General features: G+C 50.2%; 4 protein-coding genes and 1 long non-coding RNA gene across 15 annotated transcripts in view; 2 read left to right on the top strand and 3 right to left on the bottom strand.

Annotated features, from left to right (window-relative positions):
- PIGU (phosphatidylinositol glycan anchor biosynthesis class U) overlaps positions 1-2615 on the bottom strand; it is an 18646-nt gene extending 16031 nt beyond the window's left edge. The window contains exons 1-2 of one of the 4 annotated variants that reach the window (XR_010348342.1): positions 2403-2615; positions 749-813 (exon numbers count right to left, since the gene is read on the bottom strand). Coding sequence is in view for 2 of the 4 variants with exons in the window: in XM_064391284.1 (XP_064247354.1) it covers positions 749-813; positions 2403-2532 (195 nt within the window). In the remaining 2 variants the exon portion in view is untranslated. Of the gene's footprint in view, positions 1-748; positions 814-1818; positions 2037-2402 lie in introns of those variants that run through there. The other 3 variants (XM_064391284.1, XM_064391286.1, XM_064391285.1) reach the window with 3 other exon arrangements.
- Positions 2616-28151: 25536 nt separating this feature from the next.
- TP53INP2 (tumor protein p53 inducible nuclear protein 2) lies at positions 28152-49543 on the top strand. 2 transcript variants are annotated; one of them, XM_064391640.1, is made up of 4 exons: positions 28152-28370; positions 37064-37394; positions 40479-40788; positions 42216-49543. In XM_064391640.1, exons 2-4 carry the CDS (start codon positions 37271-37273, stop codon positions 42466-42468), a joined length of 687 nt encoding a protein of 228 aa, XP_064247710.1. In that variant the 5' UTR covers positions 28152-28370; positions 37064-37270; the 3' UTR covers positions 42469-49543. The 2 variants fall into 2 exon arrangements, with proteins under 2 accessions (XP_064247710.1, XP_064247711.1); XM_064391641.1 differs by having other exon boundaries at positions 40659-40788.
- A 2960-nt stretch (positions 49544-52503) lies between these two features.
- NCOA6 (nuclear receptor coactivator 6) lies at positions 52504-96743 on the bottom strand. 6 transcript variants are annotated; one of them, XM_064391634.1, is made up of 16 exons: positions 96629-96743; positions 89926-90028; positions 84569-84721; positions 84190-84464; positions 81156-81311; positions 80476-80598; positions 78937-79065; positions 77303-78118; positions 74474-74620; positions 72410-73529; positions 66625-66746; positions 62313-65279; positions 60732-60800; positions 58813-58849; positions 55877-56025; positions 52504-53101 (listed from the first exon to the last, which is right to left on the bottom strand). In XM_064391634.1, exons 4-16 carry the CDS (start codon positions 84422-84424, stop codon positions 53055-53057), a joined length of 6117 nt encoding a protein of 2038 aa, XP_064247704.1. In that variant the 5' UTR covers positions 84425-84464; positions 84569-84721; positions 89926-90028; positions 96629-96743; the 3' UTR covers positions 52504-53054. The 6 variants fall into 6 exon arrangements, with proteins under 6 accessions (XP_064247704.1, XP_064247708.1, XP_064247705.1 ...); XM_064391638.1 differs by having other exon boundaries at positions 52504-55585; XM_064391635.1 differs by lacking the exon at positions 96629-96743 and adding an exon at positions 95932-96199.
- A 114-nt stretch (positions 96744-96857) lies between these two features.
- Positions 96858-103270, top strand: LOC135281879 (uncharacterized). Its single transcript, XR_010348321.1, has 2 exons — positions 96858-99542; positions 101629-103270. It is a non-coding gene; the product is annotated as an uncharacterized LOC135281879 (long non-coding RNA).
- GGT7 (gamma-glutamyltransferase 7) lies at positions 101784-121696 on the bottom strand. Of its 2 annotated transcripts, none has more exons than XM_064391168.1 (15): positions 121408-121696; positions 118422-118648; positions 117154-117305; positions 115828-115942; positions 115241-115308; positions 114526-114599; positions 113894-114087; positions 111787-111874; positions 110666-110793; positions 108114-108202; positions 107210-107353; positions 106593-106710; positions 105953-106090; positions 104888-104987; positions 101784-103953 (listed from the first exon to the last, which is right to left on the bottom strand). In XM_064391168.1, exons 1-15 carry the CDS (start codon positions 121583-121585, stop codon positions 103790-103792), a joined length of 1977 nt encoding a protein of 658 aa, XP_064247238.1. In that variant the 5' UTR covers positions 121586-121696; the 3' UTR covers positions 101784-103789. The 2 variants fall into 2 exon arrangements, with proteins under 2 accessions (XP_064247238.1, XP_064247239.1); XM_064391169.1 differs by having other exon boundaries at positions 121043-121550.
- Between the last annotated feature and the right edge of the window lie 200 nt (positions 121697-121896).

Here is a 121896-nt window from a genome sequence, read left to right on the forward strand (position 1 = left end):
TCACACAAAAGCTTAGTCTGGAAGAACTATATTTACATGCTGCAAATTCAGCCTTCACTGTGAGAAAATAAATTTGTTTTTAAAAAGTTTAAAAATAATGTGATGGTCTAAATAAGCATGGGGAAATATTTCACAGTCTGGGAGAAATTATGTCTAAAGAAATAGAATTTATTGAAAAGAATCCAATTTTCAGAGGATACCAAGTCCCTGCTTCACCCCAGGTGACATAATGTGTGAGTGTATCCTCACGTCAGTAAGGGCATCCAAGGGCACAAAACCCCACAGGTGCTTAAGTGCTTTTGCAGGAATAAGGTGTTTTCAAGATGAGGAATAAATAAACTGCATGCTTGTGCTAGTATGAGAATTTCTGCAAGTGCAGAGACTCCAGGTGTCGATACCCTGTAAATCCTACCAGACTCACAGTGACACTGCTCCAGCTTGTGCTGACAGGAGCAGCTGGATGTGAACAGAGTATCTGACTTATTACAGAGTCCCCCTGACTCAGAGTTTCTTTATGCAGCAACAAATATGACACTGCACAGGGAATTCACTGGGATTACCTGGATGTCCTTGTGCTGGTCACTGCGTAACCACTGCTCAGACAAACCACACAACTTCAGGTTCTCTGCAGTCTTTTTTGTCTTTGGGACAAAACAGGCCCCCAGCCTTCTACAGGCCCTGAGCAGCCAAACTAAGACCCCTGCCACTGGAATATCACATTTAAAAACCAGCATGCAAACCAACCAACCTCATGAAAAATAGCTCCAGAGTATGGCGAGACCCCTAAATCCAGCAGAGCTAATCCTTCGACCACTGAAACAGACAAAACACCTGCATTAGAACCCTGTAATGTGGGAAGTGAGAGACCCCGTGAGGGTAAAATTGCAGTTTTCAAAATACTGACACTCTAAGAACATCACCCATAGAATGGGTGAAACCATACCTGCCAGAGCCAACAGCCAGCCAGCAGATTCACCCCAGCTCTGTGCATGTTCCTGCATGGGCACTCATCACCTATTTATTTGTTTCAGCTAAAAATGTTCTAGATGAAGTCTTGGCCTTAACTCTATATAAATCATATGCACAATTATCTCCTCCCATTAAGTGACACATGGCATCTATGCTGGAGAAATACTTAATTTCAAGAGGACAGCCACAACATAATATGGAACTTGAACTGTTTTGCCCCATTAGATGTAGAGAGGCCTCAAACGTCCAAAATCACAAGGGAAGAACAGAAATGAACACATATTGCCAGGCAAAGCTAAAAGCTTTATCTCTTGTTGAAACTTCCCGGCATTTTATAGCCTTAATTCAACTCCTTTGTGCTCATGGAGTTACAGCTTGCCCTGCAATGCATGTGTGTGCTTTTCCATGGAATCTCCATCCTCCTGAGCACACAGGTTCCCTGGGACTGAGCTGTAGGCAGTGACAGAAGCTAAGGGAAACAGGCCATTTGTTCCAAGGGAAACAAGCAGGACACTGCAGGAAAACACAAGAGGTGCTCTGAACAAGAGTTCAGTGATACAGAAATATTTCTGTTAGAAACAGAAATCTATTAGAAATAGATTCTGGCTGCCACCACCTTCCTGTATGGTGACAGCCCAGACTTTTCAGGATGATCCCACTTTCCCTCTTCACTATCTAGATACCTACCTTGGTGCTCTAAGGTGGTACTTACAAAGATTCAATAGCACAGGAAGCATGAAGTGCTCTATACAGTGGGGCAGAGGCCTCAGGTCATCAAATACACTTGTACTTTTGATCTTTACTACTTCCGGCTGCACTTTTCCACCCCAAAATTGCAAATAATTTTACCTGCATAATAACTGGATACCAGAGGGACATCTTCAAAATAAATTAATGTTCCTAAGGCTCAGATGAAACACAGCTGACCATCACTGAAAAGCCCCGGTTAGCCAGGACCTCACTCAGCGTTCAGAAGAGAATTTGAATCGCCGATAACGTGTGGGGACACCAGCAGCCAAGGCAAGAGAAGCGGGGCCCGTGCAGGGACAGCGGAGCGGGCCGGGCCGCGGCGGTGCAGCCACGGGCTCTGCGCACGTGTGTGACACGGCCGGTGCCCCCGGGCAGCTGTGCCCGCCCGGCTCCAGCGCCAGCCCCGGCCTCTGCCTGCAGGCCGCCCCGCGAGCCGCCAGCACCGCTCCCACCGGCTGCTCCCGGGCACAGCTGCTCGGGGCCTCTCCTGCAGCTCTGGTCCGGAGCCGGGCGAGCACGGCCCGGCCCTGCCCGGGGCGCAGCCGGGCGCGCTCCCCGCGGAGCCGCTTCTAGCCCGCCGCCCGGCCGGGGTCCGGCCGCGCCCGCCCGGCTCGGGGCTCCCGCCGCCCCCGCGGGGCTCGGCCCGGCCAGCAGCGCCCCGGCCCGGGCTCGCCGGGCCTCACCTCGCTTCCAGGCGTTCAGCGGCGACGCCACCTCGACCCGCTCGGCGATGAAGGCGGCGAGGCTGGAGCGGTAGAGCGCGGCGCGCACCGTCACGGCCGCCAGCACCACCAGCACCAAGGGGGCCGCCATCCCGGCCCGCTCCGCCGCTGCCGCCGGCTGTAGTTCCCGGGCGGCGTCGGGGAACACGCCGACAATGAACCGACCCGCCCGGGCAGACTACATATCCCAGCAGCCCTCGCACCGTAGCTTCCCGGCACATCTCGGAACTACGGCGGCCGCGGGGGGACGAAATTAGCAGGAGCGCGCTTGGAGGGGACAGACCGGGTCCCGCTCCCGTGCCCCCATCTGTCCCGTTCGGCCACGAGGGACAGCCCCTCCTCCGCCGGAGGACACGGATGGGTTTGTCCTCGGGGGCATCGCGCTCCCCGCGGGCCGTCCCTCCCCTCTGTGGATCCCAGGTGCCTCTGGGTGGGAGCTCTGCCCAGCCGGGCAAGGCCTGGCGGGCTGGGCCAGCTCGGACGAGGAGCGTCAGTGGCTTCTGAGCTGTTTGGGAATCCCCTCAGACAGTTCTTTATTCCTCAGGCATTTCACAGACCCCGTGGTACCTGCCCGCGTGGTGGCTCGGCTGTGGTGAGAGTCAGGGCTGTGAGGGCCGTGCTTGGTCTCACAAGGCTCCTGGCAGACTCAGGTTCTCGGTCTGTGTGGCTTCAACAGCTCCAGAGCTTAGGAGTTCTGGGAGACTTCAACCACCTGCCTTCCCAGCATGGACTGCCTTGCTGCTCTCCAACAACTGCTCCTCCATCCCTGTCCCCGGCTACGTGTGCAGCCCGTTCACACAATCTCACACAAAAATAGCCTTTACAACACTTCATCTGAATGGAGGCAAGTGGAAGGAAGACATGATAATCTCCTAAAAATGAACAACAGTGAAAAACACATTTCATGTGGTATGTATGAAGACAGTAATTTTTCATGTAATTAAACTAGGATTTTCTGAGTGTACTGGGGTTGCCATTGAAAAGAGCTGGATAATATCCAAGTCAACATTTATATTGGATTTATGCAGCCTCTGAGCTGTAGAGTTGCACTCACCTGCAGAAATGGAGAAAGGCTGAATTCTTCTGGGACGTGGTCCCTAAAGGCCCAGGTGACCCAGCATGTACTGTCCCCAGGACTGGAGAGACTGCTGCGGTTAGGTGGTCAGTCACATAAACTTTCTGGACCATGGTTGCTTGGAACATGAATCTCTTCATGCTACAAAACCATCTTCAGATGGTCCCTGGACTGTTTCCTGCTGTGCTCACTGCCTCAGCGGGGTTCAGCTGCTGCCTTTACAGTGCTTCTCTCATCCACTGCCACAGGACAACAGAGCTGGTGCTGACGCTGTAAGGAGAGCTTTGGTGCTCAGCCTGTTGTGTGGCAGTTCCTCTGCTCTCGGGCTCTCTGGCACAAAGGTGTGGGCTGTGCTGGTAAAGCTGCTCTGAGAGTGTGGCTCTGGCTGGCCCTGGGATTTGATGGCCCCAGGACTGACCAAGCCTGGCACATCCTCTGGTAAATCAGGATGAATTCATTCAAGTTAATTTATTTGTGAAAGCATCTGTAAATAGGAAGTGAGAAATGCTGATTCTTCTTTGCAGCAGTTCAAAACGGACTCTTGAGTTTTCTGATCAGAAACGCTCTTTTTGTGTGCTGGTTCTCTCCAAATGACAGTTCTGATCCAAAGTACTTGACAGCCATTGCCTGTGAGTGCTGCTTTGCTGAGTGACTGACACATAGTAGTGTGGTTAAAGCTGCACTGCTCCAGGGTGCTGATTTTGCCAGTCTGAGCTGTGCCATGTGCTGCCCAGCAGTGTCTGATGCAGCCCTGGGAGATTCAGATAAGCCCCAAGGGCAGCAGGAGTCAGATGTGGAATCATGTCACTACAGTTGTTCTGTGTTTAATTGGTGTGCAAAGCCAACAATAAAGAAAGGTCAAAGAATAATTAATGGTAAATGCAGCAGTTCTTGCTGGAGCATGAGTTTGCTCCAGCATTTCTCCAGGAGGAGATCCCAGGGCTAGCAATGGAGGGAAATTAGTAAACTAATTGACTTATTCAGCCCTCTCAAAGCATCAAATACATCAGGAAAATAAGAGAGGGCTGAGTACCAGTTGCTATCTGATGGCCACTGATTTGGGGGTTAGAGCTGCCTTAAGGAGTTGCAGTGAACACACACACACACACACACACACACACACACACACACACACACACTGTGGTGCTGCCTTTTGTCTGGCAGTAACTTCTGAAGCCACCCTCAGCCAAATGACATGGAGGAGCAGACCTTTAAAACCTTGGGGTTCCTACAGGCTTTGTGGAAATCAAGGGAAGTTTCAGGAGAGCCAGGCTGGGGTGGGTTTTGCACAGGCAATAGTTTGGGATCTGGCAGTGTCGTTGTGCTGCTCCAAGTCAGCCGGCACAGCCGTGAAAGGGCAGAGAGGGATGACACAGAACAGAGGACAGGTCTAGGGGCTGTCAGACTCATACTGAGCTGAATGGAGACTTCTAGCAAGGAGCTGAAAGGACACAAACCAGAAAACTCTGAGAAAACCAGATTTCTTGGTTAGTGCAGCAATTTAAATTTTTTTTTTCCAGAGGCATAAACCTGATCTGAGTCCTGGTGTTTACCCCATAGTGGTGGTAGTTTTTGTAGCATTGGGGCATCTACTGGCTATCCTTTCTTCCTGAAATTCCTTGACTCTGCAAGTGATTTGGTGGGACCATGCACAGAGGTGTGCTAAGGCCTGGGAGCAGTCTGAGGAGCTGCAGTTTGGGATCTCCTGCCGTGGTGCCACCAGCAGTGTGACAGTGGGGCTGTGGAACGGTTATTGATCCACACAGGGAGCAGCAAATTCCTTCCCACTGCCTGTCCTACAGCCTGCAGGTGTTGTTACCTTACAAAAGGGGCAGATCTGATGGAGCCAAACACGTGATAGAGCTGCTGCTGCTGCTGCTGCTGCTGGGAGATGTGTGCTCCCTCGATCGCGCTGCCCACGCGAGGCACCCACGCAGAGAGCACAGGGGAGGGATGGATTCAACCTGGGGATGTTGCATCACAGAACTTTCATAAAACACTGTTTAACACAGAGCCAGTTCAGGGATGATTCATCTTTGTTCCTGCAAACAGATGCTGGTATGGGCACTTCTTGTGTGCCCTGCTGGAATTATGCAATGGTGACATTTTTTGGGGTAAACAAGCCACTCCTTTTCCTGACTCACTGTACAAATTAGGTGTTCTGATTCCTGAGGCACCCTCCAGTCTTCTCTGGCAACTCTTCCAGCCTAGTGAAGTTTTTTTTTTTTTATTTGTTTGTTTGGTTTTTTTTTGGGTTTTTTTTTTTTTTGGTTTTTTTTTTTTTTGTTTTTTTTTTATTTGGAGACCACAGTTTTGTTGTTATTCTGAGATTTCATCAGGGCCCTGTGCAATGACTTATATATCTCAGGGATGCTTCCTGTTCCTGTGGGATGTATCCCACCCTATCCCATGTCCCAGAGGGGTAATTTTCACCCACTATTTATTTGGCCAAGCTGTCATGTTTTATGTTCATAGTCAACCACTTCAGTGTTATACTTTGTTTCCTTCTGCCTTTCCCACCACAGACCTTGCAGAGCAGTAGTTGCTTTGTAGTCATTAGGGGTCCTCAGTGGGTTTGGTGTTCCTGAGGAAGTCACGTTTACATACTAGTATCTCACTGTACTGGGGTCCTTTACTCATAAACATTTGAGTTGCTTTTGCCTCTTTTCAAGTTGTCTTCTGTTGGTGTTTATTGACTAGAACACCTGACAGTTTTAGGGTTTGTCAGTGACAAAATACCCATAAATTCATATGCCTTTAATTTTTGTGGATTACATGACTTCTCATTACTTCTTTTTTTCGAGGTTCATAGGTAAAAACTGCTGTTAAATGGAAGGGTGTTGCTGTTTTTAGAAATTGCTGAGAGAAAGGTGTTTGCCTTTTATTTATTAACTTGGAAAACAACAGATTGTCCTAGCAGTCTGAAATAGCACTGCTGTAGGTATCTTCCAGTCTTTCTGCTGCTGGCTGACAGAAGACAGCATGAGGTTTGTGGTCTTTTATGGAGGTTAGCAGTGGTCTGGATCAAAAACAGAACTGAGCAGTTGGTCTTACTTCTTTGGGGTCAGAGACAGGAGAAAATACACTGCACTTCAGATTTCTTTGACTGGCTTCATGGGCCAGAACGTCCTTTACATGAAAGACAGATACTTTTGTAAGAAAGCAAATTAACTTTTTCTCAGTGCCCAGAAAGATTGTATTTCTGCTTTGAATATTTTTCAGAGTGAGTTTTAAATTGCAATGTTAAAAAAAACAATCCCCAAAGATTAAATTCCTGCCAGCTAAGTCAAAGCAATTAATCATCTAGTGGAAGCTTGTCATCTACACAAGGGAGAGAGGGGCTTGTCCAGAGAGCTACAAACTCACCTCAGACATCTCTGCTGGTGGTGAAGGGATGAGCTGATGACATGAGCTGAACACCAAAACTCTGGGCACCAGAAGATAGGCAAGAGGAATCAAAGGGGTCTGCTAAACAGCACTGGTCAGCTTGTGGGCACTGGCTAAACGACTCACCTTGACAGCAGCATGTCTAAAAAATGGGCTGTCCAGACCCAGTATGCTGAGGACACGGCTGAGCATTCACAGCCAGCAGCACCATTTCCTTCCTCCACTTCAAGTGAAAGAAGACCAGGCAGGTCTGTAACAGCTGGAGCAAAGAGAGACTGGAGAGGCAAAGTGGGTTATGAACAGCAGCTCTGTGTATCACACTCTGTTTCTTTGCCATGTTTTCCTTTGTGGGAAGCCAGCAGGAAACAGATGTGTGAACCTCACTTGGATCTGCCCCACATTCCCGAGCTCTGCCCTGTCCTGGCCGAGAGGGACCTGCTGGTGACAGCTGGACAGGGAAAGTGGGGAAGGACAAGTGCTTCCTCAGGCAGGTTTCTTCCATTCAGTGCCTCTGGGAGCAGGAGCTGCTGCTGGGTTCACCCTCCTGGGAACCTCCCACGCCCCAGTCCTGGCACCGCTCTCTCTCTCTCTGTTGTTCTGACACCTGGCTTGTTGCTTCTGCCTCAGCCTTTGCTGACAGTGGTTTAAGGCCACAGGATCATATGATGGATGCTCCCTCTCCCTGTGTGGTTACACAGGAGTGTCTCTGTGTTTTAAGAACAAAAAGCTGGGTTTTGGCTGGAAGCTGCTGAACTGCACTGTGCCTTTGTGTGCTGCAGGGACTGCAAGTGCAGAGTGTTTTCTCAAACATTTCATTACATTTCTTTGTCTTCAAGGCAAGCATGTGTTTTCAGGCAAGAGCCAGGTGCAGAGAAGCCCTATGGGCATTTCTGGGCAATGAATCCCCTCCCTGTGCCCCTTGCCTGTTTCCCTTCCCTGCTCGTTGTTTTGGCAGTTGATGGGGCAATAGAATGGACACAGACACCAATAGGAAGAATGGTCTTGTTTTATTATTAATATTGAGGCAAAACAGAAATAAAAGAATAAATTTGGTAGAACAATAAGCTTATTACTCTTTTGGCTTTAGCAACAAGTAAGAACAAGCAAGTAATGCATCTAATCATTACTATGTGAACCAGAGAGGGAGAATAGTGGCTGAGGAAGATACATCACCAGTTGCCTGAACACTCCACCATCAGCCAGAGCTGCAGTTCCTGGGCAGCCCTGTTCTGCAGCAAGGGCCTGGAGAACCCTTCCTGGCAACTGGGAAATCCCACATGGTGCATCCACCCGTGGCTGAGCTCTCCAGCTCACCCGAAACCGGGCCCAGCTTTATAGGCCCAAATTGACAAGTTCAAGTGACTTGTTCACCTTTTTGTGCAGAAAACATCTGATGGCCAGCTGGGGACAGGGCTTGGCTAGAGCCCAGGCCACAGCCAGGAGGGTTTTGCCTAAAATATTCTACTGACAAATCTCTAGGAATAGCTGTTGGGAAGATTTCTTGATATACCGTACACAAGGTTATACAAACATCTCTACAACAGCCAGTTTGGCATTAAGAATAACTAATATGTTTTAATCATCTATTTTTAACTAAAGAACCTTGATGGTATTAATAGCATCATGCTCAAGATTCATCTTATAAGTCACCTTAGGCTTAGGGCTGTTGTTCAGGCCTTAGCATATCACTCATGCAGTGTTCCTGGGCTGAACTTCCTCCTGCTCAGGAGCCAGTTTGCACACCCAAGTGTCCAGGAGAGGTGTGAAAAAACAACCTGTGCCCCCCAGGAGGGGTTTGTGCAGGGGGTGTGTATGGGTCCTGTAGGACCCTGGAGCAGCCCTTCCCTGCTGCTGAGCCTCCTGGAGCACCAGGTCCTCCCCCAGACCTACGCTCTCAAGCCTGATTGAGCCCCAGAGCACTGCAGTGGAGGTGCCTGAGGGTTTGTCCTGTCCTTTTGCCTTATTTTCCATTAGAAATGTGGAAAAAAGGCACGTGGTGTTCTAGGGTGCTGTACTCTGCAGATGGCACAGAGGTTTCCTGTTGTGTGGGCTCTGGCAGTTGCTGGAAGTGGCTGCAGAGCCATGGGAAATGAGTGTCAGAGCGTGTGGGCAATTATGGCTCAAATATTTTTGCCCTGTAAAACTTGGTGTTGTTTTAAACCACTGAAGTACAAATCTTGATTCTCTGCTTGGAAATAAAGGCAACAGGAATACAGAACCCACCTCCTTGTGTGCAGCTTTAGTAACAATGAACATATTTCTTGGTTTAAAGTAATGGAGTTGCAAATTCAGCCTGTGACAAGTTTTCTGTCCATCCTTGCTTTGTTCCATAAGGCAGCCATGCTGTCCTTAGAGTGGGAAGCAGCCCTGCCTTGGAAAGCCACTGCTAAGCTGAAACCAGTATCTTGATCAATATTTTTCCAGTTAATCCTCAGAAGGGATGTGAGAGAATGGGCTAAATGATAAAATAAAAGTCAGGTGAGCAGCAAGCTTCTCCCCAAAACATCAGTCAAACTTGTGGGAAACTTGATCCTGGTCCAAACCAATGCAGCAAAGCCAACATCAGCCCCCACAAGTGCAGACTTGTGACTTCCATCATTTGGTGACCCTGGGTGACACTGAGAAGTACTCCTCTTCCTAATCCTTCAATTCTGTGGGTATTGATTTGTGTACTGTTAGGTCCTGGGAGTTCCCCACAGGAATTCCATTTAAGGACCAGTTGCTGGAAGGGTTGGCATTGCCACTGGGGGTTTCAGCTGCAATAGTGGGGATCAAGTCCAGTCTGAGGGGCAAAGAGGAGATGTGTAGAACCAGATTCAGGGAAAATGGAAGCATGGCTTGTCCTGATGAAGTTGTCTTTCCATGTTCTCACTGGGTTAAACTGTTGAGGGCTGCCAGACTGACAGAGGGGACTGGGGCAGGGACTGCTCATCTGTGAGATGGAGTTGGGCCAGACACAGGAGCCCACCTGTGGGTGGGAAGGGCTGTACTGTCCCTCTGCCCTGGCCCCTCTGGCATCTCCGTGGGGGAGAGGACACTTCCTGCAAGCAGAGAGATGCCTGCAGGGAAGGGTCTTCTCCTGTTGCACAGAAGATTTTTTACCTTGAGCATGTTGAGGCTCTGGCAAAGGCTGCCCAGGGGAGCTGTGGCTGCCCCTGATCCCTGGAAGTGTCCAAGGTCAGGTTGGATGGGGCTTGGAGCAGCCTGGAATCTGCTGTAGAAGGTGTCCCTGCCCATGGCAGGGGGTAGAGTGGGATGGGATTTGAAATCCAACCCAAACCATGCTGTGAGTTCATGATTTTCTCTGGAAGGAGCCACTGGGGATTGCCCTTATTAGTCAAATCTTCAACTGAAGTTAACCAAATGTCCTATTAATGGCATTTAGTGGATGCTATGGGGTCTGAGTGAGCATTTTGTACAGTACTTGTGACAAGTATAGTAATTTTTAGCACTACTGGAGATTGCACTGAACAGGCAAGAGGAAGGCTCTGTTGAAAAAGGCAAGGGGAAAACAAAAGTAGGGAGAGTTGAAGATGCTTGCCCCAAGTCAGATGTGAATGAAACTTCAGATCCTGAGCCCAGCCCCAGTCCTAATCCCCTGGTTCTCTCTGCTTGGGACCTGTTAATTAAAATCAAGGATAATTTTCTGGGAGAGATGAATGGAGGATGGTCATAGAAAAGGAAAGGCCACCAAGTCAAGCAGAATGACTGAGTCATGCCTGTTACTGGAAAATGAGAGTACTGAGGCCTGGCAACAGCTCTCAGTGCACCCACTATGGAGGAACCCACAACTTGCAGTGGTCTGGCCTGGAGAAAAAGGGAAAATGTGTGGGCTGCAGGGACAGCAAGTGTCCTCCCTGCACAGTGCTGTCCTCTCCTCAACCCCAGGATTTTGGCCATGGCAACTCTTTACAGCACAGCTTTCCCTGCCAGTGTGAAGGGGAGAACATGTCCAGAGCACAGTATGTCTTGAACCCTGCATAAAAAATACACCAGAGTGATCGGGGTGCCCAACACAGAGTCATGGAATCACTGAGGCTGGAAAAGACATCTTCAGATTATTCAGTTAAACTGTTAACCCAGATGCACCACTAAACTGTGTCCCAAGTGCCACATCTACACTTTTTTTAATGCTTCTAGGGATGGTGAGTCCACCACCACCCTGGGAAGCCTGTTCCAATTCCTGACCATCCTTTCCATGGAGAAATTTTTCCTAACCTAAACCTCTTCCTCTGCTGTTGGCTGGAGCACCACATGGACACATGAACCCCTGAGCTGCTCCTCAAAAATCCCCAGGTATATGGCCCCCAGGGCAGAAGCCCAGCGGGGAGGCCGGTTGTCCAGGATAGCTCACGGAGGGTCCAGGATCGCCCAGCGGGGGTTCAGGCAGCCCAGGCAGCTATAGTGATTTGCAGCTCAGCTCTTTAGTGATTTCAGCTCTTTCAGCATGCCTGGGGCCGTCACCCTGGGTATAGCCGCAGCAGACGCAGAGAGAGAGGAGCAGCGCTGTATGGGTTCCGCAGGGTTCTTTATTGGGGTCCCCGCGAAGGTTCCAGGGACAGCTCTCCTCTGCCGAACCGGGCAGAGTTAGGGGTTTTTATACCTTATAGGGGGATTGAAAACTGTCCAATAGTAAGGGTCAGGGGAAAAAGTGGCCTATGGATCTACAGAGAGATAACAGGGTCCGAAAGGCGGAAGAGGGGGGCTTCTAAACCCTTAGTCATGCTGACTTGGTATTTCCTAGCTCAGGCTTCTGTTCTCCAAGGCCTTGCAGGCCTTGTGCCTGCTACACCCAGGCATGGCCATCCTGCTGTGAACCCGCACAAAAGCACTGCTGGCCACCCTACAGCAGCCCCACTGTCTGCCCTGTTCCTGTCCCCGTGGGGATGAGAAGCAAGGGAGGCTCCCCAAAACCATATTCCCACCTAAATGGTCTTCACTGGAGACATCTCCCTTGCCCACTCTGCCTCTTCCCACCTGGAGGATGGGCTGCTTCGAGGTTGAAAATATGTTGAATTTCTTAATTAGAAAAGTTTGCAGCTCAGGGTCTGGCTGGGATGGTCCCTCCCTCTACCCACAGCACCCTGATGTGTCAGAGCCCTGGCAGGTGGGTGATCCTGAGGGCACTGGCACCATGGTGTGTGTGGTGCTCCTGGGCTGCAAGGAGCTCCCTTCCCTCTGCTATGGGTGCACAAGCCAGGCTTCCCCAGCAGTGCTTCCCCAGCACAACCTCCAAGGTACCAAACATCTGTCTCATGTAACAAACCCCACTGGACCCTGTGGGCAGGGACAGAGCCACAAGTTTTCTTCCCTGGCATCAGATGTAGCTCAAGACATTCCTGCCTTACCCCAAGGCCTCATCCAGATGCTCCCAGGCTTTTAAGGTTATAAAAAATCTCTGCCCTCCTCAAGCCCTGATGCAAGGTAGTGGCCGTGAGCAAACCAGCTGGGAGTGTCCAGCTCAGCCCAGCCTGGACTGCTGGCTGAGCTGGGCAGCAGGAGCTGGCACCACCGAGTCTGTGCCAGCTTGCCTGGGACAGAGGTGTGGCATCGGAGCAGGGGACTCCCAGCTCCATCTCCTGGTGCTGAGCGAGCTCCGAGGGCTGACTCCTGCCAGAGCTGAGGGTGAGGTGACCCTGCCTGGGCACAGCTCCCCCCACCTGTGAGTGCTCTTGGCACCAGTTTGGTGGGGATGAGCCTCCTGGCACAGGTGGGGTCTCAGGAGAAAAAGAAGGGGGAGAGGCATTCTCAGGGAGAGGGCAGAAATTTGGCCAAAGTGTGAGAGTGTGGCAGGAGGTGCTGGGCAGTGCTCTGGGGAGCAGGGCTGGAGGGGAGCCCATGGCTGGAGCTGGGGACTGTGCTGCTCAGACCTGCCAGTGACTCAGCCCGTGACCTCCGGTCCTTCTTCCCCGTGCCTGAACCTGGGGCCATTTGTGGTCATGCCTGAAGCCTCCATGAGGCATGACCTGCCTGGCTGTGACTGTCCCTGCTCCGGATGCTCAGCATGGCTGCTGGGTGCTCAGCTTCAGACGGGCTCTGCCAGAGGAGTCACTCCCCACCTGTTTTGTCCCGTGGGACTGGGCTCTTTGAAGTCCCCACCTGCCTGTCCTGTGGTGCATGACTCGGCTGTCAGCTGCCCCAGGGACCCTTCCCTTGTGCTCGTCACGTGTTACCTGAGCTGCCAACCACATCCCCATGCTCTCCCCATCCCATGGCCAGAGTGTAAGGGGTCTGAGCTCTGGGAAAGCAATGAGATGTTTATAGCCAACATCTGGAAAACCATGTCCTCCCAGCTGCTGCCACAACAGAGCATCCCTGCAGCTCCTGTGCTGCAGCCCTGTCCTGGCCAAACCCTCTGCCCTGTGTCCTGCCTTAGGAAGGATGAGAGCACTGGGGTTCACCCTGTGCTGTTGAGGTGCACCCTGGCTCTCTGGGATGGACCCTGTCCCATTGGGGTGCACCCATTGCCTGCCTGGCCCCTGATGGCCATTCCTTTTCTCTCTGGGGCACAGGGAGGGGAATGGAGCCTCGCAGCTTTCCTCAGGTGGAAGGGAATTCCAGACTGTGTATGTGCCACCCCAGTGCAGTGCCGTGTTCTGGAGACCATCCACATGTGCCAGGGTGGCCCCGATGGCCTGCAGGGCCCACGGGAGGGGAGTGCCAGCTGGGCACTGCCCCTTCCATCCAGCGCCTGCCTCCCACCCGCACATGGGCTCGCCTGCCTTCTCCGACAGGGGTCAGGCTGTGCTGGCAGGACAGACAGACCCTGGGGGTGCCCTGCTCTGCCTCCCACCCACTGCACCTCTGGCTTTGCTGCTTTCCCCAGGCAGCCACGGCGGGTTCGATGGCAGGGACTCACATCCAGGCAACCTGGCCACGGAAGGACTGGTCCAGGCTGTGCTCAGGCTGTTTGGAGGGAACTCTGAGGAAGTGCTGTCCTTCTCCCAAACCTGTCTGTCCTGCTTCTTGCCACCCCTGGCTCTACTTGCCTGGCCAGATTGCTCAGACCAGTCTTCCCCAGTTTGTGTCCCCAGGATGATCCCCTGTGTTTTTGCGTGTCCACCCAGGCTCAGCTGCCTACACGGCAGTGGGAAGGTCTGCTGGACCAGTCCTGGCTGCCAACGTGAGCCCAGCACAACCCCAGCTGTGCCAGTACCACCCACTGGGCCTGCTGGGGGTGGGCATGGAGGGGACCCTGGCCCCGGCACTGACCTGGTCACTCTCCTCCATTTCTGCCTGATCCCAGGGCAGCACAGCAGGGGACGCACTACTGTCCATGAGATGGTCAAATTGATTCACCTTTGTGTTTCTTCAGATTTCTGTCAGAAAGAGGTGGTGATGAAAACACCACCTTTAGGTGCCTGATTATAGGGTGACACTGGAGCAGTTGGAGTCCAGTTGCCTGTGGAAGGATCTTCCTAAAGAGAAGCACTTCTGTGAGTGTTCCTCAATAGTGAGCACTCCTTGAACCAGCCCCACTGATGCCAGCCCCAGGGGGGGAGTGACAATATTCTGGCTTCTGTGCCATTTGCAGTGTTTGGGATGCTGAATTAGGCACATCTGAAATACTTCATGGTAACCAAAAGAATGGTTTCTAGTCTCTCTGTTGCTTTTCCTCATCTCCCCCAGCTCCCAACCTCTGTCTCCACCTTTACCTTCACCCAGCTCACTGAATCCCCCCGTGGACAACACCCTGTGTCCTGGGGCAGGACAGCAGGGATGGTGCTGGTGCTACCCAGCTGCAATCACAGCCACCTCTTGCATCACCTTGACAGCAGCTTCCAGGTGCAGAAGAGCAGGAAGTAAAAAGGGGTATTTTAATGACCCAAGCTGTACACAACACACCAATTATCTGACTGGGGCAAAATGGGGTTCACAGGAGAAGCAGTTCTGCAGGAGCCTTTCCTCCAGGTGTGTGAGGGTTCCCAGGTGAGAGCTTTGTAGCCAGAAAAGCAGCAGTGCTCCTGGACATACTCTTTCTGCTGCTGCTCTGCTCTCATTGCTCTAATTCGGACAAGACCAGAAAAAAGATTTATTGGAATATAATTCACAGGAATTTTATTTCCTGGGAATAATGCCTGTCTGGGAAGGCAGGCAGCAGAGCTGCCTAGGAGGGTGTTGCAGGGACATGGTGTTGTTAATGCAGAGACAGGAGCTGGGTGAAGTATATGGGAGTGATTTTTCCCATTGGATCCATGCTTTGATCCCCCTCATTTTGGGTCAGGCCATAACAACCTCCCAGGTTCCTTGCTTGGGGAAGTTTCCCTAGGGTTAAACCCCACCCTGGGCACACAGGCACAATACCCACTAGTGCTACAGCTGCTGCCCAGGTAGTGGTGCAGGAGATGAGGGATGTGAAGGGAATTATTCTTCCTTCATCCCAGCTGGCTCTGATCACCAGCCATGCACATGTTTTGCTGGATGTGGGTCATGATGCCCTCATCCAGGCAGAATTCAGGCCTGTAACTTTGAGAAGTGATGGCGCACAGAGGAGGCTCTGCGCCCGTCCCTCTGCCTGCCTGGGTCATGGGCAGGTGGGCATGGTGACCCATGCCTGCTGGAGCACTCTCAGCTCTGAGTCCCACAAAGTGCTGCTTCTCCTCCATCTCGGGTGCCCCTCCTGCAGTGGTGGCCCTGCTCCCAGGAGGGGAAGGGAGAAGCCTCGCAGGGGTCACGAGCCCCCGGGGTTACCAACAGCAGCATTCCCCATCCTGTTCCTCCTCCATGTTACAGATTCTCCTCACCCACCAGCCAGCACCCTGCCCTGCCCATGGGACAACTCCCTGTGCTGGCCTCACCTTCCAGGCCCTTCCTGGTCTCAACTCTAATGATGGGATGTCATGGTCCCATGAAAGACAGGTGAGGACAGGAACGCCTGGTGCTGTTTGTCAGAGCTTATCTGCACCCTACCACGACACTGTTTTTATGAAAGAAGTTATTCAGAAAGTCTGGGGCATCAGGGGAGATCTGGGCACAAGTCCTGGAGGCTGTTTGTGTTTCTAGTGCTGCAAAACCGGCTCCCTTGGCAGCTGAAACTGGGTGGCTGCAGCTGGAGGTCAGGAAGGGCTGGTGTGTGTGAGTTCAGAGCACAAATGCTGGGGAAGCACCTTGGCTCTGAGGGCAGCACCGTGGGGAGCAGTGGCAATTCTTTCGCTCCTTGCTCTGAGCTGGCTGCATCAGACCTGCCTGGCAAAGTGTGCATTTACCTAAAAGTCCACAAATAAAGTGCATCTCCAAGCCTCGGGGGAGGAAGGCAGCCTCATGCTTTGTTCCCAAAAAAACCCCCACTGCTGCAGGTGAGGCTGTTCCTTGGATCTGCTGCCAGCACTGGCAGAGGAGGATGCCAGGCTGCCAGGGCTCACTCGGCCTGTAGGCAATGAGCCATGAGAACTTCAAAGGATCTTGGACGTTTTTCATGGAAATTTTCCTATCTCATTTTAAAAAGATATCAAGACGTGGCCCTATAAGACACATTTTATGAGTTTCTTTCCACCTTTGTCGGTCCTTATGCTCAGGGGAGGCATTTTTAAATCCCAGGAGCTGGTGACCAAAAATCACCAAATCCCAGAAACATGCAGAGCTGATAGATCCATTTTTGTGCCCACCTAGAGCTCTGGAGATCTCCTGGGAGAGCAGTCCTCCAGTACCTCGGGATCGCATGGGTGAAACTCCCTTCCTTCCGTCCTGCTGCCCACTGGTGCTGCCCTCTCCTCCCATGGACCATGCCTGTTGTCCTTGGAACGTCTGTGTCAGGATGGTACAGTCAGTCACTCCCACACCTCGGTGGGCAGGAGATGGGGAAGAGGTGGATCTATCAGGTGAAGGGGTCTGGCAGGCTGCAGGTGGAAAAATTCCCCCCTGGACCTGGCTTTAGTGCCCGAAGCTGGGCAAGGAGAGACCCACTGGGGACATTCCCTCTGCATGGTGCCAGAGGCAGCAATGTTGCACGGGCTGATGGATGCTGGTGGGCTCAGGACTGTCTGGACCCCCCTTCCTGAAAGCTGCAGGTCACCATTCCACATTGGGCAGGGCAGGAGGAAGGGTTAGGCTTTTACAGGGCTGTAAAGTGCCAGAAAACTGGAAGTTCTCCCACTGTGCTGTAAATGGAGCTGAACGACCTGACTCAGATGAAAGGAGCCCTTGCCTGCACCTTCCTCTCTGGCTTAAACCAACAGCAAAGTCAGCTGTGAGGTTAGAGTGATTTGAGAGGTCTGGTGGCTGTGGCATTCTGGTTGGTCTCACTCCCAGCAGGATCACCTGTGCCTGTGCTCTCCAAGAGCCAGTGCAGACTTTCTATGGAAGTTCCATGTGCCGGGACTTGTAAAGAGCTGGGCTTGCTGCCTCCTCCTCACCCTGGGAGGACCCCCGGGGCTGGCAATCTTGGGCACTCACCTTGGGTGCCCTGAGAGCCAAGGCAGAGAAAGGTGAGGCTGTAACCAACCAAGATATGACACGAACCTGCTCTGAGCATGTCAGCTGGGACCGTGGACCTTTAAAATCCTGCCTGCAAGTGACACTGAGCCCTGTGCTGGGCTGGCCCGGCTGCAGCTGGGGCTGAAACACTTTTGTCTATATTTAGTGCATTTTTCAGATAACCTTCATTCTATTTTTGGACTATGTGCTGACTTAGGGCCCCTTTTTCCTCTTGTGCTCAACTGTATCACAGGTCAAAGCCTCTCCGTTTTTGGGATCCTCAGGTACTCAAGTATTTGAAAGAGGATTAAGGAGAAGTCAGGCAAATAAGCTTTTTGGCTTCTTCCTTAATATTCAAAAAAGGTGAGAAAATTGTTTTTAAGGCATTTTGGTGGAGCAGCTAAACCTGGAAACCCTGAAAAGTCTTTGCTAACTCTCCTTCAGAGAGAAGGAGACTTTAAGAGAAGCAGAAGCCTGGGCTTCATGTGGGAGAGAACGGGAGAAGGTGCAGGGGCATCTGCTGCCTGGAGTGGTTTGGTGGTTCTTGAGGGTTTTATCTCCATGTGCAACCTGGAGAGGGCAGAGGGATCTGAGGGCAATTTCAGTGAAGGGTCCTTATAAGGGAGTGGTGGCTGGGCTTGGTGACAGTCACCCTCCTGGTGGGAGAGCTTGGCTGGCAGGAGCAGGGTGCCTGCCAAGACCCAATGGGAATGCCTGAGAGCAGGAACCTTCAAGGCAGCCTGTGCTTTGCTCTTTTTAAGGTCAGCTCCTTGGAAAGCACCATGCTTGGGGAGGCCACCATCCAAGGAGCAAAGTGACAGGCACACGTGTACACACCATCCCCATGCCAGGGTGACAGGTCTCACTGCTATGATGGGGCAGAGCAGAGTGGTGGCACAAGGGCCAGGGCTGCTTCACCTGCCTAGGGAGGTGCTGAGCAGCAGAGCCACCAAAGCCTGGAGTGGAGCTGGGCACAGCCAGCACAGTGCTCCTGCAAGTCCCACCAGAGCAGGGGCACCACCAAGCCTGCTGCAGGCAGGGCAGGCATTGCAGAGCTGCCTCTGGCTGTGTCTGCCACCACACTCACACTGGGCCTGCACCCAGCACCCAGATGATGTAACCCTGAGGCACGGGGCTAGCAGGGATTGTGGGTATTGTAAAACTCTGTGTATCAAAGGTCTTGGGATGGTGCCTGAAGAGCAAAGGAAAAAAATTCCCCTTGTCCTCTCCTCAAATTTGGAGTCCCATCTCCAATGTCACTGCGATCCTAATTCCTCTGCTGGCTCCAGGAGAGGGTGACATGGTCCTTCATCAAGGTGCCAAGGTATACACAGCGGGACTCTGCCTCTCATGGTGTCTGGGGGAGGATGTTTAAAATGCCACAGAGTCCTTGAGAGCTCTCAGCCCTGTCACCCAGCTCTGCAGTGTTTACCTCCACCCCAGCCTGGCACGGTGAGACAGATTACACCCAGACGAGGTCAGCCCAGGGCTCGTGGAAGGGCAGAGCTGCTGTCTCCCATCTGCCCTGGGGTTACCTCAGCCTCAGCCTGCAGGACCTGCCCAGCATGGCAGAGCTCGGCCCACCCAGCACCCCACCACGGCAGGACACCTCTCCCTGCCTCTGTGCTGAGCTGCTGGAGGGTGCCCTGCCAGCACGAGCAGGTGCTTGGCAGCACCCAGAGCAAACATGACCATGAATGCTGCCCACCCATGCCTGCCAGCACGTGGAGGTGGCTCGTGCCTGGGTTTGCAGGAGCCGGCTGCCCAGGAGGCACAGGTCTGTGGGGGGTTCACTCCTGGTCATGCACAGGGCAGCACGGCTGCAAGGTGGTCTGGTTTTGTGCCTGTGGGAGAGGGGCAGCAGGAGGACAACCAGAGCCAGGATGAGACCAGGACTCTGCTGGCCTGATTCATCTGAGACCTGCAGGCACTGCAGCCGCTCGTCCGCCAGCCCATCTCCCGTCAGGCAAGAGATGTGCAGTGGAGGGCTGAAAATTTTCTCCACGATGGCCCTAATGGGGCTGTGCACTGCAGTGCTGCCTCCCCAGGCCTGTGCCTGTGGCTGTGGCTCAGTCTGAGGTAATAACTATAAACCCCAGACATCCCCAGGTGTGTAGAAAAGGGAGCCTGGCCATTTGCAGCTGAATTCCAGCTTCCCTCTCCAGATGCCCACCCCATGCCTGGCTGGCTGTAGCAGTGGTCCCACACCTTACACTGCTGTGGTGTGGGAGCTGTGCGCCTTCTCCACCAGGGCCATGGCTGTGACATATCCAGCCATGCCATTGGCATTGCCCCCGAGCAGAGTTGCTGGCCTGACTGGAAATATCCCCGAGCTAATTTTAATCTGGGTGGTGGTGTATTTTTCAGGTTGGTAGTGGGCAGGGCTTGGAGGGGTGTTCTGGGGACGTGCCGCGTGCAGGGATGTGCACACACCGGTGTCTGCAGACACTGGGACTGGGGGGAGGCACCCTGGGCACGGTCACAGGGGATCTGTTCCCTTCATCTCAGCACAAAACCAGACTGTGGATTAAGAGGAGACTTTAGTGTTCCCTTCCTGCCCTCAATATAGCGAAACCTACACAGGACAGGACATTTATAGCTGCCTTCCCGTATGGGGAACTCTCTTGGGTTTCACTCTGGGGTGACACCTGGGAGCAAACTCCAGTGCTGCTGGAGGCAGCTGAGAAGAGGTTGCAGAGTCCTCCTGTCCTGCACAGCCCCAGGCTCCCTGTAGGCTGGGGCCAGCCCTGGGCAGGGTGGGAGCACACTGGTGGTGCCAGGCACCTGGAGCACCCACCTCATGACCCTCAGAGCCATCCCATTTCTCTGTGAGGCATGGGAAGTTTCTTGGTCTGGCATCACACCACTGCTGTGCTCTCTGTGCCATGAGACTCCAAAGACTCTGCCTGGTCCTTACCATACCCACGGGAGCTCGGCAAGGAAGAAGATCCCTCCTTTGGAGAGATGTCATATGGAAACTGGTGAACTTGCTCCAGGCTCTCCATCAACTCCTGAGTTCTTTCGTCTCCTTTTTTCACACCTGGCTTTACAATCTTGTTCCATGAAGCATATGAAGTGATTCTCAATGGGTACTGAAAGCAAGGGTCTCTCCAGGGAGAGACTGAGCCAAAGAACCAAATGAGCAGGGACATCCCAGTGGGGCAGGAATCCTCCCAGCATCAGGGGCCAGAGAAGCACACAGAGAAAGCTGCAGACAAGTAGTCCCTGTCCCCAGGGAGACCCAGGCAAGGCCAAGGCTCAGGGCTGCAGGATCAGTGAGGTCCCTGCTCAGCCAGGGCAGCTGCAGAGTGCAGGTTCCCTCCTGGCTGCCTCTAACCTCGGGACAGGAAGCTCAGACACCGTGGTGGGAGCTGCCTCTCTCCTGGGTGGCATGTCACAGTCTGGAGAGAAGAGTCAAGGTGTCTCAGCACAAGGACAACCATCAGTCTAGCTGGAACAGATCCTCCAGGGCTGAGGATACAACTGAGTGATGAGCCTGTCCTTGCCCCAGGGATCCTACTCCAGTGTGGACAACTTCGATTGTTGAAAATTTACCCATTAGGAAAGGGGAAGCAGAGCAGAGCTAGTGCTGGTGACCCAGCCAGGGCAGCTGAGCACAGCACCGCCATCCCAAGGCTGCTCCTGCCAGCTCTGGGGAGCCCTGCCCCTCCACACTGGGACAAAACCAAACTGCAGGACAGAGAATTCCTCAGCAGGGAGTAATGGGCTCATTTTTCCCCACTCTACTCAGACCTTCTCAGATGAAGATGCTGATGGTGAGGCTGTGTGGTGTAGGTGGGAGCACAGGCATCCACAGGAAAGCCTGTTGGAGCAGCTTTGTCTCCACACCAGAAGTGGGCTGTGTCACCATGTCACCATGGCTGTGTCACCATGTCACCATGGCTGCGTCCAGCAGCAGTGTCCCCTGCGGACACCGGCTGCTGGGAAGGTGTGGTGTGACCCTGGATCACGAGGTACAAGGACCAGAGAGAAGGAGCATGTCTAGATGGCACCAGGAAAGTGCAGGAAAACTGGTCCACCTGGCACACAACACCTTGACCAATCTCCAGCAAGCCTTAGCTGACTAATCAAGGCTGGGCAGCTACAGAAGAGTGATTTCTACCCTGTAATTTTCCCATCCCCTGAAATGGAAGACCCAGGTTTCATTTTATTTGATTATGATTGTCCTGTCTTGAATTTGAGTGTAGGAAGTTCCTGCCTCTGCCCTAGGGAGGGATTTAAAATAAAATTGGTACATATATATGGGACTATGAAGGTGAGGATTAAGTCCTCCATGGTCAGCACTGACTTGTGCCTGAGCCCAGACAGGCTCACAGTTCAGGGTGTGCACTCCTGGGGCTCAAACAAATCCACACTGCACTGTGGGAGGCCTGACCAGGTGATTGAGTGGTTGCTTTTTTATTCAGCTTCAGCCCAACCTTTTATTCTACTCTTGCCATGGAGGGCTGAGCCTCTCCAGCCTGGGTGGATCCCAGGGCTCAGCAGTGCTCTGCAGCAGGACTGACTGCCAAAACCTCATCTTGCATGAGGCAAATATGTGGCAGGAGTCAAAATAGCCAGAAATGCTGTTGTGTGGAAGGTGGCAGCTTCCAGTGTTCATCCAGCCCAGACACACACAGGGCCCCAGCAGCACCACGGCATGACCTGCCCTGACCCACTGGGCTGCAGCACCTTTGGTGATGAAGGCATGGCCAAGCTTGCACTTCTACTGGCCTGGGGTTGGTTTAGGCAGGATTAAATCTCGACCTCAAAGATCCCCTGAATGCTGATTCAAATGCTTATCTTATTTTTGGGACACACAGACTTGAGGGCAACTTGGGAACGCACTTGAACAAAGCACCACGGTCTGGGCAGAACACTGGGCACCTCTTGGCACCTGTCAGGAGGGGGTCACTTCTACCCAGAAGTAGGCAGAAGAGCCTACTCCTGGAGAAGGCAGAGAGAGATGTGTGATCCAAAATCTGGAAAATACAACTGTCCTGATTTATAGAAGCTACAAAGCCATGCTGTCACTGAAGCCCCTCAGGAGCATCAGAATCTTGGGAGACTCTTGGGTGCCAGGGCTCCTGAGGGCTCCTGGGTCCTTGTCCAGCCTGCTTAGAGTCAAAAGGGCTACAGGAAGAGCAAGCCTTGAGCTGGGATCTGTTCCTTGCCTCCAGACCATTGCGTGTCCTCTGGGCTAATGCACACTCGATGGAACTCACACTTCCCTGTGTGGAGAACAACTCTCCCATGGAGAACACCCTCCCCATGGAGAGCACACTACCCTGTGGATCCCATCCCTCCTGTATGAAGCACATTCCACCTGTGTGGAGTACACACCACCCCTGTGGAGAGCACCCACCACGATGGAGCACATCCCCACTATGGCTTATGGCACGAGCTCCTTAGGGGTGAGCCTGGGGGACCCTGGAGGCAGCAGCCGCTGCTGGGATCCAGGGGAATGACGAGCCTGGGGGGACTGGGAGGGCAAGGACCAGGAAGGGCCGGGAGCAGGAAGGACCAGCAGTGGAGGGGCAGCAGGGCGGGCAGGCTCCTTGTCTTGGCACGGTGAGGAAGGTTGCAGCCGAGTATCAGTCACTTTTGAGGAGACCCGTCGGAAGCCACCGTGGCCGGTGTGGCAGCCGCGTTCCCCGCTCCCCGCTCTGCAGCGCCGGCAGAGTGCGGGGCTCTGCCGGCTCTCCGTGTCTTTGGCAGCGCCTGTCCCCACGGCCGGGCTCTGCCGGTGGCAGGGGCTGAAGGGCGCTGCTGTGTCCAGTCCCTCGCCATCCTCTCGCCTCACAGGCACGGACCCCTGCTGCTCACCCCGACCGGCAAGGCTACTCCGTGCTGAGACACACACCCCAAAATCGCCTTGAGTCAAATTACTGGGCTCATCTCACCAGCTGCTATTTCCTTCTGTCCCCAAGCCAAGCGAGGAGCTTGTGAAAAACAAGGAGCTGTCAGTCCAGGGTGCCCTGAGTCAGAGCGCCGCGGGGCTGGGATCACGGGGCTGCTCCTGCCGGGGCTCAGCAGTGTCCCCACCAGCAGGGACACCCCGCCCCGGCCGGCCGCTGCTGCCAAAGGCGGCCAAGCTCTCCTCTGATCACTCCCCCTGGGCAGCCTTCCCACCGGACACTGCTGCCTGGCCCAAAGCCGGTTTGCAGCCCTGTTTTTCAAAGTTGTTTTGGTGTCTCCTGGCAGAAAGCTGCTGGTGACCCAAATTCTAAATATAGAAGTAAGTCCCTTTTTTTATGCGACAAATGCAAAACCTCTGTCCTACGTTCATCCTTGAGAAATAGATCTTTTTGTCAGAGAAGTGCAAATGCAACACCCAGATTTCTTTCCAGTGAGGTCACCTCCTTGCTGTGGTCATTCCCAGAGGTCACTCACAATATTTGTTCTAGGTAAACTCCTCCACGCTCCTTCACTGCTGGAAAGCCACACTCAGAGCCTCAGGCAAATCCCAGGCTCTTCATGGACCCTCCTCATCTCAGGTGCTGGGCAGTTTCTCTGGGATGGAAGTCCACATGAGGCCAGCCTGCTGCCCTCTCCCGTGGCAGAGCAGCTGGGGAACCAAGCCCTGTCTCTTCCCCCCACCCACGGGTGCTGCATGGGCTGTGGGTATCTCCTGTGGCACACGAGGTTTCATGGGGCTGGAGGAAGGTGGTTGCCCCATAGATATGCTCATCAACCTCGCCCAAGTTGCTGTCTCTCACCCAGGCCATGCAGCACAGAGCAGCTCCTCCCCTCTGCAGAGCACATCCCTGTCCCACAGGCGTCCCAGGAAGGAACTGTCCCCAGCCCTGCAGGAACCACAGGTTCCCTGAGTGCCTCACAGCTCTTCTCCAGTGCGGGCCAGGGGCTGGGCAGAGGTCTCAGTGCCCACTGGGGCCTGGGAGCCAATGCAAAGCCCTGTGCTGGGAGCACTGGGGTGCTGGGAGCACTGGGGTGCTGGTCACCAGACAGCAAGTGACCAAAGCTGGTAACAGCCCCCATTTACCACTCACCTGAGCCACACCACATCCACACTGCCCTGCCCCTGGCAGGGGCTGAACTGAGCCCTTCAGCTGGGTGTGTGTCTGGCCAGCCAGCATCCCTTTGGGAAGAGGGAGGAGACACTTCTGTGGAGTCCTGTGGAGCTGGGATGGAGACCACCTGAACCAGACAGGTCTCAGGATCTCTGGGAGGGACAAGGCAGTGGGGGAGAAGCCACGCTGAGCCTGTGCCTCATGGACCTTACTCTGGCCACCAAAGCCCAGCAAGACACTGGGGTTCCTCAGGGACTGGTGGTCTTTCCCAGTTTAAGTAAGGAGCATGCCTCTTGTCCCCAGTGCCACCACTCAAGGGACCAGAGGTGCTCCCAAGGAGATTGATGAGGATTTTTCATGATGTGAAAGAGTGCATGTTGCATTTTCTGATCTACAATACAAACAACTTCAGGCAGGAGCTTCCAGGAAAATCTACCCAAGGGACAAGCAGCATGGGAACAGCCACCTGAGGAACTGAGGTGTGGCACATACAGACACCAGGGGTGTGCGTGGGTGATTGGTGGCACCTCCCAGTCTGTTTCAATGGGTCTGGGTGGGTGTCTGGGCATATCCCTGGGGCCCTGGAGAGGGTGGCCCAAGGGCTCTCAGCAGGATGGGATGGGACAGGGTGGCTTGGGGAAGGAGAATGAGCAGCTTCTGCTCATTCATAAGACCCTGAGATTAGCTCAGTTGGTCAGAGCATAGCACCAATGACACCAAGGTGAGGTCTTGACCCTGTATGGGCCATTCACTTCAGAGTTGGACTCGATGATCCTCTTGGGTCCCTTCCAGCTCAATATATTCTGTGATTAATTTCCCTCTTTTCTGCTGTTTGGCACAGAGTCTCTGTTGAAGGATTGTCTCTGTACACTGCCTGTGTATTCTTCATTAAGTGCTCTTCCCAGCCCCAGCTAACGAGCACCCAGCTCACGGTGGGGCAGCAAGCCCTGTGGCACACTCACATTGTGGCCTTGGGGCACCTGGGAGCTGCCAGGACTGAGCCAGCTGCTGACCCACAGCCCCAGGACATGGCTGGGAAATGCTTCTTCAGGTGCTCAGCAGTTACCCAGTGACTTCAGCATCACCAGGAGGAATGCTGGGCCAGAGCTCTCTGGGCTCTGGGAACACTCATGTCAGGGATGCCAGGAGCAGCACTTGCTTGGGATGCAGCAAGGGCACCCCAGGCACCTCAGGGAAACCAGAGGGGGCAGCTGGGGCTGGAGGGGTGCCCTGGGACCCCTTTCTCAGTCAATGCCAAATGCTGCAGACATGTTCTTGAGGGATTTCCAAAGATCCAAACATAACTATTATTTCCCTTATCTCTTATTGTTTTAGAAGTTTTGGGTAGCTGGACAAAGCTTTTTAAATTTTTTTAAAAATTTATTTATTTAATAAAGGACAGGTAAATGGGGCTTGGAGCTAGGTGATCCTTAAGGGCACTTGGAACTCAAACCATTCTGTAATGAGCACCCTGCCTGCTTTGCATGCCATTTGCTGGGTGAAATGAAGCACGTGCATTACACACTGGCCCTGCACCTTGCCAGAGGCTCTCAGTGCTGCTCTCAAAACCTCCTGGATGAAGCAGAAACCAGTGTGATCACCTTCCTATTTTCAGCAGTCACCCAAGTTCCCAGGGTGCCTCCAGTTACGCTCCTGAGCAGCAGAGCCCGAGGCAGCTGCTGGGGTGGGCTGTGCTGTGACACGCAGGGCCCCACTTAACTCCCCATTCCCTGCGGGCAGGTGAGGTGCAGTCAGCTGCTTGCTCATCCTCTGCAGCCACAGCCACCTCAGGCCTTGCAGCTCAACTCAGCGTGACTTTGTGACTTTCACAGCGACCTGAGGCCAGAGCCAGGCAGGAGTCAAAGCCGGGTCATGCCCTGTGTCCCCCCATCCTACCTCAGGATGCCACAGGGAAGGCACTCTCGTTTCTTTTCCCTTACTCAGTGTCCCTGGGGACACAGCAGGGGTCCCTCCAGTCTCTCCTTGCTGTGCACAGACAGAAGACACAGTGACATGGACCCCAGCTCAGCACTGCAGGATTGTAGGCACACAAGGGCTGGGCCACCACGGCTTCTTGCCCACTGTTCCCTGTGCCAGCAAGATTAAAGTCACTTCCTACTGTCACACAGCACAGCTGTCACCCACCCCAGAGCCCCTGGCCACAACCCTGGCCAGGCACAGCAGGGCCTGGCAGCCACTGCTGCTGGCCTCAGGCTGGTGAGAAGCTCCTTCCTCTGCTCACCATCTGTGCTTTTCCAGCAGTGAATCGCCGGGGCTCCATGCTGGGAGGGGACTGCCACCCGCTCTTGGCAGCAGGAGACCAGGGCACGGTGCAGCAGAGACTGAAGCATTTCCCATCCCTGTAGGAATGGAGAGAGGGGCATCCCATTTACACCTGTGCTTTAGGGCATATGCCAGCACAAAGGGGCAGTTTACCTGGGAACGTTTCACCCTCACGAGATTCATTCTGCTGCATTTATTTATGCCCTCCTCTGCGGCAGCAGGATTAAAGGCTAATTTCTGCACTCCTGCTGCAGCCAGCAGGAGCCATCCTGTAATCACTCCATGTGAAACCAGGACAAGCAGAAGCAGCAAAATGAACCTCCATGGGCAGCAGGAGCCCTCGGCTTCAGGCAGGGGCCGGGCTGGGGGTCAAGTGTGGTGATGCTGTAACTTCTGTGTGTCTTCTGCAGATCATCCCCCTCTATGCCCAGCAACTTTGGCTCCTTGGGCATTCACTGAAACTGCCATGGCCAGCTCAAAATTCCCCCCATGGACATCCCAGATGAGTGGATTTTCTGCTTAGGACTGTTTCAAGCTTCACAGGCTTCTGCTCCCCTCCTGGCAAAGTGGGGTGGGAGCTCTGCAGGGTGGCAGCTCTGCTCCCAAAATGGTTTACACTCTTCTTCAAGATCCTTCAATTACAGAAGACTAAATGTTATTTAATTTGTGACCTCGTGTTGAATAAGACACAATTAAATTCTACTCCTTGTGAATTTACAATGGGGAATTCTCACCTGTGATGCCAGATGAGTCCTAACTGTTCCATGCATGACTCAGACACCCAAACGGCTCCATTAATGACTGTTTTAATAAATGTTCTATCTTTACACAGACAATATCCTGCCCTGTGACAAGCCTGGCACGAGGTCACACCAAACCGTGGTCCCACGGCCAGCCCATGCTGAGGACGAAGGCAAACCCGGTAATGCCAAGCATCCTGGGGGGCTGCGACCCTGCAGGGACGATCCTGGTGTCGTTCTTCAGGAAGGCCCGAGTCCCCGCGCAGGTGGGTGGTGGTTGGGTGGCACACCCAGGGGTTCGGGCGCAGGGCCCCGTTCCCAGCAGTGAGAAGGCAGCGGGTGTCTGGGAAGCCTCGAGGCTCCGTCCCTTCCCTCGGCAGCGCCAGCGCATCCCCCGCGCCCTTCCTGTCCCCCCCGCGCCCTCGGGCGCTGCGGGCGGGACCGCACTCTTATCGTTTTTTTTTTGTCCAGTGGCTTCAGCTCTTAATTTCCGTCCATCTCCCTCCTCCCGTTCCCGTTGTATTTCGGTGCCGGAGCTCCCTTCTCCCCCCGCACCTCCGGGGTCTCAGCTGTTCCCCTCTACCCCAACTCTCCGGCGCTCTCCATCCTTTTCCTTTCCCCCGGCAGTCCCCAGCCCCTCGCCGCCGCCTCGCCGCGCGGCCCGGAGGAGCCGGACCGGACCGAACCGGGCCCGGCCCGCCCGCGGCCCCGGCCCCGCCCCGGGGCGGGCCCCGCCCTCCCTGCGCGCGCTCCCATTGGCTGCGGCGGCGGGGGGCGGGCCCGCTTTGTGACGTCACGATCAGCTGTCGGAAGGTGCCGATTTGTGCGGGGGAGCGGCGCGCGCTCGGCAGAACCGCGGGGTCCGCACCGGCACCGGCACCGATACCGATACACATACCGATACAGCTACAGCATCTGCACCGGCACCGGCACAGCACCGGCACCGCCCCGGCACCGGCACTACCTCAGCGCCTTCCGCCGCCCGGGACACGCAGGGCCGGTGAGTGCCCGCGGGACGCGGTCGGGGCGCACCGGGCCGGGCTGGGGGCTCCGCGGGCCCGGGCGGGAGCGGCGGCGGGGGCGGCCCGGGACCCCTCGGCTCGGCCCCCCCGCGCCTGTTGTTTGTTTCTTCTGCACCGGATTAAGATTGGCGGCCGTTCCCCGCTGCCATTGGCCGCGCGGCGGTGACGCTGCCTCATTTGCATTTGACATTGAGACGTCACAGCGCTCCTGTCCCGCCGTGACCCCGGGCGGTGGCGGGGCCGCTCGCGGGACGGGCCCGCGGGTCACGCGTGGGTGCCCCCCGTGCCCCCCCGCTGCTGGGGCTTTTCTCAGCAGGAAACGTGGATGCCTCTCCCCCCGTGATGCTTAGACGCACTTCGGGTGCGAAACGTGGCGATTTGGGAAAGGAATGTAAATGTATAAATACAAGTATGTGTCAATATATTAAATATGTCATAGAATCACAGAATGAGTCGGTTTGGGTGTGACCTTAAAAATCATCTCGTTCCAACCCCCTGCGGGGGGATGTCCTGGTAGGGACACCTTCCTATTCTGTGCGTTACACACTGTATAAAATACAGCATATATAGTATATTATATGAAATAATTTTGTGTAGAGAATGTAAATAGATGTGAATTGCTAACACAAAGCATTATCTGTTTAACTTATTTCCAGAAAATCCTTGGTGCTTTGGATTTAGATCCCTCTGTCTTTAGATCTCGATTGTGTTTGTAAATCCCACCAGGTTTTATGAGATTGAGATGTATGCTTTGATGTTTTTGTTGAGTTTAGTTGTGCTGCCCAGGCGGGGCTGTGCGTGGAGGGGGAGGGTGCTGGCAGTGCTCGGCTGAGGTTTGTGCCATGGGGCAACTCCACCACATCCCAGGAGGGAGTCCCTCAGCTACCAAACTCAGCATCTCCCTCTGCTATCATTGCTGCTCTAAGGGCACCTCCTTTGAGACAGCTCAGAAAAGTCATTAGTCCTAACAAGGCAACTTTCCTCTGGATTTCATGTCTCTCACCTCAGCTTGGCTGAGACTGGCAGGCCCTGGAAACTCATCCTGCTCCCATCTGGGGGGACTTGTTGTGGAAAAACTTGGACTTTGTGGAGTGTAAAAATGGGTTAAAAAGGGAATTTTTGCTCTTGTAATTCTTTTATGCACATACATATACATATTTGTGTAGGGGAGCTACAGCCCTGCTCAGAGCATGTGAGCAAAGAGGCTGGCATCCCAAAATAGTGGATTAAACTTCCCTCGAGCCCTGCAATAGCCAGTGCTGAAGCAGCACCAACGAGGGCTGAGCTGGGCAGGTGCCAAGTGCTGTTGCTTGTTCGGCCAAGGTTTTGCTGGGGTAGGAAACAATCCCAGAAACCCTCCCAGAAACAGGTGTTGGGCTCTGGCACAGGACTGTGCCGGACCTCCTTTCCCACCAGGCTTAATCTACAGAGTGCCAAGAACTGTGTTGTTTTGCTCTAAAATAAACCTTTCCTCTCCTTTTATGTTTCCTCCCCCCAAAATACTCCCCTTCCCCCCCCTCAAACAACAAACCTACCACAAAAAAAGACAAGAGCTGTGTGCTGTAGCTCACTGTCAGAAACCCACTGCATCAAACTGCTGCTTATCTGTGTGAACAAAAAAGGAAAAAATAGAAAAGTTTTTCCCCAGGTAATAAAATGGTAACACCTGCTTGTAATTAGACTGGAAAACCCTCTGACACAAACTTGTATCTGAGGGGTTTTTAATGCACCGAGTCCTGCCCTGCTGAGGGGGGCCCTGAGTGGCCTTGGGGGGAGCTGCTGGGGAGCTCGGGGTTCTTGTGGTGTCACAGGCCAGGGTCCCAGGTACTGTTCAGCCTCTGTGATTTGTGGAGGCTGCTCCCCTCCCTCCCAGTGTGCAGCTCCTCAGGATGCTTCACTCCTTGGGATGCTTCACCCAGTGCATCCCAGAGAGGAAAGTTCTAAAATTTCATAGCACAGCTCATGGCAAATCTAAAATTTCCAAGATGCTGCCAGCCCCTGGCAGCTTTGCCAGGACTGTGTGTGATGATATCAAGCAGCACGAGGTCACATTTGCCCTTGGGGTAAGGACCTTCCTGCAGCGGTAACAGAAAAGCTGCTGTGGGTGCAGAGACCAGCTCTGGGAAAACATCTCCTCATTCTGCAGGGTCCCCCTCCTTCAGACAGGATCTGGAGGAGCATGTGGGAGCTCTAGTCCCTGCTGAGACCCTGGACTGGCTGAGGAAAGCCCTTCCAGGTCCTGTCCTGGTCTGCCATTAATAAGAAGAGTCTCATGTTGAAGAGTTTTTTGGTATTTTTCAAACTACTCTCTGCCTTCCCCCCACTACTCCCCTGATCTGCCGTGGAAGAGGCTCTGGCTCAGCCTCAGCCTCTGTTTTTCTGGAATCAGTCTGTCCGTGCTGGCAGCACCTCGGGGGGCAGCTCTGCCCCTGTGCCCAGGGCTCCCCCAAGGGAATCCATCAATGGCCCTGCTGGCAAAGCAGCGGGATCAGCCAGACCTGGAGTTGGTGTGGGACCAAATTCAGCGTTAATTCAGCTCCACCAAACTGTCCCAGGCAGGTCCCTGCCAGCTCTGGTCCCTTCCTTGACGGGGAGGGGTAGGGGACAGGCCAGGGATGATTCACTGGTCATTTCTGGGTGATGAGCAGAACTCCCCTGAGCTGCCCAGCTGCTGGATCCCCCTCTGTGGTTTGTGTTTCTGTGCCAAGTTTAGGATTTTCCTACATCCAGCGCAGCGAGCCTTTGAAATGCTTGTCTAATTTAGGTAAAATGAGTTGAGAATCCCATTTCCCAAGTGGGTTGGAGGAAGGCACCTGATGTGTACCTCTGCCTCCTGCTGGGCTGACTGCGCGGGTATTCTGAGCTGTGCCGAGGAAGGGCTGCTCCCGCTGCCTGCCAGCAGCGTCCCTCCCCCGAGTATTTATGGAAAGTTTCAGGGAGCCTGCTGCCCTTTCCAAGGGGAGCTGCTGTTTTCTTGCACGCTGTGACTTGTGAGAGCTCCAGTCCTGCGGCGCTGCAGCTCCTGGCGCACCCCGGGGCCTTGCTGCCCAGCCTGCTCCCTATTCTTAGCTCCTGGGGTTATTTGCAGCCACGGTGACTCAGAAAACTAATTATTGTGTCGAGGTTTCTGAAGGGGAAAAAATAACTTGATGCATTGTGGTTTCCTTACTTCCACTTTAAATTTAATATTTTTAATACCTTTTGGCTTGTTGTAAAAGGCTGTTGGGCTGTCTGGAAGGATTCTGATGGACATAATTCATTTAGAAACTTGTCTGTCCCCAGGTGAGTGTCCCTGGTGGACTGTCCTGGTTGACATGCCGAGTCAGGGGGTTTGTGGAAGCCTGGGAAGGATGGCAGCTCTCCTGTGCTGGTGGCCCCAGCTCTGGCAGGGACAGGGGCTCAGTGTGTGCTTTCTGGGGCAGCTCAGCCCCAAGGGAGTGGCACATAGGCAGTCCCCTTGTGTCCTGAGCAGAGACACCTGGGACACACTTCCCCCACAGATGTGGGGCACCTGCAGTTGCAGGAAAGCTGGAAGAAGGGACCTGAGAGGAAGAGAAGGCATCTCCTGGTCCAAACTGGTTCTGTGGGCACCACCTCTGCCTGTTGACAAGGCACAGATTGACCTCAGTCCCCTGTCAGGGACACTATCGGACACTATCCCCTCCTATGCTGCAGCTCCCATTGGGGCTGCCAGCCCTCCATGTCCTGGTGTAAATGGGGAAAATGTTTGCTGCAGGGAAAGCAGAGGCTTTCCAAATACCTGGATAAACCTCAGGGCTTGGTCTGCTGCTGGCTGCTCCAGCCAGAGAAGTGCTTGGTGGAACCTGCAGGGCTGGAGGTGGCACGTGGCCATCTCACTGTGCAGGATCTGGCCAAGGAGTCTCATCTTGTGAAGGGCTGAGCAGGTAACCTGAGCCCTCTCTGATGAGCTCATGGAGGAGCTTGGTGGCTGCCAGGGAGGGCCTGGAGCTCCTAGGCAAGGAGCTGCTCCCTTCTAGGGGGGTGGGAGATTGCAGAATCACAGGCTGATTGGGGTACAAAGGGACCTTACAGAGCATCTCATCCCACACCCCTGCCCTAGGGAGGGACACCTTCCACTATCCCAGGGTGCTCCAAGCCCCAGCCTGGCCTTGGACACTGCCAGGGATCCAGGGGCAGCCACAACTTCCCTGGGCAACCTTTGCCAGGGCCTGCTCACCCTCACAGCCAAGAATTCCTTCCCAATGTCCCATCTAATCCTGCCCTCTGGCAGTGGGAAGCCATTCCCCCTTATCCTGGCACTCCATCCCATGTCCCAAGTCCCTCTCCAGCTCTTTTGGAACCCCTTTAGGCACTGGAAGGAGTTCTGAGCTCTCCCTGGAGCCTCCTCTTCTCCGGGTGAGCACCCCCAGCTCTCTCAGCCTGTCCCAGAGGTGAGGGGCTCCAGCCCTTGGAGCATCCAGCCCTTGGAGCATCTTTGTGGCCTCTCTGGACTCCCTCCAGCAGCTCCAAATCCTTCTGATGTTGGGTGCCCAGGGCTGGAGGCAGCTCTGCAGGTGGGGTCTCACCTGAGTGGGCAGAGGGGCAGAATCCCCCCCTCACCTCTGCCCACGCAGTGGGACCAGCCCAGGGCAGGATTGGTTTCTGGCCGCCAGTGCCCGTGGCCAGGTCACATCCAGTCTGTCACCACCAGCACCCCCAAGTCCTTCTCCCAGGGCTGCTCCCCACCCACCCAGCTCAGCCCGTGCTGGTGCTGCCCTGACCCAGGTGCAGGACCTTGCACTTGGCCTGGCTGCACTCCAGGAGGTTCACGTGAGCTCCTCCAGCCTGCCCAGGACCCTCTGGGTGCCCCATCCCTTCCATCTGCTGAACTGACTCTCCACACAGCTCAGTGCCTTCCACAAACCTGCTGAGAGTTCTGGAGATCAGAGCTTCATCCTCCTGCTTTAACCTGAGTTTTTCAGAGACAGGGTAAAGTGAGGGGGAGCACTAATGCTCATTTTGGCCCTTGCCTGCATTTTGGCCTCGCTCCTGCCTTCCCACTGCAGATTTGATCCTGAAGGCTTTGCCAGGAGCCTCCTGCAGCTCCCTGGGCACCACCATGGTGCTGGTCCTGCCACTGTAGCTTACCCGTGGCACAGACTCTCTTGCACCAGGAAAAAGGTCAGGGCCACCCCATATTCCCTGGCTTGGGGAGGGTGGCAGCTGGAGACCTACGTGAATTCTTTGAGGAATGATCCTTTAAAATGATCCATTTCAAGTTTTGCTCTTCAGGGAGCTTTTAATTCTGTCCCACTTCCGCCAGAGCTATAACAGCTGCCTGTGAGCCCCTGTGCCTTAACTTAAGAAGTTACACTTGTGAGAGGGGACAATCAAAAATAATAGTGTCTATTGTGTCCTCAGAAAAGACAAATTACCTCTGGGTTGGGGTGGACACCTGAGGAATCCAGGTACCTCACTTCCCTTCCTGTGATTTTCTGGGGACTGGTCCCTAAGCAGGCAGGTGCTCTGTTCCTGGCGAACAGGAGAGCAAACAGCTTTCCTGCTGCCCCGTGAAAGCTTTTATCATTATTTAACAAAGGAAAAAAAAAAGCTTTTGACCATGTCAGTGGTCATTTGACTTTGAGCTTGCTGGAGGATGAGCCCCTGGCAGGGGGCTCCCAAAGCCAAGGCTGCAGAGCACTCGCTGCAGTCAGACATTCCAGGCTGACTTGTCTTAGGCAACAGGGAAAATCCCTGCCTGCCTCAGCCCCTGCCCTGTGGTGGCTGCTTGGGTGCTTTTCTGGGTGACCTTGCCCTGGCAGCCAAACTGGGACCACTGTGTTCCCCTGTCCCTGTGTGCCAGATCTTGTCCCCAGCTCTGCTATTGGGTGACATCCATATCTGGGCAGGGACAAAGACTGGCACTAGCATGAGGTAAGTCAAGAGCATTGCCAGTGTCCTCCTAGTGTGGTGGGCTTGGGGCACAGCACAGGGGACCCTGCTGTCCCCAGCCCCACGGTGTCATCCTGAGGACCTCCCTGCTGACACTGGGGTCAGCTTTGGCTCAGCACTTCTGCCAGCCTGGCAATGCCCCAGCTCAATAAGCACTGGAACCCACTCCTGGCCTCACAGTGAGCCAGGGCCATGGTGGCCTTGGGGGACTGGCCCCTGTGACCCCTGTGCCTGCCACGAGCTGCCCCAGGCCCTCCTGCCCAGGCACCTGGGAGCAGCAAACAGCAGGAGACTCTGGGACAGCACTCACCAGCAGGAACCTGGGAGCTGTGGAGTTTCTGACACAATTAGATATTTAATAAACATCTTAAATAATTAACATTGATGTCATATTAAAAGGTATTTGCTGCCTAGGCAAGTGCTCAGGCAGGTGCCAGGTTTCCAGGCTGAGCTGGCATGCTGAGGCCACCCCCACCCTCAGGGCTGGCCAGGGTGGCTTTGGCAGCCCGGTGGGATGGAGGCACGTGGGCATCCTGTGGGAGGGAGCTCCCACTGCACTTGGAGTGGAGCACAGCAGAGTGCATCCAGAGCCCAGCCGGGCACCAGCCCCTCTGTGTGCTGTTTCCCTGACTTACATGAATGTGCTTTAATGGTCCAGGTGAGGGGGGTCTGCCTGATTTCACTGATAGCACTGGAGGGTAGCAGCATGGCCGTGGTGGTTGTGGGCTCAAAGAAACAACTCTGTCACGTCTCAGTGCCCAAACCTTCCCTGCTCAGTGCCTCCAGGGGAGGCCAGGGACCCTCTCAGGACACAGAACAGAGAGTCCTCCCTGACCTCCTGTTCTGCCTGGTGAGAGTCTCCAGAAGCCTCAGCTGTGCCATCCCTGAGTGAGTGGGAAGCTGGGCTGGAGCCCTGAGCACTGCAGTCTGCAGCGGGGCATGCTGTGCCTAATGGTCTGCCTTGTGCCTCTGGGGCACTGCAGTCCCCAGAGACCTGCTCTAGGGCACAGGTGGTGTCACACTGCTGCCCTGACCATGCCAGGGAGGGAGAGCTGGCAGTTGCAGGGCTGCTTCATGCTCCATCACTCCCTTCTGCAGCTGGAAGTGTCCGAGATCAGAGCCCCCTGAGCTGCAGGGGATCCCATCCTGGGGGAAGGCTCCTTTGGTTTCTCATTTTCTGTGTTGTAGAGCAGATGTTGTTCCTCCCAAGGCACCTGAGAGACTGCAAAAGGCATTTCCATCCCACAGGGATGAATAAAAGAGTGCCTGAGCCCCAGAACTGCAGTGCCCAGGCCAGCCACCTTTGCAGGGTGCTGGGACTGGGGAAGCCATGGGGCAGCAGGGCTGAGCTAGAACTTGTCCTGTCTGGAGCAGATGGAGTTCCCCTGGGTGGAGCATCACTCCAGCTCCATGGCCCCTTGGTTGACAGGGTCCTGACCTGGGGCTTTGCCATGAAATGGGGATTCACCCTTTCCATGCACCCACATCAGTGTGCCAAGCACGGCAGCACCCAGCTGTCCCTCTCACTGCATTGAGCTCCTGCTGGCATTTTATGGCCTCTTTATGCCCTTTTAATGTCTCTGGACCAAGAGGCACAAAAATAACACACAAATAGTACTCTGCACCTTTTGGCTGCCCCTCCTGTGCCTTGCCATGAGCTTGGCAGACATTAACGAAATTAATGAGTGCTGACCTCCCCCCACACTGGAGGGAATCTGCTTTCCCAGGGATAAAACAGTGGTGAGCTGAGCAGAGGTGAAGCAGAGACCCACAAAGGACTGGGATGAGAGGCTGGATGTGAACAACAGTGTGAGCTGGCAGCCCAGAGAGCCAACAGCATCCTGGAATTGTCCTCACAGGGTGGGCAGCAGGTGGGGGGGATTCTCACCCCTCAGGTGAGACCCCCACCTGCAGAGCTGCCTCCAGCCCTGGGGACCCAACATCAGAAGGATGTGGAGCTGCTGGAGGGAGTCCAGAAGAGGCCACAAAGATGCTCCAAGGGCTGGATGCTCCAAGGGCTGGAGCCTGACTAGGAGCTGGGGGTGCTCACCCAGAGAAGAGGACTCGGGGAGACCTTAGAGCCCCTTCCAGTGCCTAAAGAGGCTCCAAGAGATCTGGAAAGGGACTTTGGAAAAGGGACTGGAGTGCCAGGACAAGGGGGAATGGCTTCCCACTGCCAGAGGGCAGGGTTAGATGGGATATTGGGAAGGAATTCTTGGCTGTGAGGGTGGTCAGGCCCTGGCACAGGGTGCCCAGAGAAGCTGTGGCTGCCCCTGGATCCCTGGCAATGTCCAAGGCCAGGCTGGGGCTTGGAGCACTCTGGGATAGTGGAAGGTGTCCCTGCCCAGGGCAGGGTGTGGAATGAGATGAGACTTCAAGGTCCCTCCCAGTCCAAACCAGTCTGGGATTCTGTGGCAATGCTGTCCTCATCCTGCCTGCTGTCAGGAGCTTGGTGTGTTTGCCTGACTTGGGGACAGTGTCTGCTCTGTCCCTGCCAGCTCCTGGGGATGGGTCTCCTGGACACCCCACCCATGAGGATGGGCCACAATGAGGGGCTTGATGCAGGTGGGGGCTGCAGGGCACAGGCACCCAGTGCTGCTTCAGGTACAGCACCAGCTGGGACAGCCCATGGCACAGGTCAGTGTCAGAGGCACCTCTTTCTGCTGTCCCCTTGAGCCCATCTGAGCTCCTGGGATGCAGGAGGGCCACACTGCCAGCCTGTTTTAACGTGCTGTTCCTTTTTCTCTCCCTTTTCCAGGCCTTTGCACTGAAGCCGAGGGAAGCACCTCACAACTGCACTGCACACTGCTCAACTCTGACTCCCCTGGCAGCCAAACCTCTCTGTCACTGACACCTCGAGGGCTCTTTCTCCTCTCCCTGCCCATCTCTCCTGTGTCTGTGCCTGGAAGCTGGTGCCCAGCAGTAGCTCTATCTCCCTGTCCATCCTGCTGGACCTCTCCCCACCATGTTTCAGCGTCTCACCAGCCTCTTCTTCAGTGACAGCAGCACACCAGAGGGCCTGGAGGAGCCCAAACCCTTTGTCGAGGAAGAGGAGGAGGAGGATGGCTGGCTCATAATTGATCTTGCAGGTGAGCAAAGCAACAGAACTGTCTTCCCACAGCCTCTGCTGCACCTTGTCTCTCCAGAGCTGGACAAACTCTTCTATCAGCAGATGAGCTTACACCACATAGGAGCAGCTCTGCCCTTCATTTTTTCTCCCCTGGTCCCCATGCTCTGCCTGTGGTGCCCAGCCCTGTGGTCACTGCTGCAGCCTCTGACCTGCTCCTCCTTTTTCCCTTTCCTCTCCCAGTGATGGTTCTCAACTTTCTGCCAGTGTGGGAGCAGCATCAGCATCTCCAGCTGGGGTTGCTGCTGCCCAGAGGCCTCCAGGAGCCTCCATGCCAGGAGGAGAGCCTGGCAGAATTTTGGGGTGATGCTGCCCACAGGGGCAGAGGGTTGGGCACTGCCATGGCCTGGGCTGAGCTGTGCCATGGACAGCAGCACTTTTCCAGGAGCAGCCTGGCTCAGGTGCTCCCTGCTGAAAGCACACCAGGACCCTGTTCCCCTGGGTGACCCCGGTCCTGCTGGGGGCAGGGGGCTGTTCCACGGGAGGGCAGGTGGCAGTGGTGCCTGCCTGTTCCAGCGGGGGATGTGCCACCAGGGATTTGGCCATGTTTGGGTCATTTGAGAGGAGTAAATCTCAGCTGTGTGGGGGTTATCTTCCCAAATTATTCCCAGTGTTCATGCCAAGCACAAGGGACGTTTGGCACCAGGTGCCTGTACCTAGAGAGCCCACAGGGCTCCCCATTCCCAGAGCCATCCTGAGCCCTGTGTAACACCAACCAGGCAGATTGAATTCCTCCTGTGCAGATCTTCTCCAGCTCTGTTCAGACCTTGGGAGTTTCTGTTGTAGATTGATGACTCAGCCAGTTGCAATGATGTTTTTATGACCTTTTCCTTGCAAGTCCAGCAGCAATCAGAGACAAACCCTCCTGCCTGTGCAGGAGCTCCTGATGGCCATGCTCTGCTTTGGTAGCCCCTGGTTGGTTGTGAGGCCCCAGCTCAGGAGACCACAGATGTATCGTACAGGTTTAGGAGGAGGGGTTTGTCCTCCCTCTTGCAGGGAGCAGGACTCTGTGCAGATGTTCCCCATGCTTGTTTTTGTTATTCAAGTTGTTCATCAGGGTTTTTTTCCCATATGCAGTACCTGGAGAAGGAACCAGGGCAGGGACAAGACTGGGATGGGGACAGGGCCAGCCCCATGCGTGGTGGGAGCACTGGAGAGCTGCTGGAGGTGATGGGTGGTGTGGGCATGGGCAGCTGTGGAGGCTTCCCTGTGCTCTGGGCATTCAGGGGACTGTCTAGGGAGGGTCATGGCAGTGCCATGGCAGGGGGCTGTTGCACGGAGGTCCCTGGAGCGGTGGGCACGCAGCTGCCATGTGCCAGGGCCAGCTGGCTGCAGCTGCAGTGAGCCCAGGGCATGCCAGGAGAAGCCAGGACCTTCCCCAGGCAGGGAAACGCTACGCTGTGCCCTGATCCCTGGGCGAGGCTGCAGATGGCTCACAGGGGACCAGCGCTTGACTCTGGCACAAAACATTCCCATGTTTTTCCCAGTGAAGTGCCTCGGCTCTCCAGCAGTGTCTGCCTGTGAATGGCACCCTGTGCTAATTCAGCTGCACTCTGTTCCCACAGCAGTGCCTGTAAAGTGGGGGACCAGAGACTTTCAGCTCTATTTCTGGGGCTTGAGTTATACCAAACACTGCGAGAACCCAGCCCGGAGCCCCATCCTTTCCCTTGGAGCTGTGGTGGCCAGCAGCTGCTCCCAGCCTGGCTCCCTCCCAGCAGCAGAGAGGCAGCCTAGGGAGCCTCTGGATTCAGCCTCTGCCAGCCTGGTCATTGCCCCCTGTGTTGCAAAAGGCACCAGAATTACTCAGACCTTCCTGGAATGTTTCTGGTGCTGCTCCTGCCCCCTTGCTTAGCCTGGCCCTGCTCAGCACCCAGGGAGAGAGCAAAGAGCATTTCCCACGATGTGGCTTCATCACTGAGGTACTTGAGGATCCCAAAATACTGCTTTGTGACATTAAAGCCCGCCTTGGCAAAGGATGGGCACAGTGCCCAGGATGTTCTCCGTGCCCTGTTGTGGGAGTGCTGCTCCAGCCAAGCTCAGAGGCTGTCCCCAGGCTGACAAACTCCAGCCGGGCATGTCAACAGCTATTAACAGGCTGATATCCTCTGACCTGGAGAAAGAAATTTTTGTGTTTGGAAGGCCAGCTGTGGCCTATCCTGGACTCTGGGCTGGGGCATCAGCTGCAGGAGGAGCTGGGGATGCACCGAGCCGGGAATACCTAACCCCGTGCTCTGTTTCTCCACACAAGAACAGTTTCATCTGTGTTTCCTCCTGCTCCCTCATCCAGCTGCAGGGTCCCTGTAGATACTGCACTGCCTCTCCCCTCACCAGTTCCCTCAAATCCCCCTGATGAGTCTGGGAATGGGTGTGGGCATCCCCACATTGGGTGCATGCCCCCTGCCCTTTACAGCACTAGTAATTCCAAGCACAGGCAGCCGAGAAAAGCCTGGCCCAGGTGCTGCTGCCGGGTGGAGGTGAGGAAGGGAAGGCGTGGGAGGCTTGGGGGGTGTCAGCTTCTGGATCAGCCACTCAACATTTGGCCTCTAACAGGCTGGAGTTGAAGGCACAGTGAAACCTTTGCTGAAGAATTTATTCCCATGATTTCTTCCAGAGAAAAGGTGTGGACTGTTTTTCTGCTGTGTGTGCTTGGTTTCCGTGTTTGCGGAGTGCTGGGTGGTGTTTGTGAGCCCCGGCCCGGCCCGGCCCGGCCCGGCCGGCCTCAGGCGCCATCAGAACGGGGAAAGCAGCGTTTTTCACTGCCTGGACTTCTTCTCTCCTTTTGAGAAGGAAAAGCCCCTTGCTGCAGTAAACCCTGCTGTGTCCCACCTCTGTGGCCCGGCCTGTCCGAGCAGAGCCGTGTGCCCGAGCGGGGCTCAGGCCGGGGCGCGGCGCGGGCCCGCTGTCGCGGCCTGCCGGCGGTGGGTGTCTCTCGCACTAACGATGCCCCTTTCTCTCCCCCTCCCTCCCTCCCTCCCTCCCTCCCCACTGTACATGGTATGTGTGTGTGTCCCCGCTGCGCCCCGCATGGCTCTGCACCCCCGCCCAGGCAGCCGTGCCCGCCCCGGCCCGGCCCGCCGCCCGGCTGCTGGCGGTACCGGGCGCTCGGCGCGGCCCCGCCCGGCGCCCCCCGGTCCGCCACCGCCACCGGCTGCTTCCCCGGTTCCGGCCGGTCCCTGCTTGATGGACGAGAGTTGGTTTGTCACCCCTCCCCCCTGTTTTACTGCAGAGGAGCCCGGCCCCGACGGCGTGGGGAGCAGCCCCATGGAGGACCTACTCATCGAGCACCCCAGCATGTCCGTCTACGTCACCAGCACCCTCGAGGTGGACGGGGAGAGCCCCGAGGACGATGCTGCAGAGTGAGTGCACTGCCAGCGTGCTGGGGGCCAGCAGCCCCAGCACCCACTGAGGGCCCCGGCGTGGACAGTGGGTCCTGCCACCCCAAACCCCCGCCTGCACCTAGGAATGTTTCACCCATGGACGTAGTGTGGCAGTGGGGGATATGGGTGTCCCCACACCCACCCCAAGGAACACTGCATATGTGGCAGGGTGGCACCATGCATGGCTGGCAGCCCCCGTGTCCCAAAATGCTCTGCCATGGGGTCTCAGTAGCATATTCCTGTGGCCATGGCTGCAGGACACGAGCTTGGCACTGGGCTGTGCTGGGAAATGTGCCCATTTCCCCTGCCCTTTGCAGTGTCTCCTGGGCAGGCCACCTCTGCCAAGGCCACCTCTGCCAGTGCCAGTGCCACCTGTCACTCCATCATCTCAGGGGTTTGCATAGGCATGGCCCAAGCAAAGCAAGCCCAGTGGGACAGGGTGGCCTTTGGGCACAGTGGCCCCCTGAAGACCCGTAGGTCCCTCAGGGAGGAGGGTGCTGCAGCCCCCCTCAATCCCCCACCTGTCCCCAGACTGGCCCAGCATGGGGGTGGGTATCTCACAGCTGTGGGGAGTGGAACACTTCTTGCCCCAAATCTCAGTTCAGCAGTGAAATGAAACAGAAATGCCCCAAATAGTCCCTTTGTCCCTCCAGGCCTGTGGGCTGGAGCCCTCCACACCCATTTCTCCAAGGGCCACATGCTGGAGCTCTGCCCTCCCCCCAGGGCTCTTCTCCCCTGCCCTGCCGCCCCCAGGGAAAACCTGGAGTGTGCCCACACTCAGCCCGACTGCTGCCAGGCAAACCCTGGCTGCCACTGTGCCATGGGGTCCCTGCTCTCCCCCCTGCTCCCAGCCCTCCAACACCTCCCCTGCAGCCCCTCAGTGGGGCAGGGAAGGAGTAAGAATTTGGGTGAGCTTTGCTCCAGGCCAGGAGACACTGTTCCTGGTTAGGGGACAGCATTCCTAGTTGGGGGTGGGCTATTCTTTGCTGGAGAACACCATTCCTGGTTAGGTTACACTGGTCCGACCTAGTGGACACCATTCCTGTCTAGGTGACACCATTCCTTCAGGACTTGTCTCTTTCCAAAGTCTTCCTGAGGGCCAGAGCTTGATGTCCAGAGTGGACAGAGTGTTCTGGAGCGCCTCAGTGCTGGAGGGGGGCAGAGAAGGGCTGAAGGGAACCTGAGACTAGCCGAGGCTCCAAATGGGTCACAGTGGGATGGAGACAGACCAGGCTCAAGGGACTCAGACACTCAGACAGTGGAGTTCTTGGTGTCTCGATTCGTTCGGGTGTCCCAGAGTGTGCCTTGCTGGAGCATGGCCCTGCTCGGCGGGCTCTTGGGGCAGGAGGGCCGGGGCCGGTGTCCCGCGGGCCGGGGCCGTGGCGCTGACGCCGCTGTCTCCGCAGGGACGTTCCCGAGGCGCGGCCGGAGCCGCCCGCGGCGCAGCGGGGCCGGGCGCTGGCGGTGAAGGCGGCGGCGCTGGACAAGGCGGGGCAGGCGCAGCGGGCGCAGCGGGCCAAGCAGCTGGCCGAGCGGCACCGCCTGGCCCAGAAGGCGCTGCAGCGGCAGAACCGGGCCCGGCAGCGCCCGCCCCGCCGCGCCAAGCAGCTCCCGGGGGCCTTCGTCCACCAGCCCTGCCAGCGCCACTGCAACTACTGACCTCGCTCCGCCGCCCAGGGGCTCCCCCCGGCCGGCCCCGGCCCCGGGAGCGGCCCCACGGACACCGGGGACACGGCGGCGGCTTCACTCCGCACCCCGCGCCCGCACGCCTGACCCGCACTCCTCATCTTCCTCCCGTGCCCTCGCCGCGCCCCTCGCCCTCGATGCCGCCGGCATGGAGGGCCACGCTACCCCTGCCCGCTGCCTCGGCAGCCTTCACCCAGGAAACCGGAATTCCCAGTGAAATCACCTGTTCCCGAAATCACCTGTTCCCGGTGAAACCTGTTTGTCCTGATAAGCCTGTGACATCAGTGCCTTTCCTCACATCATGACTCCATGTACAGCCTGGCTGGGATGTCACAGAGACATCGAGCGGGAGTGACAAGAGCAATGAAGCCACAAGATTAGGGATTTTTAGGAAAATCTCATCAATGACACTAAATAATGCTTCCGCCCTGCAAAACCAGCAAATACTCCTCTCCCTCCTTGATTTTTTAGCTATGTTTTACCATGACAGATTATGCCCCACTGCCAGTCCTGAAGGGGCTTGTGGTTGAAAGCGCTGGTGGAATCGCCACAGGTGGCTCAGCCAGGCAGCTCCTGGTGCCTCACGGTGCTGTTTTTTTTAACAACGTTAAAGGAAATCTCAGGAATCAAAGCACCGTCCCAGCGCCGCGCCGGAGCCCTTGGCTGCCGTGCCAGGAGGGGTGGCCAGCCTGGGGTGGCATCACCGTGGCTGGTGGTCCCATCTGAGCGAGCCCTTTGGTCCTGGAGCCAGTCACCTGCCCCAGCTGCATCCCCGGGGTACGCCTGTGTCTGTGTGTGTATGGATTTCTGTGTGCCTGGACACTCACAAGAGGCACTGCTAAGCCGAGGGTTGCTGCCTGCCTGGTGTTAGTCCCCGGGAGGGGAGAGGAGGCAGGATCTGCACAGCTTCCCTCAGGTGGCCAAAGCACGTCCGTGGTGGTGGTGAAGAGATGCTGAAGAGGCCGGAGGGAAGAGGCTGAAGTAAGGACAAAGATGGGTCTGGGAGCCATGCACTGGGTCAGGATGGGGCAGGCCTGAGTGAGAGGATCGCTGTAACAGGAGCTGTGACAGAGGCATCTTCTTTCCCCACTGAAAATAGCATCCTTTCCCATGAAGGGCCAAATTCACTGCTAGGCGATGCTAATTTTTAATGCAAATCCCTTCTCTCTTCCTGATGGACTCCTTCTGCCTTCGGAAGAACATGGTCCAGGCTTTTCATTGGCTCAAGCACCAGCTGAGACAGCTTCAAATCCAGCAGAAATTTGCTGATCTGCCCCCAGTTCTCTCCTTTTAGGAGCTGATTTTTGTACCCTGTGCCCTGGGAAAGCACCCTGCTCATGACCACAGCCTGGATTCCCCCCCTCTGAGACAAGAAATATCCCCACAACACTCCAGAAAATTCTGATTTCACCAGAGGTTCTTCCACTCACCATGTTGCATCCCTTAATATCAGCTGAGCTGAAGGAATTGTGGTGAGCCCAAACTGAGACAGCTGATAGATATTCTTTTAATGAGATTAAAGCCAAAATGAACCTTCTTAGTAGCAACAGCCCCTAGCTCTGGGCCAGGGAGCCTGGACCGTGGTAGCCAGCTGCTGCTGCTGCTCCCCTGCAGCATTTCCCCTTCCCTCCACTGCCTCGGCTTTCCCAAAGGCACAGGGCTGGGCAGCTCCGGAGTGGTGCATCCCAAGAGGGGGAAGCCCGTGCCCTGGGCATTGCCCTGCCCTCCTCGGGCCTCACACAGCCTCTGTCCCTCGCCACGCCTGAGACCACACCGAGATCACCCTGTTGGTGAAGAGGCCGACATCTCCTGACTCCAGGGGAGTGTTTACATCCTTTGACTTCCTGGGCTTCACACTCAATGCCTTTTTTTGCCCCTGCAGTGGTGCCTGGGATGGGCTGGGAGCAGGGCAGGGACAGTGGCCCTGGTGCTGTGGCAGCAGGCAGGAGCTGAGCCCGGCTGTGATGGGTGCTGCCCTCCCATCCCCGCTGGATGCGCCGCTCCGCGGCCGCTGGGCAGCAGCCTTGGAGGAACCATTGTCTGTCGAGCCCCAGCACACAACAAGAAGGGCAGAAGCCAAGCACTGTCCAGCCTTCCAGCTTGGTCTTCGCTGCACATTCTCCTGCTGCCAGTCCCTCTGGAGCACTCCAGAAATCAGAGGCTGGCTGTGAGGCCACTGCGCCCTCGGCAGCTCCCAGAGGAACAGGCTGGGGGAGCAGTGGCCCCGAGGCAGATCCTGCCATGTCTCACCTGCCAGGCTCTCCTGTGCCTGCCCAGCTGCTGGAGATGGTACCCCAGGAGAAATCCCATATGGGAATCCTCCCGTGCACCCTTCTCATCTGCTGTGAGCCCAATGGCCGTGTTGCTGGGGGACTTGTCTCAGCCTGGCACTGCCACCAGCACCCAGTGCCCATTTCAAACAGGTGATCTTCTTTGTCTGTCCTGGTTTTCAGAAGCAAATTCAAACTCTTTCTGTGCCAGTCTGAGATGTCTTTCATCACTCTGTGCCCAGCCAGCACAGGAGATGAAGCAGAACTATTACCACACTTTATACCCAGAGTATGTTTATAAAGGATTAATAAATTCTTAATAATGTTTTCATGAAGAGGTTAGTCCAGACCCTGAGCCTCTCGTGGGTCATCAGAGTGCACAAACCACAGCAAATGAGCTCCTGCAAGTCCCCTCTGTTGTTTGCACTCTTGCTGTGTATTAACACCTAACACTCACCTGCCAACCCTTGCCAGGCACCTGTCACTCCCAGTGTGACCCCCCCTCCCCGTGCTCTGGTCAACCTGTGCTTTGCAGAAGACCTGCAGTGTTCTGCTCCTGCCCAGCAGCAAGACCTGGCCTGGTCCCAGGCCTCCTGCCCAGTGCTGCCAGAGCAAGAAAACCCCTTTTCACTGAGGTTTTTTGTGTCCTCAAATCTTAAGACAAATGAAAGGTGCTTAAAAACGGAAAACTCCCTGTGTGTGCACCCATTTGCATGTGTAGATATTTCACAGCCCAGTGTAGGTGTTCAGTAGCTTGTTTTGGGGTTGATTTTTTAGGGGTTTGTTGGGGGTTATTTTTGCACCCAGTATTTGTGATGCACTGTGTGGTACTTCCAATGGGAAGGTTCTGGTTTGCAGGGGGCTCTTGAGCTGGTCCTGCTGGGACAGGTGGGGTGAATTTTGATTTGTTTTCTGTACTTGTGTAGGGGGAAACTACAGCATGGACTCAGGGACAAACCTATCTGCTGGGGTCTTTAAAAATGTCTTTTTCCCAGGCTTCTTTATTAGAATGTGGGATTTGGTTCTGGGATGATGCAGGGATGTGGCCTGTGGCAGCACGTGGTGGTGACAGGAGCTGCAGGGTGCTCTGACACTCCTGTGTGAAAAAGAAATTGTGGCCATTTGTGGTGGGATCATTCCTGGGCTGCAGCCCCTCTTCATTTGTTCATGACCTGAAAATTCTCCTTTACAGTCAAATGGCTTGTGAACAACCAGGTATGGATTTTCAGTGCTGAGCCTCCTGGGGTTTGGGCGGTGCAGCAGGACTGTGTGTTACAGCCTGACCCACATCACTGGGATCAGGGCACAACCAGGATGGGGAAGCCATTGAAATGATCACCTGGGGAAATGGTGATGCAGGCAACTGAAAGAAATTGTTGTATTTCTTGCAATGTAAGCATAAAAAAGGTGAGAATTCTCAGTGGAGAGGCCTGGGCAAATCCCTGTTCAGTAAATGCCAGCTTTGCTGGGCCGTGTGTCAGTGCTGGGCCCAGACACTGAGCTGGCTCCAGCCCCAGCTCAGGTGGGCAGCAGGGCACCTGGGGCAGGCTGGGACAGTGCTCCCAGCAATGCTGGAGCTTGTGAGAGCCCCTGTGGAGGGAAGAATCTTCCCACCATGAAGCCCCCGTGGTGCAGGGATCTTCTCCAAGTAAGATTTGCCTCTGCTTGCCTGGTTCTGCCCTGGCTGCCACGTCCCAGTGCGAGGGATGAACCCTCAAAGCCTGATGGACCAGGAGGGACCAGGAGGGACAGCCCTGCTGGAGAAGTGCCACCTCTTGGGCTGCACCAGGGCCCCAGTGCCCCCAAGGCTGTGCTTGCTGCACGGGGCAAGCTGTGGCCATGGCACACTCAGGACCCCTCACCAGCAGCCACAACAAAGTTCTCACAGCAAATTCTGGCTCTTGCTTGGCATCGCAAGGCTGGAGGGATGCCAAGGGAGTAGGGGCAAGAGTCCTCCTCAGCTGTTGCTCTGAAACTTGCACTCACAAATGCTCCTTCTAAGAAACTCTGCTGCAAAAGCTTGGTCTGGAAGGAAAACAATTCTTTCCATGGGAGTCCATGTTTTCTTCTCATTGTGCAGAACATAAATGCATGGTTCATCCCAAAGATCACTGCTGTGGCAATCTTCTCTCTTTAGGTGTGTTTCTAATCAATAATTTTTCATTTACATCATACTAATACTTTTTCTTCTCTTCAGCCCTAATGGGGAGCAAAATACCCACTTAAATGTCTTACCAGACCAGTAAAGAAGAAAAAAGATAAAAAAATACTCCAGTGAGGTTTTAGGCTTGAGCTCCACAGCTTTGCAGTTGCCCCTCTGGATCAGTATCAATTCCATTGCCCTGCATAAAGTGGAAATTAAACTTCATGTGAACTTATTGAAAAACAAGTGAGTCCCCAAAAATCAAACATCTAATAATTAGGACATAGTAAGAAGACATAAGTCACCTCAAGTCAAGAGAAATGGTTCTCAGCATATCTCAGAAGGCAGCACTGGGCCCCACTGCCCTGGGAATGGCTGCTGGCAGTCCTCGAGTCTTCCCTGAGTCTCTGGGTTAGAACAGGAGGCCATCCATGTCCAGCTGGTGCCACAGGGACTCTCGAGCCACCAGGCATCGTCAGCTGCCACCACTCCCAGCCTCCCCTTTGCTGCTCCTCCTTTGCTGCAATAGCTGCTGGTGGCAGGAGGGAAGCGTCAGCACCCCAGCGTCCCCCCAGCTTCTCAGACTTCCCCCCAGCCCTTCTCCATCACTGGACTGTGGTGACCTCCTCTGGCAGGGACCAGAGCCTGAGGAGGGACATGGATGGCACTGGCAGCACCCCTCTCCCAGGGGACTGCCACAGGCAGACCTGCCAGGGACAGGAATGGGCCTTAAAAGGGGCTGATCCCCTCAGGGCTTGTCTTCTTCAAGGTGGAGCTTCCCACCTCTCAGATCTGCTCCATACAAAGTCAGTAACCTCTTCTTGTCCTCATGGGCTCCATCCCCATCCCATTCCCATCACTGGAGTGGCTGCCACAAGTTGCCTGAACGTGGCTGTAGGAGCTGGATGCAGCAGTGGGAAGGGCTCTGCAGGATCCCTTCTTTGCTGAGTGTCCTCAGCCCCACTGGAGATGGCACCTTCTCCTTGCTCACCTCCAGGATCCCAGAGCACTCCCCGGCTGTGGGCTCTGGACAGCTGGACATGGTTGGGCAGGAGATCTCCCTACTCCATCAGCCTTTCTTTTTGCTTCTTGAAAGCATTTGTCAGTAACACATAACCCTCCCCTTAGAGGAATGAGGATGATGAGGATGAGCAGCTCCATTTAATAGCAAAAGAGACTTTTATGTGTGATCATTTTTTCGATTCTTTGCAGAGTGGTGACACCCAAGTGTGTCCCCTGTCACTCATTCTGAGCTGACACCTCCCAGGCTGGCGAGGGGGTTGCTTTTCCAACCCCATATTTTGTACAGGGATGCTGCCCCACACTCCAGAGCACAAAAAGAGCTGCAAAGCTTTGACTGTTGCAGCTAAACCTGAAAATCCTTCTGCCTTCCACTCCGACCCTATTTCATTGCATGGCAGGGAGGAAAATTTTATTCTCTGCAAATGAAGGAGAAAACAGCACAGTAAATTCTAAGTGTATATTAAAAATGGGTTGCACAGGGGAGCCCAAAGCTCCTCTGCTGTTTCACATTCACCTCAAGTACCCTTGCTGGGGAGCCATGAGCAGCTGTGCCCAAGTCTCACTGAATTCTTATCTTCAGCTCTGTGCTTTGGGAAGTCTGGGGATGAGGGAGCAGCACAAGGTGTAGCAGTAAACCAGTGAAATTTCCTCTCGTGTCAGAACTGCACTTGCACAGAGCCACCGAGCACTGCAATATTCTCTCTGTGTGTATCCACCCCTGGTACCTGCTTGTAAAACTCTTGCCCACACATTACCCTCCCCCATGTGGGACTGACTGACCGTACATGTGCCTTCACCCTTTTTCATGGTTTGGCATATTTTTTTAACACAATTACAGAACTTGAAAAAAAAAATCACTGAACTGCAGTTACAAGTCCTATGCAAGAGGTGACCAGGGAGTCAGTTTTCAGTATTTCTGTGTTTCTGTGTCATTTTCAAAGTCAATGTGGGGTTTTTCAGAGAACCCCAACAGAATGAATGCCCCAAATTTATTTTTTTTTTTTTGCTAAAAAGCGTTTAGCATTTTGGATATACTAAATCTCTTAGGCAGCTTTGAAAAGCTCTAAATCCCAGTTGTTCACTGGGCCGTGTTTGGAGAGCGAGCAGGAGCAGCAGGACGGATGCAGGAGCAGGATGCCAGGACAGATGGCTGTTCCGTGGTTGGAAAAGGTTGCCTTAAGCCTTCCCTGCAATGTTCCTGTGCCCTCCCGCCTGTGCTCGGGGCAGCCCGGGCAGAGCAGCTCCCGCCCCGGGCTCTGCCTTACACTGGGGATCTGGGAGAAGAGGGAGGAACCAGCCCCACGCTGTCCACATCACCTGTGCTGTAGGACTGAGACCTCGTCTGGAACTCGAAGTAACGAAATCCGTCCTTCTTGTGTGTTCTGTGTTCAGTTGGTGTAAGCAGGGTTCGTAGGGAAGGGGTGTCTCCTCCTGTTAGGACATTGTGTAAACATTTGCTGTGTGTCGACTGCCTGGGACACATTGTGTAGTGTGCCTGTGTGTGTGTAACCTGGTTTTGGTTGTTAGGTTGTAATGCTGTCTCTTGAATGAAAAAAAAAATCTAATATAAAGAAAAATCACAAGAAATAAAAAAATATATATTTAAAATCTATTTTGTGTGTATTCTTCTAAAGCCTGCAAAATGCTTTGGTTTTTTAAAAATGCTTTTAAAAGTCAATGGTTTGAGAGACAAATAACAGAAAAACATCCCCGTTGAAGAAAAGGACACACAGGAGAGAGGATGGCACAGGCTGAGGAGTTGGAAGGGATTTTTTTCCCCCTCCTCATTACCAAACCTTACAACTTAGCAGATAATGACAGAGCTAAAGCAGATGTCGATTGCCCTGAGAAAATCCCAGATCAGCCAATCTCTGCAGCATCAGCTGTTTCTCCAAGCAGAGCGAGATGTTCTCAGCAGCCACGAGAGGCAGAGATGCCTCCAAGGTAATTAAGGGCTTGGAGATAGGAGAGGCTGAGAGCTGGGGCTGCCCAGCCTGGAGGAGGTTCAGGGAGATCCCGCCCTGTGTGCAGATTACTGATGGGGGAACTGCAGAAAACAGAACTGGAACATCCTCAGTGCAGGGACAGGGTGAGAGGCACAAATTGAAGTAAAAAGAAATATCACTTAAACATAAGAAAATGCTTTTTCACTGCTGGGGTGGTTGGCCACAGGAGCAGGTTGAGAGGCTGACGAGTCTTCATCCTTGGGGATACTCAAGATGAGAGGAGACATGACCATGAGCAGCTTTGGGCAGGGGTGGGATGGGGCTTGCCCAGCCCAGTGGCTGTGCCAGCTCCTCCTGCAGAGCCAAGCCAAGCAGACACCTGTGACCCCTCAGCTGCTGGGAAAAGCACTTCAGAGAAATGTTAGATTAGAAACTGGGAAGGAAAAAAATAGCTGGGAGTGAGCTTTTGTAGCTTTGATAAACCTTCTTGTGGGAAAACTAAACTGGGCAGCTGGAGACAAAGCCTAGGGTTATTGGGATGGATGGAGCTCAGGAGGTGCAGTCCAACATCCTTCTCACAGTGGAGTAAATACTGAATTCAGACCACAGGGCTTTGTTCAGCCAATGCTTGAAATTCTCCAGAGAGAGAGATCCTGCCACTGCATCCCAGGGGGAATAGTTTCTGCTGCTCAGTCAGAAGCTGCTCTCTTTCCATTTGTTCTGGTGGTGTCCATTCCTGTCTCCCAGCCTACATCTCTGTACAATCCTGGCTTCTGCAGAGCCAGTGGAGCCCATCTCCCTCAATGTCTCCTTTTGGTCAGGTGTTCCAGCACCAGGCCATTCTGGTGGCCCTGTCTTGTCTCCTCTACATTATCAACATCTTGTGGTTGGGTGGGAGGTGGGAACCAGGTGATATCATTCCAGATCCCCAAATGCCAGGGGATCACTTCCCTGCCCACAGTCTGGCTCAGCTCTCCTTCAGGACTGTGAGCAGCTCCAAAGTCCAGCACTGCTCAGGGGACCAGTACAGGGGCCCTTTGCTCCTTCCAAGGCTCCTTGCCAGTGCTCAGATCTTGCAGTTCTTCTTTCCCAAGGTCCATGTCCCTGTAAATGGTGATCCTGACCTCAAGCCTCTCTGCTTCCCACAGGGTGGTATTTCCCACAAACAGGAGCACATCCCCTCTCTTCCCCTGGTTTATTGGGATGTGGACCCTTTTCTCTGAAGACTTTCCAGTTTTGTGGCCTTTGTCCTCATTTTCTAAAGCTTCCCACCCAACCTGAGCAGCAAGAGGAGCAGCGAGGCCAAGCATGGAGCAGGGTGAGCCCCAGTGCAGAGTGGGGCCCCAGCAAAGACAGGGGGGCTCCTGTACCCACATCAGCTGTGCCTGTGCAGGGACAGGAGCAGCCACACGCTGGCAGGGAGGATGGAGACACTGAAGAGTGCCTGGAGGCTGCCTGGTGGGAAAGGCCTTGGGAGCATTGGTGACAGCAGCTGAACATGAGCCTGGTGTGGGCAAGAGGCCAATGACACCTGGCCTGTACCAGCCATGGTGTGGCAGCAGGACCAGGGCAGCGACTGTCCCCTGTGCTGGGCACTGCTGAGGCACCTCCAACCCTGGGGACAGTTTCGGGCCCCTCATGGCAAGAAAAGCATTGAGGGGCTGGAGCGTATCCAGAGAAGGGAACAGGGCTGGGAAAGGGGCTGGAGCACCAGGAGCAGCTGAGAGAGCTGCGAGGGCTCAGCCTGGAGAAAAGGAGACTGGGGGAAACATTCACTCTCCACAACTTCCTGACAGGAGGGTGGAGCTGGATGGGGTTGGGCTGTGCTCCAGGGAACAAGGATGACAGGAAATGGCCTCAAGTTGCACCAGGGGAGGTTCAGGTTGGATATTGGGGAAAATTTCTTCATGGAAAAGTGCTGTCAAGTCCTGGCATGGCTGCCCAGAACAATAGTGGAGTCCCCATCCCTAGAGGGATTTTAAAAACATGTGGATGCTGCACTTGGGGACATGGGTTAGTGGTGGCCTTGGCTGTGCTAGGGAAATGGACTTGATGGTTTTAAAGGGCTTTTCCAACCCCAATGATCCTATAACATTGGCCTCAATCAGTGCCTGCCACCTTGTGCACAAATAACTCATTTCTGTGATTATAGAAGCTGGCAACTTCTATTTAATAACAATTTATATTTAATCAGCATTTTGAGACACATATTTTTTAATTTCAGCAAGAAAGAGAAGAGGTGCAGTGTGTGTGCACAGAGCTCGGGCTGCGGGCTCTCAGCAGCTCCAGCCAGCCTGACCTGCTTTCCAGGCAGCACGTGCCAGGTGCCAGGGCTGCTGGCAGCAGGGATGCCAGGCTGCTGCCCTTGCCCCCTGCAGCTGCGCCTTGGCCCTGCCTGCCCTCCTGGGCAGCCTCTGAGGGCAGCCAGGCTGGGAGGCTGCTCTGCTCACAGGGTGCCCTTCCTCGCTTTGCAGGAGCAGCTGCATCAGTTAATTTGTTTGTGGTTAAACAAATTCCTTGCTGAAGCTACATATAAGGAGCTTGCAGGCCCAGAGCTCTAAATAATCCCTCCAATCCTCCTGTTTGGAATGATGCTGCTGTTGTTGCTAATAATAATCCAATGCAATTTACAGGACAATAACATTTATTTGGAGCATGAATGGAACATTATACAAACCCTTAAATTTATTTTTTGTTTCACTGGTCCATTTCTACAACAAATACATCAGGTCTACTATATAATAAAATTATTTACATTTCCAAACAACATGGGATTTGTTTATAAACCCCTTGACTGCTATTCACATACAGTACTTAAACAACAGCACATTACATTATTTTAATACCTAAAAATGACAACCCTGTATTCTAAATTGTTTATGAAAAGTGGAAACAAATAAATTTACAATTGTCTTCCCCTCCCCTTCCATTTCATACAAACACATTACCCTAATGTGCTAACCCTGACTTCACTTTGCAAATCCAGGCGGTTTTAGAAGAACCCAGTTTTTATATCTATTTATCTGTTTTTTAGAAAAAAAAATCATTTATTGGGAACAGTATAATATTAAAATTACTTACTGTACAGAATTTTATTAAAAAAAGAAAAATCACAGCTCAAAATTGCTATTGGTAAATTCACACTCATTTACAAGTCTCATGTTTCCATGCAGTAATTTACTTGGATTTTCTTCTTTTTGACTGCATTGCACTGGCACTCGTTTCTGAAATCAAGAGAAGAAAACAAGCATGGATACGCAGTCGGTAAGCCATTCCCCAGAGGGGCAGATTGCCCTGCCATTTCTCCAACCTCACAGCAGAGTGTGTGCTCTGGAGAGCAGGATTTCCCCACACAGGACAGACTCCTGAGCACTGAGGCACCCCGGGCCCGACACACACGAGGTGCAAAGGGCACAGGGCAGCCTTGGGAAGAAGAGCCACATTTTGTAACCGTCCCCTAGTGCCACAGGGGAGCTGTGTCCCAGGAGGAGATGGTGCTACACAACCACTCTGCCCATGCCAGTCACACCCCAGCTTGTCTGAGCTCTCAGAAAGTCATTCAAAACAAGTCTCTGCAGGGTACACTGAGTCACAGGAACACAGCTGATGCAAAAAGACACAAATGTTAACACCTGCAGGGCCATGGTGACAGCAGATGACATGTCCAGTGCACTTACCAAGGCACTAAGTTTCCATTTCAAAACAAAAAAGAGTAAGGACCAAAGGCATTTGCATCTTTAGATCTTTTTAAAAATGTGATTTTAAATGTTGGCAATGTCTCTTTGGCTCTTCATAATGTTTTCCAAAAACTATTGTAGCTGTGTGTATTTTAAGAGTCAAAAGGGAAAAAAATTTCCAAGCCCATCTAAAATTAGAATAGCAGCAGTACAACTCCACAGCTGTTACAATGTGGAATTAGAAAAAACAATCAACATTTCAAAATGTAACAAACTCAAAGGTACAGTAAATGCTAAAAGCAGCCCTTGCTGGAAAAGCACTCCAAAAAGGGAAAACACCAGTACAGTACCAGTTTTCAAGCACCAGGACTGACTCTGAAGTAGCTTCAGCAGCAGCTGCTGCCACCCCTGTTGCTGCCCAAGGCTCCGTGTTTGAGAGGGGGAGTGGGCCAGCAGCACCCAGCCCTTGTCTCAGTCCCCTGGGAGCATGACCAGCACCTCCCAAACCCTGCACCTGGAGTGTGCTGGACACAGCTGGACAGGGCTGACCCTCCCTGTGTGCTCTCCTCTTCTCTCACAGTGACTCCTCTGCCCCCTCCTTCCCCAGGCTTAGCAACCAAGTTCCTACTCCAGCTGGTCTCTCCCTGCTGATTTATTTTTCCTAATGATGACTTTAAACAGCCTCTATTTCAAGAGATAACTCCTCTCAGCCCCATATTCCTTTTACCATGGATTAGGGGGTTTCTCAGGACACAGATAACATGAGGACAGGAGCAACCAAACCAGAATAATTAAGCTCTGATTCCCTAGCAAAAATACACAACAGAGCAGACACAGGTGACAAACCAGCTGACACACCTGTGGCCACCCCACTAAGGTGCAGCGTGTGCAGAGCAGCTGGTTTGGCTCATTCTCCACAGCTCAGGAGCAGCTGTGTGCTCACAGTAAGGCAGCACAGCCAGATGTCCCCTGCAGACTGCACCCAAGTGTCCAGCAAAGCCCCTGGACACTGTGGCAGCTTCACACGCGTGACTTAAAACCACAGGTTCTATTTACAGAGGTAAATGAATTACACAGTCAGCAAACCCCTGTGAGAGTTTTGGTATCATTTAAACTTCAAGCACTTTCCCGTTCCCACATTTTCAGAACTCAAAGTGGCACTGGTTGTCATCTTTAGGTTTACCCAGTACAGCATGTGGGGCAGGTCACACACTCCAGATCCCCTCAAACGCAGGCAGGGATTTTACACTGGCTTCACATTTTTCAAACTTTTTTTCACAATCATGAAAGAGAATTTATTTTTACAATACAGACTCAGATTCTTCTGCACAGTCCTGCCACAAGAAGTAACTATAATTAAATTCAGCAGTCACAAAAGTGCAGAACATATAGGTCCCCTGTGTAATCTTTGGGAGTCATTGCACAATGCCGTAAAGCTGGAATGCTTCTCTGAAACTCTGACAACACACAATTCTTAGCACCACGCCTCAGTACCTCCAGTATAGAAATGGTGGCTGAATTCAACTTGACTTCCTTTTATAATCACTTTATATTAGTACCTCTTTGTTCTGTATATTATCTTTAAAATAGTGGTTGGATGTTGCCTCTTGACGGTCTCTCTCTACTCTCTTGTACAACTTTGGTCCATCAGCATTTTTCTGACCCTTAAACACAAGAAGCTGACAGAATTAGCTTCAGCCTGGCACTAGGCCGTGCATATCACACAAATGCTGCATAACTGTTAAAGACTGTAACCTGGGTAGGAGTAAGGTACGTCAGCACCTGCTAATGCCATGGGTTAATAACTCCAGGAGTTCAGATGTTGTTGTGGAGCAGAGCTGAGGCTCTGTGCTAGCACACAGCACTCCCTGGGGCTCCTGGCTGCCACCTCAGCAACCTCTGGAGTATGCCTGAACCATGGCATCTGACTTGGCAAGAACTGACCGTGCACTTGGGAAGACTTTCAGGCTTCAGGAAAAGGAAAATGTCACTTTTTGATCTCAGCATGGTCCTTCCAACAGCAACACATTTCTGCAAAGAGAATTCAACTAGGCAAGGTGCTGAACACTATGGTGGTGAGTGCTGCAGAAAACAAGTTCCACAGATGTACCAAAGAGGAATTCATACAGCATTTGCTGCCAGTGCAGACGTTGGGAAATGCTTCAACACCAACCTGTGGCCAAATGCTTGAAACTAGAGATAAAGTACCCAAGGTGTGTGAACTGCAAACCAGCGTTACAAGGCAGCTACTGCCAGGGCAAACACGTGGGGAAGCAGGTTAGGAGCTGCCCTCTCCCCAGGAAGGGTGGCTGTGCATGTTACCTTTAGCCGTGCCGGACGCGGACGCGGGTCGCGAGGATCTCTTGCGCTGCCCGTTCTCTACAGTTTCCTGTGAAGCGGCAGAATCCTCTGTTCTTGAATTTCTTCTACTTGGAGTTTTAGACTTTTCACAATTCTCTTTTGTCTCATTACTAATAAAGTGGGACAAAATATTTCTGATGAAGTGTGAGAAGAATTATGTTTTTCTACGCAAGTCAGACAAGCTGGAGGATGGCCCGACACAGGTGCCAGTTCCGGACTATTAGCACTGAAGATATGAAACGCTAGAGATACCAGAAGGTCTATCAGATGAAGAATGACCTGAGTAAGCCAGAGTATAGTCCATTTCTATCAAAAATTATCAGAGGATACAGAATTGAGAAGTCCTCAAAGAGAATATTTTCAACATAAGAAGACCAAGAAATTAGATGCATTATAAATTGTCTGCTCTGTTTTCCACAGGTGCCACCATTACTGAAGTCTAGGAAAAGCAAACAGGTTACATTAGAGACTGCTGCAGTATGGGGGTGCAGAGTTGAAATTGCAGATGAACATCAGGAGGAATTAAGAACTCTCCAGGGAGTATGCCAACTTTTGGGTTTTGCTAAAAAGACTTACTCCATTGATCCAAGTGATTTGTTCACATATTTTAAAAAAAAAGTTTTTTTAAAAAAATTTATTTAGGTTTTAAAGCTTGAAGTCAAAATCTGTTTAGGTTTTTTGAGTGGGTTTTTTTTTTTTTTTTTTTTTTTTTTGGTAACAAAAAGGTTTTTCTGCTATAAAATAATGATTTTAGGTACTATGGGAATCTGTTTTGTGCTACTGACACACTAAAGGGAGCGCTACATTTTATAATTAAATTCTTCTTTTATTTTGTCTCTCTTAGCCCTGTAAACTCTTCTTGAGTTTTGGGTGTTTTCTCCTTAATGCGTTCATGCCAGACAATTTCTGGTGACTAAGCAGTTTCAGAAGTTTAAACTAAACTTCTCTCATGTGAATTCAAAGGTAAGTAATTAACTAAATAAATTATTCTGATGATAATGAAAAAGAAGAAAGCTCATTTCAGGCCCTTTGGGTGACAACTTGCAGGATATCAGGAAAGGGTTCCTGAATCAGAAACTGAAGACACAGCACAGGGACCTGTGTGTGACAGAAGTCCCACTGCAGTGTCACCCTTCAGACACATCCTGCTTTGAGGGGAAGGACTAAAACCACACAAACTTTACAGTTAAATAACAGAAATCTGAAATGAAAGTTTCTCAATGGAAGGAGAGACAAACATTCTCAAGAGAAGACACACAGCAGAGGAGACTATATATTGTAGATAATCTCAGATACAAAATACTGAAACCTATTTCCCTATAAGGGATTTTATGGGCCATCTACAAACTGGATCCCCCAAACAGGTGGATGCTTCCCAGAGAGAAGCAAACAGGCATCAGCACCCAAAGTTCAGTTAGTACAGGTCATTTTTACAGATTCTAGTGACTAAATCCAGAGCTGGGATTGTCTCATAGGAACCAGCACATCACTTCCCTCCTTTTATAGGAGGCAATCAAATTACTCCAAGTGAAAATATTTCTAGTGGTTCATAGGTTGCAAGGTTCCCCATAGGTTTTAAAGGTTTTTAATGGCTTTAAATGAGAATAGGTTTAGATTAGCTGTTAGGGAGAAATTGGCACAGGCTGCCCAGAGAAGCTGTGTCTGCCCCATCCCTGCATGTGTCCAAGACCAGACTGGACTGGGCTTGGAGCAACCTGGGATACTGGAAGGTGACCCTGCCCATGTCATGAAGGTAAGTTTTAAGGTCCCTTGCCACCCAGACCATCTGTGATTCTATCAAGGTTTGTCCTGTATGGTTCCACTGTATCAGCCATCACCAGACCCAGTTTGCCTGCAAACTTTCCTTCTTTTCCAGTCTTGCTCAGAAGAGCATCAATCAGAAAAACCCTGAAAATGCCCTTGTGGTAATCTGATATGCTGGGTGAATTTGGACATGGTCACACAAGGACACTTCATGTGGAGAATCTGCTCAGCTGCCAATGTCCCACCTTCAGCTTTTCAGAAAAATTCTATCCTGAAGAAAACTCACTGTGAAATTTCAGCTTTTCTTTGCCAGTCCAAATGAAGATAAATAGGGTTAAATATTCCATTCAGAGCCATTCCTGAGCTGAGGAAATGTACTGCATTCCCTCCCTTACAAAGGAAGGCACTGCCTCATCTCCTGAGGAACCCCACAAGGGGTTGCCCCACTTGGCCCAGCCTAGGGGGTCACTCCACCCATGAGGGCAGTGTCCAAAACCCGGCCAGCTGTGCCAGCACCATTAGCCAAAAACCTCCCCAGGGGCTCTCCTGTCAACTGAGTGAGAGCCTGGGGTGTTTAGAATCTTACAAGTAGGTCTTGGAAACTGTATTTTCTTCTGACAGAACACAACCATTTGACATAATATCTTTTAATTACTGAACGTCTTAACCAGGACAACATGAAGCTTCTACCTGACTTTCTTATCAAGTTTTGGCAGAGCGTTAACAAGCAAATAGAGGAAAACTGTTGAAAACAATCCTCAAGGCAGAAGAACAAACTTTTGAAAGACTTCCTTTCAGAAAACAAAAATTCACCCAACAGCTAAGCTGCAGGCTTTGGGGGGTTAGTTTTGATTTGTTGTGCAACCATCAAGACCCTTCCAGGACATGAAACATCCAGGCCTGAAAGGATGAGAGGAAACATTGCACAAAGCACAGACTAAGGAGAAGGTTACCTTATACTGCATTTCAGCAATGGTTTGGAATATTCAACTGGCCTGACATCTTAGCAGGAAAGAAAGGACATGGCCAAGAAAATGAAAAGCAGTAGCAGAGGTTGAGCAATTAAGCAAAGAGAAAGGGACTTCCTCCCACGAAAACTACATCTACTCTGAATCTACAAACTATCTCCTTACCTTTGACCAGCAACTACTGCAGCATTTGTCTCAAGTTCTACAAAAGAAAAAGATAATTTTAATGTCTGCTGTAGAGATACATACCTGCTGACAAGGCATGACTAGCTCACATTTTTCTATCATATATTAGATCTCAAGGATAAGCTTCTCTCAAAGCAAAGCAAGCCAAAATACCACGCTGGCCAAGTGCTTGGTCTGATTACAGCCTTCAGGACACTACAGTCAGCTAAGACAGGGAAAAATTAAAGCCCTGCAGAAGAAAACAATAGAGAAACTCCCTGGCTACACTCTTATCCCTTTTTAAACTTCCATTTTAGACAGCTTATTTCTACTAAACCTTCTAGGTTTCATTAATTTTTAAACCTTAAAAGTACACATCTGGCTCTATTCCGCATGTAAAAATTAGCCTTAACCCAAGTGCCTCTCACAGCAATATCCTCTAATGACAAATTTCTGAAGCCCAATTGCACTTGTACAGAATTGGAAAATATCTCAGTAGAGATGATGCAAAAGAAGTCTGACCTGTTTTCTCTCTCTCTCTCAGTGATTTTGTACATACAGGTCAGGTTTCCTTTGGAGTCTTCACCTCAGCAAACAGCTCTCCTTTTCAGCACATAAAATATCATAAAATATCAATATTTTTACTGTCTGTCTTTTAATTGTCTCCATATCCACTGTATCCTTTGTTGAAAGGGAAAACCTATACCTAAACACAGACCCTCTCATGAGGAACTGCCAGAGATTTAGGGATTAACACAGCAATGTCACGGATGAACCCCCTGGGCTTTGTCTCACTGCCCAGCTCAACTGTCCCATCAAACTCAGGGCCAGTGGTACACAAACTGGGGCTTTGCCCTTGACAGCAATTTAGCTCCCAGTTTGCTGGAGTGTGCACAATGAATAGAGGCAGTTTAAAAAGTAAGAGAATGGGCAATGTCTGTCCTTCTAGGATGAATTTGCAGTGTTGGAACATCACCCTCTTCAGTGTAAAGGGATATAGCACTGTCTGAGAAAAACAGATGTCTTGGGGACTAAGGAAGAAGAGACTGAGCAATGAAAGGAGTTACCTTTCTTCCCACCCAAAATTTAAACTGGGAGATTATGCAACAGCAAAAAAATGGATAGCATCAGTGCTTCCCCCAGCAGGAACCCCCGGTACAGTCACAGCAGCACAGGGCAATAAATCAGGTGTGAAAAAACAAGGGGTATGACCACCTTTGTCTCAGGGGAAATTGAAAGAAAACAATTTAGTACAATTTTTACTTCCTAAAAACTCTATTTCCAATCAGATTAGAGATGGCAGAGTGGCACTTCACATAACTAAGCCCACATCTATCTGTTTTCCCTGCTCAACCTGGGAATTGCTTTTTTAACAGAACCCAGAACTGATGGTGAAACACCATGATAATAAATGGCAACAGCACAAAGTCATCTGCCAGGGCTCCATCCTGAAACACTGCTGGGAGGGCATTAAAAGTTGAACACACACACAAAAAAAGGTATTACCATTCTAAAACACAATCCCAGCATGGCATGAACACATTTCTATATTCAGAAGGGTACAATGAAAGAAACACCTTTCTTATTAGCTCGGCACAGAACTTCCAAATTCAAACACAATGTACTGTTACAAATCTAGTCCCTCCAATTTAACACTGAATATCTAAAACCTTTCTTGGGGATTTTTTCATCTTTTACTTGACCCCATCCTGAATCTCCCACAAGGCTTTGGAGACTTCCAAAGCACAACGTAACTAGCAAAGTAAAACAATCCCAAAAGCACAAATAATAATGAAAAACCCTACCCAACCCCCCAAAATACCCGGTGTGTTAGTGACCACTGAATATGCATTCAAAAAAATACATTTTCATAAAGGATTTAGTTCACCTCTATTCTGCTTTTCCAAAGGAAGATTTACCTGTTCTTTGAACAGTACTTTCTGATGTTGCAACTGAACTTTTTTTCTGTGTTAAATGTTGAGAGGATGCTAGAATAAAAGTGGAGGGAAAAAACATTATTGTCGAAGGGAGTAAAGGAGTTGCTGTTGTGTGATCAGGCTGGTACAAAAAGCTCTCTCTCCCAGCTGACTGCACTTTGCCATTTACAGATGCAATATTTTTAATCTACCCTCCACTTCCCTCCCACCATACACAACTCCCCTTTTTAAAACAAACTTTGGCAAAACTATCCCAAGCAAGTTTTCTCAAACTAGAATGAATAATGAAATGAAGTATCATAAACAACATTTTTAAAGGTAACAGTTTTTCAGCAGACTGTGACAGTGAAGGAAATCCTAAAATTTTAACAGTTTTAACAGTTAATGTTAATTTCAACAGAGATTCTGGAGGAAAATAGTATATTTTCAACGAATCAGTGCCCTCACTCTTTAAATGAAAGTGCACAATATGCTCCAGAGCTGCCCTTGAAGGCCTTTGGCAATAAGATGATGACTTAACCTTTCTTAGGTTGCCAATTAAAAAAATCAGGCGGAAAACCAATTTTTGTTGGGCTAATGCTTTCTAGTCTTCAATGTGATAGTGAACTTACAGAGAACAGGAAGACAAAAAGTGTAACATTCCTGCTTAAATAAAGTCTATCACTTCCTAGAAAGCCAGAATTCTTTCTGTGAAGCTCCAAGGAAGCTTCCATCTTCCAGTGGCAGCTATGACATCCAACAGCCATGGGGAAAATCACAGAGGCTGAAGTTTTCAGTTCCCCTGACTTCTGTGGATTTTATCATCCACAGTTTTATCTTCTGTGTCCAATTCATGCTGTAAAGCACAACACTCACTCAGCTCACTTCAAGAGTGATAGGTTCATATCCACACCAGAGTCAATAAATTAAAAATAGCATCAAGAAATAGCATCAATGTAATGTATAAAGTCTGCCAAATACACAAATTAAAATAGCAAAGCTCAGATGTAAAGTTATTTTATGTTTTCAAACTGAATGCAGCTAACTTTTTCATTAATTTCTCCAAAATGAGCATTTAAGTTTTTCCCTAGACAAACAGGGATTTGGTGTGGGTTGTTTTTTTCTTCTGTTCTGGAGGTTATTCAGAAATTTCCCTAGAGGATGAAGGTTATTCAGAGAAGAAAATAGTATTATTAGGATTAATTAATCATAATTAATTCAATAAATTGAAATAATTTACAAAATCAAAAGTCTGTGACAAAACTAAAGCAGAATACCAGTGTATCTACCAGGATAAAAAGGACCCTAAGTATCTGTCATTACTGATACACCCACTTTTCCTCCTTGCTTCCAACAGTTACATGAAGATACAGACTCATATGTTCATGACAAGTACCCTACTGAAGCAGTACACGGAAAGTGAAATAAAACATCTGGAACTGGAATCTCGGCGAATACAGCCTGTGTATCACTCAGCTGTTAGCAACAAAGAGAGCCGTCAGCCCTGGCTGCAGAGCCGGGAGAGCAGCCCCGGGATCCCCCGCAGCCCCGGCTCCCTCCGTGCCCCGGCAGCCCCGCACTCACCTGCGCTCTGCAGCAGCTCCGGGGGTGCCGCGGGCTCCTCCTGCGCCGCGCCGCTGCCGCTGGGCTCCGGGCCCGCGCCGGGGCTGCCGCCGGGGCCCGCGGGCTCCGGGGCCGCTCCGGCCGGGGCCGCTCCGGCCGGGAACGCGCCGGGGCCGGGAGCGCTCGGGGCCGCGCCCGGGGACGCGCAGGAGGGAGCGCCCGCCGCGGGGCTGAGGCTCGAGCTGCTGGGCCCAGAAGTGCTCTGTTTTGTGACACCGGGTGCTGGAGGGGTCCCGCTTTTGTTATCGAGTTCTGCCGGGGGTTGCTCTGTTCCCAAACTATTTGGGACCGACGTTTCTAGTCCCTGACCTTCTGTTTCTGCATCCAAAGCGTACTGCTCCTCCCCTTTCTCCAGGGAGCCTGTGACCTTCTTGCACGCTTTAGTCAGCAGGAGCTGGCCAATCTTGTCTACCTTTCCCTTTCCCTTGCTGGATGAAACAGGACTGCGCCTATTCCCAGAGCCCGGGCTGCTTGTAAGCAGAGAGGAAACAACAGGTCCCGACTGGGCTGCTGGCACAGGGCACTGCTCACCCGAGCCTGCCCCTTGGGAAGTCTCCTCTGGGCTGAAGTCCTTGGCTTGCTGAGCAGGGAGCTGTGAAGGAACACTGGAAGGAGCTGGAGTGGAAGGCAGCTGGACAGGAGATGCCAAGGGATTCAGAACGAGTGACCTGCTGGTGGGAATACTGGACACAGGACTGGTGGATGAGGTGCTGGGAGGAGTGGGCCCGGAGGAAAACTTGATATTCTGTGGGATATGCAAAGGACCAACAACCGCAACCGACTGAGGCATCAGACTTGAGTTAGAAGTCATGGGGGCTGCTGGAATCGTGCTGGACTGAGAGCCCTTCATCACTTGGATGATGGAGGATGAGTTTATAAACACAGGTGTGATGAACTGCGGCCGGGTGTTGGACTGGGCCCCTGACTGTCCCTCGGACACCATCACTTTGCTCCCCACGTTGGGCATGGTGACAACAGTAGACACTAATGCAGATTGCAAGTGGGATGGCAACGGAGCTGATGTATTAGCAGCAGATGTAATAGGGTTAGAAGTCACAAAAACTGTTATCTGGTTGGGAGGTAAAGGACCCGAAATAGAAGAGCTAACAGGCCTCTGCATTACCGGAGCAACACTCTGTGCCACACTTGCATTTACTTCTCCCAGCTCCTGGTGCCCTGGATTTGGACAGGGCTCGTTATTTTGAGTCAGGCTAAGTGAATTCGAGGGCTCCTTGTTCAAGGATGAATCCTGCAGTGGAGGAATGACAGCTATCTTCTTTAGCTCCTCACCACTGGAGACTATTGGTGCCATTTCAAGACCACTCAGCCCAGGGGGCTTAATGGTCACATTAGGAGCTCCAGAATTGTCAAGAAGTTGACTTAGAGAAGTTGGTGCCTCCCTCATGGCTGGAGATACCATGGCTTTACTTTCCTCCATGGCTGGGAGCTTACTGCTGTCTGGTGCTTGCCCATCTTTTTTTGCCTGCTCCTCAGGAACAAGCACTTTCATTTCTGGAGTAGGGACACTTTTCAGTTCCATACTGGGCTGGTCCTTGCTACCTAGGGCACCTTGTGCACTTTGACTCTCAGTATCTTGAGGCACACTAAGGCTCTCCTTATTGTCTTCAGGAATGCCAGTCACAGCAGGTACAGAAACTGCAGGATTCTGGTTACTTAGCATGGAGTTATTTTGAAAACTTGTGGTCACAGGTGTCGGCAAAGAAGAGGGACTAGCCACCATATTTCTCTGTAATTCCATGTTCTGCAAGAGAGATGGATTCTGCTGAGTTGTCAATGATAATTTAGCTGCTTTTGAATTCTGTCTGCCAGGGCTTGGTGTAGTTTTCCTACTGGACCCAGGACTGGACCTTCGACTATTGCTTGGGCTTGCTCTCTTTGTTCCTCCAGCATTGGTTTGTTTGCCTGAATTAATGACCACACCTTCCAATTTGTGTGACTGTGAGGCAGTAAAACTGGACTGATTGTTAATTGTGAGATTTGATGGGGCTTGTCCAATGGCCTTTAAAGTGGTGGGATTCAGACCTTGCTGATCAAATCCTCTATTGAGATTAGGCCTGGGAGGTAAAGGAATATTGATCTGAGGAGGGAACAGCCCAGCAATAGAGGCATTAAGCCTCTCTGGAGACAGGCTAATTTCTGAGGGTTCTGTGCTGGGTGGACGGTTGTTAGGAGTCTGAGGGTAATATGGCCTTGGGCTAGCTCTGTTTGGGGTTTTAGGCCTTGATGTTTGTGATGGGGCAGCAACATTTGGAAAATGGTGTGTAAGAGCACTAGACAGAGAACTAGACTGCTGCTGGGGACTTGCACCTTGGGCAGCCGAAAGTGGGGATGGTCCAGGCTTGGGCCCTGTCATCATTAACTGGTTCTGTGAAACTACTAAATGAGATGTCACGTTATTCTGAGCTCCTGATGTTGGAGGGCCCTCAGCTCCACCTCCTTCTGGAAGAGAGGCTACTGATGACACCTCTGTGAGGGGCGAGCTAGAAGGATTCTGTACGTTATCTGGATAAACCATTTTTCTTGCATTATTTCCCAGAGGAAGGTTGCCTGGTAGGGCCATCCTCTGCTTGTCAGGAGAGGGAGGCACGGGTCCAGGCCCCTGGAGGTTCACCATCACTGGCATGTTCCCACTCTGCTGCATTGGCATCCGCTGGGCATCTGGGTTCAGGGGGCCCCTGGGGGTGTGAACCCCCTGGGGCACAGGCAGCCTGACTGACTTGGGATCCTGCTGCATCATCAGCATCATCATCATCTGCTGCTGCTGTGGTGTCTGGGGGGGTGCCTGGCCTTGCTGCGGGGCTGCCTGGGGCTGCTGCTGCTGCTGGGGCTGGGGCTGCTGCGCGTGTGGCATGAGCTGAGGCGGCATCTGCTGAAGGGGCCTTTGCTCCACGGGCTGAGATGGATAACCTAAGGCAACAGATGACACAGGGTTAAAGCCAACCAAAGATCAGAGGAAGCAGAATTTCTGTAACAAACAGGACTGGATAGAATGTACAGCCTGGAGCCTACCTATCTTGGATGAGAGCCACATTAAAAAAAAACAGGCTTTACAAACAAAGCCAAAGATTTTATTCAATTCACAAAAATAGTTTTACTTAATGTAAGACTTGCATGAGATTTAACTGGAGATCTTTTAGTGTGTTGTATCAGCTACTAACCCAAGTTCACACCACCTGACAAGTCTCTGTAACTGCCCATGGGCTTTCTTTCACTGGCAAATGCAGAGTTGGGCCTTCACTAATTATTACTCCTTAAAACTAACTTTAGATTTTGACAGCCCCCAAGTGATATATGAGTCTCCTCAAGTCAGGTCTTAAAAGCTCTTGGAGATTTATATCACACCCGAGATAACTCGGCCACCTCACATGCCATAAAATCAGCAGGATGATTTCTGTGGCAGTGTTGGAAATAGAAAAGTTTTAAATAAAAGGCAAAATTACAAAGCTCTTTACAAAGAAAAAACCGAGCCAGGGCAAGAGGTTCTTGTTCCTGCTAAAACACCTCACAAAAGCCATTAGTTCCTTTGTTCTCTTCTTTTTCTAATGAATTGCTTAGGCAGGACTTTTTGACTTCTGTCCAATTATTCTTAAGTTTGAGGTGAAGTCCCCAAGGTCCTATGAGGTGTCTTTTTGCCTAACTGAGGAGAGAAATTACTGGGCGTTTTTCTTTTTAAGGAGGCAAAGGATAATTTTGTCACTTGGTCAACAGGGGGCATTCCTACACCCAAGAGTCATGGACCAGCACACCTGCCACAGACCTGACACTTTCTTGAGTATAAAGTAGAATCTGCCACGTGTTACTTGGCCAAAAACGTGCTAAGAATTCCCTGTGTGGTTTATAATATAAATCCTATTGCAGACTTCAGATTTAATCCTCTTTACACACAAAGGATTATTCCAACTACAACCACTGTTTCTTCTCAAAAATCAGTTATTGGTCAATGCTAAATTTTTAAGACATCAGTCTGTGCTACAGCTAGAAAGACAACATTTTTTTATCAGTTATGTTACTGCTGAATAACACTGTAGTACTCAGTATGACACCTGCAGGATGATAAATGAGAATGGGGCCACCTCTTAATTTTGAGCTAAGCCAAAGAAAACACTTAAACAATGGTACCAATTACTTACTAGGAGAAAAAAAAGTTTGAACTTGAATGTGTGATACAATAAATAAAAAGAACTGTTGCAAAGATCATTAAAACTTTCCTATAGCTATTACATTCAGATAATCACAGAAAAATCCTACTAACCTGGTGGCCTACTTGCAAAATCAGAGAGTTTAGGGCCTGACTTCTCTAAACCCATTCCTTGGTCTCCAGACATTGATGACTGATCACTCTCCTCCAGGCCAGCTGGACGTGATTCTGAAGAACTGAAAGGAAAATAATCACTATTAAGAGCCAGCCTTGGTGTTTGATTTCTGCTTCTATAACTAAGTACTCAAGTAATTAATTCCCAGCACTCTCCACAGACCTGGAATAACCCACTGAAATGCCTCTGCTGTAACTTGCCAGCCTGCACACACACACCAGGTCTGTGTATAGTCACTGCCTTAGGTACTACTGAAAAGGAAACAAGTTGCCTGGTGCTCTGTTGATCTTAAACATTTATTTCTGCTGTGAATCTGAGCTTTAGAACTAAGAGAATGCCAATGGTGATTTCAAATGATAAAGCTACATATATTTCAACTAAACTAAACATGCTTTTCTATGACATCTGTATGGATAAGCAAGTGCCACGTGTAGATCCATTTTTAATTTATTTTAATGGTAGCACCTTTTCTTCCAGTGCTACACCCAGAAGTGACTTACTTAGGGTATCCAACCCCTTTGATAACATCACAGCACGAGTGCACTGACATGTCAGGCATTGCAGCCACCCTCCAGAGCCCAGACCTGTGTGATACTGGGGCTTTGTAAGTGATCACATGCTGCTCTGGGTTGGGAAGGACCTTAAAGCCCATCTCATTCCACCCCCTTCCACTATCCCAGGGTGCTTCAAGCCCCAGTGTCTAACCTGGCCTTGGGCACTGCCAGGGATCCAGGGGCAGCCACAGCTGCTCTGGGCACCCTGTGCCAGGACCTCCCCACCCTCCCAGGGAAGAATTCCCTCCCAATATCCCTCCCATCCATCCCTGCCCCCTCGCAGTGGGAGCCATTCCCTGTGCTCTGTCCCTCCATCCCTTGTTCCCAGTCCCTCTCCAGCTTTCTTGGAACCCCTTTAAGTATGGGAAGGGGCTCTGAGCTCTCCTGGGAGCCTTGTCCAGGTGAGAACCCTCAACTCTGCCAGCCTGGCTCCAGAGCAGAGGGACTCCAGCCCCCAGAGCACCTCTGTGATCTCCTCTGGACTCTCTCCAAAGGAGTGTCCTCCCTGTGCCCCAGGGCTGGAGGCAGCTCTGCAGGTGGGGCAGAGGGGCAGAGTCCCCCCAGCCCTGCTGCCCACACTGGGGATCAGCCCAGGACTCAGAGGGGTTCTGGGCTGCGAGTGCTCATTGCTAGGTCACATTCAGTTTCTCATCCAACAGCACCTGATGGTCCTCCTGAGGAATCTGATGCTCCAGGAGACTCTCCAGGACAATTTTAAATTGTCCAGACTCACTGCCCAATACTTGGACTAAATCAAGACAGCTTTTGCAGACTTAGAAAAACCCCAAGTTTCTACAGTGAACAATATATATGGCCAGAGGATGTAAAATAAAGAGGGATGAGAGCAGAAGAACTGAACTGCTTATGACCTTCATGAATATATGAAGGTTACAGGAAGTTCTGTGTAGGAAAAGTTCTAAGACGAAATTAAAGACATCCAAAAAAGTACACTGCCAATAGAGGCAGAATAATGCAGAAATACCATGGGCAGAAGAAACACTTTCAGCAAAATATGAATTTGAAATACATAATAGTGGGGAGATATATCCTACTCCAATTTACTTGACAATAAGTTTCTGGCATCTTGTGCAGCTGACACTAAGCTGTAGACATCCATGGAGACACCCTGGCCTGTCCTAATGTTCTATCAGCTACTTAATCAACATTCAAAAAGCAGCATGTGACTGGAAATCCCTGAATTTTTGTAGGTCAAAACTGGAAATAACATACACCAAGAGAGGAGAAAGGTGAAAATAGGGCAAACAGAACTCTTCCAGCCACTGCTGCTGAGAGCAAGGACTGCAAAGGAAAGCACCTGGAGTGCAGGGCTGTGTCTTATCCAGCACACCACCAATTTTGGTGATACAGGGTGTGTAGCCTTACATGCTTCCACCAATAAATTTGATGAAAACTGGCAAAATTGAGAGATATACCTAGAGCATTATATTAACAGCCACAAGTGAACAAAAATTCTGGCAGCAAAATCATCCAGAAGAGCTGCAGCCTTTAGTGCAGGTGCCAGCCATGTGAACTGAAATAATACCTAAAATTGTGAATGTAATCTCAAATTCATCAATTTTGCTATTTATTTACAATGGTGGGAAATTAAAAATGCTACAATTAAAGTTCAGCTCAAAGCTGATAGACAGCATCACTGCACAGAAAGGTTTAACCCAGAAAACAAAGCTAGTGCACAGTGGATCTTTAGCAAACACCTCCTGCCAGGCAGATCTGTGCAAATCTGGCAGAACAGACCTGATCTTGGTTTGGCAGCAAAGAGCATCTATGGTAAGAAAGTCTGCTTCTGGCATTGCTGGAAAATTTAAACATCAACTGAATCTCAAACGAGGCTGAAATTCACTGGGAATGTTTAGCAACAACCACTCGTGAAAAAAAAGAAAACAACCCAGGATATGAATAGCAAGATGCTTGTGTGAGGGACAAAATATTCCATATTTATTCTTCTTTTCAATTGCTCTAGATGTGAAAAAATAAATGAGTAACTGCACACCTGGTACAGTCTGGATTGTCATTAGCAGTACCTCTGCTCTACTAGCTGCACCCTGAAGTACAACCTTCAGATACAAATCCCTCATCAGAGCAGAGAGAGAACTGCAGGAAGACCCAAACCAACCAAACCACAGAAGGTGGCAGCTGGGTCCTAAGGAGAGCAAAGCTAAAATGACAGGTGTGGCAGCCCCAGCCCTGCCCAGGAGCAGCAGCTCTGGGGGTAGAGAGGCTCCTCCCCTGCTGCTGGGCATTTCCCAGCTCTGACAGGGGCTTGGCACCCCCAGAGCTGCAGTGAAACCCTCTGAGTCTGCCTGGGAAAAGCCTCTTTGTCCTGCAGTGCTGTCACCACCTGCACTGGACACTGCACAATGCCACAGTGGATTACTCCTGTTCCTCCAGTGCACAGGGTGCTCATGGTCTGTGCACAGGGGAACATGAAACAATTGCTGCTTTGTGCATGGATTTAATAGAATTAACCAACCTGCTTTATCCAAAATCCCACTGCATCTAGCATCTTGTTCCTCAGGTTATATCCCATTACCCACAGTCTCCAGGTTCAGCACACAGATGCAAACACTTTTAAACAACCAACTGTCCTGGGTTTCATTCCAATGCAAAGCTGCTCAATTAAGCAAACCCTTGAAACTATTTTAGACTCAGCTGAATAAACTCTTTCAATAGCTCACTTATCCTATTTACATTCCAACATGACTGCAATCCATATTCCTAATTGTACTTTTGTTGCTATGTTATTATTCTCAGAAATTATTTATTTTTAGTGTCATTATCAAATTAGCTGCACTTCCACAGAAGGTTTGTTGTTCTGAATTCTAAAATTTCTGAGGAAGAATGACAGAGAGGAAGCTGAGATGAAAAGCATCCTATTTGCTTCTGATGCAAGAGAAAATGATCCAAAGCAGATTTCATTCCTGCCAATTCCAAGGCAAGAAAATGCTGAGCTTGCCCAACGATGTGAGGGAAGCTGAGAGTGAGGGAGGCAGGAAGGTGTTACAGCCAGCTTTCACTGCACTCTCCCTCTTTTTGTTGGAGAATAAACTCAGGAACTTTTGTAAGAACAGCCCCCTTCTTAGTGCTTCTGCAAGGATCAAGTATTGATTTAGTCCACGTAGAACCAAAATGCTCATCCATATCAGAACATTCTGGTTCCTTTGTTAATTACACCAAAATCTGATTCAAAACCTTATTTAGGAGCTGGAATTGAGCTGTCATAGCTCATTAGAAAAGCTGTAATTGAAACTTCTTCTATTGTGAAAACTTTTTAATAAGCAAATAGTCTTGTGAGGCTTTGCAAGCTCAGAGGAAGAGCTTTGTAGACACTTTTATTGATATTCCCAGGCCACACTGAGGCTGGGTGCTCATCAGAATGACCAATGAAAACAAAATCATAAGAAGAGTTTAATTATTAATGGATTTTTTTTCAGAAGAGGGTGCCAACTCATCTGCTCCCTTCTGAATGCTCTGTCACTTCCACAGCAAGGCACTTGCTACAGCAGTGGTTACCATTGTTTTATTGTAAACTGTTTGGAGTGGAGAAGGTGGTGTCTGTGTTAGGTTTCTAAGCCACCCCAAAGCTGCAGACTGGCCACACACTTGGTGCTGGCCAAGTTACTTTACCCAGGTTTCCACATCTGGCCACAGAGTGTGTCCTCCTCCAGCTGTAACCTGAGATCACCCAGCAGCACTGGGGATCTGACAAGCCATACCACGACTGTATACAGCTATACAGGAGAGGCTTGAAAACCTTTGTTCCCAGGCCTATTCAATTAGCATGGTTTGCTCTACCTTACAGAATTTCTTCATTCTCTTTTTGTATTAGTTAAGCCAACTAATGATTGCCACAAAAGATCACTTGCTATATATGATGTGAGTTTTTCAGTCCACAATTAAAATGTCCATGAGATTATTAATTCCATCTTCACAAAGGAATCTTGACACTGCAGAAAATGCAGGCTGGGGCTACACACTGAATAACCAAGGGAAAAGTTAAAATATTGAACAGTTGCTTAGTACTTGATGACAGCTTCTCTTTGCACTGAACTGAACATGAGTCCCTAAGAAAGGCAGCATAAACTTCAGGTTAAAACCACGATTTTTCAAAGGGGCTAGACTGGTGGAACCAGAGCCACACCAGGATCTTCACGTGCTATTGCTACCTTTTTGTTTGGTTCTAAGAATTTGATTTTGATATTTGAATATTTCTGTGTTACAATTTTCTGTGCAAATTTTTTTTTTCATTTTTTCCCTGATTGAAAACAATCCCCCCAAGTACCATCAGGTGGATTGCTGTTAATGTCCCATGGGCTCACCAGGATAATGAGCATCACTGCAGCATCAGGACAATTAAGTAAAGCACATCTGCCTTCACCATTTGAGCTGAATAATGCCACAGCAGCAGCAGCTACCACTCTTTGCTGGGTGACAGTGAACTGTCAATGGCAAATGTTTACAGGACAGCTGGCCAAAGAAGGAAGAGATTCTGCAATCTTGTATTTTCACTAAAAAGACACATTCATTCATGATCTTTCAATCTTTTCCATTGGCCTCCTCCCTCTCAAGAGCTGTAGGGTCTTTTTTTTTACTTCCTAATATTTGCTAGGCCAGAAAGACCAGCACTGCTTGGATTTGTTAATCTCATACCCAGAAAGTACCACATTCTTCCCTCTAAATTCTAGCTGCAGCTTCAACTAAGAGAGAAGTCCAGCTCGATTCCAGGCAGAAATGTGTCAGGATATGCACATGATTCAGGAAACAACCCCCCAAAATCTGTCCTGCACATGTTTTATAGAGGCTTCTAGTTCTTGTGAACATACTTCCCACCCTTTGATCGTGGCTGTCAGACTGCTTTAAAAAGGCAGCCTCCTCTTCCAAGGACCGTGGCACCATGGGCCACATGCTAAACTTCCTTCACCCAGTAAAGGTAAGGAACAGTGCTGGTAGAATTGGGTTTATAACTGAATTTGGATATTTGCACGTTATTTTTAATCTTGAACATTCCAGTGACTGACTCTTGAGAGAAACTGCTACAATATGAATAAAATACAAGTCCTTTCTCACCCATTACTTGCTGATAAAACATTGACAAGATGCCTGTGGCAGTTTCTTCATGCCCCTTATAAAAACACTGTAATATTAAACCTACGTTGTTTGTTCTAGCTGCTGATTATTTTTCTTCTTCCTTGGAGGCTTCTTCTTCTTTGGCTTGTTGGCATTCTGGTTATTCTGTTTGTTGTTCACACCGAAGTGCCCTGCTGAGATATCGCTCTGGAGGAGGTTAACCAAGAGCGGACTTGTGAGCGTCACATCTTTATTGACAGGAAACACAGGGTTCTGCCCACAGGAAACCTGATTCCCATTGGGAGTTCCACTAAACCCTGTATTGAAGGGCAGCCCATGGCCAGAGAAATGACTGCCTGAAGCATTGCTGTTTCCTTGCATTCCTTGCATATGAGAAGGCACCATGTTTGGCTGCTGCACAGGAACCTCAGGTAACATCTGTGTCAAGTTGCCATCGTTGTTTGTTGTGGTTGCAGTATCCCCAAGTTGCTGAGAGATGTGAGGACCCGGTCCTGTGGGTCGTAAAACTTGCCCCTGAATTCCCATCACCTGAGAAGGATTCCCATTCACGGGGCCCTGCTGTGCCATCATCTGCCCAGTGAACTGAACCATGTTTCCTTGCATGTTTGGGGTTGGTCCTCTCATCATTTGAGCTGGCCCCGTCATAACATTGGACTGGTTTTGAGAATTAAAAGGCTGTTTATTTCCTTGCATCTGAGTGCTCATCATCTGCTCCATCATCGAGTTTTGCTGTAGCAAGACCTGGCCCTGAGGTCCCATCATCTGATTATGTGTGGACATCATCTGCTGTCCCTGCTGGGGAATCATCTGTTTGGGTGGGGTCATCCTCTGGGGAGAGGGACCAAGATTTTGGTTTTGGGGTGTCACCATCATTTGGCCTTGTGACATGAGCTGAGTTCGAGAAAGTATCATCTGGTTTTGAGGGTTCAGCGATCCCTGAGCCTGAATGTTCACCATCTGTCCTTGAGAGGACACGATTTGCTGATGCATCCCCATAAGCTGGGACTGTGGTCCTTGCTGAGGCTGTCCCTGCATGTTGCCCATGTTAACTTGTGGCACCCCACTAGCACCAGCCTGCTGGTTGTTCATATTTCCATGAAGTCCCATTAGATTGGTCTGCATCATATTTGGTGGGCCATGTGCTGGTTGCATCTGAGTTTGAGGAGGTCCAGATCCTTGGCCACCTTAATAAAAAGAAAATACCAGTAAGAAACTAATTGGAGTGGTGCAAGAGTTTTGACACCTTTAAATGTTGAGTACTCCAAAATTGCTTTCCTCCCTTTTCCAATAAACTGGCATATCTCACATATTTGCAGTCCTGGGATGCAAATTTTGATGCTATAGATACATGTCAGTTGTCAAAACAGAACATCATACATCTCAAAATAAACACTTGGACTGGTACTTCCCCTGTATCCCACTGCAGAAGACAGAACAGAAACTTAATTTCAATTGTTATCTGCACCTAAGTTTGAAAATCTTCCCTTAATGTCACCTAACTCAGCAGAGTAATTTTTAACCAAAAAGAGCTTCAAACCCTGAAGATACTTTATAATGGGTTGAAGAACAAATGCACACAGAGTACTGATGAAATTACATCATCAGGGTATCCATAATCCAGCCAAAAGACTAATAATTGAGTTGTGAAACGGGGGGAGACATTTATGAATTAAAGATTTCATTTTCACACTTTAAGAAGACGTCATAAAGTTTTGAAGGAAGTAATAAATAATATTTTCAAAGCAGAACAAGATTATTTTGCTATTCTGCTTCTAAGATAATTACTCTTTTTTTCCCCTGGACAATAAGTTCCTTTTGTGTTGTATCTTTATCACTCCTTGCCTCCAAATTTCAGTGCTACCTTCCATTCAATTTCTCAACAGCTGCTTCTGAAGCCCAGACACCCAGTCCTCATCAATAATAGTTGGATTTTGAGAAACACGAGCAGCCTTATGCTTTTCTTTTCCCTATCCAGCACTACACCCAGAGTGCTGCTGCAGCCCCAGCCAGCAGCTCCCTGCTAATGGCAGGAGTTTAATGGTTTGGGAGCCGTGTGACACAGGAAAAGGCACCAGGTGCTACAAATGGAAAATGGCAGAAGCAGAGGAGGGCCCCCCTGCAGTCAGACCTGGGTGCTGCCCGGGCTGGCCGGCTGGCAGCGGCGCCGCTCCGCTGTTCCCCGGCGCTCCTGGGGCCGTGGAGGGCACCTGGCCTTGCAGGAAGTTCTGGTTAGCCTGGCCTGCAGGGAAGCCCGGGGGGAGCCGCTTGGCCATTCCTGAACACGAGAATTGTCTGGTTAGTTAGTATGGAAAATGGAAAGGAAAAAATAGACAAAATCTGTAATTGGAGAATACCTTTGAGTCTGTGCTGTCATCTGAGAGGTTTAGGCAGAAATTGTTTTTTGCCAATATACAAAATCCGCTGAAGAAATTTATAGTTTTTACCTGTACAACAATTCTGTCTAACAAATTACTATGACTAATTTCAGACTATAAATTAAGTACAAAACTTACTACCCACAGAAGGTGAAAAGTCCACGTTTGACCTTATAGAAACTAGAAATTCAAGTAACATGGTTTGTTGCTTTCTGCTCTACTACATCTTTTAGCATGCCCTAAACTTATTCAATGTACACAAAGAGAAACAACTGGTATTCTTGTTAGTGATGTGCTCCTCTCAACAACTCTGACACACCAGGCACACATTCCTGGTCAGTGCTGCTTTGTGCACACACTCCAAGGGTCTTTTCACCCCAGAGTGGGCTGAGGAACCCCACAGTTCAGTACATCCAGACCTGCTGCTCATTCAAATAACTCTGCTATTCCTGCTGCAAGAGCAAGGAATTCTTTGAGGCTCTTAGGTGGCACAACACCCACACTCTGGCACATCCCAACATCACTGCTGCCCTGGGACACAGAAAAACCTCCCCTCTGCCTGCCAGCATGAGCAGCAGTGTGGATGAATTTAAGAGAAGCCACTTTTTAACTCACTGTCTACACAATGCCTCAGACTTCGAAGCAACCCTGACCACCACCCCCTTTATTTTCCTGACCCGGTGCCAGAATGTGACTTCAATTCCTTCTGCAGTTACAGCTTTCTTGCACATCTAATTTTACTGCCTGTGCTAATTATCTGGTTGTAATTAATATTTTAAAGTAATCAAGTCTATAGGCCAAACACCAAATATATCTGCAAATACAGAAACAGACCTACTGAAACACCACATCACTGGACTCCAGCTTTGGTTCTGCTAAACTTTTAGGGATGTTTTTCACCTAGGAATGCTTGAACTGAGAAAAAAATAAAGTGTTAGCGTGGACTATTCCAAATGTGATATAAATTCCAATTTGCTAAATTGGCTGTGTGAAATGCAAACCGTTTGAATGCATTCATTCACATCAGAACTTTAAATGCAAGGTAGTTTAAAAATGGAAAGACCTATAATGACAAATTAACATATAAATTGCAGCAAAGAATGAGCATGCACAGAAGTCAGGCAAAAATCTCAGCAGTGGGATCAACACAGCTTTGCTGAAACCAAGGAATTCTGTCTTTTAAAATTACCTGAGGATACAGCTCACAGCAGGATTGTTGATATAGCAATAAGGTCTAAAATAAGACCAAATAACATATTTTGATAGTTTATTTCTGGTGTGACTTTAAACTCAAAAAATTTGAGGTTTGTTTGTAGTAGGTTTAGTTAGGAAGTAGAACATGGAGATTATTCTGGCTAAAGGTCATGGCTAAGATTTCTGATGGGGACATATGGCTGGCAAGGCAAGACTGTAGGGAAATGTGACTATAATAAATAATGAATAACTGCTTCCAGATGGAGACAAAATGAGATACACCAAGTGTAGGGCACTGGCAGATCCCAAGAAAACCTTGAAACACAGAAAATTCATTTGAATTCAAACAAGACCCATAGTACAAACAGTGAAAACAAGAAGCTTGTCCAGATCAGTAGATCAAGAAACAGGAATTCCTTTCAGTGTTTGGACAGATTTTGGATGTACAACATGAGAATGGAAGATACTAGAATGTACTTATGTGTGTGTAGGTGGACAAAGAATATGGGCCATAAGTACATAAAGAAATCATTTCAAAAGCTTAAGCAGAACTGGTGTATGGGACCTGAGAACAGTCATCCAAGAGGACGATGAACAAACGGGTGAGCAAAGAGAAGCATGGAAAATCTGCATGGAAATACAAAGGGCTCAAGGGGAAAAAAACACCAAGGACACAAAAGAGATCCTGGGACTAACAAAGGAAATGTCTTCATTGTTAGAGAAGAACTCTAGGAGTAGTAAGGAAAAGAAGAGAGTGCATTGGTCCAAAGAGAAAACTAAAGACAACACAGCCAAATGAGAAATTAAAACATCCCTTAACATCTTAATTTTAGGACAGGGAGTACAACAGCATGGCAACAATAGATTTTTCCTCTTCATATAGGAAGAAATTGGTGACAAAGACAGTGTGAAGAACATCCACATCTTAGAAAGGAAGACACAAAACAATGCCTCACTTCTCTAATACAAAATGTAAATACTGACAGAGGAAGGTGAAGAGAGAAAAAGTGTTTTCATTACACTCTTGCAAAAAATCCTCCCCTTTCCCCCCACAAAAAGAACAACCCCAAACCTAAACAAAATCCCCATACCATCTCTGAACACCCTAAGCTTGCTTAAAGGCAACAGAAGAGTTGTCAACAGGATGACTGGCAGTAATAAGTGCAACGCACACAGCAACTCCTCCCTGACCCTTTGGGCATCTCTGTGACACTGCAGGACAGAGACAGAGTGATGTGGATGCTCACTCACCAATACCCACCTCATACTCCACCTATCTGTTGATTCTGTCTCATAAAGGATCTTTTCAGAACTAGCAGCAATATTAGTTCTAGAAAATTTATGTTTCTTTTCCTTTTAAAATAAAAGAAGGTCTCAGCACTTCTTACCTCCTAAACCAGGGTGTAAACCTTGTGGACCTTGGTTTTGCTGCTGCATCACCATGAAGTTGGGGGGTACATTCCCCTGTTGCACCATAGGATTACGACTAGGAGAACTGACAGGCTGCTGGAATCCCTGGGGAAGAGTGCTACTCTGGGGAGGCCTTGGTCCCAGCTGCTGCTGCGTCTGGTTAACGGTGGGAGATGAGGCAGGAGAGCCCTGCTGGAAGGAGGAGGGAGAAGAAGCAGGAGACTTATTGGTCAGATGGGGTTGTTGTAGTGGTGTAGGAACCCGTGAGGGCCCTCCCTGAAGGCTTTTCATTTGAGGAGCAGTAAACTGGCCAGGATTGCTCATCTGGGGAAAGTTTGAGTGAGCCTGAGAAGCTTGCTGGCTTCCAAAAGGATATGGAGGTGGAGGATGAGTAGGAGTTTGTACTGTTGCTAGAGATGGTCTTGCTTGAAGCTGCTGCTGCATTTGTCCAGGCAATGGGGCCTTTTTCCAGCCCTGGTTTACTGTCAATGTACCCAGTGCTCCCTGGGTTGGAGGAGGCTGAAGTGCTCCAGAAGGAAGCTGGTTCCAGCCAGGGGGAACTGGAACCTGTGCTGGTGAAGTGAATGAAGGTCGAATACCCTGCTGTGGCTGCTGATGTGGCTGGGGAGGCCGATTCTGCAACTGCTGCTGCTGCTGGAGCTGCTGAAAGCTGGCTGAGTTCATCTGCCTGTTTACAGGAACTGACTGCATTGAATGGAGCTGAGGAGCTAAAGATCCAGATGGATGATTTTGTTGCTGCATATTTAGCCCAGATAAGAGTGGGTCCATTGCATCTAATAAAATAGCAAACAAAAATAATTTTTAAAAAACCCTACCACAGAAAAAACCCATCCCAAAATGGCAAAGGCTAAATTGCTTGCTTGCATTTTCTTACTCTGCCTAAAAAATTCATACTCCAGAGAAGCCAGGTCTTATAAATTTATATCCTCTAAAACAAAGCACAACAGCCCCACAATTCTACAGACTGATGTGAGCCTTCTACACACCCAGAACTGCAGAATCACAGAGTATCTCAGCTGGAAGGACCATTGAGTCCAAATCCCTGCTCCTGGCAGGATCACCTAAAATTAACCCCCAGGACAAAGATCATTATTCAGACACTCCCTGAACTCTGTCAGTCTTGGTGCCATGACCACTTCCCTAGGGAACCCGTGAAGAATAACCCCTAAACATTCACACCCAACAAACCCCCAACCCTTAACTTACCAGCCTATCTACCCTTCCTGAAAAGAAGGGAAAAAAGAGCACCAGAAATATTCCTGCCTCATTGAACTAATCCTTCTCTTACCTTCAGATAAACATAAAGCCCAGTCATGACAGTTCAAGTGCAAAAATACAATTGCCATTGCTCAACATATTTGAACAGACCACCAAGCAAGCTGGTGACTTATTAGGCATCCAAATTATTTGAAAAAATTGAACAGATTAAGGAGGAAGGAAGGTTTGCACAGAAAGAGTAGCTCCCAGAAAGGCAGGGAAAATGCTGCAGAACAGTTCTGGATACTCTCATGAATACACACTCAAGCCTATGTGCTGAAGAATCAAAGTTTAAAAACTTTTTCAGATCAGTATTATGGCTAAATTTTACCACCTGGCTGTGAGGAAGGCCGAGGTGTTCGTGGCTGCAGCTCAGCACTAGCACCACTTGCCACCATAGAGGAGGGCACATTTCCACCCTGGGACATCATGACAGCTGCAGCATTGCTCATTCTTATTAAACCTTAAAAAATAAAAATAGAAATTACCAAGTCTTACAGTTACATAAAGAATTTTATAATTTTTCTTTTAACAAGAAAAAATATATTTGTCAGTAAAACACTTCTTTAGACTTCAAGAATTGTTTGTCCAAAATAACCTGAGGATACACCTTTCTGTCTGAAATCTCAGATTTCCTGGTATCAAACAAACAAGTTCAGGTCATGCTGTAGGTCCTTCTTTAACACCAAATTTTTTTAAAAAGAGTATAAATAGAAACACTGCTGACTCATGAATTAATGTGAGCCTGACCTACCACTCAAAGCACCAAGTGATAAGATTGTATCAAAGATGTACAAGTAACTCAGGATTTTGCAAAATCTGAAACTAAAAAGTAACTGAAGTGTTGCAAGGTGGAAAAAAATTCAATGTTTCACTTCCAAGGGCTGTAATTTTCTAAAATGATTGCTACTGTTGCCCTGTTGGTTCTATTGCTGCAGTTGCTGACCTGCAGACAGGAAATGAAGGCGCTGATCAGTACCTTGGAGAGAAGAGCCCTTCTTAAAAATGCTTTAGTCTTTGTTAAGGACAAACATTTCACTGCTGTTTAATTAGGTTTCTACAAAGCTGAAATGTTCTTTCCATTCCTTCTCCTCAATGGTCACAAATGCATCTTAGATAAACTGACCAAAAATGCTCCTGGTTTAATTGCTTTAAATTCTATTTACTAAAATATTACTTATTTATTCTGCTTTATGATTCAGCCATTTTAATAAATTAGATAGTAGCTTTCTCTGTAAAAACTCTTTGTCAAATCTGAGTTTTGTAGTTAAAAATTCCTTATGAGTATACAATACTCTAAAATATAGTTTAAAAACTTCACATTTCCACAAAAATCCCTTCTTTATGATCAGATCTCAGAAGTTCATCAGAAAATAAGAAGACAGTAAGAATAACAGTGTCCTGTCCTTCCTATAATTCCAATGGATTTAATCAAAGTCAGTTTATTGCATACTGAATCAAGACTTATGCACATTCCCATAAAGGGAACCAAGCAGAACACTGTGAAAATCTGTGCATATTTCAAAGTGAATTCACTACACTCAACTCATCTGCTTCACTAGACTAAATGTAAAAACCCCAAACAAACACTGAACAAACCAACAAAACCCCAAAGCACCACACTCTCAAAATACCTGAAAACAAACCAATGGGCCCTGCCAAAATCACTGCAATGTTTGTGGGACACAATGCACCCAACGATCCATTTACATAACACAGGACATGGTTTGACAGCACGGAACAAGACCAGACATTAATTTAAATGGCAATTAGAATTCTGCAAACAAGAGTTGCTGTAAGCAGTGGAGTTTCATTAGCCCACCAGTGAATTTTGAGTGTCTGAAGCACCAGGAGAAGCCCTGAGGGGAGTTACCTTGCCCCCCCTGCATGGGGAATCCCGTGTCCATGCGCATGGCGGTGCTGGCTCCCAGGGGCCCGTTGATCCGCACATCCTGGCTCCTGCTCTGGGCTAAAGCCAAGTTGATAGCACCTTCCCCTAAAGCAATGCACAGGTTGGGTGAACAGGAGAGACAGAAAATCAGAACACAGACTTTTGCAAAAGGACATTTAAGAGATGCTGAGGAAGGAAGAACAGGCTTCACCTCCAGTGCGCACTTTAGAAGGACATTTACACATCAAAGCTTCTGGCTTTCAGTTTTAAAAAGAACAAATGTCATGACAAGCATTACCTGCCCTTGATTTCAGGGTGCTCCTGGACAACTGTCCAGAATGGATATGGTAACTGTGAAAGCCACTGAAAATTTGTCTTAAAGAAAGCCTCATATGAAACAACAGGGAAAGATGATCAGCCAACCCTTTTCTAGTCAACACACAGAAAACATTTTTCAGGAGGGTTCCTGGTGCCCGAAGCATTTCCAGCTTTCATTTTTATTAATAGTAAATGTTATTCTTGAAAGAATAAAAGTCCTGAGCTATCTTTTTCACTAAAGCCAAAGGAGTAACTTACAGGTTTTGCAGCACTAACCAAGTACACAAAACTGCTTTTGAGTCTACCTAAATCTGAGCTTTGGAAGCAGGTTTGGTGTGAAATACCTTCAATCTGAACTGACAGAATGCCCAGGTCTCGGAGCTGCTGGTTGTTGTTCTGAGCCAGGATTCGCAGCCGCTCGGCAGCTTCCCGGGGGATGTTGAAGGTGACACGAACGCTGTTCCAAGGCTCTATCTTCTGCACTTTTAACTTGTTGGACTCTTAAAAGAAAAACAATCAAAATCAGTGCAAAGGCAGTTTTTAAGCACATCTGATAAACAACTTGGTTAAAAGGTTGAAAAAAATGAAACTCCGTTTGGCTTTGAAAATTGCCAGTGCTTAGTCTCAGGTACAGGAGATTTTTCCCCAGACAGGTGTACAGCAACCAACGCTGCCAAACCACATCAGGGATTTTCAAAAAAAGTTAGCAGTAAAAAAACTACTCAAATGACAACCAATGCAACAGACAACAGAATCACTTGATAGTATTACTTAAAAATTGAAATATTCTGTGGATAAACTACTTTGGAAAGATTAAGAAAATATCTAATAAAACAGATTTCATACAATTGTAGGTATTAGGTTTGGATTGGAAGGGACCTTAAAGTCCATCTCATTCCATCCCCTGCCATGGACAGGGACACCTTTCATTATCCCAGGGTGCTCCAAGCCCTTCCAGCCTGGCTTTGGACACTCCCCAGGGACCTGGGGCAGCCACAGCTGCTCTGGGCAGCCTGTGCCAGGGCCTGCTCACCCTCACAGGGAACAATTCCCTCCTAATAGCCCATCTAAAATCTAGACTCCTTCATCTTAAGGCCATTGCCCCTTGTCCTGGCATTCCACCCTTGTCCCAAGTCCCTCTCCAGCTTTCCTGCAGTCCCTTTAGGGGGGACTCCAAGGAGACCTTGGAGCCTCCTCTTCTCCAGGTGAACACCCCCAGCTCTCAGCCTGGCTCCAGAGCAGAGGGGCTCCAGCTCTGTGATATAGCACATTAGTTTGTGAGCCAGATGAATGTGGGAAAAAACTGACTACAGAAATGAAATGCTTGAATATATTAAATATTTGCTCTACAAATGCTTGTGAAACCATCTTTTTTTTTTTTTTTTTTTTAACGAGACCAGTGCCAACAGACTCCTAGCAATATTTCACTGATTCCTACCTTATTATTTAGTTTTCTGGGTAAGCATTTCAAATCCACTGCCAAAAAGCATCTCAAAGTCATGCAAAATATTCACTTGCAGGTTTTCTGAACACCTGTTCTACAAATGAGTGTTTCTACATAGATAAGTGGTTTTCAAAGTAACTGCAGAAAGGTTGGGCACTTATGTCGGATACATTATCCAAAGTGATATTCACCTAAATGATTGCTACAAAATGCAGTTAAGGATAATTTTAAAAATACTCCAAATAAATTTCCAGTTTCTATCTTTCTGTAAAGAAAGTTCCTCTGAAAACAGAAAGCATTGACCCAAATTTTCATCAGCTCCTCCACTGTAACCTCAGATTTACTAAACATTTCCTAACTTTTCAGGTCTGAAAAACACGTTAGTTAAGAATGCCAACACTCAGTCCTATTTAGGAAGCTCTTGTTCACCACTAATTCACCAAGCCCCTTTTGCTGCTGCAGTAATGGAATTATTAAATTCATCCTCATTCCACCTATAAACCTGGTTTTGGCTGAAAACATGGTAGGAGGAGTTTTAAAATCCCCTTTTGTGGAGGTTTGAACAATCCCATATTTTCTGTTATTAATGTCCCAATATTTTGCATAGAAAAATTGTATCATCAGTTTCAGTATTTCTATGTATTTGTACCCAAGTTTCTAATTTTTCAAGCACTGCACCTACCAAGATAACTCCATATTATTTACTAACTCTGCATTCAGCATATCTTGTTTTGCTCTGAATCAGTTTAAATAACTTTGCACATGGATAATTTCCAAATTAACTTGACATTGATTTTTAAAATTTGCTTTCTCAGCTGAGGTCTGAATCATGTTTATTAATCCTGGCATTAATATTTATGACAGACTCAGCATGCAGATGCTTCTACAGAACAAAGATGACCACATGCAGTTATAGACTGAATTTATTTAATATCAAAAATTACATAACTGATCTGTGGTATTACACACATCCCTTCACACCAGTAATGGTCTGTTTGTTTACATCTCCTTTCAGCTGTTTGTAAGACACAGATCAAAACTGGTATTTCTTTATAGTATTTTTGTCTTATCCCAGTTTTTTTATCTCTCTGACCAACAGCAAGAACCCAACAAACTGATGTCAGCTGACTAGATGGACGAAATTGAAAGAAAGGAATAAAGTGACAAAGAAATTCAGTTTGGTTATTGAGAAGTAATGTGCTATTTTCCTGGAAAGGTGTTTGACACTACTGAAGAAAACAATCAAGGCTACCTAACTGAGCAGCCATCAGTAATCAGCACAGGACCTTTTGCAACGTGCTCAGACAGCAGACAAATGTCTTTTTCCAGATCTAAACAGGCTGGTAAAAAATGTCTCAAAAAGGCTGTTATCACTGACTTGCCATGGAGCTGTTCCCAGAGCTGGATGAGCATTCAGGGGTATATCAGGGCACCACCCATTCCCCAACACAAATCAATCTATCAATCAATCAACCAATCAGGTCGGGTAGGTCAGAAAAGTGCAGTAATGTCACAGGTACTGGGAAATGAACCCATTCTCAGATGAACTGCAATAGTTTAAATTGGACAGTTTGGGCACTAAAACATCTTCTGTGTGAACAAGCCCGGTTTCACTTTTTTATAACATAGCCATGTGTAATAGAGGGACATGAAAGAGAATAAAACCAGGTGAAATGTGGAAACAGAAGAGAAATTAATGAACTTGCTAAACAAATCAGTTTTAAACAAGAAAACAACTGCAGACACTTGTAATCTGCTTTTCTGAGAAGAACAGCTTGCAAATTCACTATTGCAAATTCACTAACAAATTACCATTACAAACTAAGTTGCTCAAACCCAGTATAATCTGGTTTTTGTGCAAGTGCCCTGACTACCTAAATAAGCATTTTAAGGACAAGCATTTTAAGCTGGAAAGTGACAAGAAGGTACATTACCCATGTGTAAAAGGCCAGGCACATTCTCCAGTATGGTATCCAGCTTCTGCTCAAAATCTCTGTCACTTATATTTCCTTTAAAAGCTACAAAGATTGTGGAATCCCCAGAAGCAGCCTCCTGTTTCAGTTCATCTTCCTCCAGTCCTGAATCAAAATCCACCTCTAAGTCTTCCATAGCTGAGGAGTACAAGGAGGCATATGTATCTTTTAAGTTAGGTAGATCATCCAAAACCATTGTTTCCAACAATGGGAGCCTATCAGACGTCAAGGTGATGCTTGGAAAGGAAAAAAGAGAATTATAACACATATAACAATGATTGTGTAAGGACATCAACAGCTGCTTTCAATGGCACATTTGGTCATTGACAGAAACACCTACCTGGTGACCCAGTATTGGGCTCTGTGAGACCAACTGTGTGAAGCTGAAAATGGTGGCCATGGCAGAGCCCAAGCTGTTCCTCCACTAGGACAAACAGAAGGGGGCTCCTGGCAGAATCATGCTGCACATGACTTGAGAAGTATTCCACTTGATCTGAAAGATGGGTAGAAAGGAAGGTAGAGGATAAAAAAATCAGAGGAAAATGAATTTTATTAATTTCTGTATCATAGAGGGGAAAAGCAAGCACCTGGTACCAAAGCTGTCAGTGCCTGACTATCAGGAGACTAAAATTCCCAGCAACAGCTGGATTACAAAATGATAGGAAGAACCACCAAACTTAATTTTAGAGACTGCAGATGTAATAGCTCCAAAGCAGTAGGAAAGCCACAGCATATTTTTACCAGGAGAAATGTAGCATTTGAAAAATATTTTACTCACACCCAGCTAAATCTCAGGCATACTGTGCCTACTTTCCTAAAGTTTGTAAAGATTTAGGTCTTTTCAGCTTCTTATGCATGTAACAACCTAAATTCTGCTCCCCCTGTCACAGCCCACAACTCCCACTATGCCCCCACATCACACTCAGATAAGAATCAATTCAGAAAGTCAAGTCCCACACCTGATGGATCTTGCTTAATGAAATGTCTAAACTTTGAAATAAACTTTAACATTACGACATTAATCTAAGATGTTACAGAAGTATAATCTGTGGTAAAAGTATCCCTAAACTTGTAGTGGACACCACCTATGTTAGGATACACATTTTCCCACTCCATCACCAGGGCAATGGCACTGTCCTTTCCAGGTGAGACATCTGCTCTAACACTTAGCACTTTGCAAATACTGCTAAAAGATTCAAACCACCTGTAGAAACAGCCAAAAAAGGGACCTGTTCCTCACCACCACAGTCAAAATCAAATCCATTCACCAGCCAGTACTGTCAAGATTTCATAACTCCAAAGCTGTGTGCATTTGGCACAACCCACCCAGAAGGTTTAGCTCAGGACAACATACCCTTGAACAGGATACAGACTGGGGTTTTGGCAGAGGTTCAAGTTCCCAACACAAAACCACAACTTTGAGATGAAACGTGAGCTGCAGATTACTGGCCAGAAAACAGCCTTTTCTAATAAAAAAAAATCTAACAATGTTAGAAAAGCACAGATTCAGCTCTGTACTGTTTGCACACTCACACAAGGCTGCTGAAGGGACAATATTCCAAAGGAAAAATCAGGGGCTTGAAGTCACAAATTCCCCAGAGCTTTTGGTCAGATCTCTACACATACACTCACTACATTTACAAAATACTGTGATTTTTTTCTCCCTTACAACCCTACCCCACACCAGGCAATCCAACAGCACTAAGAAATAATCCCCTATTTTACATGGAGTCACTCTCTCATCCTGCAGCACCAGCCTTCATCCTCAAATCTCAGAACGAAAACTAAGTGAATTTTGTCTCACAAGCTCTTCTGCAGTCCTGCATCAGAAAATAAGTTCAATGTTTCACAGGTGCTGATCTATTTCCATAGTGCTTTCATATATTTACTATTGCCATGGAAACTTTAAAGATGGGCAATAGAGAAATAAATTTTAAAAATTCATTACCAGGTGAACACAGAGACAATTAAATCTTTTTTCTTTCCGTTGTTGCTTGGCTTTATATCTAAATTACTGCTCTGAGTGTTGGCACCTCCATTAAGGCAAACTTCTCAGTTTCATGTCAGGTGCCCAGATAATGAGAATCACAACTAACAGGTGTCTGTGAAAAAAATGTTTTAACTGATTTTCACACAATTTCTTGGACAGGTGACTTCCTTACCCAAGCTGGCTTTACACTAACCAGGAGAAGAGTCCTTCTCCTTCTGCATTCCTACATATTTTATTCCACATCCACTGACTTCAGGGAGAGAGGAGCTGAGGGTCTTACACAAATGGCTTTTTTAATGGCCAAACACAGCCATTCTGTGCAAGGAATGAGGCAAGCATCCTGTGAAATATAAACACTATATTTTGAGGAAAATTACACAGAATGTTATTTTTCAGAAAATAGTGAGTAAATTTTTCAGGGAGAGAAATCTCAGCTCAAAATACAGGCTCCTACATGTTGAAAAGGTACAACTACTTGGAGGTGATGGGGTGTTGCAGTGAGAAACATGAATATGCCTGACAACCCCTAAGACCAAAAAATAAGAATTTATCTACAAGAACACAAACATTTCAGATCTTTTTTTAATAGAGGTGACTGAAGCCTCCATCTTCTCTGTGAAAGAGCAGAAGACCCCCAGATTGCTTAAATCATGTTTTTTAAACAATTCATAAAAATGCTGCAGCTTAGACCAAATTTCATCAACCTTATCTGAATGTGCTAATATCTGACAGGATTTGTTGAAGTTATGGCCCTTTGTAAACACTATAAAAATTGAGTTTTCTAAATCCAAAGGATCACAGGCCTTGTTTCACTTCACTCAGAGAATCACAGGACCACAGGGATAGCGTGAGGGAAGGAAACAAACCAAATCAAGGTTTAAATTTTACCTCCCAGACGAGCACATACAGCTACAGCTCCCTTTGCATTTTTTTTCTTCACATCATGCTCCTCAAGGATCTCTGCTACATTCATCTGCACCCCTTTCCTCCACAGCACATGAACTTGTGGCTGTTCCTATACTCAGGTATCATTTATTTCAAGTATGACATGAGAAAGTTATGATTTGCAAAATTTTCCTTTTCAGGCAGTGCACAGCACACCATCCATGTCAGAGCAAATGAATCTCAGCTGCAGTGTCCTAACAACTTCTGTAATCTCATAGTTTTAGGGTTGGCTTCCATAAACCCTGAGCAAGCACTTCACCATAATTAGCAGGTACCTTCCCTCACACTCTTCCACACAAACACAAAAAGCCTTCAGCAGAAGCACACACAGGTAAAACACTGCTCATTCAACAATCCCTTAAACCAAAACTCCCAGCAGGTTATGGAGGGTCTCTGCTAAGTAAGAGCCACACCTGAACTGATCTGCACAACCACAACACGCTTCAGGAACTCAAGCACAAATGCTCACCTAGCAGCACAAGAAGGTCTCTGACCATCATCCTTCCTTCAAAAAGCACACGTGGCCTCCTTCCTGTCCCTGCCCCTGCTCCTTTAGAGTTTCCAAATTAGTATTTCCCATTATACAATTGTTTCTGGAAAGTCAGAGCAAGTCCAGTGCTACCACATGGCAACCATTTACCCTCAAACCTGGCCTGGAAGTGGCTACAGCAACAAACCAGTGCTATGCCTCTTTATAATAAAGTTGGTCTTATTCAGTACAGTCTAATTATTAAAAATATCTAAATGAAGTAAGAGAGGTGGGGATGAACAGCCAAATAACAGACAAATGGTCAAAATGCACCTGCATTGTTGTAGGGGACAGGGGAGAGAAGAGCTCAATGGCCACAAAGACCAGAGTGTCAAACCCAAAGGGTGCAGGGCACACCCTGGGCTGCTGGAGCCAGGAGTTCCCAGGCACACTCAGCTAATGGATAAAACAAGTGACCCACAAAATTGTGCAAAACAGGCTCTTTAGAGGAAATATTCCCACAGGATAGAGGATGTCACAGTTGAGACCTGGGTTGACGGACAGCTGGGTCACACACACACCACCAGGAGCCCCAAGGCATTTTGTTGTGCCCTGTGCTGTCCCCACCAGCCTGACAGGCAGCCTGCACAACACACCCAACACCATGTGGCTGGGCAAGGCTTGGAAAATCCCATCCAGACCCCAGGACAGATGGGATTAGAGCAAAATCTGAAACAGCCAGTTGTCACTAACCAGGGAGCAGCTGAACATGGGAAATCTGGCAGGCTCTGGAGAACCTGGAATTGCTGGTCTCTGGAGTGAAAAAAAATAACACAAAAGAAAAAAAACCCAAATGATACCTTGGTATTTTTGCCCCAAGGTTCACTCAACTGATCCAAACTTATGCCAATTTGTCTCTTAAACAGAACTTGAGATCTCTTGTCCTGCTTTCCCCTATCTATTGCACTACACAGAGCACACAGTCAAACCAAGGCTTTGTCTGGACACCTGTTCCAGGTTTTCTGCCAGTCTGTTGATTTCCAACCTTTTAAATGCATTCAAAATAAACACTTTTACAACTAAAGTCACATCAGAACCTGCACTCTTGCAAAACAAATAAAAAGTCCTAAAACCGTGCTCTACATCTCAACAAGTACTCTTCCAAATTACACAAAAGATTGGGAAGGATGAGAGCAGAAGGAAGGAAGGATTGATGCCCTTCACTGGCAGATGGCACAAGCTGGCACTAAGCAGGGTCCTCATCTTCACACTGACCATTATTTAAAGCTGCAACAGGGAAAGGAAAGACATAAAGTTACAGCAAAACCCCTTGGGAAAGCCAGAATTGAGAGTGAGGAGGAAAAGTCTGGGATAGCAGTAGCAACATAACTTCTTATGCAATTTAGATTGCATTTGCTGTCACTGGAAAATGGTTTGCAAGTGACTTAATAGAAAAAAATATCAGGAATAAAGGATGTCTTGGAAAATACATTTTGATGTTTTCTGATTCCTTTGTTTTAGGTGCCAGTGAGAAAAATGTGTAGAGATTTTCATGATGGGACAGAGGAGGTTCAGCATCACCAGAAGAGTCCTGAGGATGGCTTTCTTTTAACCTGTAACATGCACTGGCACACAGTGACACAGGCTGTGTTTAAAGTGTAACACCCATAAACCCCTGAAATACTGATCACAGCACTGTCTCTCCTGGAGATTTGTTAACAGTGTATTATCCTCCTACAACTGTTTCCTTTGTTGCCCAGCATAGCATTTGCCCATCTTAGAGCTTGTTAAACCTGAGCAATGAATAAACTTAGACACCCACATCCATTCTATGATACAAAGATTAAAACAATATGGTTTTGGGAAAAAAAAAAAAAACCAAAAACCCACAAAACAAAAACCTAACAAAACTTTTAAACAAATTCTAGGCAAATGTATATAACAATATAACACAAGGAGATTAAATAAGGCTAAGAATCATGGTTATAATATGAAAGAATACCTAAAAATAAACATGCACTAAAATTTCCTCTAAAACAACTTAGCCAGGGTTCCAGTAATTGTGAACTTCAAACATTGGTGTTAGATGAATGACACCCCTAAAGCATCTCATCTGCTCTCCTTGGGAGGAGCAGCCACAAACCTGATGGCAAACACTCCTAACCCTGTATGGCCAAGTGGGAACTCAGCTCTGGAGCCAGCCCAGCTCTGCAAGCACAGCAGTGAGGAGAAGCAGGGGACAATTTATAAAAACAACAGATATTCAGATGCATCATATGCTTATTTTACCTACCAAAACAAATTTCACAACTTCAGTATTGTGGGATGTGCAATAGGACTTCAGGTAATTCCAGATTGGCAAACATGGTTAAACAGCAACTCCCAAATATGGAATCCTGAAAGAAAACCATCACACTTCATCAGACAGTGATGCAAAATAACAGAAATACTGAACATACTGATGGATAGCTCCATTTTTAATATGCAGTTTTGCATCAAGTCAAACGCTCTCCTCAGCCATGTAAAAAGCATATATTACTACATTCAGATTTGAACAGCAAAGCCTGAGGAGCTTGAAAAATCAACCTTTCATTACAGGCAGAAAACTGAATACTTCCTTTAGCTGGAAATGACATTCTATTCTTCTAAACAGGGCAAGTTTTATCTAGAATAATGTATTTATTCAAGTCTTAGGACAAACTCATCTTGATTAAACTAATCTTCAGAACAGCGAAACCAGGACAGGCAGGATGTCCCTCTGCTCCTCCTGAGTAGGTGCCTAAACCAGCTCAGGTTAAGCTCATTCCAGAAGCACATTCCAAGCCCACAGGACCACCTCAGACAGACATTGTTGCTGCAGGTAGCCAGCATGGAGAGGTGAATCCATTCCTAGCCCCTGCTCCTGGTCACGGGCTCACCAAGCTGCACTCCAGCTCCTGGGATCATAAAAACACAGCAGTAAAGCTAAATGGCTTTGGGACAACAAAATACCACTCCTCAAATCAACGGGGTTTATAGGCACAGCCCAGAGGTGCTTCTCAAGGAGATATTCTGCTTACATGCTTGCCTGCTCATCAGTGGGGAAGGGAACTGCCCGAAAACAAACAGGGGAAGCAGAAAATGGAAGAACACTCAGAAAGAAAAAGCAGAGATTTGTTGTCTTCTATCTAAACAAAGCAAAGTTGTTTTAAAAGCCTTATTGTGCTCTAGCCTGTGCACTTTGCACCAACCCAGCAACTCAGAGAGAAGGAAAGAGGTTTTACATTAAATCACATCATAGATGCTTTGCAGCAGTTTTAATGGTCATCTAACACTTTTCAACCTCTAGTATTTTCTTGTATTTCTAAGTAATTGTAAGTCAAGAAGTGTAGCACCAGGTCGAATGCCTGATGGATAAACCACAAGCAGTGACCTGTTTCCAGCCATATGCACCTGCCAAAACACCATGGCCAAACACCAAGCTGAGCAGCAAAATCAGCATTTGAAACAGGAAATTTTAGTATTGTTGTATAAGCCAAAACTAAAAAAGGTTTTCACATTCTACAGCAGACACTGCATTAGTTCTACTTTTTCACCCTTTTCATAAAAGGATGTTCCACAGCCTAAAGCTGAGTCCTGTAACAAATTGGCTGGTTACCTCCAAAGCCAGGCCAAGACTTCACAGGAAAGGCCAGGCCATGGAAAAGCTGTTTTAAAGGAAGTCTCCAAGATGCAGCAGCCAGTCCCCATGCTGAGGGCCTGTGCCTTAGCCCAGCAGGGTGAGGATGATATTGGCTAAAGCATGGGGAAGTGGAGGGAAGAAAAAAATCTTCTGAACTCCTTGGTGCAAGGAACCAAAGGGGTTTTGTCCTTCAGTTCTCCCTTCTGAGTGTCCCTCACAATGACACCCAACTGCTCCAGAGAAGGACTGGGAAAGACAGGCTGCCCTATAGCAAGATCCAGTGAGAAACTGAGGACAGTCAGCATGGGCTATGGGAAGAAGAAAAAATAACTGTTTCTGTCTCCATTCCCAGTGTGCACATGGGATGAGACCAAACTTGGTTAAGGAAAATAAGCAATCTACATTGGTTCATTAACTCCAACTTCCACTACAGTAAGTTATCTGACAGACCTGGACCCTGAGCACACATCTTAGCAGACCCCAAGGAATCACAGAAACAGCCTTGAGAAGTGTTCCAGCTACAGGAAGAGTTCTGTTTAGAGTTTATGCTTTCCCAAACACAAAGAAAACAAACCAAGCACGTCTCGAGCAAAGCAGGCTTCGTTCCCTCACACTGACACAGAACTGGTCACTGCTCCTCACACTGGTCTGCTGCACTCCCATAAGCCCTCCAGCTAAAACACTGAAACCCAAATGTTTCCGACACAGAGAAAATTACAGCTGGTTATAACACACCCGACTCTTTGCAGTGATGTCCTGATGTAGTCTGACAGCAGGTTTAATGAAACATCAGTTTATTAAAGGTTCAAGAAGTTTGCTGAAAACCAACAACTCATGCCAAGCTGCAATGGACACACCTCAACTGAAACATTTGGTTTTATTCCAACAGAATTTGACTGCTGAGGTGCTCAGGACTGCTCCTAAAAGCAGAATGGTAACTTCAGAATAAGCAGCTAAGTTAGCCATGTAGAAATTACCCCTTTCAGCAGCTGAGATACAAACCAAGGCAGCTACCAGGCACAAGGGAAATGGGAATCAGCAATCTTCTTGGGAGCTGCAGTCCACCCAGCACAATATTTGGTCAATCAATTCCCATTAGCTGAGTTACTAATTTCCCATGGTAAGGATATTTTCATTTGGAAGAAGCACACAGCGAATACTGACAGAGCTTTGCAGTACATAACTTTCCACAAGGATCCACCAACGCAATCAGCAAACAAAATGAGATGCTATTTAAAATCAGGAGCATCTTGACTGTATTTGATCTTGTCTTCAAAAGTTATGAAAAATGTCTTTTTAAGTAGCAATCTGTGCTCTGTGTTACAACAAGCTTTTTATTTAAACCAGAATTTAACCATTACCAGACCTTTCTAGGCTTACACACCCCACAGGTGCTCCTTTATCACCAAATTCTCACAGGGCTTCCTAAACATCAATATAACCAGCCCAGAAATCCATGTGATCATCAGCACTGAATTAAGGTTTGACTGAAAACTGCACCTCCTGCAATATTATTCCTTCTTACATCTAATAAACATCCAGGAAATCTCAACAAAGCTTTTAAAATTCTGAAATTACATAAAGGATGAAAAAAAAATTGAAGCTAAAACAAACAGCTTAAAAGTAATTATTTGATAGGAGACACTCAGTATCAAGGAGACTGTTATCCCTGACCAAAAAACTAATCTTCATGTAACAGAAGTAGGTACACCTTTGGTTAAAATCAAGATTATTCTGAGAGTTTCCTGACTGTATAAAAACTTGCAGCTTATTTTGGCCTGCTCTGGGCTTTTAGAAAAATTGAATTTCAAGTGTTATTTATTGTCACTACTGCCTTTAAGAATCATGCAAGCAGCTTAGGGCCTTCTGTTAAAATGTGGATGGAACAGAATTGGAGAGCAATGCATTCTTGCAGGGATGAGAAGAGCACTCCCAAAAAACCCTTCAAAGAAACATTTTGCCATGCATACAAGGGGTTGAAATGAGGCAGTCTTTAAGGTCTCCCCCCAACCCAAACCATTCTGGGATTCTGTAAATGCAGACCAGAGGCTTAACTCAGTCTCTGTGAGCATCACACAGAAACCACAATGAAAAAACACAATCTTATACCAGCTGCGTGGTCCTGGCAGGTAGCTTTTGTCAAAACTATAAAAATTATAAAATTCAAATGATTTGCATAGGACTTGGAGAATTCAATAGCATGCATCTTTTGGTGGAATAACTAGACCCCTTTTGTCCACCAGATCTAAAGCTTCGGGTCCCATATATGCAACTGAGCATAAGCAACTTCCTGTCCCAAATTATTGGTTTACATAAATTAATTTAGACAAGGTACCATCCATCTCCTGTACAATCAAATCCAAGGCCCTGTGTAGGGCTATGTTTCAGAGCACTCATGTCAGCTGGAGAAGCAGGCAAGAGGTCTTGGGTCCAAGAAGATGATGGCATTCATGAGCTGTGGAGTCCCACATGTGTCTCCATCCCTCACCCCAGCTCCCAAACCATCAGCACTGCCACACACTGGTTGCCTTTCTTTTTCCCCAAATGCATAAAAAAGAGTTATTTACTGAGTTACAGCCTCAGGGCTCTCACATATACATGACCAATTCAGTACTTATTCCTAATTTGACTACTGCAGCAACAATTTTTGATGTGCCATTCAGTGTGCAGGTGGGATGCTGTTCCACTGGATGGAAAATGATGAAAAGATTTCTCAATTGACTGAGAAAAATCCCCAGCTCCTGGACCTCTGGAAAACTTCCACTACCAACCAGCCTGTGTAATCCAAAGCTTAGAATAACTTTAAACTCTAGCAGCATCACTCTAATTAGCCAGGGCACAAGACAATCTCAGTTATCTTCATCCTCTTGAGCTCAACCTCCAGCTCTCCATGCAGGAACATGCTGACACCATGGCTGAAATGTTCAGTTATCTGCAATTAATGGGTGGCTCCTGCTGAAGAACATCAGTGACCTGCTCTGGAGGGGACAGCAGAGTCTGTAACAGTGACAAGACAAAACACAAAATACCCATGGCTCCGGTAAAGCAAAGGTGTCTTGCTTGTCTGGCTGGTGGAAATGGAAAGACTCGCCTGGAGATGGAAAACACCTCACCTGATGAAGCATCTTCCCTTCTGCCTCAGCTTGGTATCATCTGGGGTTATTTCTCCTTCCACTGCTGGCCCCCACCTTTTCTGAGCCCTACACATTCTTTCTCACTCCTTCTGTGCCAGCTGTGCATTAAGGAAAAAGCTTATGCTTGAAGGCAGTTTTTGCAGCACCAAGGGTCAAGTCCTGCTGCTCAGTGCCATACACCAGCAGGCCTCCTGTTCCCTCACACCATCCCTGCACCACAGCTTTGCATTTCTCAACAGAGACCACAGGATTTTGAAAGACACCCTCATCACGCCTTCTGCCCGTCAGAGGTTCTCTATTGACCCATAAAATGTCACCATTCTCAATGCAAACTCTTACAGACACATTAACTCTTCAACCCCTTCAGCAGCAAAGCCTTTGCCACTGCAAATCTATTAAATTTAGTGAGTCTGTGTAATCGGGTTGTAACTCCAGCTTCCATCCAAAAGCAATTGCTGTTGTACTAGAAAATCAAAATATACTGCCAGTTTAAGGTTTAGTTATCATGTTGAACATTTAACATCTCCCACAAAGGCAGGAATCTTTGTCGTGCTCAGGCAGCACAAAGAATGGTATTGCAGCAGTTCAGCAAAATTTACCTCCACAACCTGTACTTTCAAATATTTAAGCCACTGAAAAATGGAAACACCAACACTTCCAGATGCACAAGGACCTGGAATTCTTTGGCTTCTCCACTCACAGTACTTTCTTATGTTAGAGAAGCATCTATTTTTTTACTAGAAAAATGTAAAATTACTCCATCACCTGGAAGCCTTTTGTAAAGAACCCCTTCCTCCAAGTCCTACAGAAGGACAGGCCTTCCAGAGGGAATGGCTGGAGAGAGCTGCTGGGAGATTTACAGCCCAAATCCAATGCCTAATAGGAGACCCTTCCTTGGGTTCAAAATACTAAGAAATGTTATTTCTCAACTGAAGGTCAGACATGTGTGCAGCCCCCAATGTTCTGATCTTTCCTCTCCTAGGAGAGTCCGGACACAGTGTTACTGTAAAACATTTCCTCCTGGAGCCGGGTAAGTTTCTGAGGAAGCCACACGGCTCAGTAGATACTTAGAATCTCTGGCAAGCACCTCGCAGCCACACTGTGCGCAGCCCGGCCTGGCCACACGCCCTGAAACCTTTGTTTCTCACTCCACAAGATACATAGAAAAGCTGAGACCATCTGCTATAACTTGAAAAGAGCCGCCAAATCCAAAAGTTGTGGTCATTATGCTTGGTAACCTTTATGGAAAATGCCAGATTTGTTCTTTGTGGTTGTTTTCACATATAGGAAATACTGAAAGGTGCCTTAGCTAAAGATCCGGTCAGAACAACACACAATCATTACAAAACCAACAAGAGGCACGGTCTTTCTTCTAAGAGAGGTTTTACTACAATAAAACCTCTGAGAAAGGTTTCCCGACAGTTCCCAGCGAGGGGAATGAGCAAAAATGTGTCTACGAGGAGGCTGAGGGATTATGGACAGACAAAGCTCATGAAGCTCCAACCTGCTGCCAGGATGCAGGGGCACAGAAGAGCTCTGTCCTTCCATTCCCCAAAGCAGCGACGGAATCAGAGCCCTGAGCTTCCTGAGACGGTTTTAAAGCAGCTGAAATTTAGAGAAACGCAGAAATCACACGGAGGGGACGAGTGAAGAGCCTTTTTCCGACTGGTTCAAGAGTCACCGAGGACTCGAACAAAAGCGAAACGTCAACGCGGCCCGGCTGACACGGCACAAAGCGTCACCGCCCGCATGAGGTCAGGGCTGAGGGACCGGCTCACACAGCGGCCGGAGCGCGGGCAGCTCCCGCGTCTGACAGCGCAGCCGGCCCGGCCGCGCTCCCTCCCTGCCTCCCTCCCTCCCTCCCGGGCCGGGCCGGGCCGGAGAGCGCGGCCGGGGCCGGCCAGGGTCGGCTCCGCGCCGGGCGCTGCGGGGCCGCAGGCCGCGGGCGGGCTCTGCCGCCGCACGCTGACAGGCTCCTGCCGGGCGCCCCGGCACCGCCGGCACCGCCGAAACGCCCCCGGCCCAGCCGCTCCGCCGCCGGCCGCCCGGGCCCGGCACCGCTCCGCGCCGCGCCAGGCCCCGCCGCCCCTTCCCCCGCGCCGCGGGCTCGGCCTGCGCCCCGCCCGGGCCAGCGCCGGCCCCGGCCCCGGCCCCGGCCCCGCCGCCGCCGCGTCCCGACCCCCGCCCCGCCCTCCCCTCACCTGGACCCGCCGCCGCCGCCGGGGGCGCGCGCGGGGCCGCGGGGGCGCGCGGGGCGGGGGTCGCGCGCGGCCCGGGACTCCAGCGCCGCTCCGCCGCCTGCGCCGCGCACGTGACCCGCGCGCGCCTGCGCCCCAGCGCGCGGGGGCGGGGGGGGGCACGGCGACCCCCGGCCGGGCCTGAGGGACAGCGGGGGGACAGCGGGGGGACACGGCGGGGACACGGCCCGGGGACACGGCCCGGGGACACGGCCCGGGGACAGCGCCACACGGCACCCCCGCCGCGCCCCCGCCACACGGAGAGCTGTCCCGAGGGCACCCGCGGTGGCGGCTGCTTCTGGGAGTGGGGACAAAGTGTCTGCCGGATGAAGCTGAAGAAAGAAAATAATAATTGGCGCCTTTATAGGAAGTTTCTGGGAAATTAGGGTTTTAATTCGGATGAGTTTTGATTTAGAACATTTCACCCGAAGGTTTCTGGCTCTTTGAACATCACTGAATCGTACTTTCATTTTACCAGTGGGGAGATGGGGAAGAAGCCAGGGAGGGACGTGGTATGGACTCGGCAAAGGCCACAGTGCTGAATTTCAATGAAAAGTCCATTAATGTGATTAATGAACAGGCCCATGGGCCCAAAATCCCCACGGGGCAATGCTAGATCCCTTAAATCCCTAAATCCCCTCAGGACAGAGGGGTTCCACAGCTGAAGGGACCCTCACGGGGCACACAGCCCTTTGGCTTGTCTCTTCCTGCATCCTTTATGAATATGAGAAATTGTTCATACAAAACCTCCGAAATGTCTGGTTTCTTGCCCATCATTGCTGTGGCCAAAAGCTCTTGCCTGGCACTGGGGAAGAAATTACACAGGTGGCAATTCCTATTTCAGGGCAGAAAAACAATCAAAAGTCCTTTATGGGAAAAATAAAGACTTTGTTCCTGCAGAAGCACGTATGATTCAGTAGCTTAAGCAGGTTCAGTGGCCTGAGGAGGGGTTTCAGGAGAGTGTGTGCAGCTGGAGCCAGCCACCCTTGGCTTCATATGGAATGCTGCTGGAAAAACAAAGTGAAAAAGGGAATTTTTTTTTATTTTCATTTTTTATTTTGTAAAACCTTTTACAAACCCACATTTCATCGGGCATTACTGCTTGCAATGTAGAGAAAATCACTATTTATAAGTCCACATATAACTGCCTTCCACAAAGCCCACCAAAACAAACAATTGGTGTCATGGTCAGCACAGGACTTTTCTGGAGTGTTAGCTGTCCTGCTGTGTCAGAGCTGCGAGCAGAGTGCATCTCCTGGGCTGGCAGGGGCTGAGGAATCCTTCAGCCTGTTCTGTTCTGCTCCTGCCTTTTTGTGTCTTCCACAGCCTCTGGGGAGCAATTCCAGCACTTCTCCAGTGTGCTGAGACAAGGGCAAAGGCCCCTAAGCCCCTGAGACCCTCTGAGATGTCAGGCCCAAAGAGATGGGGATCAGTGACAGCGAGGAACATGAAGAACATTCCATTGGTCTGATATCTCCAGGAGTTTCCATTTGCCTTCATGCGGATGATTCCCAGGCTTTGCCTAGCCCTGCTCCTGGATTTTGGGATTGGCTGGAAACACAAGGAAGCTGAGTGAAAATTTCTTTGGTACCAAGAATTCACCCTTTTTTCTCAAGTGACTTCATGTTTTCCTTGTTTCATGAGACCCTTCTTAAACCAGCTGCACTGAACTTCCTTCTCCAGCCTCATCTTCCCCAAAAGCAACCCCCAGCACAGAGACACCATAGCACTGCTTCCTAAAAACTTCCAAAACTTCCCACTCCTGTTGCTGTTCTTGTCATGTCAGATTGTCCCTCAGCATTCTTGGCTTGTTTGGTTTGATCTGTATTATGCACATTAGTACCAGGCACGTCTCAAATCCCTCAGCAAACAAAAACAGCCAAATGCTGTTTTCCAAAACCCAACTTTGCTGGAAGCACAATACTGAGGTGTCCCACCAAGATCTGCTCAAGCCATCCAAGCTGTGACTTTCTGCTCTGGGATTGAGAGATCCCACAGGGACAGCTTCCCTGTGCCTAACCACAAAGGGAGTTTGCCAACCAGCCCTCCCTTCCTCAGCAGCTGAGGCCTGCACATGCACTTCACTCTTCAGAGCACACTGCTTCCCATGGCTTCTAGTGCTTCTGCTCACTGCTGGGAAAGACCAGAACTGCTTCAGTCTCCACATTATTAAAATTAACCCTAATTCTCTTAGAATAACCTTGTCATAAGGGTAAGGAAGGAAAAGGAAAGGGGAGCTGAAGGGACACCAGGGTGACAGGACACAACCAAAGACCTTTTTGAGGCATCTCTGCTGGAGACCAGCAGTTGAAGGACCCCCAGGTGGCCTTGGCATCCATTGGCAGAGGGGAAAAGGGAATAATGTGATGTGGAGGGGTGAAAAACACAGGGCAGCTCCGGACCTGCCACATCACATCCCTGCAGCAGTGTGCTGCAGGCTGACCTCCAGAGCTGAGCTTACTGCACAGCCTGGGTGCTCCTGGGTCCTGCCCAGGCTCTGTACAGCATAAACAACACAGGAGAAGCTGTGGCTGCCCCATCCCTGGAAGTGCCCAAGGCCAGGCTGGACAGGCCTGGAGCAACCTGCCATATGGGAACGTGTCCCTGCCCAGAGCAGAGGCTGGAACTGGATAGTCTCTAAGGTGCCCTCCAACCCAAACAATCCTGTAATTTTTTTGTCTTTCTGTTTGTGGAACTCATCCAGGAGCAGACCCTCAGTTTGTTTGGGATGCTGAAGCTTTGCTGCAAAGCAATGACGTAGACTGATACCAGAGCGCCTGCAGGGAAGGAGGGCTGCCTGCAGCAGAAACAGGTGTTTAAGCTGCCTCACTGTCCACAACAGAGCACAAAGGCATTTGATATCACGACAATCAAAATGGTAGGTTTATTTACATGCATTTTCATATGGCAGTATTTTCAAATTACAGGTATTACACAGAAAATAATTTCCCCTCTAACATTGGTATAATGCTCACTTGGAGAGAAGGGAAGGAGATCTGTTGGACTGCAGTCACTCTCACTTTGGATGAGGTGTTTTGTTAAACTGTGACTGTGGTGAGAAAGAGAGGTGGGCAGTTTGCCACAGATGTGGCAGCTGAGGCAGGGCTGCACAGGAGTTCATCTCTCCTCCTCCACTCCGAGGACATGGAAAGGTGGAACCTGCTGGCTGGGGAGTCTTGGCTGGGCCAGGAACACTCCTGGTGGGCGAAGGTCCATGGCTGCCCAGGAGCTGCTGTAACACGGGATGCTCCCCACAGGCAGCCAGGGTCAGCTCTGCCAGGACAATCTGCACCTAAAAGTGCTGTAAGCACTGCTGAGCCCTTCGAGGGCAGCATGTGTCAGTGCCTTGGTGCTCCTGCTCTACCTGCCCTCACACAAGTGTGCTTCATTTCTAGTGGTGCCTGCCTCTCTGGAAGCAGCTCTGCCTGTCAGAGCTTTCCTTTCCCTGGCCAGGGGCCAGTTTCCATCACTGAGGTATGAAAAAGCTTTCCAAAAGCACTGGAAACGCCTGGGTGCTACAGGAGCTCTTCCTGCCTCATCTGAGTCTTTGCAAAACTTTACCAACCCCTCCGTGGTTTTGATGTTGATAAAAGAGCTGCAGGTTTCCTCGCAGGGTGTTTGCCGAGGCCTGACTCCCCTTTCTGCCCCGGACCAGCCCTGTCGAGCTGGGCAGCAGCGGAAGGGGGCTCTGAGATGATCGGGGCGGAGTCCCAGCGGGTACCCGGGAGGTGACACTCAATGGCACTTCCAGACTTGCTGCCCCAGCTGAGGGACTCCTCCGGTGGCGCTGGTAGAGCTGCAGGACGGTGGTCCGGACCTACGGGCCCAGCAGCGGCTGCTCCGTGCCCTCCCTGCCCCGGCAGTGCCCGCTCCCCCGGGCACGGGCAGGACGCGCTGCTGGGGCTGCCGCAGTGCGGGGACAAGCGCCGTGCCCAGGGCTGCTCTTCAGCCGTACCCAGGGCTCCCTCGGCCTGTGCCCAGCCACGCCAGCAGTGAGTGGCCACCCTGGCCAGCCCAGCAGCCCTGCCCCGCCCGGAGCGCTGGCAGCAGGGCAGGCTGCAGCCCCGCTCCGTGCCCGGGCACACACGGGACAGTGACGGGAACAGAACAACCCAAAGCCCTGAGCATCCCCATCCCCGCGCTGCAGGAGGGCAGTGCTGGCTCCTGCTCGTCCCCCTCTGGCTGCTCGCTGTGCCCGGGTGAGCAGCAGCGCCCAGAGCCAGCAGGCAGTTTGTCACCTGTGCCTGAGAGGGCGTTCAGCCCTTGGGAAAAACATGGATAAATTGCTGAAACTCAACGGCAGAGGCTGGCTCCAGTTTATCCTCGTGTGAAACCAGCACACATTGACGGGGAGTATTGCAAACCTGGGCAGAAACAAGTTGGCCACATTTCAGGTCATAATTTGTCACGTTTTGTAAAGGCATCGTTTAAACATTTATTTACTTTGTGTTTATTTTGTTCCCTTTTAAATAGTTTTTTTCTCAGCCCCTTTGTATTTTGTGTTCTGTGTTCCTCACTGACACTTCCATGACAAAGTTTCAGGACAAATTCTGCTTTAGAGCTGTCAGATGCCTGCAAGGGCCAGGCTGAAATCAGCACAGGTACTCTGTACACACACATTTCTACAATACACCCTTTTATTTCACAATGCCCATGTCACCTGTACCAAGGGAAACATCAGGTATTTCTTGGTACCTCACGTTAAATTTATCAGATCTTAAATTCATTAGATGTTAAATTCATCAGATCACAACAGATGGGCTGAAAATACCAGAGACACCAGGCCAATCAGCAGATTAAAGGTGTCCATGTTTGATACATCTGTGCTATACTGATGCTGCTTTTAAACAGAAAAAAAAGAAAAGGGAAACAATTTGGAATACCTTTACTTCTCTTAGCTGAAACCCAGAGGCATAGGTCTCATCTTCCAATGATTTTCAATTTTCTCTTTTTTTTCAATGCAGGCCATGATCAAGCAGAACACTTCAGACCATGCTTTATTTTAATCTTCTGGATAACTGCTATGAAATTATAATTTGGGATATAGGAGTGCCCTCTTGAATCAAGACCAAAATCTTTTATTCCCAAACATATACACGGTACCCAGATCAGAAGCTGGTGAATTCAGGAGCATTTTAATCTTTCGAAGTGTTTTGTGACATTTCATGCAAAGTTCTGCACTGACAATGACTCATCCACATGTTTTGCAGCTGTTCATAGAGAACCTCCATGCCCAAGGGAGAGATCTGGGCTGGGACAGACCAGAAACCCCCAGACCATTTCCAGAGGTTCAACCCATCAAACTGCCTCCTTCCCTTCCCACGGAGCCTGGAGAGGTCTGCTCCAGGATACCTTTACACACTCTCCATCCGAGGTCCGTGACCAGCTCTAGTGCTGATGACAGAGAATAAGCAGATTTGGTGTCCCTGTGGTGAAGTCTCCTCCCGGTGGCACAGAACAGGCACAGATGTACCATTGTGCTTGCCCTGTCCCAGCTGAGGGCATGGATGCCCTTGGAACAGGAAATGCTGCTGAGGGTCCTGTCAGTGGGAGTGCTGTGCTCCTCTCATGGGTGGCTGCACTTCAGCAGAGCACGAAAACACCTCTGTCCTCACTCAGCCCACCATACTTCACTGGGCTGCTCTGGGATCCACGGCTCTCGGGAACAATTAGTCCAATTATCTGCCCTGTGGCCCTGACCACCCCATGATCAGCCCATGCCATCGAGTGCCAGAGGGTGGCACAAACAGTGTCACAGGGTGCCTGGGGAGCAAGGTCGGGGTGAGTGGTGTGATCACCAAATCAAAGAGCCAGACAACCATAAACAGACATACATATATAATATGTACAGTGGCCATGGGTGCATGTGCACCATGAAGGAAATCATCACATTTTAGACTGCAGAAAATGATCAAACTCTGAATTTTTTTAGTGCCAAGTGTATCTAACTAGCCAGCAAAAAGAACAGGAAATGTCCAGATGTGGGCTGAATGACCTGGTGCAGATGTCAGCTGGGGTATTCTTCCCTTCTCAATTTCAGACACAAAGTGCAAGAGCATTCTTTTATTTTCACTACATGCTGTGGACAGAAATTTATCTCAGTAGTGTTTGGTTTGGTTTCTACTTTTTCTCTCACTCTCTTCAGCTTTTCCAATAGATTCACTGGGACTAAAACACAGAGCTAAGGTACAGCCATTAATTCAGTCAGCAGAAATTTCCAAGCCTCTCAGTAGGAATGAGCCAGGCTTTTGGAACAGACTGAGATAATGCAGTGGAAGGAGAGCTCTGAACCCATCCAAATGTGGTCTTCAGTCCATGATCTGTATTTTTTCACTGTGGAGTACTGCTAAGATATCTCCAAAAAGTGTCTAAGAAAGTTAAACCTACTACCATTAATCAGAAATTCACCACTGAGGAGGTTGAACCTCTGTAGGAAAACTACTGGGGGTGCACAAGTTGTTAAGAGGAAGAAGTTATTAAACCTGTTGAAAACCCGTGGTTACAAAATCAAACTGCCAATGAGTCTGCACAACAACTGGATTCAAAATATTTACTGCCAAAATTCAAGGTATGTAGTGACGTGGACACAGGAACTTCCCTGGGACGCTGCACGCTGGCAAAAATCAGCTGGCCCGGATGGAATATTAGAGGACTCCCCAGTATTCCAGCTGCAGGCACCTACAAACACTACATCAGGCTGTATTAATTACTGGCTTGCACTGGAAGCAAATAAGGAGCTTGGGAAAGACAGGGAGAGGAGGATAATTATCATCAATAATAATATCAGCGGCAGCAGCTGTTTTCTCCCTTGCTCATGTTCCTGATCCCTAAAAGTAAGACGCTGGCTAGAACTGGGTTTTGGAAAGATTGAACTATTAGCAAGACTGCCAAAAGAAAAGTGCTCCTGCCACTCCTGTAACAAGGATGGGGCTGCTTGCAATCCAAATGATGGAAAAATAAAAGGAGAGCTGGATGTTGCTGCTGCCAACTCCTCTGGTGCTGTCGGGGTGGGGGCTGCAGAACACCTTCCCAGCAGTATGAGGGCTGGAGAAGGGGCCACTTCAGGACATGTACATCACAGGGTTATGTGACAGCCTTGGCCACAGCACACGGCCCTGGCAGCTGCTACAAGATGGTGGCTCCAGCAGCATCTGCACTCCTGGGGTCCTTCAGGCCAATGATGAAACTGTTGGTTCTCCTGGCCCCGTGAACCAGGGACACCACTGGGACTTTATCCACCTGATGGCCCCTGGCCACAAGAAATTCAATATCTTCTTCAGGAAACTCACCTGCAGGGATTTGAAAAGAAGAGTTGGTAACTGAAACCAGTGCTGCCTGTGATGCAAAGGTCTGTCTAACACTGCTGGGGCCTGCAGTGGGGGGAACCTGCCTGCTGCCCCTTCAGAATGTCCAAACTCAAAAATTAGGACCTTGTGAAGTTTTAGATTTAATTCCATTTTAGTTTCAAAGTCTACAGGGTACACTGCAGGACAGATCCTATTTATATTTTCCTCTGAAATGGGGAAGATCAGAAACTTTGGCTATTTGGTGTGGAATGAGAACCAAATTTCACTTATGGTTGGCTCTGGTGAAGTTTGGGGCAGTGTGAAAAACACCAAATAGACCAAGACTTAAAGTAACAAGGACAAGAGCTGACAGTACAGACTGCAGAGTGCCAGCACTGATACTGTGTTTTCAGCACTAGCAAGCTACAGGCTTTTCCACAAACCTTGCCTTTTTTCAAGGTGCTGGAATTAAGGGACATGGACTGAAAAGTGAAGGGATGTAATTTATATCAGTGGGAATAAAGAAGCTTTGAGCACATGTCTGGGTGAAGTTGAGGCTGCAGTCTTGCTGAGTTGGATATTGTTCATGGCACCTGATCTCCAGAAGGATTTAAGGACTGGACAAGGCCACTGCCAGATGAGCTGGGACAGAGGGAAGGCTGGGAAGAAGCACCTGAAAGAGCTTGGAGAGGTGGTGCCAGAGGGGTCAGGAAGCATTTCCAGGACGAGAGGGAAAGGACATGGCTCAGCAAAGGCTCCAAGCTTTGAAGAAGTTGAAATCTGATTTTTGTGTTCCCCAAAACCCTCTACACCCCTGGGGACCCTAGAACATGGTGATCTGTGGTGCTTCCATTGCACTGTGCTAGGGAAATTCTGCTCTTTTCCTAAACTTGCTGGATTTGTGTCCCTTTGTGCCCCACCCAGTGTCCATACTCACTGTCAACCTGCAAGGTGTTGGACTGAAGCTGGGGGTGAAGTCGACCAAGTGACAAACTTTCACTCAGATTCTTGTTAAACGTTAAAACATTTACCAAAACCTGCAAGAGAATAAATTATCCTCAATAATAAAAAAAACCTATGAGAATAGGAGAAGCCAGCTTCCTGAGCACCCCCCAAATTGGTGGCTCCAGCATCTGCACATGCAGCAGGCAAAGGAGATTTTGAATCATTTACTAAACTGCATGAACTGCTGCAGGGGTGTGCACACACTAAGAAGTCCTTGGAATGTGGCCTGTATGTTGTTGCTTGTAAAGCAGGACATTTTCAGGATAGCATGGGCTTTTTGTAACATAGCTCCTGCACTTAAAGTAGCAGAGTTGTGTGTCTGGAACATGAGGTAAGCTCTAAAGAAGTGTTTGTTACACCCAAAAGCTCAGCATGTGACTTCTCCAAACAAAGCACTGGGAAGCAGTTCTTGGCTTAATTTTGCTCTGAATAATGCTTTCCAAAAGGTAAGAAAACTGGGAGCCTTTCTCAGGCTTTTCTTTTCAGCAATCCATTACTGCTGTACATGCAATCAAGCTATTGGCAAGTACTTCACCTCCTTACAAATCATAAATTAAGAGGAACTGCCCAATTTATATTCAGTGTTGAGCTGGAAGAATTCAGATGGGAATGCCCTAAAAGGAACTTTTCATGTGGAAAAGGGCTAAAGGGCTGCCAGTTTCCTGCAATTCACCAAATAAAAAAATGCTGCTTTTTTTCTTAATCATCCTTAAGACAAGTTTTGAACAGGTATTAAAATGACAAAAGCCATTATAGATTTTGCCAGAATGCTTCTCCTCTACAGCTACGAGTGGTGCCACTAGGCAAGGTGCAAGAAAAGTAAACTGGTAACCCTTAGAGATTTGAAATAACCCAAGTGTGGAACTGGTGACACCAAAGACTGAACCAGTAACCTCTGGCCACCAGTTTTGACCCAGCCTGGGACAATTAGGAAGGGGAAGGAGGGGACCCTCCTCACCTTGGGCGAGCAGCTGCTCGGGGAGGACGCGGCACTGACCTGGACGAGGCTGCTCAGGGCTCGGTCCCCGTTGTTGGCTCCCAGGCACAGGTAGGTGCCACACATCCCCTGGGAGGGCCTCACGATGGTGGGCAGCAGGAAGGACCGCGGCCGCTTCCCCGGCTGAGGGAGGTTTTGCTGCAGTTGAGGAAAAGTTGCACCAAAAAATGTCAACAAGCCAACTCTCCCACAGAAGGAGCATGGGGCTCATCACCCCCTCCCAAAGAAGAGGGTTTTACAATGCATAAGGCAGCCCTGGAAGCCAACAGCACAGGTCTGCATCTGTTTCTTTCCAAGACCTGGACATTTTTTCCTGCTACTTGTTACTTTTTAACCTGCAAAGCAACGTTCATGAAGAAACTGCTTAATACAAGTCCACATTGTTATTTAAAAGTGCATCTGGGCTGCAGGGAAAGTAGGTAACAGTGTTGTTTGATAATTCTGCAATGTAATAATAACTGATGGACATGGAGCCCTCTGTTTTCTCACTTTCAGTGGCTCATATAATGAAAAATAGCAGCTTTCTACACACTGTTGTCTCTGTTATTAACAAGGCATTAAATAGTTCCCCTGTTGTGAAGATGAGAATAAAATTGGAAGAAGAAAAGGTACATAAAGAATTTGTCACGTCATTCATTACCGGCCTGGGAATGGAGTGGTTCATTGTTTTATTTTGCCAGGAGAAGTCCAACATCTGGCTGTTCAGGAGGATTCCAGAGGGTGTTACTATTCCACTGCCAAAGGGACGATTCAAAGAACTGAAAAGAAACACAGGAAATTTCATAAAAATCATCCCAGAGATGTTTGTACACCTCGAGGCTTTCAAGGCTCCAACTTCCTGTCCAATCTTGTCTTGACAGAGATTCTTTGATGGTTCTCTAGGGCTGGTGAGATTGAGGAGAGACCAGTGCACTTAGGAGCAGGAGACACATATGCCACAGCAGTCTGTCCCTCCCCATGTTTGAGGATTCCCCTTGCTGAGATGGATCTGGCTCCATCAGTCCTACACTGGCCACCACCTCTCCCCAGGGAGCAGGTACAGGCCACTGCAGCCATGTGCCATTGTTAGAGGCTCTAAGACTGCACAGGGCAGAGCAGCACCAGCCCACACATCTCAACCCCACTCTCCCATTCCTCTGCTGCAGGACTGACTGGGACAGAGCAGCCTGGCTGACCTAGGTCTAGTCCCACCCTGTCCTGCTGAACCTACTCCCTCCTCCCTGCTCCCACCCCGAGCTGCAGAGGCCAAGCCTTTACCTCACCACGGCGACAATGAAGTCATCGGGGCCCATGACCAGGACCTGGCTGGCAGCAGCCCCGCTCTCCAGGGGGGAACGAGGCACAGACAGGAAGGACTGGGAGTCATTGATCAGCTGCCGCAGGGAACTGGCTTCTGATTTACTTCAGCAAGGAGGGAGGGAGAGAGGAAAGCAAGCCGTGAGCCTGGGGAGCTGGACGTGTCCTGGTGTCTCCACAGCTAGGGCTGGGTGTCCCTGAGGGGCTGCATGAGGACAGGGGGCTGTTCTGGCTCACCCCTGAGGAAGGAAGGGGTGACAAGGTGGCTGAGTCTGCACAGAGAGGCACTCAGTCTGCTATGAACCTCCAAAGGCTCTGTCTACCCCTGTTTGCCCTCACCAGGAGTAAACCCACCCCCAGTGGCCAAGGTGACAATCCCAGCTGAATGCAGGAGGGCAAGTCAGGCCCAGCCCAAACACCAGCCATGGCTCAGCTTGGCTCTGAGGTGGGAAGCTGGGCTGAAAACCCCAGGCCTGGCCTCTCCTGCACATCTGGGTGTTCTGCAAGGTCCTGAGCCCCACAGAGGGGCAGGAAGAGGCAGAAGTGGCACGTGTGACCAGAGATGGCTGTTTGTCTGACCCACTCAAAGGAAATGTTTAAAGGTGTGCCAGAGTGGGAGGAACTCTCAAGTTCAGGCTGGCTCCAGGAAACCTCTGAGTGAGGAAGTCCTGTGACACATCCCCAGAGCCCCGTGCCTGTGATCAGCTGTGATCCTTGTTAAAAAATGAGCCCTGGGAGGACACTCAGGGTCTGACCTTTCCTTCATAAAACAGAGGGAGAAAAAGCTCAGGGCACAGCACACCCAAGAACAATACCCAACCCACACATCCTGCAACTGTCACCTGCCTGTCCTCCTCAGACATACCTCACCATGCCTTCTGCTGTGTGAGTGACAGACATGTCACCAGATGGGTCTCCCAGGTTGCTCGCCAGACTCAGGGCTATTTTTAGTGTCTAAAGAAAGAAAAGGAAGAAAGGAGAAGGAGAGGAGGAGAGGAGAGGAGAGGAGAGGAGAGGAGAGGAGAGGAGAGGAGAGGAGAGGAGAGGAGAGGAGAGGAGAGGAGAGGAGAGGAGAGGAGAGGAGAGGAGAGGAGAGGAGAGGAGAGGAGAGGAGAGGAGAGGAGAGGAGAGGAGAGGAGAGGAGAGGAGAGGAGAGGAGAGGAGAGGAGAGGAGAGGAGAAGGGAAAGGAAAAACATTTATGTGGCCCTGGAAATACAACTTCTGATACTCCAAACTAGAAGAGGTATCTGGTGTCCTGGTGTGTAGGCTAAAGCTTATAAAGAAAAATTACCAGAAGTCTGGGTTCTGGGAATACTTCAGTGCAAAGGGCTGCCACATGTGGGTATGGGAACCAAGGAGCCTCAGTCCAGCATGGCAAACTGTGCTGGAGGAGCCAAGTGAATCCAGCAGCATTTGCACAACCGCAGAATCACAGAATGGTTTGAGTTGGAAAGGACCTTAAAGCTCACCACATTCCATCCCCCTGCCATGGGCAGGGACACCTTCCCATAGTTCTCCAACCTGATCTTGAGTGCTACCAGGGATGTGGTAGCCACAGCTTCTCTGGGCAACCTCTGCCAGCAGCTCACCATTCTCACAGGGAAGAATTTCTTCCCTATATCCCATCTAACCCTGCCTTCTGTCAGTGGGAAGCCACAAGTGCAACATCCCTGGCAGGAGCTAATGTCCAGCTCAGTGGTTCAGCCTCATTGCCAGCTGGCACACAGGGTCTCCAGGATGCCATTTAGCTTCTCTTTCCATTCCTGAGTGGTCACCACAACAGCAGAGACCAGGCTGAATCCCAAGGGACAGGGTGTGCTGGGCTCACTGCTGCCTCTGGGCCCCAGCTCTGCTGGCCCACCAGTGCTGAGCAGAAATGAGCTGTTCTGCTCCCCAGCTGGCTGTAAACAACCCAAAGGGCTTGAACAGAAAGCATCAGTCCCAGCACACATCAGGGAATGATGGTGCAAAAGGAGGAAAAGATCTGGTTTCTCAGGCATGCAGAATCCTGCCTGAGCCAGTCCATTGAAAATGGGAAGATGCAATTTCAAGGACATGGTTTATCCAGCCCTGGGACCACAGCATAGCCAGGGCAGAGCCATGAGGAGAGAGAGAGCTGCTCCTCAGCCAAGCCAGCCTTGAGAGAGAAAGGCTGAACAGAAACACACTCAACATTCAGCTTGCAGGTTGGGCCATGGTCATTCAGGATCCAGAACATTCCCCTGCAGGCAGCCAGCGAGGTGTGACTGCTGGTGTGGAAAGTGCCACACAGCAACAGCTTCTCCTTGGTTATCAACTGTGTGGAGAGCAGAACATGACAAACCTCTGGAGAAGGCAGCATTTCCATGGAGCAGTGTCCTGACCACCACACCATGTGGGGGGGACAAGGGCTTGGAGGCCAGGGAAGAGCTCCATGGAAACAGCAGAGCATGTCCACCCCAGTGGTTAAGGACCTCTTAACCTTGGTCCTGGTTGTCCCAGGGCTGGATACCTGAAGCTGGCCTAGCACTGAACCTCAGCCACATGTTTAGCTGTGGGACCCAGGCAATCAGGGTTACACATCTCCTGAAGTGACTGCCTTGGAGCTGGAGGTTGCTGCTCTAGGATAACCAGCAGGTGAAACTCTTGGCAGAGGAAATAGATTCACCCAAAGCTTCCTGAAGAGAGCTCAAAAATTACTCAGGTGAATCAACCTCCTGTGCCTCGGCAGTGTGTAACACCTCCAGCTGCTGCATTTTTGCTGAGACACTTCCAAGCACCCATTGTCCTGTCTGCTACAAGGATGTAGTTAAATCCTCAATTAAAATTCCCAGCTCATAAAGCCCAGCTGTGGATCTGTAAATTCCAACTCATAAACCCCATCTGTGCATCTGTGGAACATTTAAGAGCACAACTCTGCTTACAGAGCACGAGACAGAGCACTTGCTCAACCTCCTGAAATCTGGAATGTTTTGGCATGACAGTCCTAAATACTGGAAAAATTCTGGGCCTCAGAGATCATTTTTTTTTTATTATGAAATATTGGGTCAGTTTTCTTTGTGATCACCATGTAGAAGCTTTTCTTGCAGCACACCTTGCAGTGCCCTCAGGTGCTCTGCAGTGGCCAGGGCCACTGGAGCTAAGAGGTGGAGGAACTTAATGGGACAACCCTCAGGTGCTGTGGGGTCATTCTGCAGAGATGACTGTATACAAGACATGGACAAAGCCACAGTTTGTTCTGAAAAAGCTCTTCCTAAGCAGGAAAGATCCTCTGCTCAGCCTCTGAGACAGCAGCACTGCTCAGTTTTACACCTTAGCAGTCTATTTGTGCATTCTTCTCTGGGAATAACCTACAAATATTTTTGTACAACCACAAAATAAAGAAATCATTCTCTAGCAGCATAAGCAATTCAGCCAAATGTTGAACCTCCTCTCACCTCCACCATCCAGTGCAAGATGTTCCCTCTGGATCCTTGCCTTGTGATGTTAAAGCCCTCGAGGATGTTCAGTGCTGAGATCAGTGCAGGACCTGCATGTGGAGGTGGGGGGGTGAAAACAAGGTGCCCTGTGGAGGGAAGAGAAGAGGAATGAAGCTGCTTTTGTCAGACACCATCCAGTGAGAACACTCATCCATGAGGACAGGGAAACCCTTCCACATTCAAGGGGAAGTAATAGAAAGCATCATGATTTGAGAAGGGCTTCCCAGAACATCCCTGTATCTTTCTGTTTCTTCATGAAGGATGAAGGAAGCCCAAACAGGGATGCTTTATTACCTCTGAAATTCAGTTCTCGTTGTCTGGCTGTTGGTTTCTAGAGTGCAGTAGGGTAGAATGGAGATGGAACCATAGAAAACCAGAACGGTTTAGGTTGGAAGGGATCTTAAAAGTCATCCAGTGCCATGGGTAGGACACCTTCCACTATCCCAAGTTGCTCCAAGCCCCGTTCAACCTGGCCTTGGACACTTCCAGATATGGGGCAGCCACATCTGCTCTGGGCCCTGTGCCAAGGCTTCACCTCCCTCACAGGGAGAGATTGCTTCCTAACACCTATTCTAAATCTCTTCTCTTTTAGTCTGAAATCATTCCCCTTGTCCTGTCACTCTCTGCCCATGCTAAAAGTCACTTTCCCTCATTTTTTATAAACCTCTTTTACATACTGGAAGGCTACCTAAAAAAATTTGCAACATTACAGCTATAAGGAGGGTAAATGCAGGGACTGCTAGAAAATATTCACATTTTAGAACCTTCTTGCATAAAGTTAGCTTTTTTCCCTTTGGGAACTGTCTTTAGCTGTAGGTCCACTTCTATTGAGATGTTGCATCAAGATATGACCATGTCGCATCTTTAGACTTTTAAGGGAAAAAACATTTCAAAGAGCTGAAAATCTCCTGAGCCACCCATGATGCATCAGCAGGGAATAGTAGGAAACTCTTTGGAAGGCCTTTCTGCAGACATTTCAGCACAGCTTTGACTTTAACTCTTGCTCAATGCTGTTTCCACCCCTTGCAAGGTGAAGAAAACCTTCCCCTGGAGCTGCATGGCGACGGGTGAGGGAGTACCTCGATAGATTGTGTGCACGGGGTCCTCCACAGTGACACTGTAATTGCTGAAATCCTCCTCCACCAAGACTCCTCCGTAGTCATGGACCTGCACGAGAGCAAAGCAGTGCACACTGAGCAGCCTGGGCCAAGGCTCTCTGTGCAACACAGCCCTCACTGTCAAACACACTCCACTGAGATTCCTGAGCCAAGTGCCAGGTTCTTTAGGATACCCTGGATATCTGTGCTTTCACAGCCCTGGTGACCTGGCTCACAGCTCAGCATTGCAGGAAGGGTCTGCACTCCCCTCCAAAAGCTCACCCAACCCAAGGGTGCTCCCAGGACATTCTGTCTGCCCAGGAAGATGGGGACTGGCCCTGCCCTGCAGCCTTCCCTGCCCTGGCTGGCAAACAGGAGTGTGTTAAGGGGTATTGAATACTGCCAGGATTATGGGTCCAGGAGACAAGGAGCTTGGCTGTAGCAGGTGGCCATCATGAGAAATATCAACCAAAAAAATTACTGTTCTCACCCTATTTGAAATTATTTCACCTGACAGTGGGTCTACTGTAGCCTTGGTCTTCCTGTAAGATTCCTGTCAGAGGCACAATGTACCAGGGTTGGCACAGGAAAGATGGGCCATTCCCTCCACTGCAGGTCCTCTGTGGCTGACTGATGATGGAGATGAGGGAGGACTATCAGAGCATGGTGGGGCACTGCCCAGGCTCCCCAGGGAATGGGCATGGCCCCAAGGCTGCCAGAGCTCCAGGAGTGTTTGGAAAATGCTCTCAGGGAGAGGGTGGGATTGTTGGGATGCCTACATGCTCTGATCTCCAACCCAGCTAGCTTCCTTGGCAGGAAAACTCCTCTGCCAAAACTGAATGAATCACTGGAGCAGGACAGCTAGTGCAGGGCATGCTGTGGGGCCAGAATGTCAAGCAACCCCAAAGCTGCTAAAGATGTCTCTCCTACTTGGGATCCATGTTTCCTCCCCAGAAAAAAAGGCTGCTTGAACCCCAGGGCTCTGCTGAGCCAGGACCTGGCTCCCCACACCTAGCCAGTGGGGAATGGGGCATAAGGAGCAGAGAAAGGGGAATAAACCCCAGTCAGCCACACACTGCAGACATCCCAAATTCCCAAGAGAGCACTGTTTTGCACCTGTGCCTGGAAGCAAAGAGTGGGTGTTTTGGAGCTGTTGTTTTCACCAGATGGATGCCCTCCCTGTACTGGAACAATAAACACTTTGTGAAGGCAGCACTTTGCTCTGCAACCAAGCTGGAATTGTGCACTGGATCCCAGAGCTTGTCAGGAGGGTCTTTGATGTGGCAACCCTGGGCCTTGCTCCTCCACAGAGAATTTGTGCTTCCCTGTGGCAGCCCCCAGGTCAGGGGAACATGGTGACAAAGAAGGGTTTAGCTGTGGAGATGCTCACAAGCTTGGGACTCTTCCTGCTCCCCACCCTTCACCTCTGCTATAGTTCAGGAGAACTGTAGATTTCCAAACACAGAGCCCACAGATGTCTGAGGCTTGAGTGGAACGAACACATTCCAGATTCTTGATGAGCTATTGAAGGAGCATCACCATGGTGGCTCAATAAAATGGTGCCCCAACTACCCCGACTGCAGCCACACAGATATAAAAGTTGTTATGGGTTGTTGGGGGCTTTTTTCTTGTCTGTTCTGATATTTTATCCAGAGCACCTCTAACAGGAGTTAAACTAGGGCAACCCCAAGTGGGACCAAGCCTTTCTAATCCTCTGCTCACAAGACTCAGTTTATTTTTAAACCATCTTCTTGGAGTCTTTATCCTACAATCCCATTATCCATAACAACTTGTTTCTCAATAGCCTCTTGTTCTGGGGGAAAAGGCTTTGTCACCCAAGTGAAAAGAGTCCAGAGCCTAAAATTATTTTTATTTTCCTTCCAGATTGTCCTGGTTATAGAGGAAATGGAGATTTCACTTCTGTAGACTGGGAGAATGGCCTGTGTGTCACTCCCACCACTGTGGGGACAGGGAAGGAAAAGGAGGCATCTGTCCCCATCATTATGCTGGCACTTGGCTTACCTCCAGTTTGTCACCTTAAGAAGGTGGCAGCCCAGGCTGGCAGGTGCCAGGGGCAGTCCTGGCTCACCTCAGAGATCATCTCCTGGGTCAGGTTCCCGCTGTAGAAGGCTGACACCCCCTCTGCCCCCAGCAGCTGCAGCACGGCCGCCAGGTCCAGGCGCCGGACGAACGTCCCCGGCAGCAGGGGCTGCCCGTCGGGCAGGAAGATCTCCTGGAATCGCTCAGAGTAGTTCAGGTCCTTCCGTTCACTCAGGGCTTTGGCTGCAGGTGAGAAGGGGAAGGACATCCAGAAAAAACAGGGGTCAGGAAGGCACAAAGGACCTGGAGTCACTGTGCACCTGATGGGGATGTTGAAGGCCTGCTGCTGCCTCTGGCCCTCTTTCAAAACTAGAGGGGAGCTGGATCGTTGGTCCTTTGGAACTGGGAAAGAAACCCAAAGAAACCCCAGCACCCTTCCCTGCCTGGCCCTGGGCACTGCCCAGTGTGGCTGCTCTGCCCTGGCTCTGCCCAGCCATGGCAAAGGGCTCCCGTTTGGCTGCCACCACGCTGTCCCCTGGCAGACCGTGGCTCACGCATTGCTCACCTCCCAACACCATTCAATCTCCATGCCCACAAAGCCTTGATTTCCCATGACTAACCCGCTGCATCCCCAGCTGCCTTGCACAGTGAACTGCCCTGAGCTGCCCATCAGTTACTCACCCAGGTCATGTGTGACGTTAAAGCCGTTCTGGGCAACACCGGCCGCGAGGCCCAGCAGCTCAGACCACGGGAGCCTGCCAAGGGAGAGAGGACAAGGAGAAATGGGCCTTGGAGGGCTGCAGTGGGGCAGGTGGTGGGCAGCAAGCATAGGGCTTGGCTCTGCAGTCAGGGGCTCCTGGGAGACCAGGCCGTGTGGCCAGCAGTGGCCAAAAGGAGCACTGAACTTTCAGTGCTTCTCCTTGACAGGATCCTGTCAGTGCTCCAGGATGTGCCCCAGAGAGAATGGCAGTGCATGCATGGGGAAAGGGCTGTCTCAGCAGCAAAAGCTCAAGCCAGGCTCTGGTCATGAGCAAGGCATTTAGATCCCTCCATATCCCAACAGAACACCAAGGACAGGCATACTTCTTAGGATCCAGCTAAAGAGAGCATGAAAATGCACAGACATGTGAGACCGTGTGCTGCAGCTCTAACAGAACATTTTTGTACATCTTCTTAGCCAACAGGTCACTTTGCAGAAAACGTGACCAAGCTGAATTTTTTCTTTTGTACATGAAATAGCAAAAAATAAACATCTCTTTCAACACAAGCCTCCAAGTACCTCTTAGCTGATGGTTTTGACTGGTGACTGAGAACATGGTCTGATGGCAAGAGCTTGTGTGCTCCCAGCTTCCCACAGGGACCCCAGGGCACAGCCTGTGCCAGCCTCGTGTCTTACCTGCCATGTAACTGGTGTGCCTGGTGCATTCCTAGGATCATGCCTGGCACCCCTACAAGCAGACCTGGCTGTAAAAGAGGAAGAACAAAAAAGAAGAGAGTAGTCTCCTTCCCATGAGGACATGAGACATGGTCCCCAACTGCAAGGGGAGGTGCAAATCATGCTTACTTTGGAATTATCTGCATAGTTAGGAGAAGGGAAGAGTCTGTAGCAACACACTTTACTATGGAATAAAAGGTTTTGGAAGGAGAGAGGCAAATTAAATCTTGTTCTCAACCCAGTTTGGTCAGGAGAGATAATTCAGCAGGACAACCTGGGATTATGCTCCTTCCTGGGGTTCTTGTTCTCCCAGCACCCTGCTACCACAGAGATGTACCTTTTTACTCCCCAGAGCTCTGCATGCATTTTGGGGCTGATAAAGAAGTGTTTTCTCTAGATTCCCCATGTCTGTAGGGCCCAGGATCTCCTATGATGAGAGAGACCTCTTGCTGCTTTGCTGGGCATCTGCCCCTCAGTCTGAAAGTTGGAGGAAGGAGAGCTGGAGACACCAGCCCTGGAGACAACGGCTGTGGGATACTGGTTCTCACCTTGGTGTCCTGCTGCAGGTCCCCTTCCAGCGGGATGCCCAAGGGAGCCACCTCACGGAAGTCGATGGCCCAGCTCCTGTTCTTGCGGATGTCGTGGACCAGCATCACCCCGCCCCTGCGGCGAGACAGGGCAGGGCGTGGCAGCGGCTGCCCCTGCAGCGGCCGCGGCAGGGTAGCTGGGGTGCGCTGAGGCCGGGGCCGGGCCAGGGAGACAAGGGGCTCTGTGCCAGGGCACCAGCCCCAGCGGGGCCACGGGGTGGCCAGAGTAGCAGCAAATGCTGCTGTCCTTCCCTAGGGCACACACCAGGACAGCCAAGGCAGGGCTGGTGTGGGACACAGGCAGCCCTAGGCTGAGCCAGGTGAGGCTGGAGCAGTCCCTGCCTTCTTGGTCATGGAGCCACTGGCTCTGTTCCACCGCCAGGCTGGGACCATCTGGGATTTTCTTTCTAATCTGAGCAGTTTTGCAACAAAAGAGGGTGTTTGCTTACAGCAGCAATGGGTGGTGCAGCTGGAGCAGTGATCAGGTGCTGAGCCCTCCTGCAGAGCGAGGAGCATCAGGCTCACGTGGATGCCACCCTGGGAATGAGGGCTGGGAGAAGGACACCCCTCCCTGGCAACTTCCTGGAGCTGGGCTCCAGACCTCAGCCTCAGGAGCAGAGCTGGTGGGAGGCAGGACTTGGGCTCTGAAAGCACTGGGAGGGACTGAGTCCAGGGTGTTTGTAGCTCCTGGCGCAGCTCACGTGGCTGGGGGACCATGTCTTCCTCTGACCCTCACCAGCCCTCTTGAGACTGGGGCTGGGATGCTCCCTGCAGCCACTACAGCAAAAACAATTCCCTGCCTGGGGGTCTCTGTCCTGTGTTGACAGCATGGAGCACAGGAAGGGTCACTGTGACAGATGTGGACACATCCACTGCCTGATGTCAGAGTCCTGGCACCACACCCTGAGCCTGGCACTGCCATGGAAGCACTTTTCAGCTGCAGAGGGACTTTTTACAAGGGCAGATAGTGACAGAACAAGGGAGAATGGCTTTACACTGACAGAGGGCAGGCTTACATCAGGTATTTGGAAGAAATATTCCTCTGTCTGAGAGAGAGGTAGGGGAACCAGGCATTGGTGTACGCTGCCCCATCCCCGGAAGTGTCCACGGCCAGGCTGGATGGGGCTTGGAACAACCTGGGATAGTGGAAGTGTCCCTGCCCATAGCAGGGGCTGGGACTGGATGGGCTTTAAGGCTTCTCCAACCCAAACCAGCCTGGGATTCTGTGAAACCACTCCCTTGAGGACACCTGAAGACAAGAGCAGAGGGCGAGTGCCCCACACTTACCCGCCCAGGCCCGAGGTGTGGGGGTTGACGATGCCGGCGCAGAGGGCCGAGGTGATGGCCGCGTCCACCGAGGAGCCGTGCCTGGCCAGCACGTGGGTGCCCAGCGCGGTGCAGCGCGCGGCGTCCGTCACCACGGCGCCGCGGTGGAACAGCTGCCGGAACGAGAGGGCACCGCTGGGCAGGGCTGCTCCTGCCCGCCTCTGCACCCACCACTGTGGCACCTGAGGCCTGGCGCCAGCGCCAGGGCCGTGGCTGATCCAACAAATGCCAGTGGGAACCGTATGTCCCTTGGCACGTCCCTGCTCCAGGGCAGCTGCAGGTAGCCACGGCCACCAGTTCAGACAGCTTTCCACACTCTGTGTGCCAGGCTGGGGGGCTCGTCTCCCTGTGCCCCTCACCAGCCCAGAGCTGTCCCTGTGCTGCAGCCAGGCAGTCACCAGGAATGGGGATACAGCTGTAAAGGATGCAGCAGGCCCCCAGGACCACAGCTTGTTCTCATCCCTGTGCCAGAGCTGTGCTAATGCAGTCACATGATATTTTAAGGAGTTGATTTTCATCCCTATGGCACAAATTGCAGCATCTCAATAAGAGCCAGGCTGGCCTGGGGACATGCAAAGACAGAAGGGTCCTGGCAGCACATGGAGATGGTGATGGTAACTCCTGGCTGACTGTGACCCTGGCAGAAGTTCTGCAGGAGAATCCAACCCTGTGGCCATGCTGCCTTGGCTGTGCAATCTAGCACTGGGCTGTGGGAGAGATTATCAGGAGGTTCATCTCTGTTTTCAGCTACTTCCCTGCTTAGTCCTGGGTGAATCTTCCAGAGGTGAATCTGGGCACGTATGCCCACAATCCACAAAACTGTACAAGTGGACAAGATGCCTACTGTTTAACTAAGGATTACTTTCTGAAAGCACTCCCACCTGGCTCAAACCACAGCTGCAGTCACAGCAGTGGGGTTGTCTGTTCTCCCCCAGCAGCACCCCCAAACCTGCCTGACACAGCCCCCCACACCCTGGCCATGCAGCAAGCTCTGAGAGTCTGGCTCGGTTCTCCAAGCACAACCTCCAGGTGGAGGAAAAGACTTTCAAGCCAATTTGGGGTTGAACCATGGGGGAGACTGAGCACCCAGGGCCTCACTGACACCAGCCATGGCTCCCCAGTACTCCACTTGCCAAACTGCTGACCAGGAGGAAAGTCAGGGAGCTCTCCCCTCTTTGGAGCCAAAGCCTAACCATACTTTACAAATAACATACGCTGTTTTGTCTTACCTGAGGGTCCCCAAAATAGATCTGCATGATGAGGGCCACAGTGACACCAGTGGCGAAGGTCAGGCAGGCGGTGATGATGACGGTCAGCCCATCCTGCCGGCAGCTGCAGTCTCCTGAGAAGGGGTCCTTGCTGGTCTCCTGCAGAGGGGACACATCCTGGCTCCCCATCTCTGAGGAGGACGAGGGCAGGCGCTGCAGACGCGCAGACTTCAGGAAGGAGTCTGGGTCTTTGTGGGCAACAGAGAGAAAACAGGTGTGAGTTATTGAGCAACTTGGGGCTCTTATTGCAGTGTTTACCCAGCACTAACATTACACTGAGCCCATTCCAGCAAAGCTATCACCTTCCCTATTGATCCCAGCTCTCAGCAGCCTTTCTGGCTCAGATCGTGCTTTGAGTCATTTTACTGATCCTTTTCTTTAGCTCTGGTTATTCCAAACTGACTTCCCTGGAGATTGAGAGAGATGAAAAACCCTTGAATTTTTACTCCATTTCAGTCCATTCATCAGCCTTCAGTGACAGGCCCTCTCTTATGCTCCATCTGGAGGGGTTCTTAACACAGCAAACAGGTCTTTGAAATACAGCAGGACTGAAGAAGAGGAAATTAAGATATGAAAAAAGATGCAGCAGCTTTACTTGGAGCTGTGATTGAGCTAAAACACCTGAGCAAAGCAGAGGTAGAGCAAAACATTTGGCCTGGGCACAGAAAATCCCTCTAGAGAAGTGAGGGCAGGGAGGAGCAAACCTGCAAACCGGAGGCCTTGGAACATCCGCTCGCTCCTCTGCAGGAAGGACTCTGCTTTAATTCCTTGCTTCCTCTGGCAGATGAGGCCCACTCTGAAATGAAGCCACACACTGGACACCCAGCTCCAAGATGGCAAAGCAGTGCGGCAGGTGTTTGCTGGGCCTCAGCAGGATGAAAAAGTCTTGGTTTTGCTCTGAAAGATGCCTTGAATCTCTGTGAGTGTCAGCTGCTGCCCTTTTGCTGGGAGAACACCAGCTAAGGATGCCCTGCCCGTCCCGTTGCTGCCAAGCACATGGAGCTGCTGGGGCAGCTGTGAGGTTTTGCCCACCCCTCATGGGCCCTGAAGGGAACCCAGCAGCTCAGGGCATCATCCAGGGCTCCTGAAAGAATTTTTTCAGGGGTTGCAGTACTCTGTGCATCCATAGTGGAAAAAGAGGGGCACCAAGTGGAAGAGACGAGAATGTATGTCCCTCCATACAAATGTTTCCTGGGTTTGGAAAAGGAGAAGGGGAGTGAGCAGGAAAGCCCACATCCCCCATCAACTGCCTGTCTGTCTGGTCTGGCAGGTGCTAGGTATCACTATGGGCACTGCCAGCCCAGTCCTTGTCATGACATTAACCTGACCTGGCTGCAGCTCTCCTGAAGCCAGGGAGGGAAGGAGTTTTAATTTCAGTGATGCCGCAACCAGGAGTAAACTCCCACAGCCAGGGAATCCTCTCAGGGTGAATTTAATCTCATTTGCTGTGGTGGTTTAGGAGTGGGACTGGGAAAGGCTCAGCTTTTGCAGCCCGAGTCTCTGAGCACACACTGAGCTCCTCATGGGGCCTGGTCTAAGTGAGCTGGACTGAGCAGGAGGACTGGCTGGTGGCCTCAGTGGGGGCCACAACCGGCCTGGCAGGGGTTGCCATTGGGGTGGGATGTCACATCCAGCCTCTGGCACACACGAGTGAGGCCCCAGCCCCACCTGCAGGGAAACAGTGAGGAGTGAGCTCGACTCCAGGACACCATCCCTTCCCACTGGTGACAGGCCAGCCCAGCATGAGGGGACACGAACACCTAGGAAGCAACTGTAGAAGAGGGCAGACCACAGCCCTCCCACCGTGAAGCACCTCCACATTCTCTGCCTCAGACATCCTCTTTTTAGTCTCTGTGACCACTGGTGTCACACAGGGACACCAGAGCCACGGTGTGGGGATGGGAGCAGCTGGAAGGGGTCACATGGGAGCAGAAGCAGCCTGCACAGCCAATGCACAGCTGCCCATCCCAACACCAATGTGCATGCTTTGAAAAAGAAGCCACCAAATCCCACTTGGCTTCCGTGGGGCCATGAAGGAGTCATGGCTTCATGGAGGAGACAATGCTTTGGAGAAGCAGGGCCACCTGAAGTCTGGAGCTGCTACAGAGGAGACAGCAGAGACTGGAAATGCTGGTGGGCTCTGCAGGTGCTCCTGCAACAAGTGTGAGGAGAACAGCAGCTCTCTTCTCCAGCCACCTCACCTGCAGCTGTTGGCACTGCCAAAACTGCACCAGATTCTGGCTGTGTGACAAGAGCCCTCATGCTTCCAGGGGAGCTGCTCTCACACTGCTGCAGGCAGCGGCTCTGCCTCAACAGTCAGGAGAGCACAGGGTGGGAACAGGCAACGGGAGCTTCACCCGTGGGCATGATGGCACAGGGCAGACGGTAAGGGGAGCCTGGGGCTGTGCAAACATAGGCTTGGGGGCTGACAGGCACCCGGACTGGGAACCAACCCCAGGGGGAAGGGCAATACCGCTTGAAGAAACAGAACATGAGGGAGAAACAGCATTTCGCTCAGCTATGGAGGAGAAAACAATCAGTTAAAAATAGGCAGAGGATTTTCTCACAGATCAAACGATCACCTGACTTTATTCCAGCTGAGCACCGGAGGGATGAAGCATCCCGGACTGAGGGATGTGCACAGAGCACCCCAGGGTGGCGGGATACTCAAGGAGCATCCCAGGCGGAGAGATGCTCAAGGAGCATGCAAGGAGGCCATGCACAAGTGGTCCAGGCTGGAAGGCCAAGCTGGCTGTGGGAGAACACATTCCAGGCAGCCCTGGGAGGCTCCGTGCCGAACCCGCGGATCCCTGGCTGCCTTCCGCCCCTCAGGGTGAAGGCGGGGCCGGGGCGCAGGGACGGCGGGAGCCGGGGAGCCCCGCTCCGGGCGCGGGGCCGGGGCCGGGGGTGCCGGGGGCCGCGGGCGGGCTCTGCCGCCGCCCCTCACCCGTGTCCTGCTCGCCCAGGAACGCGTCCTCCTCCTTGCGGGCGCGGAGGCCGCTCTCGGCCGCACCGCTCGGCTCGTCCTCGGGCAGCCGCGGGAAGCTGGTGATGCTCATGTAGTCCACGGGCGAGCCGGCGGCCAGGGCCCGCTGCCGGCCCGGCACCGCCTCCGGCACTGCCATCGCCGGGTCACCCGAACCGGGTCACGCCGGGCCGGGACCCACAGGCGCCCGGGCCGGGCCCAGCGCTCCCGGTCAAACGGAGCCGCCCCGCGCCGGCCGGGCGGGGCCGCCGGAAGGGGCCGGGCTCAAGGGCCGGGCTCAGGCGGCTCCTCCCCGGGGCTGGGTGTGTCCGGCCCGGGCCTCACTGCAGCCGGGGATACTCCATGGCCCGAGGGTCCCTTCGCCCCTGGCCCACGCAGGGGGATCAGCCCCGGCCACACCGCACCCGGCGGGTTCCGGGCCAAGCCTCCGGGCAGCTGGATCCGAGATTC

The sequence above is a fragment of the Passer domesticus genome, chromosome 16 (genome assembly GCF_036417665.1).
Source record: "Passer domesticus isolate bPasDom1 chromosome 16, bPasDom1.hap1, whole genome shotgun sequence".
Classification (NCBI taxonomy): Eukaryota; Metazoa; Chordata; class Aves; order Passeriformes; family Passeridae; genus Passer; species Passer domesticus.

What these genes read in the sequence shown, in the direction of transcription:
- TP53INP2 (XM_064391640.1), top strand. Translation starts at nt 37,271, where the DNA reads ATGTTTCAGCGTCTCACCAGCCTCTTCTTCAGTGACAGCAGCACACCA. An exon ending in GCTCATAATTGATCTTGCAG is followed by an intron (nt 37,395 to 40,478) that starts GTGAGCAAAGCA and finishes ACCCCCGCCCAG; the next exon opens with GCAGCCGTGCCCGCCCCGGC. An exon ending in CCCGAGGACGATGCTGCAGA is followed by an intron (nt 40,789 to 42,215) that starts GTGAGTGCACTG and finishes CTGTCTCCGCAG; the next exon opens with GGACGTTCCCGAGGCGCGGC.
- NCOA6 (XM_064391634.1), bottom strand. Translation starts at nt 84,424, where the DNA reads ATGGTTTTGGATGATCTACCTAACTTAAAAGATACATATGCCTCCTTG. An exon ending in CAGCAGCTAGAACAAACAAC is followed by an intron (nt 66,747 to 72,409) that starts GTAGGTTTAATA and finishes TTTTCCTTTCAG; the next exon opens with TTCTTCAGAATCACGTCCAG. An exon ending in GCAGTAGTTGCTGGTCAAAG is followed by an intron (nt 56,026 to 58,812) that starts GTAAGGAGATAG and finishes CCACTTTATTAG; the next exon opens with TAATGAGACAAAAGAGAATT.
- GGT7 (XM_064391168.1), bottom strand. Translation starts at nt 121,585, where the DNA reads ATGGCAGTGCCGGAGGCGGTGCCGGGCCGGCAGCGGGCCCTGGCCGCC. An exon ending in ACCTGCAGCAGGACACCAAG is followed by an intron (nt 115,309 to 115,827) that starts GTGAGAACCAGT and finishes CCTCTTTTACAG; the next exon opens with CCAGGTCTGCTTGTAGGGGT. An exon ending in ACCACTCCATTCCCAGGCCG is followed by an intron (nt 106,091 to 106,592) that starts GTAATGAATGAC and finishes CCTCAACTGCAG; the next exon opens with CAAAACCTCCCTCAGCCGGG.